Source organism: Podarcis cretensis (genome assembly GCF_951804945.1).
Source record: "Podarcis cretensis genome assembly, chromosome: 18".
In the NCBI taxonomy this organism is placed as follows: domain Eukaryota; kingdom Metazoa; phylum Chordata; class Lepidosauria; order Squamata; family Lacertidae; genus Podarcis; species Podarcis cretensis.
Window position 1 is genome coordinate 3,557,155 of NC_137188.1, and position 136,198 is coordinate 3,693,352.

The 136,198-nt window shown below is 48.5% G+C and overlaps 4 protein-coding genes across 8 annotated transcripts; 1 reads left to right on the plus strand and 3 right to left on the minus strand.

Annotated features, from left to right (window-relative positions):
- Positions 1 to 2,260: 2,260 nt before the first annotated feature.
- On the minus strand, positions 2,261 to 14,491 carry AMH (anti-Mullerian hormone). Its single transcript, XM_079960628.1, has 5 exons — positions 13,346 to 14,491; positions 9,675 to 9,856; positions 7,028 to 7,151; positions 5,188 to 5,377; positions 2,261 to 4,225 (listed from the first exon to the last, which is right to left on the minus strand). The coding sequence occupies exons 1-5, from the start codon at positions 13,890 to 13,892 to the stop codon at positions 3,283 to 3,285; spliced, it is 1,986 nt and encodes a 661-aa protein (XP_079816754.1). The 5' UTR covers positions 13,893 to 14,491; the 3' UTR covers positions 2,261 to 3,282.
- Positions 14,492 to 16,229: 1,738 nt separating this feature from the next.
- On the minus strand, positions 16,230 to 29,530 carry SF3A2 (splicing factor 3a subunit 2). The gene is made up of 9 exons (XM_079960891.1): positions 29,390 to 29,530; positions 27,674 to 27,841; positions 27,356 to 27,427; positions 25,032 to 25,078; positions 22,571 to 22,680; positions 21,264 to 21,313; positions 19,488 to 19,628; positions 17,941 to 18,009; positions 16,230 to 16,684 (listed from the first exon to the last, which is right to left on the minus strand). Exons 2-9 carry the CDS (start codon positions 27,797 to 27,799, stop codon positions 16,349 to 16,351), a joined length of 951 nt encoding a protein of 316 aa, XP_079817017.1. The 5' UTR covers positions 27,800 to 27,841; positions 29,390 to 29,530; the 3' UTR covers positions 16,230 to 16,348.
- Positions 29,531 to 29,658: 128 nt separating this feature from the next.
- PLEKHJ1 (pleckstrin homology domain containing J1) lies at positions 29,659 to 40,012 on the plus strand. Its single transcript, XM_079961033.1, has 6 exons — positions 29,659 to 29,813; positions 31,686 to 31,753; positions 32,856 to 32,922; positions 35,093 to 35,183; positions 37,226 to 37,289; positions 38,113 to 40,012. Exons 1-6 carry the CDS (start codon positions 29,720 to 29,722, stop codon positions 38,176 to 38,178), a joined length of 450 nt encoding a protein of 149 aa, XP_079817159.1. The 5' UTR covers positions 29,659 to 29,719; the 3' UTR covers positions 38,179 to 40,012.
- A 1,694-nt stretch (positions 40,013 to 41,706) lies between these two features.
- On the minus strand, positions 41,707 to 120,637 carry DOT1L (DOT1 like histone lysine methyltransferase). Of its 5 annotated transcripts, none has more exons than XM_079960414.1 (29): positions 120,270 to 120,636; positions 100,667 to 100,710; positions 98,258 to 98,332; positions 94,073 to 94,136; positions 92,158 to 92,386; positions 90,733 to 90,827; positions 89,586 to 89,648; positions 83,743 to 83,798; positions 80,992 to 81,071; positions 77,047 to 77,115; positions 75,546 to 75,652; positions 74,246 to 74,287; positions 73,550 to 73,633; positions 72,408 to 72,645; positions 71,566 to 71,679; positions 71,012 to 71,103; positions 70,150 to 70,251; positions 67,781 to 67,918; positions 67,556 to 67,681; positions 66,921 to 67,432; positions 64,424 to 64,547; positions 62,525 to 62,671; positions 59,484 to 59,613; positions 57,828 to 58,456; positions 55,812 to 55,933; positions 53,280 to 53,344; positions 51,564 to 52,532; positions 49,692 to 50,348; positions 41,707 to 47,841 (listed from the first exon to the last, which is right to left on the minus strand). In XM_079960414.1, the coding sequence occupies exons 1-28, from the start codon at positions 120,348 to 120,350 to the stop codon at positions 49,732 to 49,734; spliced, it is 5,214 nt and encodes a 1,737-aa protein (XP_079816540.1). In that variant the 5' UTR covers positions 120,351 to 120,636; the 3' UTR covers positions 41,707 to 47,841; positions 49,692 to 49,731. The 5 variants fall into 5 exon arrangements, with proteins under 5 accessions (XP_079816540.1, XP_079816539.1, XP_079816541.1 ...); XM_079960413.1 differs by having other exon boundaries at positions 55,812 to 56,017; XM_079960415.1 differs by lacking the exon at positions 62,525 to 62,671 and having other exon boundaries at positions 55,812 to 56,017; positions 120,270 to 120,637.
- Positions 120,638 to 136,198: the final 15,561 nt, after the last annotated feature.

The following is a 136,198-nucleotide window of genomic DNA, read 5'->3' on the forward strand; positions in this document are numbered from 1 at the left end:
GTACCCCGCCCATCTGGCTGGATTTCCCCAGCTACTCTGGGTGTCTTCCAACAAAGATTAATCACAGAATCATAGAATCATAGAGTTGGAAGAGACCACAAGGGCCATCGAGTCCAACCCCCTGCCAAGCAGGAAACACCATCAGAGCACTCCTGACATATGGTTGTCAAGCCTCTGCTTAAAGACCTCCAAAGAAGGAGACTCCACCACACTCCTTGGCAGCAAATTCCACTGTCAAACAGCTCTTACTGTCAGGAAGTTCTTCCTAATGTTTAGGTGGAATCTTCTTTCTTGTAGTTTGGAGCCATTGCTCCGTGTCCGCTTCTCTGGAGCAGCAGAAAACAACCTTTCTCCCTCCTCTATGTGACATCCTTTTATATATTTGAACATGGCTATCATATCACCCCTTAACCTCCTCTTCTCTAGGCTAAACATGCCCAGCTCCCTTAGCCGTTCCTCATAAGGCATCGTTTCCAGGCCTTTTACCATTTTGGTTGCCCTCCTCTGGACACGTTCCAGTTTGTCAGTGTCCTCCTTGAACTGTGGTGCCCAGAACTGGACACAGTACTCCAGGTGAGGTCTGACCAGAGCAGAATACAGTGGCACTATTACTTCCCTTGATCTAGATGCAATACTCCTATGGATGCAGCCCAGAATTGCATTGGCTTTTTTAGCTGCCGCGTCACACTGTTGGCTCATGTCAAGTTTGTGGTCAACCAAGACTCCTAGATCCTTTTCACATGTACTGCTCTCAAGCCAGGTGTCACCCATCTTGTATTTGTGCCTCTCATTTTTTTTGCCCAAGTACAATACTTTACATTTCTCCCTGTTAAAATTCATCTTCTTTGTTTGGCCCAGTTCTCTAATCTGTCAAGGTCATTTTGAAGTGTGATCCTGTCCTCTGGGGTGTTAGCCACCCCTCCCACTTTGGTGTCATCTGCAAATTTGATCAGGATGCCCTTGAGTCCATCATCCAAGTCGTTGATAAAGATGTTGAATAAGACCGGGCCCAAGACAGAACCCTGGGGCACCCCACTAGTCACTCTTCTCCAGGATGAAGAGGAACCATTGATGAGCACCCTTTGGGTTCGGTCAGTCAGCCAGTTACAAATCCACTGAGTGGTAGCATAGTCAAGACCGCATTTTACCAGCTTCTTTACAAGAATATCATGGGGCAACTTGTCAAATGCCTTGCTGAAATCAAGGTAGGCTACATCCACTGCGTTCCCTTCATCTACCAGGCTTGTAATTCTGTCAAAAAACGAGATCAGGTTAGTCTGACATGACTTATTTTTCAGAAATCCATGCTGACTATTGGTGATCACAGCATTCCTTTCTAGGTGCTCACAGACTGTTTGCTAAACAATCTGCTCCAGAATCTTCCCTGGTATTGATGTCAGACTGACTGGGCGGTAATTATTAGGGTCCTCTCTTTCCCCCTTTTTGAAAATAGGGACAACATTTGCCCTCCTCCAGTCTGCCGGGACTTCGCCTGTTCTCCAGGAATTCTCAAAGATGACTGCCAGTGGTTCTGAGATCACATCTGCCAGTTCTTTTAATACTCTTGGATGCAGTTCATCTGGCCCTGGAGACTTGAATACATCTAAGATTAAAAATACATTAAAATGTCACATTAAAAGTTTCCCTGAACGGGGCTGCCTTCAGATGTCTTCTAAATGTCAGGTAGTTGTTTCTCTCTTTGGGAGGGTGTTCTACAGGGCAGGAGCCACCACCGAGAAGGCCCTCTGCCTGGTTCCCTGTAGCTTTGCTTCTCGCAGTGAGGGAACCGCCAGAAGGCCCTGGGCGCTGGACCTCAGCGTGTGAGCAGAACGATGGAGGCGGAGACACTCCTTCAGGTATACTGGACCGAGGCCGTTTAGGGCTTTAAAGGCAATGCTGTTTCTTAGATGCTGGTGGTGGGGTTCTGGTGGCGGCAGAACAGGAAAGGGAAACCACTCTGCACATGCTTGGAGGCATGGCCTTGGTCACATTTTTTAGGGTCCAGAAGAGCCCTGCTGGACTAGACTTTGGTCTATCCTGTCCAGCATCCTTTTATCAGCAGCAACGCAACCAAATGCCTCTGGGAAACCTGCAAGCACTCTCCTGCTTTGCGGGGGGGTTGGGCTAGATGACCCTTGGGGGATCCCTTCCAACTCTGCAATTCTTTGATTACTCCGCAAAGAAACCACATCAATTTAAAGAACGGAGCAAAACCAAGCACAGCCCGCTTCTGGAAAAGAAATGCCACACACTGTCAACATTTTAAAAAACCCAATATCCAACAGATTTAATCATCCCAGCACCATCAGATATATATGCAAATACAGAATAAATTATGCAAAGCGTAAAGAGAAACTGGAGGTCGGCTGACTACGCATGAGGGGGTGTCATCGTTGTGGAACCAGAATTATTAGCTTGGTCTAAGGAACAAGAGGAGATACAGCAGTCCTGGTCAGTGGTGGGAGGAGGGTGCAGTCAATGGTGAGCGAAGGAGGGTGATGTCAACAGTGGGAGGAGGGTGAAGTCAATGGTGAGCGAAGGAGGGTGATGTCAGTGGTGGGAGGAGGGTGAAGTCAATGGTGAGCGAAGGAGGGTGATGTCAACAGTGGGAGGAGGGTGAAGTCAATGGTGAGCGAAGGAGGGTGATGTCAGTGGTGGGAGGAGGGTGAAATAAATGGTGAGCGAAGGAGGGTGATGTCAATGGTGGGAGGAGGGTGAAGTGAATGGTGAGCGAAGGAGGGTGAAGTGAATGGTGAGCGAAGGAGGGTGAAGTCAATGGTGAGCGAAGGAGGGTGATGTCAGCGGTGGGAGGAGGGTGAAGTAAATGATGAGTGAAGGAGGGTGAAGTCAATCATGAGTGAAGGAGGGTGAAGTCAATGGTGAGCGAAGGAGGGTGATGTCAATGGTGGGAGGAGGGTGAAGTGAATGGTGAGCGAAGGAGGGTGAAGTGAATGGTGAGCGAAGGAGGGTGAAGTCAATGGTGAGCGAAGGAGGGTGATGTCAGCGGTGGGAGGAGGGTGAAATAAATGATGAGTGAAGGAGGGTGAAGTCAATCATGAGTGAAGGAGGGTGAAGTCAATGGTGAGCGAAGGAGGGTGATGTCAGCGGTGGGAGGAGGGTGAAGTCAATGGTGATCGAAGGAGGGTGATGTCAGCGGTGGGTGGAGGGTGAAGTAATTGATGGGAAAGGAGAACAGGGCACAGCCGGGCAAGGAGAGACGAGCTCAACGGCGGGAGGAGGAGGGCAAAGCACCCCAGCCGCCGCCGCCGAGCCGGCCTCTCTCTACCGACAGCCGCACTCCTCGGCCACCATGTCGGGGTAGGCCTTCACCTTCATGCCTTGGTCGTTGGTGAAGGTGACGATGATGCTCCTGGAGTACCTGACGGGGATGCAGCAGGGGGCTCTCTCCAGGGGCAGCCCCTGCTCCTGCACCCGCAGCAGGAAGAGCGTGTGAGAGTAGTAGTCGGGGACGCGGGACGAGAGCGGGAAGCGGCAGGGCCCAGCGCAGTTGTTGGCGTCGTACCACTCGGGGAAGATGATGTACCCCGTAGACACCAGCTCGATCCGCAGCTTGCGCAGCCGGCAGTAGTCGTCGCGCTCCTGGGTGCTGCGGTTGGTGCGGGGGGCCGCCTTCCCGGACTCCCGCCAGCGGGCGCGCAGGGCCTGCAAGGCTTTGAGAAGCAGCAGGCTGTGGATCTTCCGCCGCCCGGGAGATCCTTCTGCAGATCCCTCGGGATCGCCACCACCGGGGACCCCGGGAGGGTAGTAGCAGAACGCCAGGAGGCCATGGAAGAGGGTCTCGTGGTCCCGGAAAGACGGGGAGGCCGCCAGCTCCCGAATCACCTCCCGCAATTTCTGAAGCAGTTGCCGCAGCAGTTTCCCCTCCAGGGCCCATTGCGCCAAGTGGCTCTCCATCAAGGCCTGGCTGTTTTCGGGGAACAAGACCACCAGGGGGTCTTCGGACTGCACCAGCCGCTCCAGCGCCACCTTCTCGGACAGGTTGAGCACCCGGTGAGGGAGGGCTTCCATGGTGTCAAAGTTCAGCCGCAGCTGCGGCCCGGGGGCTGGTGGGGGCTCTCCGGAAGGGCTGAGGACCTTGTTGACAAACTGGGAGAGAGCGGCGAGGAAACGGCCGGTGCTTGAGGGTGCCGGGTGGGCGGAGGTGGCGTTCGGCTGGGGGGCCGGGGAGGGCTGCACATCGGCTGTGGCAGACGTCGGGGGTACACTGCGGAGAGAAGGACATCAGAAGAGCAGCTGCATCAGGCCAGTGGCCTCACAGTGGCCAAATAATAATAATAATAATAATAATAATAATAATAATAATAATAATAATAATTTATTATACCCCACCCATCTGACTGAGTTTCCCCAGCCACTCTGGGCAGCTTCCAACAGAATATTAAAATACAATGACCTATTAAACATTAAAAACTTCCCTAAACAGGGCTGCCTTCAGATGTCTTCTAAAAGTCTGGTACAGTGGTACAGGGTTACATATGCCTCAGGTTACAGACTCCACTAACCCAGAAATAGTCCTTCAGGTTAAGAACTTTGCTTCAAGATGAGAACAGAAATTGTGCTCCGGCGGCGCAGCAGCGGCGGGAGGCCCCATTAGTTAAAGTGGTGCTTCAGGTTAAGAACAGTTTCAGGTTAAGAACGGACCTCCGGAAAGAATTAAATACTTACCCTGAAGTACCACTGTAGTTGTTTTTCTCTTTGACATCTACAGGGCAGGTGCCACCACCGAGAAGGCCCTCTGCCTGGTTCCTTGTAACTTGGCTTCTCGCAGGGAGGGAACTGCCAGAAGGCCCTCGGAGCTGGACCTCAGTATCCAGGTAGACCAATGGGGGTGGAGACGGTCCTTCAGGTATACCCCATAGAACATAGGGATCCAGATAGACTGCCCCTGGACCTCGAGGTTCCATAAGGACGATCCTTCTGGATCAGGGCAAAGGGGGTCCGTCTTGTTCCCCGTCCTGTTCTCGCAGTTTCCAAAGGGAAACCCGCCTACTCCTGCCGTTCCCATGCGCTTTGAATGTGCATCATGTGCGCGGCCAGAGAAAGGAGGGAGAGAAATGCTGGTTTTCAAGGGAAGGAGATCAGCCGAGGTCTCCTGAGCATGGACAGAGTGCCCTCCCTTTTGAGCAAAACAAGCACAGCCCTTGGCGGGGAGGGAAGGGGTCTCACCTGGGATTCAGGTAAGGGACCACGTCCAGTTTGCCGTCGGCAGCGAGGAAAGATGAGGAGGGAAGAAGGATTGGAGCAGATCGGGGTCTCAGCCTGGCCAGGAGCAGCACAGCCGGAGTCATGCGCGTGAAGCACTTCGGGTCGAAACCAAACAGGAGGTTTTGGGTTTCGTGTTGGGAGAGGCCGGTGCCTGCAAGGGAGACAAAGAGGAGTAGAACAAATGGAAGGTCTCTCTCTCGGTTGTAGCTAATAAAGACCCCTCCTCTAATTCCTGAACAGACGGCTGCTGCTGCTATTATTATTGTTTTCTGCTGCTATTATTTAATATTATCAAAGGAGAGGCAGTGTGGTGCAGTGGTTAGAGCATAAGACTTGGAAGACCAGGTTTCGAATCCCCCGCTCAGCCACATGCAGTTTAGTGGGGGGGACCTGGGGGGGCCAGCCACTGCCTCTCTGCCTATCCTACCTCACAGGGTTGTTGTGGTGGGGAGGATGAAATCGTAGAATTGTAGAATTGGAAGGGACACCCAGAGCTGGGCAGGGACAGAGGCAAAAGTGGACTTTTGTAGAATCAGAAACTGTAGGATTGGAAGGGACCTTTGTGGGTCATCTAGTCCAACTCCCTGCAGGAATCTCAGCTAAAGCATCCGTGACAGAGGGCCACATAATAATAATAATAATAATAATAATAATAATAATAATAATAATAATAATAATTATACCCCGCCCATCTGGCTGGGTTTCCCCAGCCACTCTGAGCGGCTTCCAACAGAATATTAAAATACAATAACCTATTAAACATTAAAAGCTTCCCTAAACAGAGATTTAGGGAGATTTTTAAATCTCTGCTTTAGAATCTCCAGGGAAGGAAAGAGTCCACCAGTTCTATGATTCTTTGACAATAAACAACTTATGTCAAATAAAGTAATATTAAATAATCCGTTAGAATATAATAGCGCACAGTAAAATTAAACATCGGCAGATAATAATTAAACAGAACTTCACTCTTAACAATCACAACAAACAATTTCCGAACTATAATCAATAAAATCCACGGCGCAATGCAAATTGGGAAGCAAAGGCACAAAACTTATAAAGTTATTTTTTAAAAATAAACATATCCCTGAACTCCTCTTCTAAGCCCCATGTAAGGTCGACAGAGGCTTTACTCCCGTGTAAGGATTGCAACGTGGTGAGGATTGGGCCTTTGTGATTTCAGGTGCAGACGATGTCAAAGCATGTTCTGCATTTTAAAGGATTTATTTTGATTAACTTTTTATGCAAGAATGGAGGCCTTTTCTGGGCTATTTGGAAAAGCACTACAAACAAGTGAAATTGCAGGCAGGATCCAAGAGAGGAGTATTGGAAGGAAAATAATAATAATAATAATAATAATAATAATAATAATAATAATAATAATAATATTTATACCCCGCCCTTCCCGGTTCAAAAACCGGGCTCAGGGCGGCTAACAACAAATTTAAAACACTTAATTGTAAAAGCAGCATAAACTACAGTATAAAAGCATGTATAAGAGTAAAATTCAAAATGATAAAGTAATTGGGATTTTTGGAATAGATAAGAGTTGGATATATAATGCAAAACAAAAACACTTTGGAGCTGGAAGTGAAAAGTCAATACAGTACATTAAATGTCTATTGAATTTGAAGTTAATTTGGAAAAATTTGGAAATTCAATAAAAATACATATTGGGAAGGGAATTTATTTTGCATATACTTGCATGCTATGGAAAGCGCAAAGGATGAAAGCCGACCCCCCAGTGCTTGGCTTGCGTGTCAAAGGTTTGTTTCTATTTCATTTTATGCAAGAGGGGTCGTACCATTGCTGTTCTGGCGCCTGATTGCCAGGGAAACCTCAAAGCTGAGCTGCCCCAGGGAATATCTGCCTGACATCGCCGACCCCTGAAGGACGAGGTACTGGGTTCTGCTGGAGAGACAGACGACCTGTGGGGTGGAAATGAGACAGCATCCAATATTTGCAAAAATGGCTAAAGGCAGCAGCACCCCACGCACTTAGCATCGCCTCCGCTAGGCAGAAGTTCAACAGGTGATGTCTCTCCTCTAGAATTCCAGGTTGCCCAAACTTGGATCTCCAGCTGTACTGGGACTACAACTCCCATCGTCCCTAGCTAGCAGGACCAGCAGTCAGGGATGATGGGACTTGTAGTCCCAAGGCAGCTGGAGACCCAAGTTTGGGCAAGGCTGCGGATGGCAGGGAAAGGCCTTACCAGTTGGATTTCTGCAGGGCTGTGCTTGCAGAGCAACTAAATTAACAACCATAATAACTGAGAGTCAAAGCATTGCCCTCATTTATGTTTCTTAAAGTATCAGTTTAGGAAAAACAGGGCCCAGGAATCTATTTACGTCAGCTTTTATGCTCTCTGGTAGCGTGGTTCTGGACATGGAGGCTCTATTTCATTCATTCACTCAGCTTTTATTGGCACAATTCAGACAATAAAATCATAAAAGAGAGAGAGGGGAAAAAACATGCATAAAACATTGGTGATCAAGGTCTATTAAACACGTGAAACGCATAAAAGAATCAGCAGCCACCATTAAGTAAAATTTAGTAGTTTCAAATTTGACTTTAAAAATCTTGGCTGAATATCCTGAATCCAATCTCAGTAGATCTGGGTGTATCATCCTACAAGAGATATTGGATTCCAGATTCTTTGTAAGCAGATACTTTAAGCTTCAAGAGAGTCGCCAGTAGTGAGGCATCTAATCATAAGCCTGCATTTTTATCAAACTTATATTTTGATCAGGGCCTGTATCTTAAAATGAGCTTAAAGATTTTCAAATGTTCATGCCAGGCAGAAGAGCAGCTGCCTAAGAACCTTGGCAATGTTTTTTCTCCTAGACAAGGGGGCCCCCCTGATTTATAGCAGAAAACAATTCTCAAAGTCAAAGGGAATTACAGGCTGACAGCCAAGGTTACACTGACCCTACATATTACAGAAGATAAAAAAGCAGAGAAAAACATAATTAAGAGTGGGTAAATAGTAAAATAAAACCATGTGCCTCCCATTCAACTTGAGCCATATTTTCCTAAGGTTAAAAGGCCAAGAGCAATGGAAAAGCATCTAGCTGGCAGAAAGGAAGAGAGTATTTTGGGAAGTCTTTTTCTAAAGTTGTTTCTTTCTTAAACTGAGATCCTTTTAAGATTTCTTTTCCTTTTAAAAGGTTATTTATGTTATGTATTAAATATATTGGCTTAAATATAATTATGCAAAGGAATTAGAAGCTAAGAAATGTTAAATCCTTATGCTAGATTCTTATTTCATATAGTTGGAAGAGACCACAGGGGCCATCAGCCCAGCCCCCCCTGCCAAGCAGGAAACATCATTAGAGCACACATATGGTTGTCAGGCCTTTGTTTAAAGACCTCCAAAAGAAGGAGATCTTTCAATGTTGATGTGAACTCAAGATCCTTGACATCTGTTTAAGATAAAAATTTAAAACTATTAAACCATCTGTTTTGGAGGGCAATAGGGCAAGGAGGGCAAGAGGTGAGCTGGTAATTAAGGTTCCTTGTTGAGACAAATGTAAGATATATGACTACTTATTTGTCATTTATAGATAGAAGAATATATAGCTTTTTGTTTCCCATAAAAGGCAAAAAGGAAATGGGTGTATCTTTTGTGATTGGTTCTAGCAAACAGCCAATAGGAATTTCAACCAGGCTGATTGGACAGAGGCAGCCACAGGAGGAGCAAGGGGGCTGGATTAAGGAAATATAAGTGCTGGCCAGAATGGCAGGAGGCCAGGCCAGAGCTTGGTAACCATATACCACTGTGCCTCTCATTTATTTGTCTGACAAATAAATTATTATTTTAATTTCTCTATTGCTGCGTTGAATATTTCATTCCAGCTAAGCGTTAACCACAAGCAGGGTGCTACAAAACCACATAACTTCATTCCAACATCCTTCTAAAAGGTAAAGGTAAAGGTAAAGGTACCCCTGCCCGTACGGGCCAGTCTTGACAGACTCTGGGGTTGTGCGCCCATCTCACTTAAGAGGCCAGGGGCCAGCGCTGTCCGGAGACACTTCCGGGTCACGTGGCCAGCGTGACATCGCTGCTCTGGCGAGCCAGAGCCGCACACGGAAACGCCGTTTACCTTCCCGCTGGTAAGCGGTCCCTATTTATCTACTTGCACCCGGAGGTGCTTTCGAACTGCTAGGTTGGCAGGCGCTGGGACCGAGCAGCGGGAGCGCACCCCGCCGCAGGGATTCGAACCGCCGACCTTTCGATCGGCAAGTCCTAGGTGCTGAGGCTTTAACCCACAGCGCCACCTGCGTCCCTTAACATCCTTCTAACATTCCTTAATTTTACAATATTTCTGTAGATAGTCTTTAAATTTCTTCCAATCTTCTTCTACCGACTCTTCTCCCTGGTCTCGGATTCTGCCAGTCAGATGATAACCATCTTTCCAACGATTGCCGCCCCCCCATCCCTGTTTGCATACCTGTTTAGGATGGAGACCTTCCCCTCCCACCAGGAATTTCTCCGGGGTCCCGAGCCCCCCCGATTCCTTTCTGCCTTGGTAAAATATCAGCAGGGCCAGTTGCAGGGACCTCAGGGAGCCCCCGGCATCCTCTTCGTGGAAGGCCAGCTGGAAGAGGAGTTTCGTTTCCGCCTCCCATTTCACTGCAAGAAGGAAACCGGAGAATCAGACAGGAACCTGCTTCTTCTTCATCCTGGGACAAGGGAGACCCCAGCGTCACTCCCGACATTGCTGGTGTGCCAAATGCCAGCTTAAATAGCAAACGCAGCTCGGGGGGGGGGGGGACACAGCCAAAAATCTTACACTTGGTATCGCTCGCTCTGCACTATGAGAAAACCAGGCATCATTTGAGATCTCAATGAGGACTAGCGCTTCCAGACACTTTTAATATGGTTTTGCATTCCTTTTGTATACATATGCAGTGAAAGTACCCTTTGAGATTTCACCTCCAGAAACTAATGGTTCTCTCCACTTCATATAGATTATAAAACAAAATAATAACAAAACCTTGCCTGCCTGCCTGCCTGCCTGCCTGCATTTTAAAAAAGCAAGAGGCAATCCCATTCACACTGTCAAGTCAAACCCTGATGCCATCCCGAGACTAAGCTCTGGCCGAGAAGTACCGCACACCCAAAGAACCAGGCAGCATGCATTGTAGCGGGCCGACTTATTCGGCTCTTTGCATTATGGCAAGTTGTGTGTTTTTCTGGCGAAATTGCCATCTTGGTCCTGATCAGAGGCAGAGAGGGAGGGAGGAAGACACTGCGAGTACTGCAATAAAAGGTTGCAGTGCACGGAGCACTTTCTGCCCGCTATCCCCTGTTTTTCAATATATTCTGTTCTTTTTGGAGAACTGAATAGATTCTATTCTTCTCCCATCAAATTCCCACTGCTGGCCCTGAACTGAGACATATAGAGAGAAGGAGATAGGATGAGACCTGTAACAAAGTGTGGGGCGTGTGGGGCTTCTCAGCCAGGCCACCCCAAACCCAGCAGCCAAGCCCTCTTTCACAATATGCCATCCCACCCCCCCTCTCCTCCTCATCCTCCTCCATTCCCTGCCCCCAACACACACTGGGGTTTCCATTCTGCATCCTCAGCCTACAGAAGACATTGTGGGGTGCAAGCTGCAATATTTGAGGGGTTTCTGCAATATTTGGGGTTCATCCCAAGCCCGCCAACACTTTCTCCCTTGTGCATTGGGCGGGGGTTCTGTTTTGGCTGCATAGATTACTATTTACTCTTTGCATAAACTAGAAATCAAAAAATCTCGTTAACTAGATCCAGCAGGAACCAGCGGGGGGGGGGGGGGTAGACTAGAATAATCCAGCGCAGCCTCTCATTGGCTCTGGCTCTGCCTACTTTTTGGGGTCCCTGCTACCCGCCTCGCCAGTCCCCAATGGGCACCAGCCAGCAGTGGCACTAACTGGAGAGACAGAGATCAGGCCTTGCCAGAGTGACTCATGCCCTAGTTGAACCCAAGCTAGACTACTGCAACACACTCGGGAATGGGACTGCCCTTGGAAACTTTGCATAGGGGCAGAGCACTGGCAGGGATCAGAGATGGGGCCACCAATCCCATAATAAGTGTGCTGTCTGACAAGGCGCTTGCAAAGTTGGCACTGCCCATTAAAGCTCTGAGCAAGGGAAGAAGACTCTCAAGCTGGGAGACTTAATAATAATAATAATAATAATAATAATAATAATAATAATAATAATAAATTTTATTTATACCCCACCCTCCCTAGCCAAGACTGGGCTCAGGGCGGCTAACACCAGGTATAAAAACAACTGATGGAAATACAACTTAAAAAACAAGATTAAAATACAAAATTAAAATGCAGCCTCATTTCAGTAGAAACTCAAATCAAAAACTTTTGGGGGGATGAAAACGTCAAGTCTTCACCAAGGCCACCTATCCAGACTGGTCCTACGTGGGCCAGAAAAAAGTCAGGGAAGTCCCCCAAAATCTGGAAGTTATCTTGACGCCTTAAGCTCCTGCTTATAACCCACACCTACGAGGCCAAATAAGAAGAGCACAGTGGCAGGATGAGGCCAATGGCCTACCAAGTCCAGCATCCTGTTCCGCGGCAGCCAAATACCCCTAAGAAGCTAGGGATCGCGATAGACTGCCTCTGGACTGGGAGGTTCCATAGAAACATAAGAGCCTGGCTGCTGGTTCAGCATCACAGTGGCCAATCTGATGCCTCTTCTGGGAAACTGGATTCAAGCATCAGAGCAATCTTAGAATCATAGAATCATAGAATCATAGACTCATAGAGTTGGAAGAGACCACAAGGGCCATCGAGTCCAACCCCCTGCCAAGCAGGAACCACCATCAGAGCACTCCTGACATATGGTTGTCAAGCCTCTGCTTAAAGACCTCCAAAGAAGGAGACTCCACCACACTCCTTGGCAGCAAATTCCACTGTCAAACAGCTCTTACTGTCAGGAAGTTCTTCCTAATGTTTAGGTGGAATCTTCTTTCTTGTAGTTTGGAGCCACTGCTCCGTGTCCGCTTCTCTGGAGCAGCAGAAAACAACCTTTCTCCCTCCTCTATGTGACATCCTTTTATATATTTGAACATGGCTATCATATCACCCCTTAACCTCCTCTTCTCCAGGCTAAACATGCCCAGCTCCCTTAGCCGTTCCTCATAAGGCATCGTTTCCAGGCCTTGGACCATTTTGGTTGCCCTCCTCTGGACACGTTCTAGTTTGTCAGTGTCCTTCTTGAACTGTGGTGCCCAGAACTGGACACAGTACTCCAGGTGAGGTCTGACCAGAGCAGAATACAGTGGCACTATTACTTCCCTTGATCTAGATGCTATACTCCTATGGATGCAGCCCAGAATTGCATTGGCTTTTTTAGCTGCCGCGTCACACTGTTGGCTCATGTCAAGTTTGTGGTCAACCAAGACTCCTAGATCCTTTTCACATGTACTGCTCTCAAGCCAGGTGTCACCCATCTTGTATTTGTGCCTCTCATTTTTTCTTTGCCCAAGTGCAATACTTTACAATGCTCTCCCCTCCTGTCGTTTGCAGCAACCGATATTCCTGCCTTGCAGGGGGTTGGACTAGATGACCCTTGGGTCCCTTCCAACGATTCTATGGTTCTATGATATTCAGAAACACTGCTGCCTCCCATCATAGAGGAAGAGCAAAGCAGCATGGCTACTAGCCATCTATAACACCCCAAACTTGTCCGAATCCCTTTCGAAGCCAGCTAGGAAACCTGCCCTGAATCTTGCAACCTTCAGTTTCACTGGGATTCCTGTGACTTCTAGTGTTCGGGAGGGAAACTTTTCAACATCCCACTTTTTCAACATCATGCATCATTTTATCTATCATGTTGTCTCTTCCTATAAACAAAAAAGCCCCAAACGTGGATCCCAGGAAACTTGCTACATCCCCTTGACCGTTTGGGCTGCCCTCTTCTGAACCTTTTCCAACTCCCTTTTGAGGCGAGGCACCCAGAACCATTCGCTGCCTTCCAAAGGCGTCCGCACCGTCAATTTGCAGAACGGCATCAAGACCCTGGCAGTTTTGTTTCCAATCCCTTTCCTGATGATCTGAAGTGTGGGAAAAAATTGGCGCTCGCCAATCAGAGCTCTCACACAAATGGCCACCTACCTTCTTCCAGGTGTAGCCACAGAAGCCGGTTTTCCCCTGGGTCGTCCAGGTGAGCGCCAACCCGCTGCAGAGAGGCCAGGACACCCCGGGACACATCTGTGGGGCAGACCCCAAACACCTCCATATCCTCCTCGCTCCAGATGGACCCACTAAGCGCCTTCAGAAACCTGCTGTCATAGCTGGTGAGGAGACCCACAACCTCCAGAGGACGGTGGCTCAATTCGCCACCCCGGTGCACCTTGACCCTACAAACAGGCCCCTGGGGGTCTCCGTGGGGCCTCGGCCGAAAGCTAGCCCTGTGGGGCCACAGACCTAAGGGCCCGCCCCAGTCTGCGTCCGTGGGATATAGGGCCTCCACCGTCATCTTGGGGTCCGCAAAGTCCGACGTGCCCAGGACTTCGTCCTCTTCTAGGGGATTGGGCCCCACAGATTCCCTGGAGCTTGGAAGCTCAGGCCCTTCCCCTGCTAGGATCTCCTTCCCAGGCGCAGGGATAGACTTGATCATCAGCAGGAGGCTCAGGACGGCTCCTCCGATAACGGGGTGCATGGTTTGTCTCGGGATGTTTCTAGGAAAGTCGCCGGAGACCAGCAGCAAATGGAGACATCCTTTGAAATAGGGGGTAGAGGAAGCGTCCACAGAGAGAAAGTGAAAACGGCAGGCGAAGAGGTGTCTCGAATTCTCTCCTTTCAACCCGGCTGTCCTTGAATCAACAATGCACAGTGTTGTTCCCTGGAGAGATTATTGGAGGAGGAGGAAAAGAAGTTTGACTCAAAGGAATCCTTCTCTGTTCTCTGTTCTATTTTCAGCAGCTGGTTATCTCCAAAGGCCGGGCGCTTTCACAGAACTCAAGCCACCCAAATGGTTGCAACCTTGAGTTAGCAATCTTCTTTATTCCTGCAGCCCCAAACCGGAGGAAAACAAGCGAGACGCGTCCCCCCTCCTGCCCCGAGAAACAGTCCCAAGATGGGCATGTCTGTCTAAGGATGTCCGGAGGGCCCAAAAGGCTGGACCAACCAGGGGAAATAATAACAAGTTATTTATTCCACCCATCTGACTGGGTTCCCCAGCCACTCTGGGCTGCTTCCAACACAGTAAAACATCAAATTTTAAGAACTTCCCGATACAGGGCTGCCTTCAGATGTCTTCCAATAGTTGTTTATTTCCTTGACTTCTGATGGGAGTGCGTTCTACAGGGCGGGTGCCACTACCGAGAAGGCCCTCTGCCTGGTTCCCAGTATCCTCACATCTCACAGGGAGGGAACCACCAGAAGGCCCTCGGAGCTGGACCTCAGTGTCCGGGCTGAACAATGTGAGCAAAGATGCTCCTTCGGGTATACAGGGTTTAGGGCTTTCAAACTCAGCACCAAGACTTTGAATTGTGCTTGGAAACGTACTGGGAGTCCTTTAGGACTGGTGTTCTATGGTCTCAGCGGTCACTCCCAGTCACCAGTCTAGCTGCCTCATTCTGGATTAATTGTAGTTTCTGAGTCATCTTCCAAGGTAGCCCCACGTAGAGCGCATTGCATTAGTCCCAAGTGGGAGATAACCAGAGGTTGGACCACTCTGGTGAGACATGGCGCAAGCAGGGAGGGTCTCAGATGGAGCTGGTAGACAGCTGCCCTGGATGCAGAACTGACCTGCACCTCCATGGACAGCGGTGAGTCCAAAATGACCCCCAGGCTGCGCACCTGGTCCTTCCGGGGAACACTTACCACTTTCAGGACCAGGGAGTCCCCCACACCCACCCACCCCTTCTCCCCCAGAAACAGCACTTCTTTCTCGTTGGGATTCAACCTTAATCCATCAGCTGCCATCCACCTAATGAACGATGCCACGATGACTCCTAAATTTAATTATCATGCCGTGCTGCGTAATGTACCAGATTTTACCAGGAACCCAAAGCAAAAGTCTGGATGGTTCTAATTCAAACCCTGAGGAAACCAGGTCCCCAAATTCCTAGGCTGGGATCCCCAAACCTTCTAAGGTATAGAAGTGCAAGGTTGGAAGGGACCATGAGGGTTTTCCAAATCCCTACAATGCAGGAAACCTTTGTCCGACGTGGGAGTCGAACCCACAACCGAGTCTTATGCTCCACCAAGTGAGCTGTCCCAGTTCACTCCCAATTCCCCAGGTTTCGCACTGTGTGCACGTGTTGTATCCAACTAAACTCTTTATTCAAAAAGTGCAGAAGAGAAGCTCCCCTATGGCAAACAGGCACAATACTTAAAAATGCAAATAAAGGGAAAGGGAATACATGGCAGAGGTATATAAAATTACGCAGCAGGTAGCCCCGCCGCCATGGATCAAGGACTCTGGGGCCGGCCCAATGACCTTTAATAATTTTACAGTGGTGCCTCGCAAGACGAATGCCTCGCAAGACGGAAAACTCGCTAGACGAAAGAGTTTTCCGTTTTGGAGGTGCTTCGCAAAACGAATTTCCTATGGGCTTGCTTCGCAAGACGAAAATGTCTTGCGAGTTCCTGTGGGTTCCCCCCCCCCTTTTTCTAAGCCGCTAAGCCGCTTATCCGCTAAGCCGATAAGCCGCTAAAAGCCGCTAAACCGCTAATAGCGCTAATCCGCTAAGCCATCAATGGGCTTGCTTCGCAAGACGAAATAACCGCTAGATGAAGAGAATCGCGGAACGGATTCTTTTCGTCTTGCGAGGCACCACTGTTACTGATTTGTCTCCTGCGTGGCTCGATCTAAGAACTGTTCTAAACACACCCACACCCTAAAAAAATACCCTGCTGGATTAATTTGAGACTCTCCTTACAAAACGACCGCCCTTTGCTAAAGAAGTTTAGAAGCCAGCATATGATTTCGTAAACGCAACAAAAGGCAATTCCAGAAATGGAGGAACTTGTTTTAAATGAAGATACAGGATTCCAAACCAGTGTGTGTTTTTATTCTAAAAAGGGGGTGGGGAGAGCGAGAAAAACAGACGTCGGAAGCAGGCACCGGGAGACGAAGGAAGTCCGCGACAAAACCCCCAAACGGCTTTTTCAGCTGGTGGGGGGCGGTGGGGGGATGCTGCCGGGCCCTTCCGTGGGAAGCGGGGGTCTCAGCATGGGGGGCAGGGGGGCGGGGGGAGGGACGCCGGGAGCTGGCGGGAGCTGCGGTGGGCCTGGGGGCATGGGGACGGGTCCCGTGGGGGGCGGCATGGGGGGCATGGCCATCCCTCCGGGAGGAGGCGGGGGGAGGGAGTCTGGGAGCGGGGGGCGGGGGGGCAGGCCGTTCATGAGCGGGGGCGGCGGGGGCCTCTTGACGGTGGCCGGCCCAGCAGGGATGCTCTGTGGGGCTGGAGGCTTCTCCATCTTGAAATGGAACTGCAGGAAGAACTGGGAGAGGAGAGAGGAAGAGAGAGAGTTACCATCAAGAGTAGGTGAGCCTGGCTTCATCTCCAGGGAAGCTGAACAAAATAGCAGAACACGATGGCCAATAACAAGGGCACTAAACACTATTTATACAGATGAAACTTGAAAAATTAGAATATTGTGGAAAAGAATAATGCAGAAGAGCTGAAGGCTGCTATTGAAGCATCCTGGTCTTCCATAACACCTCAGCAGAGCCACAGGCTGACAGCATCCACACCAGGCCACATTGCGGCAGTAATTGCTGCAAAAGGAGCCCAAACCAAGTACTGAGTACATGTGCATGCTTCTACTTCTCAGAGGTCCAATATTGCTCTATTTGCAATCCTTGTTTTGCTGATTTCATTTAATGTTCTAATTTTCTGAGATTGTTAATTTGGGGTTTTCATCAGCTGTACGCCATAATCATCACAATTATAACAAATAAAGGCTTGACATATCTCGCTTTGCATGTCATGAGTCTATCTCATATATTAGTTGCACCTTTTAAGTTGAGTTACTGAAATAAATGAACTTTCCCACGATATTCTGATTTTTTGAGTTTCACCTGTAGACTAATACAAACGATCAGAAATTGCAATCAAAGTCTCTAAATCTTCTTCACCAGTCGAGGTAGAATAATTCAAAAGCTCGATATATACAGAATCTATCACCAAATATCGCCGGAACAGAGTTTCCGGATTATGTATATATCAAACTTTTGAATTATTCTACCGCAACTGGTGAAGAAGATTTAGAGACTTTGGTTGCAATTTCTGATCATTTGTATTAGCCTATAAATAGTGTTTAGTGCCATTGATACTGGCCATCGTGTTGTGTTATTTTGTTCAGCTTGTCTATACAGTGGTACCTCGGGTTACATACGCTTCAGGTTACATACGCTTCAGGTTACAGACTCCGCTAACCCAGAAATAGTACCTCGGGTTAAGAACTTTGCTTCAGGACGAGAACAGAAATCGTGCTCCGGCGGCACAGTGGCAGCTGAAGGACCCATTAGCTAAAGTGGTGCTTCAGGTTAAGAACAGTTTCAGGTTAAGAACGGGCCTCCGGAACGAATTAAGTACTTAACCCGAGGGACCACTGTATTGCAACACAGGGGTCTGTTTACAGGGAAGGTTCTCTCTCCCGCAAATCCGAAATCCTGAAGAGTCGGAGCAGCACTGCTTGGCCAGTGGCTCCAGACCCTCCCAGCCCTGCTCCCTCCCCCCCCAGACCCCGCTTACCTGCTTCGTTTCTCGGTTCCAGTGGGTCCAGAACTTGCCTTCGGCTTTGTCAATCTCCCTGCTTGGCACCTGAGCAGAGGGAAAGCGTTAGTAAGAATGTCTATCGCTTAGCCAAAGCGCATACAACAGCAGAATATAACGCTATCTGCACGCTGGTAGGTTTTTAAAACTTGTTTTGGACATCTGATTTAATCAGCCATTTTAACTGTAGAAGTTAGAACCACGCCATTGTAGAGTTCGAAGGGACCCTGAGAATTTTCTAGTCCGCAGAATTAGATAAAATGACAGGAAGATTTCGAAACCTGCATGACCAGAGATTTACAGAAGATTGGAAGAAATATACGAACTATTTGAAAGCAACTGTAATCAACAAATTATGCTAGTAGGACTACAAGACGTTTTGTAAGGGGAAATATATGAAACATTGCAAACTGGAGAAAGAATAGAGATATTATTTATGAGATTTAAATGTAATAGTGAAAGTAAAAAATGTATATTAAGTGAATAGATTGGAAAATTTTCAGATGTGATTGATGGAAGTCAAAAAAACTATATAAGATGTAAAAGTATGTTTAATTACTGTGGAAAATGATGTGTTAAAAAGCTAATAATTTTTTTTTAAAGAGAATTCTCTAGTCCACCCCACCTGCAACGCAGGAATATGTTGCTGTCCCATACGGGGACCAAACCTGCAACCTTGGCATTATCAGCACCATGCTCTAACCAGCCGTACATAAATCAATTGCCAAGATAGAAAATGTACCCCAAGGTTTCCCATCTTGCCTCTTAGAACTTCGTTTTGGCTCTCACCCTCGGCCAAACAGCCCAACCTCGCACGTCTGCGGACGGGGGCGCTTTCAGGATGTCGGAAACTGTCATATACTAAATGCTTCTTCATGTCAGGTACAGCTTCTTCCACCCAGGGCGAAGCAGCCCCTCTCTGGTTCCGCACAAGTCTCGGAATAAAAAGCCCAGTTCCACTTTTGAAATCCCCAACCAAATTTTGTTTCTCGCACCCAGGTCTTCCCCACTTTTTATTTTTTAAAAAACCGTATTTTTCGCTCCATAACATGCACCTGACCATAAGACGTGCCTAGTTTTTAGAGAAGGGAAGCCCTTTTTTTGGGATCAGCTCACAGTTGTGCAGCTTCTTTTGCAAAGGGGGAAAATCCTGTTTTTTGAGGATCAGCTCAAAGTTGTCAAGCTTACTTTGCAAAGGGGGAAAATCCTGTTTTTATGGGGTTCAACTCACTGTTCTGCAGCTTCTTTAGGAAAGGGAGCAGTTTCTACAGTTTCCAGACAGATCATCTAATCAGCCAAGTCACATGTCGCTGGGGAAACAAACCTCCGTCTGCAGAACATTCAACAATGGAGGCCGGGGCAAGGGGCCGGGGCTGGAAAGGGAGCCAGCGAGCGACCACACATTCGCTCCATAAGACGCACAGACATTTCCCCTTACTTTTTAGGAGGAAAAAAGTGTGTCTTATGGAGCGAAAAATACAGTATATGGCCTACTAAACAAAGAGGATAGCGGAAGCACCGCTCACCTTGAAAGCGATGGTCTCGTAGGGCTCTGCTGCCATCAGCAGATATTGCCAGCGCCGGTCGGGAGGTTCAATCCTCTGCTCGTATGCGGACATAAAACGATGTCTGGGCATGATGCTCTCAGCGATCTCCGGGTAATCGATCTGCGCCATTAAATTTGTTTGCTGGATTTAGGAATTACTCCCCACATCAACCAAGAATATGCATTTATCGATAGATAGTGCTCGTATCCCACCTTTTTCTCCAAAAGGCTCAAGGCCTTTTCTGCGGTGGCTCCCCAAACATTTATCTTTGCACATAAATACACTCACACACCTATACATACGGGGGACTGTGTCTCCCCATATGAACCAGCCAGACCCTGCAATCATCGTCTGGGGCCCTTCTTCCTGTGCCTCCTCCTCATGAGGGCTGAAAGGTGGCAACACAAGAACAGGGCCTTTTCTGTGGTGGCTCCCCTTTTGTGGCATGCGTCTCCCCAGAGAGGCCCACCTGGCGCCATCACTACATGTCTTGACGCCAAGCAAAAATATTCCTCTTTACCCAGGCCTGTGGCCATTAAATAATTCATAGCCTGTAAATGGGGGGGGGGACTGTTTTATGATGACTATTTTGTTATTTTAGGATTTCTGTCACTATGCTTTTTATCTATGTTTTAATTATGTTTTTATTAGTTATATTTTGCAATGTGTTTCGAAGGTTGTATACCGCCCTGAGATCCTTTGATAGTGGCCTGCATATGAATGAAACAAATAATGAAATAAATGGAATAAACAATACTAAAGTGTTTTCCTCCTCATTTAATCCCTATAACAACCTCCCCCACAAGGTTACCCAGTAGGCTTCTTGGTTGTGTGGGGACTTGAACTCTGGTGTCTCCCCTGGTCTTGAGATTGACACTCTAACCCAGTGATTCACAAACTTTCTTTTTTTGGGGGGAGCACTGTCCCCTTGGATCCATCAACTCATCCCTACAGTATAAAGAACAATATTCAGAAGAAAGGTAAAGGTAAAGGGACCCCTGACCATTAGGTCCAGTCGTGGCCGACTCTGGGGTTGCGGCGCTCATCTCGCTTTACTGGCCGAGGGAGCCGGCGTACAGCTTCCGGGTCATGTGGCCAGCATGACTAAGCCGCTTCTGGCGAACCAGAGCAGCGCATGGAAACGCCGTTTACCTTCCTGCCGGAGCAGTACCTATTTATCTACTTGCACTTTGACGTGCTTTCGAACTGCTAGGTTGGCAGGAGCTGGGACCGAACAACGGGAGCTTACTCCATCTTGGGGATTCGAACCTCCAACCTTCTGATCAGCAAACCCTAGGTGTCCCTGTTATTCAGAATAGTGGTTTGCAAAACTTACTATGAAAGATAATAAGGCAAAAAAATTCGAAACAGTAACCATTAATTGTCCGTTTGTTCGAAATCCAATTAAAACTACTTAGGTTAATTCAACAAAATTGATCAGCTTGATCCAGCAATACCAGTTTTCCAAATTCTGATAGTAATTTACACCTCCAGCAGCACCCTCGCCCCTTAGCGAGCTCCCAGGTAATCCCACCACAACCACCTGGGGGCAGCCCCACCCACTTTGTGAACCCCTGCTTTAACCACTACACCACACTGGCTATTCCCAGGTCAGGGACAAGGAGGGAGGAGGGGAAGTGGGGTGGGCAAAAATATTTCAGAATTAATAAGCTGTCTTAAGTCACGCTGGCAACAGGGATGGTTTTGCCCTGGCGACATCAAAGTCGCTGCGAGGTAACAGGTAGATGAAGATACCTGGAAGAGGAGGCTCTGCTGTCCCATCTCTGGATCCCTCTGTTTGGTCACTGAAGGACAAAAAAGAAGGCAAGGTGGAGGTTAGTATGGCTTTGCAAAGAGGCACAGAGCGCATTGGCTTTGGCGGCTGTGTGTGCCTGAAAGGAGTGCACCCAGCCTCCGCCTTAAAAATGGACAGTGAAGTTTCTAGACCTCATGAGTGCGCTTCAGAAAGTGCATGGCACTGCTTGCTCGTACCTGAGACGTCAGACTTTCTTGAGGATCCTTGCCTGTCCCCATTACTCAGAATAAGTAATAATAATTATTATTTTATTTATACCCTGCCCATCTGACTGGGTGGCTTAGAGCATATCTAAAAACATAATTTAAAACATCAAACGATACAGGGCTGCTTACAGGTATCTCCTAAAAGTCACAGTTGTTTATCTCCTTGACATCGGATGGGACGGCATTCCACAGGGTAGGTGCCACTACTAAAAAGGCCCTCTGCCTGGTTCTCTGTAATCTCACTTCTCACAGGGAGGGAACCGCCAGACGGCCCTCGGAGCTGGACCACAGTGTGGGTGGAGACGCTTCTTCAGGGATAATGGGCCGAGGCCGTTTAGGACTTTTAAAGTCAGCACCAACTAGGGCTGGGAGGGATCTGACTTTTAACATTGTGATATATCACTAGCTAAACGTTGTGGTATACTGATATATCACAATGTCTGGAATAAGGATGGAGCTATAGAGGCATTGGCTGGCTTCACAGTTTCCCCCACACTGTGATTTTTGCATAACAAACACACTCGCGCACACATCACAATTTGTAATATATTGCCAGGCCCTAAATTATGAAACTGATATCGCAATATGGACTTCAAACTGCTTTTGGATGATAGCCCTAGCATCAACATGCAAAGAAAAACACACAGAGGAACAGTGTTCGCGTAACTGAACCTGGCTGCAGAATCAGGGCTGCCGGGTGGCAGAAACGCCATTAAAGTGTGTTCACACACAAACACAGCCCCCCTCATTTATCACAACAGCTACAAAGTGGTCTAGGCGGCCTGCCAGGACCTGAACATAAGAAGGGCCTGCAGGATCAGGCCAATGGGCCATCCAACCCAGAACCCTGTCCTCACAGCGGCCAACCCGATGCCTCTTTTGGGAAACTCGCGATCAGGATTCGAACACAGAAGCCCTCTCCCCCTCCTAGCAGCTGGTAGCCAGAAACATTGCTGCCTCGCCACTCTAGCTAGCAGACACTGTTAGCCTTATCTGGCAGGGGATGAAAACTCAGCCCCAAGGAGAGAGCGGGGCACTACCTTTGTAACCCGGCCGGCCGATTTTCACAAACTTCTTCACCTCGACTTTGACCTTCTCAGGGGCAGGCTGGGCGGGGGCCTCTTTGGCTTCCTTAGCCGCTCGACGAGCTCTTTAAAACGAGAAAGAGGTGTGGGGGAGAGGGAAAACAGCTTTTAAATAACTCCAGGGAGAGGAGGAGGGGGGTGCAGGATTTTTTCGTAGGAAGCTCTCTACTGTTGACACTTGCTTAATTATTTTTCTGCCAGACACACTAACCTCCCCCAGTCGACTTTTGTTCCAGAAGTCTTAACGCAACTTTGCAAACCTCAGCCGTGCTGCTATGTTCTTTTTGGAAAAAAGAGGCTTTCCTCCTGGCAACCTTTCCAAACAAACCACACTTGTTCTACCATGAACTTTTAACATTTAACATGCTATCTGAGGCCTGTGTAGCCTGAGATGAAACTCTTGGGTTTCTTGCAATTCCTCTGAGCATCGCACGGTCTGACCTTGGGGTGAATTTGCTGGTACGTCCACTCCTGGGAAGACTGGCAGCTGTCTTGAATGTTTCCCACTTTTGAGTAATCTTTCTCACTGTAGAACGATGGATTTTAAATTGGTCGCAGGTGGCCTTATAGCCCATCCCAGTTTCATAGGCAGCAGCAACTGCTTCTCTAAGAGCATTGCTGATATCTTTCTTCCTTGGCATTGTGTCATAATGCACCTGAATTTTCCAGACCATCAAACTGCCAGAACTTCGGCTTTTATTGAGGTGGGCGCACTGGCTGGTGATCAATTAAGCACGGGCATTTCATTAGCAGCCCCTGTCAGCAACTTAGCCTCTAAATTCCCATGGAAGCCGTAAGAGTGTACTTAGTTTTTCCACACATGGCTTCTCCATTTTGGGTTTATTTCTCTTAAATAAATGACACGGTGTAATATGTGATGTGCTGTTGTTCATCTGAGGTTGTATTTACCTAATTTTAAGACCTGCTAAGGAGGTATGCGGGTGGCGCTGTGGGTTAAACCACAGAGCCTAGGACTTGCGGATTAGAAGGTTGGTGGTTCGAATCCCCGCAATGACGGGGTGAGCTCCCGTTGCTCGGTCCCTGCTCCTGCCAACCTAGCAGTTTGAAAGCACCTCAAAGTGCAAGTAGATAAATAGGTACTGCTCCAGCGGGAAGGTAAACGGTGTTTCCGTGTGCTGCTTTGGTTCGCCAGAAGCAGCCTAGTCTTGCTGGCCACATGACCCGGAAGCTGTACGCTGGCTCCCTTGGCCAATAAAGCGAGATGAGCGCCGCAATCCCAGAGTCGGTCATGACTGGACCTAATGGTCAGGGGTCCCTTGACCTTTACCTTAAGGAGCAGATGATTGTTATTACGCCTTGATATGTAGAACCAGAGAATTCAAAGAGGCTGTACTTTCTTTTTCCCGTGACTGTGTATACCAAAGAAACAAAAGCACACTTGTCTTTTTAGAGAAGGCAGGCTCCTTCTCTGAACTGCCACGGGAAGAAAGCTTGTGATTGTGTGGAGGAGGGCTGTCTAAAGGATACCTTCCTCAGCTGCCCCAAAGGCTGCATGTCTGCCAGAAGAGGGACATGGCCTTCCTTGTCACATTTCAAGCAAGGAGCATTTCCAGCTTCTCAGGACGTCCCTTACCCCACAGTGACAGCAAGTGAAGAATGCCAGAAGAGTATTTAAGGAGAGCACTGGTGGATCAGGCCAGTGGGAAACCCGCAAACAGAATTCTAGCACAAAAGCACTCGCCAGTCCTGTGACTTCCAGTAACTGTGATTCAGAAGCACTCTTGCGCCTCACTGTGAAGGCAGAGCATGGCTCTTGTGGCTAGCAGGCATTGACAGCCCACTCCTCCATGAATTAGTCCCGTTCTCTTTTAAAGCCTTCCAAACTGGCTCCTGCAACAGGGAGTTCCATAGTTTATCTGTCTTGGCCAACTGGGGCCCATTCAACCCAGCACTCTGTTCTCACAGTAGCCAGTCCAATGCCTGGTTTTCAAACCATTGCAGCTGCTTCCAGCTATCTTTAAAAGCCGAATTGAGCAATGAACATTCCCCCTCCCTCAATGGACACTGAAGCCCTATAGAATAAATCTATGCCAGCGTTTGGGAAACATCTGCAGGCCCCGCGATAATGCTGGACTCCAAATCCCATTGGCCTGTGCTGGCTGCTGGGGGCTGGAATGCAACCTCTGGTTTCCCCATGACTGGTCTAAGAAGAGGAGAGGGAATGCCTCTTATAAACTGAGGCATTCTTCCAGCAGTATCTTCAAGGCCACAGGCTCCCTGTCCCTGGTCTAAGAATGGGTGAGAATGCTTAAGCAGAATGTTAAGCAGAAGGCATTCTTCCATCTTTGGCGGGGGGGGGGGTAAGGAAATTCTGCTTCTCATGTCAGGGAAGGGGAAGATTTAAATAAAAGTAAGTGTAAAGAAGACAAAGATGAGCACAGAGTTAGCAACTTACAAATTGGTCTGATGCTTCTTCCCCTGAGTGTGTGCCAGGTAACTTCCCTGTAGGAAGGAAAGGCAGAAGCAAATGGATTAGGAACAAGGGGCCAAAGTCTTCGGCTCAGGATTGACTACATCAGCCAACATGGAGCCTCCAAATGTTCCTGGCTATTGGGTCATAGAATAATAGCATTAGGGACGCAGGTGGCGCTGTGGTCTAAACCACTGAGCAGAGGACTTGCCAATCGGAAGGTTGGCGGTTCGAATCCCCACGACGGAGTGAGCTCCCGTTGCTCGGTCCCAGCTCCTGCCAACCTAGCAGTTTGAAAGCACACCAGTGCAAGTAGATAGAGGTACCACTCCGGCGGGAAGGTAAACGGCATTTCCGTGCGCTGCTCTGGTTCGCCAGAAGCGGCTTAGTCCTGCTGGCCACATGACCCGGAAGCTGTACGCCGGCTCCCTCAGCCAATAAAGCGAGATGAGCGCCACAACCCCAGAGTCGGCCACGACTGGACCTAATGGTCAGGGGTCCTTTTACCTTTACCTAGAGTTGGAAGAGAACACGGGGGTCATCCATTCCAATCCCCTGCAATGCAGGAATCTTTCGACCAACATGGGGCTCAAACCCACAACACTGAGATTAAGGGTCTCATGCTCTACCAACTGTCTTGTTGCTGGCTACACTGACTGTCAGCGGCTCTCTGTGGCTTCTGGCAGGGACTTTTCCCCAGCCCACCTTGAGGTGCTGGGGTCGAAACCTGGGACCCTTGGATGCTCTACCATGGAGCTACAGAGCCCTCCTTAAAAGCAAAATAAGGCACCAGACCCCATGGTTCCATACAAACATGGCTGACAGCAATAAGGATAGAAGCCATCCGAAGAATCAAAATGTAAAATAATAATAATAATAATAATAATAATAATAATAATAATAATAATAACAATAATAATAATAATTTATTATTTATATCCCGCCCATCTGGCTGGGCCTTCCCAGCCACTCTGGGCGGCTTCCATAAAAACCAAAAATACAGTAAAATATCACACGTTAAAAACTTCCCTGAACAGGGCTGCCTTAAGATGTCTTCTGAATGTCAGGTAGTTGTTTATCGCTTTGACATCTGATGGAAGGGCGTTCCACAGGGCGGGCGCCACTACCGAGAAGGCCCTCTGCCTGGTTCCCTGTAGCTTTGCTTCTCGCAATGAGGGAACCGCCAGAAGGCCCTCGGCGCTGGATCTCAGCGTCCGGGCAGAATGATGGGGGTGGAGACGCTCCTTCGGGTATACTGGACCGAGGCCGTTTAGGGCTTTAAAGGTCAGCACCAACACTTTGAATTGTGCTCGGAAACATACTGGGAGCCAATGTAGGTCTTTCAAGACCGGTGTTATATGGTCTCGGCGGCCGCTCCCAGTCACCAGTCTAGCTGCCGCATTCTGGATTAGTTGTAGTTTCCGAGTCACCTTCAAAGAAAAACAAGGTGTCTAACAGGCCTGATGCCCTTGCATTTTAGGACTGGAGGAAGCTGCCTTATAGGCTGCGCCAAGCTCATTACTCTCTACAGCAGAGCTTCCCAAACTTGGGTCTCCAGCAGGTTTTTGGATTCCAATTCCCATCATCCCTGACCGCTGGTCTTGGGAAACCCTAGTCTACAATGATGGGCAGCTGCTCTGACAGGAGTCTTTCCCCAGCTCTACTGATGCTGAAGATTGAACCAGGATCTTCTGTGTGCAAAACAGATCTCTGCTACTGAGCTTCAGTTTGTCTCTCTCTCCCTCTCTCGTAAGATTCCAGTCCTCATGACCTTGAATGTATGGCTGATTTAAACAGAAATGCAGGAAGCTACCTTACACAGCTGGGATGCTGGTGGCGCTGTGGGTTAAACCACAGAGCCTAGGACTTGCCGATCAGAAGGGTGGTGGTTCAAATCCCCACGATGGGGTGAGCTCCCGTTGCTCGGTCCCAGCTCCTGCCAGCTGGCAGTTCCAAAGCACGTCAAAGTGCAAGTAGATAAATAGGTACCACTCCGGCGTTTCTGTGCGCTGCTCTGATTCGCCAGAAGCGGCTTAGCCTGCTGGCCACATGACCCGGAAGCTGTACGCCGGCTCCCTCGGCCAATAAAGCGAGATGAGCGCTGCAACCCCAGTCGGCCACGACTGGACCTAATGGTCAGGGATCCCCACTACCTTTACCTTACACAGAGTCAGTCAGGCCTCTGGGTCTACCTAGCTCCTTTATGTTGGGTAGCGGCAAGATATGAAGCCTTCCAGTTGCTCTTGGGGCAACGATGGAAGTGCAGGCGTAAAACAGAACAGAAAAAGTGGGGGGCAGTGAACACTCACCTCGTTGTTGTGCAACGTAAGACAAAGCTTGCATTCATAAGAGCCCAAGTGGTTTTTCATAAAGTAGGGATCCTGGAGGAAAGGGAAAAAATGACGGTAAGCAGGGAGAACTCGAAGCCACACCTATACACGGCAAGTGCACATTCCCAAATGTTTATCTCTTCATTTAAATATACTCCATTAATATTAGCCACGTTAATATATCAAGTAGCAGGTCCTTGTTAGCCCACACAGGCACCCAGTCCTCGCCTTCCCACACGTAAAACACTCCTCTTGTCGGTAGGTGGACCTTCCTGTTTTACGGACGAGTAATCCCACCTTGTTGATGTCAATTGTTTCCAAGGCCAGCTGCCTCAGCCGCTCCCGGCGGTCCCTGTTGCTCTCTGAGGCGGAAGCGACGCCTCCGCTCCCTGTCTTCCCTCCGGGACGGTGCTGGAAATCCATCGTGGACGATCCAGAGCTTCAAAACAGATCCTGGAGAAAAAGCTGGTTTGTAGGGGGAGGGTGGCAAAGATAGAGAGAGAATGCAAGTTATTAGCTCCCAGGATGGTTGCTTTCAATTCATGGCAATCCAGGGTTCGTTTCGTAGGTCTGAGGGTGAGCACAGGGGGAAGTGAGACGACCACTTTGCTGATCACTACCAGCTTGGAGCCCAGTCCCCTGCCAGCGTCAAAACCAGCCACCTTGCATGAAAACTTTCTTCTCACTGCTGTGATCGTTTCCTAACTCTAGCCCATCTGGGTTAGGCCACAGAATTGTAGAACTGTGGAGTCAAAAGTGTCCCCTTAGGGGGTCATCATCTAGTCCAACCCCACCAACCCCACTTGCAAGGCAGGAGCTGCAGCTTAAGAATCCCTGGTATATGGGCCACCCGACCTCTGCTTTAAGACCGCCCCCCCCCCCCCCGGCCAAGGACAGCCATGGGAATGAATGGGCCTGTTACTCGTATCCATTCGCTTCAGTGGTTTCGACTCCAGGTAGAACTAACATCCGCATAAAAGTCTCTCCCTTCCTTGCTTTTAAAAACTTCTAGTACTCATGATTGTAAAATAAAGCACTGTACAGATTCTGGGTCGCAGACTCTGGGTCTGAGTAGACTCGATGAAACGGCTAGACGCAGACCCTCTAAGGGTCCCTATTTTGCATGGACAACTCTGGATTTACAGAAGCTGCTCTGGTTTCTGATTTGTTCCCGTAATGTCCCGCTTTCCCTTGGGATGTCCCTATTTCCATCGGAGAAATGTTGGAGGGTGCGGAGTTATGCGACCCTTGAGGCAAGGAGATAAGTAACTAGACAACCGTTAGAAGACATCTGAAGGCAGCTCTGCATAGCGAAGTATTAAAAATGTTTTGTTTTTATCTATGTTGGAAGTCAGGGACGCAGGTGGCGCTGTGGGTTAAAGCCTCAGCGCCTAGGGCTTGCCGATCGAAAGGTCGGCGGTTCGAATCCCTGCGGCGGGGTGCGCTCCCGCTGCTCGGTCCCAGCGCCTGCCAACCTAGCAGTTCGAAAGCACCTCCGGGTGCAAGTAGATAAATCGGGACCGCTTACCAGCGGGAAGATAAACGGCGTTTCCGTGTGCGGCTCTGGCTCGCCAGAGCAGCGATGTCACGCTGGCCACGTGACCCGGAAGTGTCTCCGGACAGCGCTGGCCCCTGGCCTCTTAAGTGAGATGGGCGCACAACCCCAGAGTCTGTCAAGACTGGCCCGTACGGGCAGGGGTACCTTTACTTTACCTTTACCTATGTTGGAAGTCTCTCAGAATGGCTGGAGCAACCCAGTCAGACAGGTGGGGTATTTTATTATTATTATTATTATTATTATTATTATTATTAAAATATAACCATAATACATTTATGATGAAGATGGGATAGGGCGTCCCTCTTTTCACCGGAGAAATGCTGGAGGCTCTTGAGCTCGGCCAACGCTGGGAACCCTAATTAGCCAATATTCCCTTATTCCCAATAGGATTCCTCGCAAGAAAAGGGAAAAGCTGACAGCTCTGCCAATATTGGGGGGGTGTCCCTCCCCCCTACCTGCTTCGGCCGCCCCCGCTTCTTCTTCTTCCTCCTCCTCCTCTTCCTCCTCCTCCTCCTCCTCCTCCTCGGCCTTCTTCCTCCTTCGGAAGCCAAACGGAGCCGGCCCGCCGCGCCACAAGGAATGCACTTCCGGGTCAGTCCTCCAACGTCACCCGGAAGCTATATCGGGAGCAGGCCGGAAGCGAAAGGGAAAGAAACCGCGCCTGCGCCTGCGCGGAAGGAGGATTTCCGGCTCTTCCCGAAGGCCAGGGCGGAAGTAGAGCGGAAGTGGGAGGCTCGCGAGCCATAGAGCCGAGCGGGCCAGAAGGGCTGGGGGAGGAGGCGGCGATGCGGTACAACGAGCGGGAGCTGCTGTCTCTCTCCCGGCAGCCAGCCGAGAAGGCGGCCGAGGTCCTCATGCGCGCCCCGAAGAAGGGAAGCGGTGAGGAGGAGGAGGAGGCATGGAGGGGGGGAGGGGTGACGTCACGAGAGAACACCGCGGCGTGACATCACCAGGCGGGTTGGGTGACGTCACGCCTGCCCGGGGGTGGGGGAGGAGGAGGAAAAGGCGGCGGCTCCCGTGGCGTCATCAGAGTTTATTGGGTTGGGGTGGTAGCAGAACTTCCAACCCCGGGGGGGGGGAGCTTGTCTCGTCCTCACTGAGGACTAGCACCTTTACTGTTGCAGGGGGGTGATCGGGATGACCCTCATGGTCCCTTCTAACTCTACCGTTCTGTGATCCTGTTACTCCGTTTTTTTCTTTTGCGCGCTTGCCCAGAGGTGTTTACATTCCCTCATGTGTTCTGCTCTGACTGTCATCAGCGTATTGCGATGTCCTGTCCTGGATGCATCCGCTCGGATTCCTGCCGTGCGGGTGGTTGGGCTAGATCACTGTTTCCCAACCTTGTGCCTCCAGCTGTTTTTGAACTACAACTCCCATCATCCCTGACTAGCAAGACCAGTGGCAAAGGATGATGGGAATTGTAGTCCAAAAACAGCTGGCGGCACAAGGTTGGGAAACACATGACCCTTGGCGGAGGGTTGAATTAGTAAAAATCACCAGTTGTGGGAACATCTGCCTTGAGGTCGCAGGAGCTCATCTTCGCTCTCCTAACCTTGGACATCGTAGAACTGTACAGTTGGAAAGGGCGCCAAGAGTCATATAGTCCAACCCTCCACAATGGAAGAATCACAGAGCTACAAAAAAACCCCGCATTTTTCTCTCTATAAGACGCACCCGACCATAAGACGCACCTGGTTTTTAGGGGAGGAAAACAAGAAATAAGGAGCCTCCTGAGCGAAGCCTCTTTGCACCAATCGGTGTGCACCAATGCTGCTTGTTCTCCTGGCTTCAGCGAAAGCAAGCCTCCTAGCTTCCCCCCACCTCCCGCACTTAGCTGTCAAGCGTCCCTTATTTGGCGGGACAGTCCCTTATCCCAGCGCCGTGTCCCGCTGATGTCCCTTATTGATGACGTCCCTTAAATTTCCCGGGTTTCAAAGGAAGCAGCTCCTCTCCCTCCCTCTCTGCCGGCCAGGGAGGAGGGAGGCTCCAACTGTGTTGCTTGGCTGCGTTGCTCACCCAATAAGGAGTCTAAGAACGACTGGGGGGTGGAGCTTGCATGCCTTGTGCCAATCAAATCGGCCGCGTTGCCTGGGGACTCGCCTTTGCTCAGCGCTTCCCAGCGGAGAGGTGACGGTGGTTTTCCTTGCTGCATCCCCTTTGCTGGGTGGGAACCCCCGCTTGAGGCTTCGTTTGGCTGCTGGCTGGGCTTTCTGCCTTTGGCTCGGAGGGGCTCAGAAGCTGAACATACCTGTGCTCAGAAAATCCCTTATTTTGGCTGCTGATCCCTTATTTTCAAGGCTGCTGGTCCCTTATTTTCAAATCTGTAAGTTGACAGCTATGCTCCCGCAAGAGCCGTGCGCTCTTTAAAGGGAGCGCGGCTCTTGGGGGCATTTCTGGGAGGTGGGGGAAGGGACAGGGCCGCGCACTCTGTCCCTTCCCCCACCTCCCGCAAAAGCCAGGGATAGCCACACAAAGCCTCTGCAGGAGAGCGGGATGAAGGATCCCCGCTGCCCTGCGGACGCTTCACGCAGCTAAGCCAGAAGCTACAACAGCGAGAGGGAGCGCTGCGCAGCAATCCCTCTTGCTGTTCTGACTTCTGGGATAGCCCGCGAAGCCTGCATTCGCTCCATAAGATGCACACACATCTCCACTTACTTTTTAGGAGGGGGAAAGTGCGTCTTATAGAACGAAAAATACAGTATGTGTCCAAGAGCTCTCAAACAACTCCCTCCATCTCGTCTTTCTCCGCAGCCTTGAAGAAGCGTTTGGTGAAACTGGTCGTCAACTTTCTCTTCTACTTCCGAACAGATGAGGCCGAGGTATTTTTGCTCACTACTTGCAGGGGAAATTACCCACTAGCAACCTTGCCAGATATAATAATGATGCGAAGCCTGCTCAGGTTACTAGTCCTCAGGTGATGAGGTCCTCTGGCAAGTTGTGGCAGGTGGTAGGAGCATGATGAGAAGACAGTGCCTAGAATAAACTCTTACGCAGGTGGCGCTGTGGGTTAAAGCCTCAGCGCCTAGGGCTTGCCGATCGAAAGGTCGGCGGTTCGAATCCCTGCGGCGGGGTGCGCTCCCGCTGCTCGGTCCCAGCGCCTGCCAACCTAGCAGTTCGAAAGCACCTCCGGGTGCAAGTAGATAAATAGGGACCGCTTACCAGCGGGAAGGTAAACGGCGTTTCCGTGTGCGGCTCTGGCTCGCCAGAGCAGCGATGTCACGCTGGCCACGTGACCCGGAAGTGTCTCCGGACAGCGCTGGCCCCCGGCCTCTTAAGTGAGATGGGCGCACAACCCCAGAGTCTGTCAAGACTGGCCCGTATGGGCAGGGGTACCTTTACCTTTACCTTTACTTATTAGTCTAATAAAGAGCTTGATCTTATTAGAAGAGTCTGGCTCCTGGATCTAGTCCTGTTCTTGGAGAGCAACCAGAATAGGATTTTTTTAGGAGGGGGTCCAGCAATCTCTAGATGTTCCCCAATCTCTCTCTAAACAACTTTGTTTTTATATGTCTATTTATTTGTTTTGCTTATTTAATAAAATTCATTTACCATTTGACTGTGTAGAACAATCTAGAAAAATATATAAAGGGGTTGTCTCCAACGCTGGCCGCCCTCTGAGTAAAACCACTGAAGTGCACAGATAGGACGACCGGATGGGGGGGTCCATTAATTTCATTGAGTTTCCTCTTGAGTAGAACTTACTTGAAGACAAGACAAAAGAAGGGCTTTTTACAAGGGTTTATCTGAGAATTTATTAAGCCCTCTTCATTTATTTTTCTTTCTTTTTTAAGAAAGAAAAATCCTTGTGCAGCTTTCAATTAAATGCAGGGTTGAGAATATGCACAATGTAGTTACTTTAAAAAGCTTGAGCGAATGTGGAAAGTAATTAATTAATCTGTGTGTCTCTTTCTCTCCCCCCAGCCTATCGGTGCTTTGCTGTTGGAACACTGCAGTATCAGCCAAGAAGAAGGCAAAATATTTTCCATTAGTGAGTCTTTCGGGTATTGAGGAGACAGATGGGGGAAAATGGGGTTTCCTTTTCTGGGAGCTTTTTCTTTCTTTTTTCTCTTTTTTATTGGTATTCCATTTTTTACAAAGTGGTCACTAATCAAAACAAATCTAACATTTTTCCAAATCGCTCTCTGAGGTGTCTGTACCCATTTGGAACACATTTCCAGTTCACAACTACCCCCTTTCCACCCACAGTATTCAGAGAGGGTCACTCAGCCAAATGTACTTTGCACTAGATTTCAGGACAGCCGAAAGAAACTCTTCGCAGGCCAATTTGGAATTTGCTGCTGTGGGTTGGGACGGTGACTGCTGGTTTTAAGATAGTCAAGTCAGTTTATTGTGTTTTAGCAGACATCTCATTAGATACATAAAAATGGTAATGGGAATAATAAGAGACTGACATTTCTGCCCTTTCACCTTTACCCCATACCCCTTTTAGGTTTATTAGCATGGATTTGTAGAGCCTTAGCGAGAAATTTAGATATTATCAAGGATGTATGCTTCTCTACATCAGGCAGCAAAAAACAAGACTTGTTTTTCTTTGAAGATAGCTTTTGAAAGGGATCGGATATGTATGTCACAGCAGCTGAAGTGATCAACTTAATCCAGTGACAACAGTTTTTCAAAGTCTGATAGTCATTGGCACCTCCAGGGTCCCCTTGCCACCCTCTTAGGACCCCCCACCCAGGGAAAGCACTGCCCATTTTGGGAACCACTGGTCTCAAGGGACTGGCTGGGGTAATCCATCGTTTCGGACTCTGAAGGCATCAAGAGTGGTGGATAATGAGCAGTTTGAAGGAGGCTGGGAGGCAAGGCAGGGAACCCAAAAGCTTGCGTCCCAAGCAGATACGGTGCAAGAAGATCTTCCAAGCTCTGAAAAATCGATTTCATATGTTTCATTCCAGTGAATCGCAAAGCAGCTTACAGACCATAAATAACAGTAACACAAGAGAACACCACAAGCAGAGCACAAATCAAATAGAATCATTAACAAATCACCAGTGAAACAATTACAAACCACCATTAGAGTAATGAACAAATCATCAGTAAAAACCATTGCAAATCATTGTTAAAACAATCCTTAAAATGCGGTTTCAGTTTCTTGCGGTCGTAGACCAGCATTTTAAAAAGAGCTAAAATGCAAAATTGTAAAAGCAAGATACGATCATTATAAAAACAAGCCAGAATAAGAGCAGGGAGACAAGAGTCATTGACCAGCAGGTTAAAACAACTAGAGTTAATAACTATTGCTAAAGTGATCCAGTTGTAGACTGGGGAAGAAGAGTCGTGTGTCTGAAAGAGGAGATTTCATAAATGGAATAGTAATAGTCCCTCTATAGGGCTTGTTAACATAAATGTATTCTTACTGTATTACATTTTAAAAAGGCCTAATAAAAGAGGCAGAATAAACCCTGCATTACCTTTTCTAGTAGGTAGCCGTGTTGGTCTGACGCAGTTGAAATAAATTAAAAAAATGTCCAGTAGCACCTTAGAGACCAACTCAGTTTGTTCTGGGTATAAGGACACGAAAGCACCCAAAACAAACTTAGTTGGTCTCTAAGGATGTGGGTGGCGCTGTGGGTTAAACCACAGAGCCTAGGACTTGCCGATCAGAAGTTCGGCAGTTCAAATCCCTGCGACGGGGTGAGCTCCCGTTGCTCGGTCCCAGCTCCTGCCAACCTAGCGGTTCGAAAGCACGTCAAAGTGCAAGTAGATAAATAGGTACCACTCTGGCGGGAAGGTAAACGGCGTTTCCATGCGCTGCTCTGGTTCGCCAGAAGCGGCTTAGTCCTGCTGGCCACATGACCCGGAAGATGTACGCCGGCTCCCTCGGCCAATAAAGCGAGATGAGCGCCGCAACCCCCGAGTCGGCCACGACTGGACCTAATGGTCAGGGGTCCCTTTGCCTTAAGGTGCTACTGGACAATTTTTTAATTTTTGCATTACCTGTGTTCAACAACAACAACCCACTGAGAGGTAAATTAAACTAAGAGATCCTGACTTGCCTCCCTCTGTCTTGGGAGGGTCATGTTTGAGCTGTTTTCCCACATGAGCTGTACTGCCCTCGTGCTTTGCCATAACCCTTGTCCAACAATCATAATTTTATTAAAGTTCAGTAGATAATGTCTCGGGGTCTCTGTTCACAGGTTTCCTCGAAGAACCTGAGAGAAAGTACTTCTTTGAATGTGATACAGAGGAGCAGTGTTTGGAGTGGATCGAAGTTCTCCAGAGGGCGAGGTGAGTCCTGCCGGTCAGCCGGGATTTGGGGATCCCTTCTTCCCCATTTTTTCAAGGGGGTGGGGACCGTGTCTGCCAGCCAGAAGGGACAGAGCGCAGGCTGCTTGGATCTCTGCGCAGCGCCCAGAGGAAACCACCCTTCCTTGGAGGTTTTTAAGCAGAGCTTGGATGGCCATCAGCCATGGCTTCTTTAGCTGAGATTCCTGCATTGCAGGATGACCCTCGGGGTCCCTTCCAGCCCTACAGTTCCATTATTCTACTTGAATCCTTGCTGCAGGTAAGAGCAGAGGCCCATGACCACCGCATGCCGGTGGTGGGCAGGGACAGAGTCAAGAGTGGCTGGAGCTACACATGTAAAGTTTGCCCTCTGCGCAGGTTAGCTTGAATATCTCCCCACCCCCTTTTCCATCCAGGCACGATCAGAGTTTGGTGATACACCCTGCCCATCTGGTTGGGTTTGCCTCAGCCACTCTGGGCAGCTTCCAACAAATGATAACACAGGAAGACATCAAACGTTTAAAACTTCCTAATATAGGGCTGTCTTCTAAAAGGCAGATAGCTGCTTATCTCATAATAATAATAATAATAATAATAATAATAATAATAATAATAATAAATTTTATTTATACCCCGCCCTCCCTGGCCAGAGCCGGGCTCAGGGTGGCTAACACCAATAAAATCACAGTAAAAACATAATAGGGGGAAAGGGCGGGGGGGAATTTAAAATACAGGTTAAAATGCCATTTAAAATGCAGCCTCATTTTAAAATAGACGATAAATCAAGACCATAAGGGGAGGGCAACATAAGGGTCAGACTGAGTCCAAACCAAAGGCCAGGCGGAACAGCTCTGTCTTGCAGGCCCTGTGGAAAGATGTCAAGTCCCGCAGGGCCCTAGTCTCTTGGGACAGAGCGTTCCACCAAGTCGGGGCCAGTACTGAAAAGGCCCTGGCCCTAGTTGCGACCAATCTAACCACCTTGGAACCTGAGACCTCCAAAATGTTATCATTTGTGGACCTTAAGGTCCTCCGTGGGGCATATCAGGAGAGGCGGTCCCATAAGTCCTTGTCATAGAGTTGCCATACATCCAGAACCCCCTGGACATATCCGGAATACTGCAGTTGGAAGCAGTGTTCGGGCAGAAATCCAGACATATCGCAGCCCATGTCGGCAGTGTCAATTTTGGCGATTTTCGTTAAAATTAGCACCAAAACTTTTCCTCTGTTTTTTTTTTTTGCAAATTGTCTCAACAACTTTGGGCAAAAAAACCTTTTCTGTCTGGATTTTCAGTGTTTTAAAATCCTCTGCCTGGTTCCCTGTAACTTTTCGCAGTGAGGGAACCGCCAGAAGGAGGAGGACCTCGTATGTCTGGGCTGGACGATGGGGGTGGAGACGCTCCTTCAGGTATACTGGGCTGAGGCCGCTTAGGGCCTTAAAGGTCAGCACCAACGTACTGGGAGCCAACATAGGTCTTGCAGGACTGGTGTTATATGGTCCCGACAGCCACTCCCAGTCACCAGTTTCGCTGCTGCATTCTGGATTAGTTGTCATTTCCAAGTGACCTTCCAAGGTAGCCTCACAGAGAGCGCATGTCAGTAGTCCAAGCGGGAGATAACCAGAGCATGTACCACTCTGGTGAGACAGTCTGCGGGCAGGGAGGGTCTCAGACAGAAATGGTAGACAGCCACCCTGGACGCAGAATTGAGCTGTGCCTCAATGGACAGCGGTGAGTCCAAAATGAAGGTCTCAAGGAGGGCCAGTGAGGGGCATGGCCAGGGGAGAACATCCAAGGGCCACATGGAGAAGTTTGGAGGGCCAAAGGCTCCCCATCCCTGAGGCAGAGCTTTAAAGAGCCCCCCCCCCCCGAATAATCAAAGCTGTTGGCTTATCATCCGCAAAAACGGAACCACAAATCCCAGAAGCGTTGGATCAGCTCCTCTGGGGTTGTTTTGGGGCGGAAGACCCTCGCCGTGAATGTTCTCTAGAAATCTGGTTCTGCTGCCTCTGCCCTTCACGGTCAGATCCGTTCTCCTTCTGCCAACAGCTACGAGTTCATGAGGAGCAGCTTGGTCTTCTATCGGAATGAGATCCTGAAGATGACAGGAAAGGTCAGTAGCTCCTGGGCCAGAAAGCAGGTGAGGGGGCTCACCCAGAGACTGGGAAGTAATGGCCGGGACGAGGAGGCGCAGTTTCTGCCCTGGGTCCTCCCATGATACTATGGTTTGCAGTCGTGTTTGTTACATTTTACTCCAAGAAGACCCATTCATCCTAATTGGACCCAGTAAGGCAGATGTGTGTATACAAATGGTTTTTTTTAAAAAGATGCGATCCCATTGGGATCCCAGGATGAAATGTTGGGAAGCGCCTAGAAATATGATGCCAACTTGCCTGTGGCTCCTCCAGGGCTTCAGGTGCAGGGACAGCGGGGGAATTCCCAGCCCTGCTAGGGGTTGAACCCGACACCTTCTGCATGCAGGGCATCTGGTCTGCCACAGAGCTGTGGACTCGTATCTCCTTTCAAATTTAGCATCTCCAGATATCCGGTGTCTGTGTTTGAAAAGGGAAAAGGTTCTGACCTCCTTTTTACTCCTTTGCCTAGTCCTCAGACCTTAGCTGGCACAAAAGAGTCTTTGAGAAAGAGTATTCTTGCAGAGTATTGCTGCTTTTATTCTTAAAAAGTCTTCTTCTCCAACCATGACCGACAGCTTTTACACACACCAAACGCAACCAGCTTTCTACTATCCAGCCAACCCACACCAAACACTAACATTGACCACTCTATATATACAGACACACTTTGGTGAAAGGTTACATGAGTCATTGTAGGCCACTGACTCACGCTGATTTAGTTCTTTTAGCATTAAAGAAACAGTGGCCAATTTTTAGCCGTGACATCTGGCCCTCAAAGCCCCACCTCTCCTTTCGCCACAGGATCCCCTGGAGCAGTATGGCATCTCGGGGGAAGCCCGCTTCCAGCTGGGCGCACGGAAGGTATAACCCCGAGCGTTTGGATCTGGGCCGGCATCTCACCATACCACCAGCACCCTTGCGCAGCTCCCCGAGCCTCCAGGGTCAGGACTGTACGCCGACCGAGTGAGTTGCTTTCACGAACTTGCAGGACCTCCCTTGTGCCGTCAAGAGGGTGACGCCACCCGCCCACCTGCTTCCTCCTAGCTTTGGGGGGTTGAAACGAAAGTAGAGATTTGACTCCAGCGGTTGCCGGTTTTCTCTCCTTCCAGGGCGCAGAGAACCTGCTATTCAGCTCAGAATCGTGCTTCCTCGTGTGTGTAAATGTGCACACAAACAACATTGGCAAGGGTGCTCCTGGAGCTGAAGGAAGGGGAGGGGGCTTCTTGGAATCGTGCTTGATTTTCATTAACATCCCCAATCGGGTTTGCTCCCAACTTTTGTGCTGAGATTTGAGATCTGCGGTGCACCCAGAACACCCCCGGCGGAGTTTCCCCACTGAGTAACCTGCTCTGGCTTTGCACACCTTCCCATCGGCTGCCTGGGTTGGGTGGGAGCCACTATGCTGTCCCTGCAAGGGATGCTGGGGTGCTGACTTACTCCCCCTGCACCGCCCGCCCCCTCGTGAAATGGGCTGTGTGTGTCTCTGAAGTCATTGCTCCCAATCCTGAGCCTCTCCCGCCCCCCGCCCTCAGCAATTCTCACCCAGGATGGGGCAACTCTTTACTTGCTCTGTAAGGAAACATTTTCAACAGGAGTGCTGGGAGCACATTCATTTTAATTCCCAAAGCAAGCATGTGCATTCACCTAGTACAAGGTTTCCCAAACTTGGGTCGCCAGCGGGGTTTTTGGACTACCAACTCCCATTAGGACCAGTGATCCGGGATGGGAGTTGTGTTCCAAAAACAGCTGGAGACCCAAGTTTGGGAAAACCTGAACTAGGAGGTGTTGGACAGAAGAATGCCAGACTACTGGAGCAGCAACACGACTATCTCCCTCAGGTGCTCGGCCATCTGTTACCGTTTTGTTGTGCCTTGCTGGCACCCCCTGCGTCAGAGCTGCTCTCTGCGCCTGGCAAAATAGGGAACTGAGAAGAGCCCCTTGCCACTTTCCCAAGCTCGGTGCCCAAACTGTGTTCCAAGCTCACTCCAGAGCAGGTTCCTTGCTTGCTGGGGTGGAAGAAATCTCCCTTCCTCATAGAAAAAATACCTTGTTCTCCATCCCTCCTTGCTCTCTTCTTTCCTCTGCCCAACTTTTGGGACTGGCAGCTGAATGTAATTTTTTATATATATATAAAAATCTGCTGTGAAATTTAGAGGCGTTTTAAAAACTCACTGAAAGCTGTGGTTCTCTGGCTGATATCAGACTTAAAACTCTGTCCGGGGGGCGCTGGGCTGCTGCTTTCTCCAACCCTGCCCTAAGAGGCTGAATTTCACTGCTGCATGTGTGAGGCAGAAGAATGTCTCTTCTGCAAAGAGGAAGGGGAAACAAGACCAGGGAGCCTGCGATCCTCGGCCATTTGCTCATGGACGATGGGAGCTTGTGAAATCCATCATTGTCTAAAGGGGCAGAGTTTGGGGGACGAATGTGGGGGGAGAGAAATCACCAGCTACAAAGGGCGGCTAGATATTTAGAGGTTTTTAAGAGGCTGTAGAAATGTAAAATGTACTTTTATCAGTTTACATTCATCTTCTGTACTCCCTCCTGCCCCAAGACACCATTGCCTGCTGGATAACTGGCCAGTTTTATTACTTCTGTGCATTAAACCAGAAACTTTACTGTTTTGTTGACATGCCCAGATCCCCTTTTGTTATGTCCACACTGATTTTCTTGCCCCTCTAATAAACGAAACTACTGTCTTGTTGGTGTTTGCCTTTTTGCCTTTCTTTGTGTGAGAGAGGTGGGAATACGCTGGGACGAGTTCTGCATTCAAAAGTGCATTCATGCAAGGATTTTTACCCCACTACATTGGGATAGCAGCAGAAGGAGGTCAGGCAACGTCTCTTCCTGAGTCACACCATCCTTGAATTGCTGGAAAGGTGTGCTTGAACTCTGCTGTTGCATCTCACTTGCCAGAATAGATGGAGGATTGTGGGGAGAAGTATCGCTGCAATGAGCCAGTGTGTTCAGATCATGGGAAGCCACAGTCCTGTTCTATCCGCCTTGATCAGACCACACCTAGAGTCCAGTGTCCACTTCTGGGCACCACAATTTAGGAAGGATGTTGACAAGCTGGAAGGTGTGCAGAGGAGGGAGACCAAGATACAGTGGTGCCCCGCAAGACGAATGCCTCGCAAGACGGAAAACTCACTAGACGAAAGAGTTTTCCGTTTTGGAGGTGCTTTGCAAAATGAATTTCCTATGGGCTTGCTTCGCAAGACGAAAATGTCTTGCGAGTTCCTGCGGGTTTTTTCCCCCTCCCCCCCCCCCTTTTTCTAAGCCGCTTATCCGATAAGCCGATAAAAGCCGCTAAAACGCTAATAGCGCTAATCTGCTAAGCCGTCAATGGGCTTGCTTCGCAAGACGAAAAAACCGCTAGACGAAGAGACTCGCGGAACGGATTCTTTTCGTCTTGCGAGGCACCACTGTAATCAAGGGTCAGGAAACCAGACCTGATGAGGAATGGTTGAAGGAGCTGGAAAAGAGGAGACTGAGAGGAGATAGGATAGCCATGACGATCTCCTTCTACAATAGAAAGTGTCCTTTCATACTGCATCACAGTGTGGTACGCTGGTTTGACATCAACTGATAGGAAGTGCCTACAGAGGGTGGTGAATACAGCACAAGATATTGTGGGCTGTTCCATGAATCCGCTGGATGAAATAGCGGAAGAACGTTGCCTCGGGAGAGTGAGGAAAATTCTCAGGGATGATTCACACCCTGGCTGGCACTTTCTTGATCTCCTGCCCTCAGGCAGAAGATATAGAAGCAGGATTAGTTGCACCAACAGGGTAATGAAGAGCTTCTATCCGGGGGCTGTTAAGCTGCTGAATGAAAAGATAACAACAGGGCAACGGAGTCAGTAAACGAGGGGAATTAAGACTAAGAGAGCTGAGTGGGAGTGCTTGTGTAATCTCATTGTATACAAGTTGTACAAGTGACAATAAAGTATTTCAATTTCAATTTTCCAATTATCTCAAGGGCTGTCACATGGAGCAGCCTTGTTTTCTCCTGCTCGGGAGGGTAGGACTTGGAACAAATGGCTTCAAGTTACATGAAAAGAGATTTTAAAAACTTTCTGACAGTAAGAGCTGTTTGACAGTGGAATGGTCTCCCTCGGGAGCTGGTAGACTCTCCTTCCTTGCAGGCCTTGAAGCAGATGTTGGATGGCCATCTGCCGCAGATGATTTAGTTGAGATTTCTGCATTGCAGGGGGGGGGGTCCCTTCCAACACTACAATTCTATGATTCTACAAAGATGAAACCTGCATTTATCGCTCAGCTGACCTCTAGCATGTGGCCCCAGGAGGGAACGCAGGCCTCTCTGGCTGTGAAACCTGAATGTCTCTTGCAAAAGAAACGAGACAACTTCAGAAAGGATAGAAGCACCACAAGGGTATACAGTGTATTAAAATACATACATTTTTTTTAATATAAAGACAAACTTCAAAGCCATTTTCTTTTTTTTTCAATTACAAATCGGGGTGAAGTGCGGGGGGAGATCTGAAGTGGAAGTTAGAACAGAAAGATAAAACTTTTTTTTTTTTTGCAGTGCAGAGAATCGGAAGGAATGGAAGGGGCTGAAATATATAGATAAAAGATTATTACATACATATATACACAACGCCAGAAGCAGTTCATATGGATCTATGGAAGAATGACAGATCGAGATTTCATGGAGCAAAGTCTCAAAAACAAAGCCAAAAAAACGAACAAACCAACCCCAAGATACATCGGATGAAAGACTGAAATTTAAATAGAATTCATTTTCATGGGCTAATGTATACAAATCAAGTTCCTAGTTGCTGGGAAAGAACATCCCACCTCTAAGAATGTGGGTACTCCCTTCAATCCATTTACAAACGGGTTCCTTTTATTTTACATTTTACAGATTTAATTCCTGAGAAACAGCAATTTCCATCACTGACTGAATACGCACCCCCCCCCCCCCGCCCACATCCAAACTCCCTGTTTCGGCAAGGCAAAGCCTCAGTTCATTGTGGAGGGGGGAGGAACCAGAAAATTCCTTAACCAGCCCCCCAAGGGCTGTTTCTGCAAAGCACGTTTCTCCAAAGGCTCAAAAAACGCAAAGCACTGAAAGAAGGAGCTGATCTACCCCACATTTCTCCTTCCTATTTTTTTTTTTTAAATAGATCTCCATCCCATCAAGGCTAGAAAAGGGGGGGGGTAAGGTGTTGGTTTTTAAGGTTCCAATGTGCATGTGGGTGAGGAAATCCAAAATTATGAAGGGCTGCAGACAATACCTGCAGGGAGGAAGACCTGTTTTGAACCAGATTTGCAAAAACAGCGAGACAAAAGGTATTTTGCAAATGGGATGCTTGCTATCGACTCCCCAGCACGCACCTTTCTTTCAGAGTACCACAAATTCCTATGCTAGTTAAACACAGACAAGCAAGCCAGTTTCTATGGAAGTTCTTGTTGGATATTAAGATATCCGGCAAGGCTGATTTCAAACTTCACAGGAGACTGTGGCAGCCTGCTTAATGGACTGCAATCTACTACAGTGTGTCTGTCAGACTGATCGAAAAGTAGTTTTCACCCTGCAAAAGGCTACTTTCCCCCCTGTGGGTCTGTTTCTGGGAGGGTGGGGGGAAACACCCAACCCCAGAAGTCCCCCGCCCTGCCCTGACTTTGAAGCAATTCTACAACTTTTAAAAACCAAGCGACTCCACTGGGTGCAAACAAATCCCACCATCACTGTTGCAATGACCTGCACGCTTTCACAAAGAGTACGCACACCATCTCAAACCAAACCCAATTTGTGAGGACACACCGTCATTTGCAACAAATCCCAGTTTCTTCACCACTTTATCCAAGTTGCAAAGAAGGGGTTTGCCGGGGGGAGGAGAGAGAGAGAAGCAGAAAAGCACAGGGTGTGCGTTTCAGTTTCTGCGAGGGTGTGCGCTCCCCGCAAAAAAAAAGGGTGTTGTCCAAGCTCATGCCGCAGGCATCGCTCTTAAGATTTCAAAGCCAAGCACTCTAGACCTCTACGAGTTCTCATGCCCAGCGGTTTAGGAGAAAGGTTGTGTTTGGAAATGGAATGGAAGAGGTTAGCTGCGAAAATGAGGACATCGTCCTGTGGTCTGCAGAGTCCGTTTGCCATTGTGATGCCCCTCCAAGATTGCTTTGGACTGCCGAGGGAGGGGCCCCAAAATGGCAGAGGCTGGTTTAGGTTAACCTCAGATAAGGTGGAGCCCTGATGGCTTAGGGAAACACAAAGACACCCAAATAGCACCATATTCTGCACCAGAAACAGGGTCAAGCCTTTAGAGAGGTTTGCTGCTGAACTAATACTCTGCCCTCCTGAAAAATAAAGTTAGAAGACGGGTTCCCTCTATGCCCCTTACACAACTTAACATAATCTCTGTGTGCTTGCGGGCAAAGTAAAAGCATCTTAAAGCAGGTTTTACTGGCAAAGAATAAAACAGAATACCCAGCCTTCCTCCTTTCCTTGTGGCCTGTCATTGCCAGGTCGGCTGGGTGAAAGGAATGCCCCCCCCGGGGGGGGGGCGATAAAAAAGAACCCGGCCAAGCACCTTAGGGTTTTGTTTAGTATCTAGCACCAATGAAGGGAAGCAGCAGCAGCAGCAGAAAATCCCACTCAGAAAAATAAATAAATTAAAACAAGGCAGGGAACGTCCCAACAGCTCACTACAAGCTTCTCCCAAGAACGGCATCACAAGACAAAGTGGTGTGGGTTTCGATTTCAATGCACGGCCCTGGGGGGTTGTTGACTGGGGAGCCCCTGAGATTCCATCTCTGTACCAGAAGCAGCAGGGGCAAATATGACAATTGTCCTTTGGGGGTGATCTTTCCAGAGGCGGGGAGTCCCGCCCCAGCGGCCGAATGGATCACCCAAGTGGATTTGTGTTTCGGCGTGGAGTTCTTGCAAACAAGACAGCACCAGCAAGAAACCTAGCTGAGTCCTCGAGGGGTTGGGTAATGCAGACTTCAGATGTGGACCCAGGACCTACTGCCCGAAGTCTGAACCGCCTGGTTAGTTAAAAACAGGCAGCTCGGTCTCTGTATCTTTGGCCAGCTCTCCTGTGCTTTTCTAAAATCAAAACCCTGGGCTGGTCAGAGGAGAAGGGCCCACTGCCCTATTACCTGCTTGGCTCAAGACTGCTATGGATATAGCAGTCCGGCATTTTAAAGACTATATTCCGAACGGAAGATCAACGTACTGAAGATGAGAAGACGGGTTATGGGGAGATGGAGGAATTTCTTTTAAGAGGGGGAGAGAACGCGGTTGCTGGAGAGAGCTCAACTCAAGCGCAGCAAGTCATGGTTCCTGTGTCAGCTATGAGAAATTCGCACCCTACGAATTTAACACAGGGCGGAAGGTGAACAAGCTGAAATCCGTTTTAGTTTCAGACCTAGGAAAAGATTTGCAGCTGACTGGAAAAGACTTGTAAGAACGAGGCCTTCAAGTGGGATTTTTATTTTATTTTTTAAAGAACAGCAAGCTAAGTCTAAAGTCAAGGGAGGGAAAGGGAAAGAAAGAGCAAACTGTATCCACACTTTCCCCCAAAGTGGAAATTTGCAGGCATCGTGGGCCTGCAGGGGAAAGATACCCGAGTGTGGAAGGAGGGCAAGAAAGAGAAGCAGGGAGTGCTGCTGGAAACCTGGCCAGGGACGCGACAGAAGGCAGCGGAGATTTAGCCAAGCAAGATAAAGGGCTTTGGCAGCCAGTCCACATTCATTAGGGGGTTATTTCCGTGCTGGTCCTGCGCAGTGGAAAGAAAAAAAGGGTTGCCAGAGTAATGAGCTGCATCCTCCCTGTTCCTTCTGGGGCGGGGGAACCGGAGCCAAAAGGAATTCATTCAGCTTGCAATGAGAGTTTTAAGAAACCTGGAAAGGGGGAAGTTCCGGCTCTCTGCCGATGCTGAGCAGACCAACAGGGGCAAGGGAAAATAAGCAGAATGGTGAAAAGTCTTCATGAGAAGTCAGCTGTTTGCTCCAAGACATTTGCAAAGGGGAGGGAGAGAGAGCAAGACAGATTCAGGGAAAAGCAACAGCAAGAGACTATCTTATAAAAGCTGTAAGATGGATCTTGGAAGTAAGGAAGGCAAACGTGAGACTTTAGGGACTGCTGTGGTATTGAGGGGAGCAAGAATGACAGACTTTCTTATCCTCATGCCCTTGCCATTTCCTCCCTGATTTTAGGCACACCGGAGGAAACAAAACTGTTATTTGTCTCCTGCTTCCAATTACACTATGGACCTGATAAAACCTGATAAAAAATTAGCAGAAAGCATATGAGCGTGTATGTGTTTTTAAACATATATATTCCCACCCCCCACATCTCACCATTCCCAGAAAGCTGTCTGCCTTTAAAAAAACGTAAGAATTATTCCTATGCACTGATCACCCAAGTCACAATTTATTGTTATAAAAAAATCAGCAAAGCACCAGTGTTGTCAGGCGAGATACAAAACAAGTTAAGTTTGATTTCAGTATGCACGTGTGTGTGTGTGAGTTTTATCTCTGATGGAGGGGTGTGAAATCACATTTTTAAAACACAACCCACTGAGAAGCAACAAGGACAGAAGCAATGAGCGGACGTGTCTCTGATGGAACGTACAAAGCTGCGTGTCTTGATCAAGTATCAAAAAATCTTGCCGCCGACAACACACGAAAAGGATGCTAGAACCCCGAGAAAGAGAGTTGGCAGCAGGCCCAGCGCAAGACTGGGCGGCCTGCTTTCTCAAGTTTTCCAGTGCAAGCAGCCTGGCCAGCGACACCAGTGGGATGTCTCTGCGTGGCCATTGTCTCCCACAACAAATAAACCCTGGGGAAATATTCCAAGAACGGGAGACGGACACAAACAGGAAGGGAAGAGCACCGGGCAAGGATGATGAGCATCCTTGCTTCTTCCAAGGAACAAAGCAACGAGCTAGACAGCCGGGGACCCAATCTGCTGCCTTCGAGGGGAGGACAAACCGGGAGAGCTCCTCACCGAGGGCAAGGCAGAGCCCCCAAAGATGGCATGATTAGGAAATTGTAAGCAATGGTTTTTTGTTTCAAAGAAAACCTAGAAGACTACAAAGCCTGGACCCGGGCAAGAAGGGTGCCCAAGCCTGAGGCGGAGTCCCAAAATACCGGTGAAGCTGCCTGTGGCGTGAGAAAATGCCTGCCAGGGCTTGGCTGCCTGGCGGGAGCCATTCCGCCGGGAAGGGGGGGGGGTTTGCTTTCATCGCCACCCACCCCAGAAGCCAGTGGGTCAGGGTCCCCACCCCACCCCACCTTGAACTCCGAACACGACCCTTTTGGGTTTCACAGTTAAGGCAGAGGAATCCCCTTCCCCTCGCTTCGGAAACGCACCTGGGGGTGTCTGTTTCTGGGGTGGGAGAGGCTATGTTTTATCCCCCATGAGCACCATATCAGAATTCTGCTGGGAAGCCAGGAGGGGAATGCGATGGCCGCACCCCCACCTTCAAATAAGCATTACATGACATTGGTGGTCAGATCTACAGCATGGGGGGAGGCAGATAGCCAGACGCCCGTGCAAAACGACTGGCTCCATTCACCTCTGGCCCCTGCCCAACGCCAGCTACTGCCCAACGGCCAACCAAGGTTGCTTCTAAGGGGCCAGCTCTGAGGAGGACAAGCCCTGGATTCCTCATTTCACTGGCTTCACTACAGAGCAGAAGAGACACGGACGATGACGTGGACCAGACTTCGGGTGGGAGCGGGTGGAATAAGTTAAGAAGAGTCAGACTCACTCTATGTAGGAACGTGGCTTAGTATTGGTCACCCCCCCAAACACACAAACAACCAGGCCTCTGCACCCCGCAAAAAAACACAAAAACGAAAGCACCACAGGGGAGCGCGGCCCGGAGAGGCACACGTCTGTCGGGCATGGATAGCACCAAGAGAACTTTTTGGATGTGTCTCCGCTTGTGTTGGACAGTCCTTTTGTTATTAGCAGTATTTTGTTTGTTAAAAGTCCTCTTCTTTTCCCCCCTCCCCCTTCCCCGGCGTGTTTTTTCCCCCCAGTCCCAAGACTTTACGTGGAACGAACACACACAAGAGCGGGGGGGGGGGGGGTTTGCCTTTTGTGAAAACACGTGTTCTCAAACTTTAAAAAATATATAAATATCTAAACTATATCAACAATACAAATCGGAGGCCGTTGTCGCCTTCTGCAGTTTGAATATATCTAGAAAGAAAGAGATATACATATACATATATATTATATAATATAATATACATATATATATATATATACACACACACACACACATACACTTAAGATTTCACAGTAGCATTTTCTTCCGGCTTTTAGGCTTAGGACTCAAGGGTTCCGTTCTGTTTGCCTGTCTCTTTCCTCGTCTGGTTTTCCTGCGTGTGTCCAGTAGTATAGAGAGTTGGGGAGGAGGGGGAGTGGAGGAGCAGAAGCCCCTCTCTACAGCGGTTGAGGGCAGCACCTTCAAGTGGAAGTGGAGAGGCGTTGGTCCAGGTTGGCCTTGCATAGGTCACGTGGGGGTTGAGGTAGAAGGTCCTTAGTTACCTGTGGGAACAGGAGAGGGAGGGAAAGAGGAGGAGAAGCACACTTTAAGACAGCGGATTATGGACAGTTCACGAAACCAGGAAATCAAGGATGGCGCGGGCAGGGTTGGGGAGGTTTGACCCAGTGCGGCCCTCCAGAGCCACTACCTGGCCCTCAGAATTCTCACCTTGCTTGACCTGCAAGACAGAGCCAGTGTGGCATAGTGCTGTTTCCCAAACTTGGGTCTCTGGCTGTTTTTGACTACAATTCCCATCATCCCTGACCACTGGCCTTGCAAGCTTGAGCTCTTGGGAGGAAAAGGTGGGATATGAATACAAGAATAATGATAAGGAGTTTTATTTCTTTGTGGGCAAACGAGGCCTCTCTTTTCCTCGACCCTCCAAATTCAGGTTCCAGTTATTGCAAGTCATCGCCAGTTATTACCGTATTTTTCGCCCTATAAGACGCACCAGACCACAAGACGCACCTAGTTTTTGGAGAAGGAAAACAAGGGAAAAAATATTCTGAATCTCAGAAGCCAGAACAGCAAGAGGGATCGCTGCGCAGTGAAAGCAGCAATCCCTCTTGCTGTTCTGGCTTCTGGGATAGCTGCGCAGTCTGCATTCGCTCCATAAGACGCACACACATTTCCCCTTTTTAGGAGGGAAAAAGTGAGCCTTATAGAGCAAAAAATACAGTAATTTTTCAGGTCCAGGCATGATGCCATCTGCCTGGTAATAAAAATTTAGTCAAGAAACTGCTTTATGATGAGTGAGGCCACTGGTCCAACCAGTTCAGTAATGTCTACACTGGCTGGCAGCTGCAGCCCTCCAGTATAGGAGCCTCTCCCAGCCCCGTCCGGAGACGCCATTCTGCATGCGAGGGCAGAAGCTGCACTGCTGACGACCACCACCCCAAGGAAGGTAGTGAAAAGGGCCATGAGGAACAACAACATTATTTATATACTGCCCATCTGATCAGGTCACCGCAGCCACTCTGGGCAGCTTCCATCAAATCAAAACACAGTAAATCAAACATTAAAAACCTCCTGATACAAAAAGAGAACGGATATAAAAAAGATGTATGAATTGTATAAATTTTGTATTGGAAAAAGTGAATAAAAATAATATATATTAAAAAAACCTCCTGATACAGGGCTGCCTGTCTTCCAAATGTTACCAAGAAGGCTCTCTGCCTGATTCCCTGCAACCTCACTTCTCGCAGGGAGGGAACTGCCAGAAGACCCTCAGAGCTGGACCTCAGTGTCTGGGCTGAGTGATGGGGGTGGAGACGCTCCTTCAGGTCTACTGGGCCTTTGAGGCCGTTTAGGGCTTTCCAGGTCAGCACCAACACTTTGGTTTGTTCTTGGAAACGTACTGGGAGCCAATGTAGGTCTTGCAGGACTGGTGTTATATGGTACCAGTTACCAGTCTAGCTGCCACATTCTTTATTTTCCGAGTCACCCTCAAAAGTAGCCCCACGGAGAGTGCATGGCAATAGTCCAAGCAGGGCATGCGCCACTCTGGCAAGGCAGGGCGCAGGAAGGGAGGGTCTCAGAGGGAGCTGGTAGACAGCCGCCCTGGACACAGAATTGACCTGTGCCTCCATGGACAGCTGTGAGTCCAAAATGACCCCCAGGCTGTGCACCTGGTCCTTCAGGGTCACAGTTACCCCATTCAGGACCAGGGATTCCCCCACAGCTGCCCGACCCCTTTCTCCCAGATTCAACCTCAATCCATTAGCCGCCACCCACCCCACAACCACCTTGCAAGAGGACAAAGCTTACACACAGCCGCAAGGACAGACATGTGGCTCCATGCCTCCGAAGAAGCTGCCTGCCCCACCCCACCCGCCCTACCGGCCAGCCTTACCTTACAGAGCACGAACACTTAAAGGGTCAAGCTGAGCCCATTACCGCGGCTTAACCCCAGGGAGGTGCGAAGCGTAAGGAGACTGCAGGCCGAGCGTGACCCACATAGCGGGCGCGGCGGAGGCAGCGGCGCTGGGCTGCGGGATCCCGGGCGCGGCCTGGGCTAGCGCCAAGCGGGGCAGAGGCGGGTGGTGGACAGTGAAGGAAGGGCGGGAGGATTTGTGCTGGAGAGAAGCTAGCTTAATAGACAAAGTGGAGTTAGCGGGGGAAGAGGAGGACGGGGGCGGCAAGAAAGCCTCGGAGCCCGGAAGGGAGGAGAAGGCCTGCAGGAGGACGGGGTCGCTGCTGGAGGCGAGGAGGGGAGGGGGCGGAGGCAAGGAGACGTTGGGAGGCGGGGTGCGCCGGGACGGGTGCGCCGGGGTTCGCGCGAGGTGCTGCGTCTCGCCGGACGGGGCCGGGGGCGAGTGGAACGATGGGGAGGCGGGAGCCACCTGCAGAGGGTTCAGGCTCAGCACAGCGGCGGCACAGCTGGAGACAGCGCTGCTGCCAAAGTGGAGGGAGGAGGAAGAGGAGGAGAAAGACGGAAGGGAAGGCGAGGGAGCAGAGGAGGAGGAGGAGGAGGAGGAGGAGGCAGAAGGCACCACATGGTTAAAAATACCTGCAAACAGGAGAAAGAAACAAACTCAGCAGGCGGAACTTTGGCACGGCTCACAGCGAGAGAAGCAAAAACAACAACGACAACGTGACGCAACACAACCGGGGGGGAAATAAATTATTTTTTTTAAAGCAAGCAAGCAAACTTAAAAAAGATCGCAGCAGCCGCAGCTTGACAGACAAATGTGCAGCATGGAGAAAATGAACGACAGCCGCAGCGGCAAGCGATGAGCAGCGATGGTGGAGAAGCTGAGCGGGGTAGAGGCTTACTCACTTACCTGTCTCCTTTCATGCGCCAGGGGAAGGGACTTTGGCTGAACTCAGAGACCCAACAGCGCACCCATTTCTAAGGCCCTCTTTTTGGCGACAGCAAGCTAGTCTCAAGGCTGCTGCAGCCACTCTGCCCCGGAAACACGACTTCTCCCAAAAAGAGAGGCTCTTAGGAGGAGGAGACCTTCAGGCACGCATGTTTGTGGGGAACTGGCATGTTTCCTTCTTGGTTCCCCTTGCCGGCTGGGGGAAGACACCAGGCAACATTTGGGGAAGGCACCAGGTAGGCCAAGGGTGGTCTGTGTATGCCCAGCCCGCCCCCCCTTCTTTGTGGAACACAGCTCAGCACAAGTGGAGTGGGGGATCTCCCAGAAAAGAGCGCTTGAAAACCTGGTTTCGACCTATAAAGCCTTAAACGGCTCAGGACCGCAATACCTCAAGGATCGCCTCTCTCCATATGAACGTACCCGGACCCTGAGATCCTCCAAGACCCTTCTTTGGGTGCCTGTCCCATGAAAGGTCTAGAAGTTAGCAACACGAGAACAGGGCCTTTTCTGCAGTGGCTCCCCGCTTGTGGAATGCTCTTCCCAGGGAGAGCCTGGTGCCTTCATTATATAATTTTAGGCACCAGGCAAAAACATTCCTCTTCAACCAGTCCTTGGGCTGATAAATACCCTGCAGCCTTTGAAATGTATCTGTGAGAAGGGGAGTAGTGTTTTGCTGTTTTGCTTTAATTATTTACTGGTGTTTTGTCTTGTATTTTACTCTATGAACTGCCCTGGGGTGTCCTGATGAAGGGGCAGTATATAACTTCAATAAAGATGCATAAAGAAATAAAACCCACCTAACTGTGGAGTGGGGCTGCAGAGAGGGTACGAAAAAGGCTGTCCCAGCCCCCCCTTCTCAGCTGTGCCCCCAGGGAAGGAAGAACCCCAAAGCTCCGCCTTACCTCCAACTGTTCCACCTGTCACCCCGGGGGAGAAGCTGCCCATCGTGTGAGAGTTGGTCAGTCGGGTGGCAGCCGACGAGACGTGAACCAGACTGGCGGCTGGCATGGAGCTGAACAGGGACTGCAGTACCGAAGAGTTCGTCACCATAGGGCCCAGGGGGAACTGCGAGCCAGTGGTTAGCGAGTTCAAGAACGGGTGAGCCACCATGGAGGAGGAGGAGGAGGAGGGCACAGAGGAAGGAGAGTTGCTCGTGGGGGCCACAGACAGGCCTTTGCCGTTGAGCAGGCCTCCCGGAGGGGTGGCGGTGGCGGCAGCAGCGATGAAGAGGTTGTGGCCGTTCTTCAGCTCGACGGCCTCCCTTTCCCTGCCCTTCCAGGCCTTGCTGCCGTGTAGCACCGAGGACTTGTCCAAAGCACCTCCCAGGCGGGTGCTCAGCTCGCCGGGGTCTTTGCCCTTGAGGCCGCCGGGCCAGTTGGAGTCTTCCCCTTTGGCGAGGGCTCCCAGGCTCTCCAGCTGCCTTTTGCTCAGGAAGGGGTTCGTCTCGGAGACTCCGCCGCCCTCCTTGCTGCGCTGCGCCAGGAAGCTCAGGGGCGAGCTGCCCGCCAGCGCTGCGGCCACGTCCGCCGTGGCCTTGTGCGGGAGAGGAGCACCGTCAATAAAGCTATGTAAACCGAGGTCGGCCGGCAGCCCGCTGTTGTAAGCAAATCCATTCATGGTCTGGCCGAGCCCGTCGAGGGCGGCCGAGGCCCCGTGCTTCCTTGGGTGGGCCGAGACCTTGTTGTCGCCCCCCGAGCCGTCCTCGGAGGGCGGTCGGAAGGTGAAAAGGGAGTTCTGGCTCAGCGACGGGGCCTGCAGAGGACTGTCCACTGCTTTGGTCAGGTTGATGTCAGAAATGGGAGAGAAGGTCGACTTCCACTTGCTGCTGTTCATGTTTTCGCTGGCCTGCTTCCTCCCGGCTAAGCTCATGCCTGGGATTTGGGGAGGAGGGGAAGGAATGTGTGTGAGAGAGAGAGACACACACGGAGATAGGCGAGAGAGGGAGAAGCGGATGGGGCGAGGAAGGGGCAAAGAGACGCAGACAGACAAGTGGAACCGGAGTGAGAGAGGCAATAGGAGAAGAGACAGAGACGGATGGGGAGCAAAAGAGAGCACCGTCAGCACCAAATAGCAACCAAGGAAGAAGAAGAAGAGTTTGGATTTGATATCCCGCTTTATCACTACCCTAAGGAGTCTCAAAGCGACTAACATTCTCCTTTCCCTTCCTCCCCGACAACAAACACTCTGTGAGGTGAGTGGGGCTGAGAGACTTCAGAGAAGTGTGACTGGCCCAAGGTCACCCAGCAGCTGCATGTGGAGGAGCAGGGAATCGAACCCGGTTCACCAGATTACGAGACTACCGCTCTTAACCACTACACCACACTGGCTCCCTGGAAGCAGAACGTCCCAACACTTTTGATATGCCTTGACATTCCTTCATTATATACAGAAGAAGCATCATTTTCAAGACCAGCCTGGCGAATCTAGAACGGCATTTGACAATCAAACATAGCTAATATTCTTTCTGTAGGTGAAGACAGCTTTTGTGCTCAGTTACCTAATCTGTATGGAACGGCACTTATTTTATATGTACCTGTTACAAACACCCACCACCCCCCTAAGCAGGCAGTCCCAAACAGCTTTTCCCCCTGACCCACACCAGCGGCCTCCACACTTACTGTTCTCCATCGACTTCTGCGGAGATTTGCTTTCCAGTGATATCGTCGCGATTTTTCTCTCAATTCTAGGAAGGGAGGGAGAAGAAAAGAAAAGCTGTTTACCTTAAGCCAGGGGTTCCCAAAAATCTCCCCACCCCATGGGTCACGAGAAAACTGCTTGCGCTTTTAGTAGACCGCTTACATTAGTGTTTCCCAAACTTCGGTCTCCAACTGTTTTTGGGCTACAACTCCCGTCATCCCTAGTGGTTAGGGAAACCCAGGCTTACATGATTCTTCTGCCTGTCCTGGCAATTAAAATACCCTCTGATAGATTTTTTAAATTGTATTTTCAGAGGCACGTCTGGCACTTTTGCTATACAGCTTTGGACAAATGCTGAGAATGCACCACTGCACCCCGGCCTTTAACACCTGAGCTCCATATTTCTAGAATAGGCATAGGCAAACTCAGTCCTCCAGATGTTTTGGGACTACAACTCCCATCATCCCTAGCTAACAGGACCAGTGGTCAGGGATGATGGGAATTGTAGTCCCAAAACATCTGGAGGGCTGAGTTTGCCTCTGCCTGTTGTAGAACCTGCATCATTTCTGGGATCATTAAGTTGTTCAAGATCGATTTTAACGTGTTTTGATTTTTGTAACCCTCCCTGGAACTTTAGTGTGAAGAGTTGGGTAACAATTTATCACCACCGCCATAATCATCATTATTTATTTATTATTTTAATTATTATTTATTCAATTTATACACCACCCTTTATCAAAAGATCCCAGGGTGCTGTACAACATTAAAAACACATTATAGAATGTGGTAAATGTGATAAATAACATTTATCAATGATAAAAACGTAACAGAAAGCATACTATACTGACAGACAGCCTAACAGTAAAATAGTCATTATAATAACAGTCCTCTCCCCCACACTTTCATAGGCCACAGATTATTTAATAGCCATAGGCCTGGGTAAAGAGGAATGTTTCTGCCTGGCACCTAAAGGCATGTAGTGATGGCAACAGGCAAATCTCTCTGGGGAGAGCGTCCCACAATTAGGGAGCCAGAAAAGGCCTGTTCTCTTGTTGCCACCTTCCAAACCTCTCTGGGAGGGGACACACAGGGCCTGGTTCATACGGGGAGAAGCTTAAGGTATTGAGTTCCTGAAGTGTGCAAGTCTTTATTGTTATAAATTGCGATACTGGGAAATTTTTAATGTTTGACGTTGTATTATGTTTTTATATGTATTGGAAACCACCCAGAGTGGCTGGGGAAACCCAGGCCAGATAGGTGGGTATAAATGTTGTTGTTGTTAAACAAAAGCAGCAATTAAAGTACAATTGAAAAATCAAGATGCATTTTTAACGGGGACATGCTGCGGACCACCTGAACAGAGCTGGCAGATCGCCAGAGGTCGACAGCCTTTCATTTAGGCTGTTAAAAATCCCCGCCTGCCATGTAAGCCTTGAGGACCAAACGGGGGAAGGAAAAAGCCACCAACAAGGCAGATCAGAGACACTTGGTAGCTTTGGAACACAGAACAGAGAGGACACAATGAGAGAACCCAATGCTTCTCAGTTGTAGGATCCGAACCCTGGTTGTTGGATCCGAACCTCCGGACTCCCTTCCCAAAATCCTGGAGAGCAGCTGCTGGCCAGTGTAGGCTTGGGAAAATCCAGCCAGATGGGTGGGGTATATGATGATGATGATGATGATGATGATGATGATGATGATGATTTATTTGTACCCCGCCCATCTGGCTGGGTTTCCCCAGCCACTCCGGGCAACTTCCAACAAAGATTAAAAATACATTAAAATGTCACACATTAAAAACTTCCCTGAACAGGGCTGCCTTCAGATGTCTTCTAAATGTCAGGTAGTTGTTTATCTCTTTGACATCTGGTGGGAGGGCGTTCCACAGGGCGGGTGCCACCACCGAGAAGGCCCCCTGCCTGGTTCCCTGTAGCTTTGCTTCTCACAGTGAGGGAACGGCCAGAAGGCCCTTGGCGCTGGACCTCAATGTCCGGGCAGAACGATGGGGGTGGAGACGCTCCTTCAGGTATACTGGACCAAGGCCGTTTAGGGCTTTCAAGGTCCGCACCAACACTTTGACTTGTGCTCAGAAAAGTACTGGGGGCCAATGTAGGTCTTTCAAGACCGGTGCTATATGGCCTTGGCGCCGCCCCCAGTCACCAGTCTAGCTGCCGCATTCTGGATTAGTTGTAGTTTCCGGGTCACCTTCAAAGGTAGCCCCACATAGAGTGCATTGCAGTAGTCCAAGCGGGAGATAACTAGAGCATGCACCACTCTGGCAAGACAGTCTGTGGGCAGGTAGGGTCTCAGCCTGTGTACCAGATGGAGCTGGTAGACAGCTGCCCTGGGCGCAGAATTGACGATGATAATAATAATTATTAAAGTACTGAGCCAGGGAGGCCAACAAGCCTCATTCGTTTGAAGGCAGTTTCCTAAGGCACTGAGGTTTTTCTGATGCGAGACCAGGGCCCCCGCAAGGGTGTTCTCCCCTACAAGGCGAGGTCCACACTCACCTGGTGCTGTTGTGGTCATCCTCTGAGCCCTGCTCCTCGTCAGAAGTCAGCGGCGAGTAATGGATGCCATTGCTCTGGGTCAGGGGCTTCTCCTTTTTCAGCACAGGGGGCTGGTCGCTGTCCTGGTAGGGAACAGGAGAGTTCTTCAGGGAGTTTTCAGGGGAAGAAATGGCTGTTATTTCTAAAGGCTGGTTAATGTTACTGACCTGAGGAAGAAAGACAGAAGAAGGAGAAGAAGAAGAAGAAGAGAAGCGTTTAAGGATTGGAGAAGCGCTGCTAACGTTACGGCGTGTTTCGTGGAGGTTTTGCGCTCTTATTTTCTTGCTATTTATAGTGTTTATCTACCCCAACCAAACTGCAGCCAAAAAGGACCCCCAGAGCACCTTTTTGCACCTGGTTAACAGGTGACCATCCCCTGGGCCTTAGAGATTTACATTTAAGGGACACGGCAAAAATTTGTATCAGATCCAGAAATACAAAACTCACTTTCACTCCACCAAATCACAAAATTTAGCATTCGTGATCTGTTTTGTTGCTTTCTTTTTTTTCTAGAGTTCCTGCTCCCTGTTTGTTTGGAAAACAAATACCATGTTCTTAAAAACTAATAGACATATATTAAAAGAAACTGCAGCTTCTGCATAATTCCTATGTTTTGTAACTTTGGTTTTGTGTTGTTGTTTTTTTGTCTGTCTATTCTATCTATCTATCTAAGCATAGCAAAAAGAGAAACGGGCAGGGAAGGGAGAGGGAAAGCTGAAGAAAAGCTTGTCCAGCTTCTCTGTTCTAGGGGAGGAGGACAAATGCTTTACTTCAAAGGTGACATATTCTGCTGACCAACATTTCACTGTCTGGGGCAAAGGAGAAGATTATAGGATCAAAGACTCATAGAGCCTCCTAACTGCACTAGCTATGAGGGGCTACAGGTTGATATTTATGGGGCTTTTGCAGATACGAACACAAACCGCAAAGGTCCGCACTGAAAGGGGATTGCACAATTTATTTATTACTGATTTTGAAAAATCTACACACTCCTCATTCGAAAAAAGAAAAAGAAACACCTCAAAGCGGTTTGCTAAAGACAGAACAGTAAAAATCAAGGGGGGAAATCGCAACCCGACTTTAAAACATGGGAAGTAGAGATGCTAAAAGAGATTAAAATGACCTGACCTTTCTAAGCATCTGGGTATATTTGCCTAAACAGGAATGTTTTTAGCAGGCACCAAAACGAGCAAACTGAAGGCAGTGCTGCCTGATATCAATAAGCAGGGAGTTACAAAGTGAAAGAGCTAACCAACTGAGTTCTTACAGATGTGGAACAGGCATTATGTGGCGCCCTCAGAAGGGCCAATTCCACCGACTGAAGCGATCAGGTGGGCACCTGTCAGGTGAGGTGATCTCACCAATCCGCAGAGGGCTCTCGCTCTCTCCCTGCCTGATCACCTGGAGGCGACAAACTGGAACGTGTCCAGAGGAGGGCAACCAAAATGGTCAAAGGCCTGGAAACGATGCCTTATGAGGAACGGCTAAGGGAGCTGGGCATGTTTAGCCTGGAGAAGAGGAGGTTAAGGGGTGATATGATAGCCATGTTCAAATATATAAAAGGATGTCACATAGAGGAGGGAGAAAGGTTGTTTTCTGCTGCTCCAGAGAAGCGGACACGGAGCAATGGTTCCAAACTACAAGAAAAAAGATTCCACCTAAACATTAGGAAGAACTTCCTGACAGCAGTAAGAGCTGTTTGACAGTGGAATTTGCTGCCAAGGAGTGTGGTGGAGTCTCCTTCTTTGGAGGTCTTTAAGCAGAGGCTTGACAACCATATGTCAGGAGTGCTCTGATGGTGTTTCCTGCTTGGCAGGGGGTTGGACTCGATGGCCCTTGTGGCCTCTTCCAATTCTATGATTCAATGACTCTGGCTTGCATAGGCTAGTGGCTGCATAAACCAACCCATCTGAAATCACCTGAAACAAGCAAGCAAGCAGGCAGGCGAACAAGCAAACAAACCACCTTGGTTCTCACCATGGAGTTGATATTGAGGGGAGACCCCGAAGGCTGAGCGAAGAGCCCAGCCACCGCAGGCAGCGGCTTGCGCTTGGGCGACACACCGGAGTTGGTGCCCGGTGCCCCCGTGGAGGAGCGCTTCCTCCGTCCGCGCTTCTTCCCGTCCTGGCCGCACTCTGCCCGGATGCTCGCCGTGAGGGCGCTGTGCTTGCTGGGGGGGCAGTGCTTGACGGTCCCGGTGGCAGGTGAAATGGTGAAGATGAACCTCCTCTTCCCCTCGCTCTCGGGGTCGGAGAAGGCTGGCTCCATCCCTTGCGGGTCGCCCCTGGGGCCGCTGCTGCCCTCGGCCAGTCCCTTCTGGGAGTCCACGTACTGCAGGACGCCAGCCAGGCCCTGGGGGGCACCGTTGAGCCTGGGGCTGGCCGAGTGCTGGTGGGCGGGCGAGCTCTGGGCTGAGGCCCGGGAGGGCATGGCCAGGAATGAGGGCTGCTGTGGGGTGGAGCTCCGTGACCCCGCCACCGAGTTGAACAGGCTCCCCGAGCTGGAGGCATCCTCCAGGGCCGCGTGGTCGATGGTGGGGTTCAGAGGGGCGGGGCTGCTTGGGAACGCCCCGTTGATCGCCATGGAGCCAGACATGTAAGAAAAACCTGCGAGGTTGAAACAGATATATACCAAAAAAGCTGGTTTAATCTCTTGGCAGCTGCAATTGAGTTGGACTATGCCGAATTGGCAAGTTTAGCAGGTAAAATTAAATATCAGGGTGAGACACACTTTAAGGAGGACTGGGAAACATTCGTAGATCATTTTAAAAAACTGCTGTAAACATGTTGAAACACAAGTAGGCCCTGAATAAGAACAGCAGTTAAGATCGTATTTGAGAAAATTCTGGTGAAGAGAAGGAGCAGAATAACTGTAATATGCAGCAATATTTGAAAATTTGGGGAAACCATGGAGGGACAATGGGGAAGTCCAGTGTTAATTGACTGCTAACTGGAAAATGTTATATTCATTTGTTTTTGTGGGGTATGTTTTTTAAATTTACAAATAAAAAATTTGAAGCGCAGACAAAAGTTGGTTAATTTATTTACGCATGCAACGACAGGAAGAAGAATGTTTTATGTTCAAAAATGGAAAGAGGATGAGGTCTCAAAGAAGGAAGAATGGCTTATTAAAATGATGGCAAAGCTAGTAACAAAAATTTAAAGATCAAAATGAATCGTTCCTTGAGGACTGGAAAACTTTTTGTAGAATATCTGAAGAAGTATTGCGATTGCATGAAAACGCAATCAGGATTTGAAATATGAGCAACGGCAGAAAGATGTTAAGGCTAATAATTTAGGATGCAGATATATATGGAGGTAAAATATGCAGCATCAAAGGATTAACACAGAACATTGAGGAGGGGTGATCGGGAGCCAATGGATAAACGAAACTTATTGTTGATGGTAAAGTATGCAAATATTTGAAACTAAATCAAAAAAATTTTTTAGAGAAAAATACTAAGAGAGATTAAAATTACCCCATATTTCTAAGAATCTGGCTAGGCTTGTCTAAACAGGAATATTTTCAGCAGACACCAAAAAAGCTGCTTTAACATCCCTAGGCATCTGGAAGGGCTAAAGTCCACCCCATTGGGGAAGGTGGGGTTGAGAAGGGAGATGGGGAACAACTCACCTGAGGTAGCCAAAGGTGGCATCTTTCCACCGGCGGCACTGCTAATGCCGTTATGAGAACTAGCACCATATTGTTTTTCAAGTGTCGAAAAGGAGTCTCGGATCTGGTGGACGGGGCTGGGGGTGCTTCTCTGGAGGGATGAGGGGGGAAACGGGAAAGAGAGAGAGAGAAAAGAGAGAGAGAGAAGGGTTGGTTGAGCTTCTGCAGAGGAAACAGACTTTAGACTGCTGCTCCTGTTAAAAGTGGCTGGACCGCTGGGCAGGCAAGCAAGCGACTGCAAAGAGCGTTAGTCACAGAATCATAGAGTTGGAAGGGACCCCCAAGGGTCATCTAATCCAGCCCCCCTGCCACGCGTGGATTCTCGTCCAAAGGGGTTAGGAGAGACGCTGCTGATCAACACCAATTGAAGCAGCTGCTTTCACCCCAAGGGATGGGCCAGTTCAGCTCAGTGGCTCCTGCTCTGACTGGCAGCAGCACCCCACATATCCCAAACATAGGAAGGGTCTGCATTTCAATTTTTTTTAAAAGAAACAATGGCAGTGGGAGATTGCAGTGATCCCACTGCTCACCTCCTGCCAACTGAAGCCTTGGAGACTGCGGCCATTGAACCCATCACCTTCCACCGACTGAGCTGTTATCAACCATAATTTAACGTGGTACTTTTCACTGTACAAACTACGGCGGTGAACCTGCAGCCCTCCAGAGGTTGTTGGACGCACAACTCCATTCAGCTCCAGGCAGTGTGGCCAAAGTTAGTAAGGATAGGAGTTGTGGTCCACTTTCTAGAGGGTACCATGTTTGTGTGCCACCAACACACCAGCCGCTCTGGGCGGCCTCCAACTCTTCTTGGCGGCGGCGGGGGGGGGCACATTGCTCCATGTATTATGCATCCCTGCCCCCCTGTTAGACATGCCTTCACTCAGCTCAGATTTCAAACGATGCCTACTGAATATCTGGCTGGGAGACGGACAGCCTCTGTACATGTGGATCAGGGCCTGTTGAGGATCTTGCACGTTACATTCTATATTGTCCATTGTTATGATTCACCCAGAGCTAAATTTATCTTCCCTTTTCAGATTGCCTTAGAAGGTCAACTGGACGACTTGAAAATTAAATGGCTGTTGGCGCATTTTGATAAGCGCATCCGTTATAGGGTGGCATCATTCGCACCAGAGTCAAGAAAATTAAGGGCAACCTTTCTGGACAGCGCAAATGCCAACCCCAGGGATGCTGACCAGAAGGAAAGCTGTTAAAATTCTGGACATTGTCAATTTGTTCTGGTCTGGTGCATGTAATGTTTTTTGTTCTGTAGTTGTGTTATCTGTGCTTATATTGTATTGTGATGGCCATTGGCTATAAACAATAAAATCTACTGCCATTGGAGGGAATACCTCCATTTAGAAGAGGCATCCCCTCCTGGGAGCAAAAAACTCAGCTTCTTAGATTAGGGTGGGGAAGACTGGCTGCCAAGGGACCACAACTCCCATCAGCCAGCATGGCCAATGGTCAGCGACAAGATGAGGAGAGTTACGAGTCCAACAATGTTGGGGAAGGCACACAGATCTTCCTTTCACTTCCAAGCCCTGTGTTCTGCTCTCTAGACCAGGGTTTCCCAAACTTGTTGGACTACAGCTCCCATCATCCCTAGCTAAGAAAGACCAGTGGTCAGGGATGATGGGAACTGTAGTCTCCCAAACTTGGGTCTCCAGCTGTTTTTGAACTACTACAACTCCCATCAAACCTAGCTAGTAGGACCCATGGGCAGGGATGATGGGAATTGCAGTCCAAGAAACAGCTGGAGAACCCCTGTTCTAGATGAAGCCAGGGAGCAGAACGCAGAGGCAGCTCTCTGGGACCCATGAGGACTAACAGAGTGGCATTTTTTGTTTTTTAAGAAGGGGGTTGGGGTAAGAAAAGGGAAGGGAATTTCTCAGGAATCTGTGCCACGCATCTGATGAATTGTTCTCCCTTCTGTAATACTGGGAGGGAGTTCTCAAGGAGTCAAAACTTTGGGTCATGACTTCTTTGAGTGCAACCTGCACAGAAAGGACCATCCTAGGCTACTTTGCTCCTTTAGGAGGAAAGGTCAAAGGAAAAGTACAGTGGTGCCCCGCAAGACGAATGCCTCGCAAGACGGAAAACCCGCTAGACGAAAGGGTTTTCCATTTTGGAGGCGCTTCGCAAAACGAATTTCCCTATGGGCTTGCTTCGCAAGACGAAAATGTCTTGCGAGTTCCTGCGGGGGTTTTTTTCCTCCCCCCCCTTTTTCTAAGCCGCTAAGCCGCTTATCAGCTGATCCGCTAAGCCGCTAATAGCGCTAATCCGCTAAGCCGTCAATGGGCTTGCTTCGCAAGACGAAAAAACCGCTAGACGAAGAGACTCGCGGAACGGATTAATTTCGTCTTGCGAGGCACCACTGTACCTGGAAAATATATATAGATATAAATATTGACAAGCAAGTCAATAAGCGAGTTAGCAGCCAAGATCCTCTCCTGTGTTCAAAGACTTTGTAGCATCTGGATAGCTCAGTTGGTTAGACCATGGTGCTGATAACGCCAAGGTTGCAGGTTCAATCCCCGTATCGGGCACCTTCATATTCCTGCATTGCGGGGGGTTGGACTGGACTGGATGATCCTCAGGGTCCCTTCCAACTCTGCAGTTCTACGATTCTAAGAGGATAATCCCAAATCCAAGTTGTATCTCACGCTTTCATCTATTGTACCATAAGCACGCCTGCATTTCATCATGCTGTTATTTCTAAGAAGTGCACATTACGATCCTCAGCGTTCCTATTCCGTTTTCGACGGGTCTGCGACCGCATAGCAATCAATCAGCTGCATCGGATTCCTGGTTTTCAGATGCCAGAGGGGTAGGGCGGGAAGAGAGGACGAAAGCAGCTAAGAGCTGGAGCTATCCGTAGGGTTTGCAACTTAAAAGATGCTGTTGGGAGCTCATCAGATTTGCTTTTTTATAGCAAGGGGTGAGGAGGAGGAGGAGGAGGAGGAGGAAGAGGAGGAGATGGGGAAAGCACCCTTACTCACCACCTTCTCAATACGGCTAGGTAGGACTACGCTGGCCAGGGGGATACTAACGGGGAGTTTATTGGGTTGCACTGTGCTCAAAGGAATGCTGATGGGAAGGCTGGTGATGGTCTCCCCGTTACTCGCGGACGTCCTCTCTCGCAAAGCCTGCAGACACACAAAAAAGCAGAGAAGGCCAAAATAATGCAGCGCGCCCCCCCCCTTTCGCCTTCCGAGCCGAGAAGCTCTCAAAAGGACGCTTAGCGGAAGGAGAGCACGAAGCGCTTGCAAGCAATTCCCCACCCCAACAAATATTCTTAAAAAGACACGGACAAGAGGTCAACTGCATCAGCCAGCCAACATACACACAAACACACACACTTTGCCGTTTCGGTCACAAACAGGGGTCCATTTAACCACGGCGGCCTTGGAAATGGGGAATATTACACCTGTGTCTGTTTTTGCTAAGATAAACAGACAAGCGCCAGCAATGTCGTTTTGGTTCCCCCATTCACAAATGTTTGAGGCCGGACTTTGGAAACCAGGGCTGATTGCCGCTTGGCGCTTCTGACACATTTAAGAAAGGGACAGTTCCGGGGGGGGGGGGGGAGAGAAATGCATTCCACACCCCACTGAGACCAGACAACAGAACAGGCACGTACTACTTGTGACACTGCAAGAGAGAAAACGCTGCATCAAACAGACCCAAGTCTAACCTCCAGAGTCGTGTAAAATGTATTTTAACATACAGCACTCTCAATCTGGGCACTTTATTATGCGGTGTGGGTTTTTCAGGTCCTCTTTGGCTCGGGACACAACCTGCATTTCCCCATCAGTATGCTCTGAGCATAACCGACCAATGTCTCCCGTTGGCACAGAGATTTCCTCTTGTGCAATGGGACCCCCCCCCCCAATTCCATCCTGTGGAGTTACTTCAAATCTGCTCTAAAGGGTTGGGGGAAACCCCAGAACTGAATTAGAGGGCACAAAGGGGGTGGGGGAAGAGTCCCTTCGCACAAGCAGAAATCCTTGCACTGAAGGGAGATTTACTTAGCATTGGATACAGCCCACAACTTACTCGGCGTTGGATATGTGGGATAACCAGCCACAAGTAACCAACATGCTTAAGTCTAATGGATGCATGAAGGGGTTAATACTAAAAAGCAATCTATCCTGCCAGGCTTAGCTATGTCACTTCCTTTACCTTGGGAGGAAACAGGTAATTCAAGCCTATTGTTTTCCCCACCTCCAGTCTACCTGAGAAGCTCAGTATGTGATGAAGCATGAGCTGGTTGCTCCAGCTCAACCGCATGGCTCTCACCAGCCACTCTTGAGTTCCTATACCAATAATCTTGGAGCTTTGACTGCTTTATAACTAAGCTAAGTTTTACTACGCCTGTGCAATGTTTCTGACCAATGTATGGAAAAGCACATGAACTGGAGCTTTGAAGCATTTGTGAGTAAACCAATCTTTAACTTACCAAACCTGTGGCTTTTTCATCTACGCTGGGGGAAGAGGGAAATTTTGGAAGGGCATATTTTAAAGGTCTAACAGCTTATATTTCCACCCTTCACTCTTCTGTATATTTTGTGACTTTTAATCTCTACTGGGGTTCTTGCCCTGAGACCTCCGGGTATAGGATGGTATATAAATTCAATAAATAATCAAAATAATCTCTCACCAAAGAGTACTTGCTCCAAATTTGGATCTTCACATTAGTAATTATATATATTCCGATGGAAACAACCCATAGTTCACTTAGCATTGACTAAGGTTCACTTAACATTTGGTACAGCTCAGTTCCCCCCCCCAAAAAAAAAAAACCACCACACACCACACAGTTGAATACTCCCGGGAAGTCAACCTTATAGAAGCTGCGCCTGGAGGCTCAGGGACCGCCCCCCTTGCGGCTTCCTTACCTTCTCATTGGCTACTGACAAAGCTGCTGGAGAAGGGGGCTGGGGTTCCTGAGGGCTCATCTTCAGGCCGTTTGGCATCGCAGGGCTTGAAAAGGTGAGGACGTTCTCTTTCACGTGCTCAGTCCTGCCAAAAGGAAATAATAATAATAATTATTTATTATTTATACCCTGCCCATTTGGCTGGGTTTCCCCAGCCACTCTGGACGGCTTCCAACAGAATATTAAAATACAATAAATATTAAAAATACATTAAAATGTCACATTAAAAGCTTCCCTAAACAGGGCTGCCTTCAGATGTCTTCTAAAAGTCTGGTAGTTGTTTTTCTCTTTGACATCTGGTGGGAGGGCGTTCCACAGGGCGGGCGCCACTACCAAGAAGGCCCTCTGCCTGGTTCCCTGTAACTTGGCTTCTTGCAGTGAGGGAACTGCCAGAAGGCCCTCGGCGCTGGACCTCAGTGTCCTGGCAGAACGATGGGGGTGGAGATGCTCCTTCAGGTATACTGGACCGAGGCCATTTAGGGCTTTAAAGGTCAGCACCAAAACTTTGAATTGTGCTTGGAAAATAAAATAAACAGGATGCAAGAGTTCTGAAGGTTTCCCCATTGCCAATGGAAAGCATTCATCGTTTGTTAAGAGAGACATCCTGCCTTTCATCACGACATATCCCAAGCAGTGTTCAAAATTCAACAGGTGCCAGGCGCTTTTTGCACCTGGCTGTCGGTCACTTGTGACCAAGAGAAGATGCCTGGGTGCCAGGATGGTGCCTGACCTCTCCCCCATCTGGGGATCCTTGGATTTGGACCTGTTTTCACACACTAAGGTCCCATCCTGTAGAATTCCATCAGTTATATTTTATCTGCACAACTGGAATGAATTTCTGGAACCAAAATGCTTTCTCTGTGCAGCCTGAGCAGGAGCAGTGAAGAGCGTTATAGCGAACTGTTGTCGCTTGTCTTTGCTTCCCCCACTGCCCTGCTCAGACTTGGGAAGAATATTCCTATGTTATGAATGGTCCGTGTCACCATTAAGAAAAAAGTGGTCAGAAAAAGCCAGTAGATATGCAAACTGTCCCTGGATCAAGGGACTTTTATTCTTTAAGTTCTCAAAGTTCTTAACCTGGCTCAAGGTTGTCCTCTGAACTAGACAGATGTTTAACTGAGAATCAGTCACAGTCAGTCCACCCTTTGAAAAATAAGACTTTCTAGGCGTCTTGCCCCCAAATGGCAAATAGGCATTCCATTTTGGTGACTGTAACCTTGGTTTAAGTAGCCATTTGGTGCCTGGCTTATATATATTATGTTTTTATATGTGTTGGAAGCCCCTCCGAGTGGCTGGGGCAACCCAGTCAGATGGGTGGGGTACAAATATTATTATTAATTATTATCATTATCATTATTATTTACTACTACTACTAGATTAGATATGGGGAAACCTGGAGCCCTCCAGATGTTCCTGGATGTCAGGGAACTGCCATCGGAGCCAGAGGAGGAGGGAGGGCTCCAGAGGGATGCCGGAGAGCATCCCAGGAGGGAGAGAGGCAGCCCATCTGCAGGGGAAGGAAATCAGCGTAGCACCAGTGGAGAAGGGGGAATCGGTGAGGAGGCTCTTGGACTCCTCGCCGGAGACCAGCGGGGAGAGCACGGGTCCTCCGCTGCCCACACCCTCTCTGCGCAGAAGACTTCCGCGCAGGGAGAGTAGGCGGAGACTTGGCGTCAAAGAACTTCTTTGCTGGAAGAAGTTCAAGAAATGCCCACTGACAGATTCTGCCAGCGATTGAGACAGCCACGGGTGAGTGGCTGTCCGGACAGAAAGGGTTCACCCAGGTAACTCAGCCAGGTGTGGCGACGACTTACGCATGAGCAACCCCTAGAACCATTACACTGGACTCCTAGCAGTCAGCATGGCCAATGGCCAGGGATGAAGGGATGTTGGCACCTAGTGCCATCCGGGTTTCGAGCACGCAGGCTCCACACCAACCGTGGCATATCAGTGTTTAGCAGTATCTGATGGGGAAACACAAACCCTTCCTCCAAAGCCCTGGTTGCGTCAAAGAAGGCAGCCAGAACCTGGAACACGGAAGAAGGGGCCAGCTTGTTTCCTCCCTCTCTGGAGGGCAGGACTCGAACCCATGGCTTCAGGTTACAAGGAAGGCGATTGCGACTCAACATCAGGAAGAGACATTCTCAGCAGGGGAACGGTCTCCCTCGGGAGGTTGCCGACTCTGCTTCCTTGGGGGCTTTCAAGCAGAGGTCGGATGGCCATCTGCCAGGGAAGCTTTAGCATTGCAGGGGGTGGGCCTAGATGACCCTTGGGGTCCCCTTCCAGCTCTACAGTTCTATGATTCTATGAACTGGCAAGTGAGAGAGAGAGAGCACCTCCTTCTGTCCGTGGTACTTGGCAAAGTGCAGTCTGCATGGAGCAAGCGGGAGGAGGGAGCTGTCCCCAAAGGACCCCTCGCTCCCCCCCCCCGCCCCTCTGCTGCCGACCCCTCTCTCACCTCGGGTGGTTCTCAGCGGGCGCTGCTTTGCCGCTGCCCACATGGTCCTGGTTCAGATGCCTGCGGAGGGCGATCTTGGCCGGGGAGAAGCGGGTGTAATCCGGCAAGGACAAGCTAGAGGCCTTGTCCGGCTTCTGCCTGCCACTGTGGCTGGGTGTGCAGGGGACTATGTCTTGGTCCAGGTGGGAAGCCGGGTACTGGGGGGTGCCCTGCTTGGAGGAGGAGGATGAGGAGGACGACGAGGAGGCCGGGCGGCCAAGAGCGGCGTGGATCTCGTAGGGCGTGGCGTGGCCGTTCATGGACAGCTCGGGGCTCATGCCGTTCAGGTGGGGGCCAGTGGGGAACTTGGAGCACTCCAGCTCGGGGTGGAAGGTGCTGTGATCGGGCTCCGCCTCTCGGCTCGGGTGGCGCTTGTGGCGTGGGTGGGCGAGCGAGTCGTCGGGAGGCATGTAGGACTTCAGCTGCAGCAGCTCCTGCTGCCGCTGACTCTTCTCGAGCTCCACGATGCTGATCTGTAAAAAGAAAAAATGGGGAGGGTGGAAATCGGGAAGTTTATGTGCAATGCACAAATTGGTTACGCCTGGGTTGGGGCGTCTTCCAACACTCTGGGGTCCTATCATTCCACGAAACCCTACCTGCAGCTCCAAGCAATGCTTCTGTTTCTCAGAGATCTGGTTTTTCAGTGCTTGCTTTTCCTTGAGCAGATTCTCCAGCGACAGCATCGACCAGTCCAGCTTCAGCTCTTCGCACCTGGCCTTCAGCTAGGATATGGGGGAGACAGACAAGGAGGGTGAGTTTGGACGTGAGCCACCCCAGCCCCCAGCCCCCAGCCCCTGGGACTCCCGTTGGGGAGGACGCACCAGCTGCAAACTCTGGTTCCTGAGCTCGCCATTGTCTTTCTCCAGCTGCTTGGTCTGCTCCTTCAGCTGCTGGTTGTGAGCAGAGATCTCCTTCTGGGCCTGGATAAGGTCGTTGTACGTCAGTGCCTTAACACCCAGCTAGGTTGGTGGGGGGACAGAACATGGTTAGACCTCCACCCAGCATCATCCCGGTGACATAAAACAGGGAGCATCAGTTTGAAAGCAGGGAGGAAGTTCAGGAAAACAAAAAAGAACGGCTTGTCTTCTCCTCGTGCCCCTTTCCATGCCAACTCAGGAAGCCATGACCCTGTTGCTGCAGCTGCTACAGAGACCACCCAGCCCACTGTGTTACAGTCTCCCCTTTTCTGGGCTGATGGTCTTGAGCATAACCTTGGGGGGCTTGCCTGGAGGGACTCAGGATTACATCTTTATTGCTTCGTGGTGGTAACTATCCCTCTGTTTGGTAAACGTATGCTTCACTGTTGCAAGCCGCCCTGGGGCTGTACAGTGAAAGAAGCTAAATCTGACCCAGGCAGATTTACTGTATTTTTCGCTCCATAAGACATACTTTTTTCCTCCTAAAAAGTAAGGGGAAATGTGAGTGGGTCTTATGGAGCGAATGGTGCTGCGCAGAGAGGGAGAGCTGCGCAGTGCCCCTTCAGCGAAGCGCCTCTCCTGTGAAGCGGGAGGAGGAACGGAGCCCATTCTGTTCCTCCTCCTGCTTCGCTGAAGGGGCGCTGCGCAGCTCTCCCTCTCTGTTCCTCCTATGTTCCTCCCTTCTGTTCCTCCTCCCGCTTTGCAGGAGAGGCGCTGCGCAGAGACAGTGGCCAGCACTGTGGCCACACAGTGGCCAGCTTGATGCCTGTGGGAAGCCCATAAGGACATGAGCATCATAGCACCTCTCAAAACTAGGTGCATCTTATGGTCAGGTGCGTCTTATAGAGCAAAAAATACGGTGGTGTGTCTAAAATTGTCCCGTCCCGATTGATATCAGGACCAATGCATGGGGCAGGGCGCTCTTCAGATCTGAACTTTTTGCACAGAGATAGGGAGGGGATAACGATCTGGGATGTGGGGGCCCCTGTAGAGCTTGCGCAAAGACCACTGCACTGTGACTCCAGGCTAGACATGGTGTGTGCAATCTAGATGTGGCCTGAAGGGAAAGAGAAAAAAAAAAAAACCAGCTGCAAGGAAGATCAGCTATGCTATGGGCATGGATAAGAGGGAAATCAACCCATTAAGCAGAGGACTTGGAAAAAGTGGGGAAAGTAGAGATGGAATGTAGAATGGTCCAGACCTGACAGCCAGAGGCCTTGGGAGAAGTGAGACAGAGGGTTTTACGCATGTGATATGCCAGATTAATAAACAGTCAGGTGCAGAAAGCACATCCATGGCGACGAGAGATATATCAGTTAATGTCTGAATGTAAGGCGTTGGAGGATAGTAATGACTGGATAATCATGTGTAGTTACAATCTAGCTATAACATGGAGGGCCTCCTTCGAGAGCCTTCTGGCAGTTCCCTCACGGCAAGGATACAGGGAACAAGGCAGAGGGCCTTCTCGGTGGTGGCACCCTCCCTGTGGAATGCCCTTCCTTCAGATATCAAGGGGAAAAAACACCTACACAACTTTCTGGATATATCTGAAGGCAGCTGTGTATAGGGAAGCTTTTTAATGTTTGATGTTTTGTTATCTTTTTATATAGGCTGGAAGCCGCCCAGAGTGGCTGGGGTATAATAAATATTAATACAGTGGGGCCTCGCAAGATGAAAAGAATCCGTTCCGCGATTCTCTTCGTCTAGCGGTTTTTTCGTCTTGCGAAGCAAGCCCATTAGCGGCTTAGCGGATTAGCACTATTAGCGGATTAGCGGCTTTTAGAGGCTTATCAGCTTAGCGGATAAGCGGATAAGTGGCTTAGAAAAAGGGGGGGGAGGGGAAAAAAGTCGGAAAAACTCGCAAGACATTTTCGTCTTGCGAAGCAAGCCCATAGGTAATTCGTTTTGCAAAGCGCCTCCAAAACGGAAAACCCTTTCGTCTAGCGGGTTTTTCGTCTTGCGAGGCATTCGTCTTGCGGGGCACCATTGTACAGTGGTACCACGGGTTACAAACACTTCGGGTTACAGACTCCGCTAACTCGGAAGTGGTACCTTGGGTGCCTCAGGATGAGAACAGAAATCGTGTGGCGGCAGCGGGAGGCCCCATTAGCTAAAGTGGTACCTCAGGTTAAAAACGGACCTCCGGAACGAATTAAGTTCGTAACCAGAGGTACCACTGTAAATAAGAACAACAACACTACATGCTCTGCAGAGGGCATTCTCTGTCTCTCTCCCCCCTCTGCCCCGCCCGCCAGACCACTCCCCACTCCTACCTCATCCAGTTTCTGCTGGAACAACCGCTTGATTTCTTCCTTCTGAGCCTGGCAGTGAGTAAACAACTGTTGGGCCTTCCCCAGAAGTTGAGTATTCTTCTCCTAGAACAGTAGCAGGAACAGGAGAGGGTGGGAACACAGCAAGGTTAACAGGTGCACACAGCACATTATCCAGTGTAAATAAATGGTACAAAAAGGGATTTGTAAATAGATAAAGCAATACTGCATGTGAAATGAACCTTTTTACAAACATGAGTTGTAAGGCACAGTTGTAGGACAATTACAGTTTCTCCAAACATCTCAAATTACCCGTATTTTTCGCTCTATAAGACGCACCAGACCACAAGACGCACCTAGTTTTTGGAGGAGGAAAACAAGAAAAAAAATATTCTGAATCTCAAAAGCCAGAACAGCAAGAGGGATCGCTGCGCAGTGGAAGCAGCAATCCCTCTTGCTGTTCTGGCTTCTGGGATAGCGGCACAGTCTGCATTCGCTCCATAAGACACACACACATTTCCCCTTACTTTTTAGGAGGGAAAAAGTGAGTCTTATAGAGCAAAAAATACGGTATTTACGTTCCTTCTTTTGCATTCTGTTTCAAGCTTCAATGGTAAGAAAACTGAGAACTGCTGCAAGGCGGCAGCTGTAGATTCCATTACAGCCTCTCGCTTTACTTTTCAAAACTGTGCTAATTATATCTTCCGCAAGAGTTTAAATCAACAGAGCTTTGTTGCTTCTCAGGGCCAAGGGTTGAGTTCCAAATTCCAAAAGGGGCGATTGCATTTCTACTCAGAAAAACTCCCTGATCAGGCTTACAAGGAAGATCCTACACAGCTGCCGAAAGGAAGTTTGTTTCCTTTACCTTTTCCTGTTCCAGTAGCTGCTGAAGGTTCGCTTTATACTGAGGAGTCTTCATGTACGTCATGAACTGCATGTACTGGATCTTGAACGAATCTGCGTTCAGACCAGAGGAGATGGAGAACAGAAGAACATCGTCAACGACAGCCTTGCATTCAGGACCAGCCTCCCCCATCCCTGTCTCAGTAGAACAGCGGTCCAGACTCCTTTAAATGAGCTGGCGACTCAGAGACAGCTGCAGCTCCTATTTAAGCGCTCAGTCCGAGGACCTCTGGTGCTGAAACAATATCTGAGCTCCCTTTATATGGAATCTCTAGCCTGAGCCCTATATGAGCTGTCCATGGTGCTACTGAAGATAGAGTCACAGGTCCTATTCAAGTCCCCCAAGGGCTGGTGCTGAAACAATATTTGAGCTCCGCCTGAAGCCTCCATGGAGCTGTCCAGGGTGCTGATGAAGTCTCACACTTCCTTGTTTGCACAAACCTGAACACACCCACACCCTCCCACACCAACCATGTGGGTTGGCCTGCTCATCAAGGAGGGGGGAAGCCCTCTTACCTAGCAGCTTCTGGAGTGCAGGCGGGGTGGGGGTCACCAACAGTTGGTTTGACGAATGCCGCTGCACTTTAGGAGGTAGTTGGTAATACGGACTACGAGGTGACCTGTAAGCATCTGAAAGGGAGATGACGCAAGGCATTAAGTTTCTCACTTTGCTTTAGAAGCCCCACCTAAGGAAAACAGGAGGTTGTGGATTTGTGGCGACGAAACAGGCTGGGAGATGGCTTGAACCACAAGTGGAGGAAAGATGTGGTTGAATACAGTCAAACACTGGTGAGGGCTCATCACCAAGCCTACCTATGAAGCCGTAAATGGCTCAGGACTGCTAGCCACTCAGGGAACAGGACACACACAATATGTGGGGGGGAAATGTGAAGCAGCCAATGCTACTCTAGATTCCTGCAGCCCCCCGTTAACTCTGCCAGCTCAGCTCTCCCCTGACTCCTGCAGGGGGCAGCGAATCACAAGATCAGGGTGTGGGGAATCCGTGAAACCAGCCAATGCCTCTACCTAGCTCCACCCTTATTTCAGACACTGAGATGCATCAGTATATCACAATGTTGAAAACCAGCTCCATCCTTATTCCAGACATCATGATATATCGGAATATTGTGATGTTTAGCTGGTGATATATCGCGGTGCTGAAGGCCAGCCCTAGTAGGAGCAAAATCCAATTGCACATTTAAGGAAAGTAACACCTTTTAAACTAGTATTATTCTGTGAACTGCCCTGAGACCTTGGGGTATAGGGTAGTATATAAATTCAATTAATTAATAATGGCCCACACCACAACGTGAAGGGTGGCGGGTCGCCAGCTAACACCAAACCACTTGGCAGCTCACCCTGAGGAGAAGACGAGCAGGCCTGCGAAACAGTCTGAGCGTGGAGGAGCTCCAGGGCCGTCTGGTTCCTCTTGGGCTTCCGCTCTGAGCTCACAATGTTCATCTTCTTGGGGCGCCCACGCTTCCTGCCGGCCATTTTCCTCCCCTTCTTGCTCAGCTTCTTCTTGCGGGCTTTGGACGGAGATGGCTTTTTGATGGCGTTGGCCCCAGGGGCCGCCTCTTCTTCAGCACCATAGTCCTTTGTTCAACAAACAGATAAATAAGAGGACACGAAACCCAAGAAAAGCAGAGGCCCTCCCTCGAGAAGTTGCCCAAGGGCTCTCTGTTGCTCCCAGAGGCATGAGGACTAGTGTCTTGTGGTATACTTATGGGAAGGGCTGGTTACTGGGGGGAGGTGCTTGTTTGCCTGTACTTCCGATTTCAAATTATTATTTTTTAAAAAACAACAACACCTTGTTTGAAAAGACTATTTAAAGAAATATTACAGTATGATGAACTCACGGCTGGATTTGAGCTATGAGCAACAGAAGTAAGTAGATTATAATATTGTAGTTGTGATTTGATAGATAGAAGGAGCAATAGAAGGGGAGAAACAACAACATGGAAAACAGGGTGGGAACAAAAATAAGAGAAAAGCTTTGATTGTATATGTTAAGAATGTTGAAACTTAATACAGTGGTGCCCCGCAAGACGAATGCCTCGCAAGACGAAAAACTCACTAGACGAAAGAGTTTTCCGTTTTTTGAGGTGCTTCGCAAGACGAATTTCCCTATGGGCTTGCTTCGCAAGACGAAAAGTCTTGCGAGTTTGTTTCCTTTTTCTTAAAGGCGCTGAGCCGCTAAGCGCCACTAAGCCGCTAAGCCATTAATAGCCGCTAAGCCGCTAATAGCCGTGCTTCGCAAGACGAAAAAACCGCAAGACGAAGAGACTCGCAGAACGGATTAATTTCGTCTTGCGAGGCACCACTGTAAAATATAATTGAGGTGGGGGTTGGAAGGTTTGTTTAAAGAAATGTCATGTTGTAGATGTTGGGATCCCCCCAGCACCACCCAGAAACATGCTGCCCCTCTGGTGTGTGCCTGAGCCTGGCTTTTAGGAAACTGCAACTGTCCACACACAGCAGATCATTTGTGGGATCAGACCTTGGTCTCTTGGGCCTTTGTTGGCGTGGTGGTGTTGCTCTTGCTTTCTCGTTGCTGGCGACGTCTAGCTGCCTCTTGTTCCTCCTGTGTAGTGTAAACATTGAGAGTGTGAGCACGGAGAAGGCTGGGGGGCGGGGAGAGAAAAGACAGGAAAATGCCCCCCTCCTTCCAAACAATAAGAGGTGGAGGACACACAGGAAAAATGTGTCATTTCTCCTCTTGAAAATGGGCAACTCCACCGTGCGTGAAAATGTGAGCCTATCTCCCCACAGCTTTTCCAACATAGTGCACTGGAGGATTTGAAACAGACATTGGATAGTCAACCCATCAGGAACTATTTAACTGTGATTCCTGCATCAGAGGAGTTGGACTAGATCAGGGCTTTGCACACTTTGTTCTCCAGCTGTTTTGGAACTACAATTCCCATCACCCCTGACCACTGGTCCTGCTAGCCAGGGATGATGGGAGTCGTGGTCCAACAACAGCTGGAGACCCGAGTGTGGGAAACACTGGCCCAGATGATTCCTTAGGGTCTCCTCCAGCTCCATGATTCCATGCATACCAGCCACAGGAGAAGAGTGCTCAAAGAGGGCTTTCGCACCCGCGTTACGTGTCTCGGAGAGGCTGTGCTACTCTGAAGCTTCCACGACTGCAGTTAGGCTTAAAAAGTAAAACGGCTATTGTTAAGCCACTTACCCTGAGTTTTGGATTTTTGAGACTAGAGAAGTAGTTTTCAAGCTAAATAGCAACGACAAGAAAAATAGATCAGTATAATAAATAATTGAATAAACCTCCTCAGATGTTCCAGGTGTTTCAAAGGAGCATTCAGGCATCGTCTCCCTAAAAACTGCACCAAGAACCTGTCCTTAAAATATCATCACACCAGCATTGGCTCTTTTAGCGACTTGGGACCAACAAAATGAGAAGTCTTGTTTATTTTTTCCTACGAAATTTATGTAGGGCTTGATTGTAAAAAAGCAAAAGCAAAAAAAAAACACCCCACCACTCTCAAAATAGTTTACAGAAAGCAGCGTCTAAGAAGCGGACAGAACTTGTGTTGATGGACCACAATCACAGTGCAATGACTGAACAACGGGAAACTGCAGACACTGTGTTCTTGGGAACCGCAAGCGACAAACAGTCAGGGTGGTGGGGGGGACGGGGGACTTGCCACCTAAAACCACCAAAGATAAAAGGTTGCAATCCAACTAAATAAATAAATGCAAAAGAGAGGCGTCAGGGTCCTAACGCAGAGCACCCAGGAACTTTGGGTCCCTTCCAGCTTGACAATTCCATAATTCTAATTCTCTGCGGAAGGTGGTTTGTGGATTTCTCTTGCTGCTGCCCACCCCACCACCCCTTTTATTTTTATTGTATATATTTATTAAATCTATATGCTTCCCTTCATCAAAGATCTCTGGGCAGTTCACAGAATGAAATACAAAACACAAGTAAATAATTAAACCAAAACAACAAAACAGTAACACCCCCTTTCCTGATCCCACCATGAACACAAATGCACAACATGAAAACCGGTTTTGGGCTGAACGTTGATTCTTGGTATAACAGAGTAGGGTCAATAGCATTGGCTGAGAAACTAACATGCCAGGTGAGAGGGGCAAAGGGCAAACGCAATCCATATTCCTTTTATAATATATGGCAAAGGTTTACTGAATACATAAATTGTTCAGACTTTGGCAGGAATCCACCCAGCACTCATGGGGAAATGTGGTGTGATCTCTTAAAGAGTAATCAAATGAAACTTTTAACACGTGGGCATGCTGAAAGCCTGTTTTTTACTGTTGTAACTGTTACTTTCCCAAAAAATTATCTTCTGTACCATGAAAATAAATATTTTGTTTTTAAAATGCACAATAAAATTAGGCTGATGATGCTCACCGCCATTTGCAAACAAATTAATACACAAACTTAACACACACACCCTCACGGACAGCCCCCCTCCCACCCACCCACTGCCCTGTGTGCAGCTACTCACTATGGTCCGATCGATAGTATGCAGGTAGTAAGAAACAGGTTTCCCAGTCCATGAGACAGACCCTTTGAGTGGTGACAGTTCTACGACTCTCATAATAGTGCCGATATCTTTTGGGGGAGGAGAAAGATGGGAGAGGGTTAAAGAGGAAACAGGAGCGCCAGCCATGGAGCACATTTCAGAGTCACACCCCACCATTCGTGCGGTTTCACTAGGGAACTCATTCCCACAGGAGCCAGGAGTGGACAGCAACTTAGACGGCTTTCAAGGAGGACTGGGGGGCAAATTGACGGGGGGAGAAGGCTGCCAAGACACAATGGCCGGAAGCAGTGCGTGCTTCTGAATATCAGCTGCAGTAGAAGGCGAGAGAGCTCTTGGGCTGGGCTCCTGCTTGCTGGGTTCCCACAGGCGTCTCGCTGCAAGAACAGGATGCTGGACAAGAATTGGCCTGATCCCGCAAGCTCTTCTTATGTTCTTTAAAAAAAACAAAAGCCTGTTTCCATACACCCAAGATTGGGCATCTCTAGGTGTGGCTGAGCAGAAGGTCAACGGTCAGGGATGCTGCGATTTGAGACACAGGGCTTCCCAAATGAGGGCCTCCAGTTGTTTTGGGACTACAATTCCCATCATCCCTGACCACTGGTCTTGCTAGCTAGGGATGATGGGAGTTGTAGTACCAAAACAACTGGAGGCCCAAGTTGGGGGAACCCTGTCCTGACAACATCTGGCAGAGGGATCAGAGTCACACAGAATTTTCCTGTCCCGACCTAAGAATTAGCATTGGTTGCAGTATCATTCCCTCTTGAGAAGACGGAATGCCTTTTCTTAGAGCAGAGATGGGGAACCTGCGTCCCTCCAAGTATTGTCATTCTAGGAATGCCTCTATTTAGAACAGGCGTCCCTTCCTGGGAATAGAGATGCCTCTTCTTAGATGATGGGAGTTCTGTTAGGATTTCACCCCTCCCTAGGCTGCAGTTATAGGATTGTTGGACCACGTGTCTGTATGTAATGCATTTCAGCTGCTGATTGTTAGAGCTATATAAGAGGAAAGGGAGATACTCTGTTTGCTCCCTTCCTCCCACTGTTCTCTCACAGTGATGTTTTGTTTCAGCGTTCTCTCCAAGGAAGAGAGAGAAAGAGGAGCCCTGTTTACTTTGTACTGTTGTGTTTGATTTCGTTGCAATAAATAAGGATTAGATGTTACACCCCAAAGCTAACGCTTCTATTTTGGACTCTGCTAGCCGTGTGCTCATGTCCCTGGAGGATATGGGTCACATCAATGTGACGGGAGACTGGAGTGATGAATCCCGGGTGACGCTGCACTGGGGGAAGGCACAAGGCCTCGGCATTATCTTCCAACAAGTTCAAGCCCAGGAACATCCGAGGGAGGAGGCACAAAGGCTGCACACCCAGCTCCTCACGCTCAGTTCAAAACCTAACACACTTTTAAAATAGGGAGAGAGAGAGAGAGAGAGAGAGAGAGAGAGAGAGAGATTAATCTTACCACTCAAGTTTCGACTGTTTATTCTAAAGTTCAATGGTGCAAAAGGTTTCGAGGATACAATCTGGCCACCTGTCAGGGGAAAAAGCAGGAGCAGAGCCCCCTCGTTAGTTACCCTAAAGCAGTGGAAAGGGCACGGGTCAAATTTGTGCCTTCTTATGTCAAAAAGGCAAGACCTTAGGAATCTCTCCTTTCCCCCAATCACTGTTCCTTGCTAACGTAAAATCAAAAAGCACAGGCAAACAAAAGGCAGGGAACATAAATCAAAAGTAAACAAACCACAGAGAGAATGCATTTGGCCAAGAAACTGAAGAGTTGGCCCTCTCTCCCTGCGGTGTAGGAACAGGTGGACTCTGGCTACTGCAGAGGCAAAAACTTGCAATGACACATTTCCCTGCCATCGGGTGGGATTCCACTCCTTACGGGTCAATTTCAGATATGTGCCACACTCTCTTCCCCCCCTAAATTGCAAAACAAAAAAACAAAAAAAGGCTTTTCGTGCTGTACTGATTCTTCTACATTATCTGCTCTCTGTTAATTTCGGAAACACGGTATTGCTACTGCCGCTCTGCCACCTCTAATCATGTTTTCCCTCTTTCTTTTCTGCCTGCACTTTTGATTTCGTGTTAATAACCATTTTGACAATCTTACCATCAGGGAGGTTCATGAGCGCTGCACGTAAACCGTCTTAACTCCCCCCCCCCCGACTCACCAAGTTGCATGGGTGGTTGTATATGAATTGTGGACATTAGGAGTTCGGCCTTGACATCTTAAGATAAGGGATCCCCTACCCACCCCAAATAACCTCTGAAGTGATTTACAGGGCTCAAGAAAGCTTCCCTAATGCCTCATATTAATTGTTTCCTTTTAGGTCACAGGCTAATTGCTCTCTTTACCGAGGGCAGAGAAGGGCGAGCAGAGCCCGGTGGCGTTCTGCAGCAGCGCCGCCCCCCCAGCCTAGTGAACCATATTCACCAATTAAGTGTACTTGCGGTCTTTTTTAAAAACAACAACAGCACAGGTAAATACAGCAACACAGAGGACATGAACACTTGCCACATCTAAAGCTAGACCTTTTGTCTGAAGAGCTGAATGAGGGAGAGGAAGAGCAAAAAAGGGGAACAAAAAAACATTGTGAAAGCTTTTAAGCAATAAATCTTGGAGCAGACGAACCACAGGCACACACAGGCACACACATGAACATTCAGATCAGCCCTAGTAAACTGGGCCCAGCCCTAGCTGCAGCTGCTTCTGGTAAAATCTCACTGGCGTGAGAGCAGTGTTTGAAATTAGCCAGGCGCCTTTTGCTCCTGGCTTTCGACCACCTGCAACCAAGTGAACATGCCTGGGTGCCACAATGGTGCCTGGTATCTCCACCATCTGAGGTGCATGCCTGGGGATCACTGGAACAGGATTGTAATTCCCCATCCTGTAGAATTCCATTCTTAAGGAAATCAGTGCTCACTGGAAGGAGTGCTCACTGGAAAGACAGATCGTGAAGCTGAGGCTCCAATACTTTGGCCACCTCATGAGAAGAGAAGACTCTCTGGAAAAGACCCTGATGTTGGGAAAGATGGAGGGCGCAAGGAGAAGGGGACGACAGAGGACGAGATGGTGGGACAGTGTTCTAACTGCTGGAAGCAAACTGCTGGAAGTAAACAAGCAAATTGGTCGTCGTCCCCCCCCCCCCCATATGTAGGTGCTGGACTTGTAAGAAAGCCGAGGGTATTTTGGGATAGGATATATGATGAGATAAAAAAAGATGAGACGAGATGGTTGGATAGTGTTCTCGAAGCTACCAACATGAGTTTGACCAAACTGTGGGAGGCAGTGGAAGACAGGAGTGCCTGGCGTGCTCTGGTCCATGGGGTCATGAAGAGTCGGACACGACTAAACGATTAAACAACAACAACAACAACATCCTATAGAATTCTATGCATTGTATTTCATCTGCACAATCAGACAGAATTTCTGGAACCAAAATGCTTTCTCTCTGCAGCCTGAGCTGGAGCAGCCACCACTAAGAGAAAGAGGCCAATAGATATGTGGACTGTCCCTGGATCAAGTGACTTTTCTTCTTCAAATTCTCAAAGCTCTTAACCTGGCTCAAGGTTGTCCTCTGAACTAGCCAGGTGCTTAACTGATAATCAATCGCAGTCAGTCCTTCATTCGGAAAATAAGACTTTAGAGCCGTCTTGCCCCAAAAGGGGTAACTAGGCATTGCATTTTGGCAACTGTAATCTTGGTTTCAGGAGCCACTTGGCACCTAGCTTTTTTTATCAGAGTTTCCAACACTGCGTCAGAGGGAGATTTATTCTGGATGCCGATTTGTATATTTAAAAAAAATGCCAGCCAAATGCAGCCTTCTGCTTTTTGTTACATCAATCTTCCTATATTATTCTTCCAGATGGGTTAATAGTCATCTTGGTTTTTTTAGTTGTATAGCTATGGTATTTTTCTATTACTCGGTCATATCACTAGAGAGAAAAACATTGTCACAGATCTGCCAGAATGTGTAATATTGTGATATACAGTGGTACCTCGGGTTACATACGCTTCAGGTTACATACGCTTCAGGTTACATACGCTTCAGGTTACATACGCTTCAGGTTACAGACTCCGCTAACCCAGAAATAGTGCTTCAGGTTAAGAACTTTGCTTCAGGATGAGAACAGAAATTGCACAGCGGCAGCGGGAGGCCCCATTAGCTAAAGTGGTGCTTCAGGTTAAGAACAGTTTCAGGTTAAGAACAGACCTCCGGAACAAATTAAGTACTTAACCCGAGGTACCACTGTATGTACTTAAAAATTGGCATTTTTGGTTTTAATACAGGGTGAGTCTTTTAAAAGAGGCCCCGTGGGACATGTATAATCAGTACCCACGGGGTGTCTTTTAAAGGACTCACCCTATATAAGATTCAGTTAAAAATTGCACATGCACACACAAAGAATTGGGCCCAAATCAGCCAACAGGGGTGGAAGGAAAACCCCAAGACAAAGGGTGAGAAGAGAACAAAGCTTTTGCCTGACACCTGTGGAAGAGAGCTGCTCCCTGTGACTACACCCATGAGATCGAAGAAGCCTGGCAGGCTGAAACAAAAGCACCTGGGAGGGAGTTTGACAGCCGCAGGACTCATCAAGGCCACCAGATCGCATTTCAAGAGCAGGTGTCAAGTCCTCATTTGTGGGTTGTTATAATTTTTACAAGGTGAGATCAACCTGAGCCAGTTTTCTGTTGAAGGACAAAGACAAGGACTGGTAGCGGCTGTTTTAAGAGAGGGTGAGAGGAAGTGGCTGGCCACTGTGGGAACAGGATGGGGGGCTGAGAAGGATGCTGACAAGCTAGAAGGTGGGCAGAGGAGGGAGACCAAGATGATCAAGGGCCTGGAAACCGAGCCTTATGAAGAACAGTTGAAGGAGTTAGGTACATTAAGCCTGGAAAAAGAAGAGACTGAGAGGGGATAGGATGGCCACTTTCAAAGATCTGAAGGTGGAGCAAGCTTGCTTTCTGCTGCCAAACCAATAGATTCAGATTGCAAGAAACGAGATTCCAGCTAAACAAATTCCTGGTGTTAACAACTGCTTGACAGTAGAACGGACTCCCTTGGAAGGTAGCAAACTCTCCTACAATGGAGGATTTTAAACAGAGGTTGAGTGGAATTCTTTAGCTGTGATTCCCAGATTGCAAGGGTCCCTGTTCATATATCTATGAGCTACAGCTCCCTGAGCTTTGGCTGTGGTGGCTGAAGGGAGCCAGTGTTCAGGAACATCTAGAAACACAACATCAGTTGCTCCTGCCTATATCCATTCTAGGAAGCCGGTTTATTGCGGGCAGAACAGCCACCTCCAACATACAAAGAACATACTCGCTGCTGCCACCACACAACTGAAAAAGCACAACTGTCTTCCCAGCAGTGGAGAGGCCAGAGGAGAGGACGCAACTCATTACCTTCCTTCATGTTTGCAAATCGCTCCTTCAGCTGATGATCCACCTCAGGTCCAAAGGCAAAGTTATTCACAAAAATAACACTGGAAGGTAAGAGGAGTTTTAGTAAAACATGGACACACACTCTATGGCTTTTGCTGCAAGGGGTGGGGGGAAGGGTGCATGTGTGTGTGTGTGCGTACGCACACATGTGTGTGCACACACATGTACCGTATTTTTCGCCCTATAGGACTCACTTTTTCCCCTCCAAAAATGAAGGGGAAATGTGTGTGCGTCTATGGGGCAAATGCACACTCTTTGGCTTCAGCGATAGCAACGCTCTGGAGGCTTCGCGTTGCTTTCGCTGAAGCCAAGGAGAGTCTGCTCTTTGAGGCTGGTGGTGGGGGAAAGCAGCGCTCCCATCCCATCGCCAGCCCCAGAGGATCAGGGGGCAGCGGGAAGGCGCGCGACGCCTTCCCCCTACTCTCCGACCCGGCTTTGAGGCTGGCGGTGGGGGAAAGCAGCACTTCCCCCCATCGCCAGGCCCACAAGCTGGGTCGAAAAGCCCGCAGGAGCCACGCACTCTTTAAAGGGTGCGTGGCTACTGCGGGCATTTCTATGAGGTGGGGGAATTCCACGCACCCTTTAAAGAGCACGCCGCTCTTGGGGGCTTTTCCCCAAGGAGGGAGGAGGGACAGACTGGCCGAGTCCGTCCCTTCTCCCTCCTGTGGGCTTTTGCGGGAGATGGGGGAATTCACCCACCTCCCGCAAAAGCATGCAGAAGCCATGCGCTCTTTAAAGGCTGCGCGGCTTCTGCTGGCTTTTCTACGAGGTGGGGGAATTCCCCCACCTCGTAGAAAAGCCTGCAGGATGCCGCGCACCCTTTAAAGAGCACACCGCTCTTGGGGGCTTTTCCCAGAGGAGGGACAAGGGACTGACTGGCCGTTTCAGTCCCTTCTCCCTCCTGGTCGAAAAGCCCGCAGGAGTCGCACGCGGCTCCTGGGGGCTTTTGCGGGAGGTGGGGGAATTCCGCCACCTCCCGCAAAAGCAGGGAGGTCTTGCTCCCAGAGCTGCGGAGGGGGGATCATATTTTTTCCTTGATTTCTCCCCCCCCCCCGAAAATTAGGTGCGCCCTATGGGCCGGTGCGCCCTATAGGGTGAAAAATACGGTACCTTGTTGGCAAGGCATAACATAGCTTTCAACTCTCACATGTGTTTCACTAAAGCCACCCCAGAAAATACAGGGGAATGTGTTCCGCATTTGTAAAATACCTTAGAAGAAAAGACCAACCACATGGAAATGCTGATGTAATTCAGCGGTGCTCCAAGCAACATGGTCTGGGTTTTTTAAAAGCATTAAATATGTCCCGGTCACACAAATCCAAGCCTGACACTTCCCATTCCCACCAGTTTTAGTACCTGAAAGCTCACTTCCTTCTCTACAGACCCTCTCAGGTGCCGAGATCAGCAGAAGAGGCCCTCTTGGCAGTTCCACCTCCCTCAGAAGTTCAGGGGTAGTGGCTGCCCCAGTGGAGAGGGCCTTCTCAGCGGTGGCCCCAAAGCTATGTAACTCCTTCCCCATAGAGATGCACCAGCCTGGACACTGAGGTCCAGCTCCAAGGGCCTTCTGGCAGTTCCCTAACCCTAGACGAGAAGTGAAGCTGCAAGCAACCAGGCAGAGGGCCTTCCCGGTGGTGGCACCCACTCTGTGGATTGCGCTCCCTTCAGATGTCAATGAGACAAATGACTACACAACTTTTAGAAGACACCTGAAGGCAGCCTTGTATTGGGAAATGTTCAATGTTTAATGTTTTATGATGTTTTCATATGTGTTGGAAGCCACTCAGAGTGCCTGGGGAAACCCAGCCAGGTGCACGGGGTATAAAAAGGTAAAGGTAAAGGTACCCCTGCCCGTGCGGGCCAGTCGTGTCCGACTCTAGGGTTGCGTGCTCATCTCGCTCTAGAGGCCGTGAGCCGGTGCCGTCCGAAGACACTTCTGGGTCACGTGGCCAGCGTGACGAAGCTGCAGCTGGCGAACCAGCACCAGCGCAGCACACGGAAACGCCGTTTACCTTCCCGCTATAAAGCGGTCCCTATTTATCTACTTGCACTTAAGGGTGCTTTCAAACTGCTAGGTGGGCAGGAGCTGGGACCGAGAGACGGGAGCGCACCCCGCCGCGGGGATTCGAATCGCTGACCATACGGTTGGCAAGTCCTAGCGCCACCCGCGTCCCTGGGTCACGGGGTATAAAATTATTCTTATTCTTATTCTTATTGGAACCTTCAGCACACAGCTTCTGGAGGAAACACAGGTTTTTGCCCCAGACCTTTGACACCCGAAGTCCATATTTTTAGGACCCACATCTGTTTGTGGCTGTGAGTTGTTCCAAACCGTTTTAACTGCTTTAACCTGCCCTGGGATCTTAGGGTGAAGGACAGTTAAATAGGAACCACCACTAGCCAGCTGAGCCCCTGAGCAGGATGCCCTAAGCCAGTGTTTCCCAACCTTGGGCCTCCAGATGTTTTTGACCTACAACTCCCATCATCCCTAGCTAGCAAGACCAGTGGTCAGGGATGATGGGAACTGTAGTTCAAAAACAGCTGGAGGCCCAAGGTTGGGAAACACTGCCCTAAGCAACCCAGCACTCTCTCCTCGCAAAGAAATGAGACAGGGGCAATATCTAGCACCCAATGAATAAGAAGTGGGCGCAGAAGCAGGTGTACCCCATTCTGCGCCGGGGGGCGGGGTCCGTGTTAAAAGACAGAGTGCCGTACCTTGTGTTTGCGATCCTCTCCCGCCATTCTTCCGAGAGGAAGTCGCCTCTTTCCAGCTAAGAAGAGGAGAGGGAGAGAGAGAGAGAGAGAGAGAAAACGGAGTTTGACTTTCTTGTTTTAACTCAGCCAGCTTTTACATCCCTGGAAAAATGAAGCTGCGCTTGCTACCGTGCCTGAAGAGGGAACATCTTCCTAAGACCAGCCCGCGATACAGATTTCTGACTATATTTGGGCCACTGACAAGGCGCTGAAATAAGGAGACCGACAGGAAAAGTCACACCCCTCTTATCTTCAGCCAGACTTTTCCTCCTTTTTGGTGTGGGGGGAATAGAGAGATTGGAACAGAAGGCATCACATACACAGGGATCCTATTAAACTGCTGTGTGTCTCCTCCCCTCCACCCAACCTTCCCCGTCTTGTTTCTCTGGTCGCAATGGTAGAAACATAATCTGCTTAGCGAGCAGCAAAGGAGAGGCTCCATCTGCACCAGATATTTCCATCTTCCCAAGGCAAGGAGGGAGCCAAAAGACAGCAACTGGCTTGGAGGATATCCACCTCAAAGCTCTCTGTTTATGCAAATCCATGAGAATAAATCTGTGCCTCCGCAGAGGAATGTTCAAGGCGGCTGACTCTTCCGTTAAAAAAACCACAAATCCATGTGCAATAATCAAAGAAAATGTTCTCTCCCGTGTCGGCTAATTGTTGGAGGGGTCGCGATAAACTTGGCACATGTTATCATTCAATGTGGAAATGTATTTTGGTGCAAGATTGCTGGAACTTAATTTTGGAAGAAATAATATTACTAAAGAAACTGCAGCTTGCTGCCCAAAATTACAGTTACTGACTATTTTTGGTGATACAAATTGTAGATATATGGTCAAAAGAATTGGTATTGAACGGCTCAAGACCACAGGACCACAAGGACTGCCTCTTTCCATATGAACCTGCCTGGATCCTGAGATCATCTTCTGATGCCCTTCTTTGTGTTCCTCCTCCATGAGAGATCCAGAGGGTGGCAACACGAGAACAGGGCCTTTTCTGTGGTGGCTCCTCTTTTGTGTCACGCTCTCCCCAGGGAGGCTCACCTGGCACCTTCATTTTACAACTTTAGGCACTAGGCAAAAATGTTCCTCTTTAATGAGGCCTTTGGCTGATTGACATCCAATGCCCTTTTAAAATGTGGGGGTTTGGGGGGGGCGTTATTAGGTTGCTCTTGTTCTGTGTTTTTTATATATATATATATATATATATATATATATATATATATATATATATAGTGATTTTATCTTGTGAACCGCACTGAGACCTGCAGGCACATAGGGTGATATACAAATTTAATAAATAAAAAATAATATAATTTAATAATAAACATGTTATTGGCAGCATGAACAGTAATTCCAACTCAAGTCAGAAACTGACTATAAACCTCACACTGGGCACTTGGGTGCCGTTCGCTCTGGAGCAGAGCTATAACAGGAGAAAACTGCACATAATTTGAAAACCAGACTTTCCAGACGCTTTACATATGAACTCCTAAGCCCTTGGTCCCTGACCACCAGCCAAGTCTAGCAGCCCCTGCAGGGAAGTTGCCCATCCCTGGGGTCTAGAAAAAAAATCATAGAATTGTAAAGTTGGAAGGGACCCAAGGGTCATCTAGTCTGACCCCCTGCAGTGCAGGAATCTCAGCTAAATATGCAGCATCCCTTGCTCTCAGGAGAGAATGCCTCTTCTAGACAGAGGGATCCCTCCATCTTTCGCAAGCGGGAGAAAAAGAATTAAGAAGCAGCACTTGGAACTGGGGCTTGGAATCAAACCAAAATCCTGCAGAAGCTAATGAACCGTTCCAGGTGACACCATTCTCCCCAAACTCCTGTTTCAGTGGAGATTTTCAATTCAGCTGGAATTTTCCAAACTTAGCCAGGAAACAAGTTCCTTTGCACACACCCTACCTCCCCGCAACACAGGCAACAGGGTCTACCCAGCAGAGACCGCAGAAGGAAATCACGTTTCATAGCAGGCAGGGGGTGTGATTCTGCCAAGAGAAATTGGGGTCTGTGCAAAATACATTAAGAAGGAACAAGGGCAGATTTCCAGCGGTCTGTGGAGGTCCTATGGAGGTGGGGGCTGCAGGGGAGGGAGTTTTGGAGTCCAAAATAAATCTGGACTCCAAAATAAATCTGAAAAGAAAACCCTCCATTTGCAGCAGGGGAGAAGTGTGGCCAGGCTAGCTGGCGGTAACGTAACGCAGACATGGAAGGGAGGAAAAACCCTGCATTCCGAGAGCCCTCTCTGAGCACGACACTTGGCTCACAAAGACCTGTTTGTTCTGCCTGGAAAAGCACACACAGCTATTTTTGAAATAATAATAATGATAATAATATTTCTTAGACACACGCTCAAGAGCGGTAGGAACCCAAAGCTACGGAACGTGGCTCTGTTTCAAAGCTATGGAAGCCGTTGGAGGAGGGCTTGGGTATATTGTTCCTCCTCTCTTTTTTTTCAAATATCTGAGCGGTAAAAAGTTCCCGCTCAGGAGGAAAAAAGAAGCGTTAAATCCGGAACGGCTTAATACCTTGCAGACCTTTTCTTTTTCCTTTTGCTGCAAAAGGAGCAGACTGTTAAAACTGCCTCTCTTTTTCGCAGGGAGGGCAGAGACGAATGGTACTGCGTGCACTTGAGTGCCCCCTGGTAAAAAGGCACTGGACTCACATCCCAAAACCCACCAAGTTTTTTTTTGGGGGGGGTGTGCAAGTGACTCCCAATTCCCGTGCAGAAACTAACAACAAATTATCTGCACACTCTGCAAAAGAATGCCAGCTTCAGCTTGGGTTTCCCCCTCCAAGAAAACGATGTACCAATTTGGGAGGTATTAAAAGACCCTAAGTCAGGGGTCAGCAACCTAAGGCCCATGGGCCGGAAGTGGCACGCGGAGGTCATTTGACCGGCCCACGAGCCACCCCAGAACCAAGGTTCCTGCTCGCGTGCTGCATTAAACTGGTGCAGCGAGGTGCGGGAACTTGCTTCCGCGGCGCTGAAAATCGCGTCTGCACAGATGCCGAAAATTGTGTTTGCGCACGTGCCAAAAATCACGGGCGCACATGCGATCCGGCCCAGGCAAGATAAACCTTGCTAACCCCTGCCCTAAGTGGTGGTGAGCGACCTGCCCCATCCTAACGTGTCAAAGGCAGGAAGAGAAACTGGGGAGAAGTACGCAACCACCTTGAGCAATTGGGAGGATAGGTAAAGGGACCCCTGACCATTATATCCAGTCGTGGCCGACTCTGGGGTTGTGGCGCTCATCTCGCTTTATTGGCCAAGGGAGCCGGCGTACAGCTTCTGGGTCATGTGGCCAGCATGACTAAGCCGCTTCTGGCGAACCAGAGCAGCGCACGGAAACGCCATTTACCTTCCCGGCAGAGTGGTACCTATTTATCTACTTGCACTGGCATGCTTTCAAACTGCTAGGTTGGCAGGAGCAGGGACCGAGCAACGGGAGCTCACCCCGTCACGGGGATTCGAACCGCCAACCTTCTGATTGGCAAGCCCTAGGCTCTGTGGTTTAGACCACAGTGCCCCCCGTGTCCCAGGGAATTGGGAGGATAGATGTGATATATTTGCTGTTGTTCTTGCTGCTGCTGCTGATAGACTGAGATGATGTCTCTCTCCTCCTCCTCAATTACCCCACAAGGTCTCCCTCCCACACCCTCAAAGTCATTAAGCTAAGCAGCCGATTTTAATTTCCTTTTGAAGATGTGCCATCTAATGCGTATAAACACACACACACACACACACACACACACACACACACACAACTTATTTGGTCATTAGAGAAACCGGGAGGGAAAGTGACAGGTGGGGAGCATTTCAAAGGAGAAAGGGCAGGGGAGGGAAGGAGAGGGAGAATGACCTCACTGGAGGAGGAATCCAGGAAACAACCACTCAAGCACTCCGACATCCCACAGGCTCTGTGTCATTAAGCTCCCCCCAGATACCTGGCCAGCATTCAGGAGGGGATACTTCCGTGTAGGAACCGCCAAGAAGCGGGGGGGAAGCACCATCTGTCAGCATTAATTGCCAACGAGAAGCTTTCAAGCCTTAACTCAATAATGGAAATGGGAGCAGAAATTCCCTAGGAATTTCTAGGGCGGAGTTGTTCAGGGGCTAGGCAGAGGCTGCTTGCTTTTAAGAAAGGAGCTCCTGAAGCTCTGAATTTGGGAAGCCCTGTTTAGGGAACTTTATAATGTTTGGTGTTTTGTTGTGCTTTAATACTCTGTTTGGAGCCGCCCAGAGTGGCTGGGAGTAACCTAGTCAGATGGGCAGCATACAATATAATAATAATTATAATAACAATAATAATCTGAGGATCTGGAACTTAAAGGAAAAGCCTCTTTTGGACAAGCAGGAATCCAGAGGCTGAGCCAATCTTGCAGGGAGGGCTTCCTTCCCCAGCATGAGAATCAGAACCCCATTTGTTTTCGTTTTCTAAATGGATTTTATTGCTGCCATCACCTACTATACATTTTGCAAAGCCATTTTCTTTTCTCTTCCCTCTGCGGAGTATAAATAATAAAAATACTACTGCTGCTGCTGCTGCTGCTGCTACAACCAAATTTTGCATGGTGGCTCCTGAGATGCTGGTGGTAGAGTTTCCACCTTTGCTAGGATATGACTGGACACCACTTTGAATCACAACGGCTGTCTGGACCTTGAATAATTGCACTGGTTTGTTTCTTAGAATTCCCCATCAACGATGGGTGCAAGGCTTCTAGTGACCTAGGGTGTGTGTGAGGTGGGAAACCTCGAGTCTGTAGGCTGAATGGGGCCCTCCAAGCCCTCAGGACTCATGTCCTCTCTCTGACCCTCTGCCACACCCCCACACCCCCGAGTGCTTTTGCCTTCCTCTTGTTTGCCTGCAGGGAGAGATGAATGTGTAGAACCTATGGCAGCTGCATGGACTATGGCTCCGTTTACACTGTACATTTTTCAAGCACTGTAATACCACTTTAAACAGCCATTGCATTCCCCACCCCCCAAGAACCAAACCCTCCAACATTTCTCTGATGAAAATAGGCAAGTCCTATTCTATTATTATTATTATTATTATTATTATTATTATTATTATTATTATTGTCATTTTACTATTTATACCCCTCCCATCTGACCTGGTTGCCCCAGACGCTCTGGGTGGCTTCCAACATATATAAATAAAATAAAAACATCAAATTAAAACATCAAACATTTTTTTAAAAAAGCTTCCCTATGCAGGGCTGCCTTCAGATAGCTCAGGGGTCACATTAACTCCATACCCTCCAACTTTTCTCCGATAAAAATAGGGACGGCCAAAGGAAAAGTGAGACATTCCGGGATCAAATCAGAAACCGGGACGGCTTCTGTAAATCCAGGACTGTCCCTGGAAAATAGGGACACTGGGAGGGTCTGCCAAAGCGCTTTAGCAATCAGTGCCTCTTCCCACGAAACTCTGGGAGGGGAAAAGGGATCTCCAAGCCGCTCCAAGCCCCCTTAGCAAACTACAGTTCCCAAAATTCTTTGAGGGAAGAAGCCATGACTGTTTACGGAGATATCATAGAACTTTAATGTATAGTGGGCATGTAGCCTAGGCGTAACCTTCCGCAGAAAAAGTCTCATAGGTGTCGCATCTGTTTGTCCGCCCATTCTGGCTCACCCACAATTGGCATATGCCCCCCCACAAGACCAGAAAAGGTTCTCTGCCCCTACACAAAGGTGTAGCCTCTGAAAACCCCACACCAAAACAGAGGGGGAAGGAGGGTGATTTGCAACAGGGTTTGGTGGGAGGTAACGTCTGCGGTTCCGTTTCAACTCACTGTGTAATCTGCATGTTTTTTCCCATACCATTTCATCCACTTTCTGAATTCTTTGTCCATCGTCTGGAAAGGCAGGCAGCCGGGAGGAGAGAAGAGGGGAAGAGAAAGCAGGTGTGCTGTTAGTAGTAAATTGGATAGTGACCCGTTTCCAGCAACCTGGGGGAACACAACAACTGCGGCAGAGATCATTAACCACCAAGGACTTGCACCAGCAGAGAACATATTTTTTTATATAATTATCCTGTGTTGTATTGACTGCATTTAGTGCTCTGTTTTCACCTGTACTGCTTGTGGCACACAGCCCAGATATTTTACACAATGGAAAGAAATCTGAATATATATTTTTATCAGTTCAAAGAAGCTGCTGCTGGACGCCCTATTGTATCAAGGCAGAATTTAAAGCACAAGACTACAGTCTTGGGGTATCTACATGTGCACCAAATTGCTGAAGAAGCACCATTTCTGCAGGCTGTGAATACTGTATTTTTCACTCTATAGGACACACCTTTTCCCCTCCAAAAATGAAGGGGAAATGTGTGTGCGCCCTATGGAGTGAATGCAGGCTTTCGCTGAAGCCTGGAGGTGCGCACCGACCCCTCTCGTTCTCCAAGCTTCAGGAAGCTATCCGCAAGCCTTCTGAGCGCTCCGAAGGCTTGCGGACAGCAGCCTGCAGCCCAGCGAGCGCTGCGCCAACTCCCGCTGCACTCGCCAGGCTTCAGGCAGCCATCCACAAGCCTTCTGAGCGCAGCAGGAGTTCCCGCTGTGCTCGGAAGGCTTGTGGATAGCTGCCTGTTCTGGGGGCTGGGGTCAGGGGAAGCTTGAGTTTCCCTGTCCCCAGCCCCCCCCCTTATTCCCCCCCCCTAAAAACTAAGTGCACCCTATGGTCCAGTACGCCCTATGGAGCGAAAAATACAGTATTTCTTTCAGATTCTTTAAAACAAGCATGCACACCCCTCAAGTCTAGATTTCTCTACGTTGCACTTGGCTTCTAATCATAGCTGTCAACTTTTCCCTTTTCTTGTGAGGGATCCTATTCGGAATAAGGGAATCTCCCTTAAAAAAGGGGGAAAGTTGACAGCTATGCTTCTAATGTAGGTCACAGGATGCTCCCACTTTCTAACCACACAAACACACATGAACTACGTACCTCCGCATATTTGGCCGGAATATCCGCTTTCTCCACGCCATAGTGATGCTTGCAGTTTGTGGCCGCTGCTACCTGAAGAACGACTTGGCCCACACCTGAGACAAGAAGAGGAGAGGAGACAGGTAGAAACGGAGCAGAATCGACTATACCCTTCCAGTAAAGGTAAAGGGACCCCTGACCATTAGGTCCAGTTGTGGCCGACTCTTTGATTGCGGCACTCATCTCGCTTTACTGGCCGAGGGATCCGGTGTACAGCTTCCGGGTCATGTGGCCAGCATGACTAAGCCGCTTCTGGCGAACCAGAACAGCGCACGGAAATGCCTTTTATCTTCCCACCAGCGTGTTACCTATTTATCTACTTGCACCTTAATGTGCTTTCGAACTGCTAGTTTGGCAGGAGCAGGGACTGAGGAACGGGAGCTCACCCTGTCGTGGGGATTCGAACCGCCGACCTTCTGATCGGCAAGTCCTAGGCTCTGTGGTTTAACCCACAGCGCCACCCGCATCCCTCCAGACTGAATGCTAAATACACCCACCTCTCCCTCCCAATTCCGCTGGTCATTAGTGGAAAATGACAAGCTCGGTTCGGGGGCGGCTTGGGGGCCATTTAAACGACCCCCATGGGCCGCTTGTGGCCCATGGGCTGCAAGTTGCCACCCCTGCTCCAGGACATGAGGAAAGCAAAAGGGGACCAAAAGCACAGCCCTGCTAAAGAAACCGTGGTTTGGCCATCACATCCAAAGTGGGCCATTATTTACACAGCTCAGCTGCTTCCTAAGCAAACTGGTACACGCTGCTGAATCATAGCTGTCAACTTACAGATTTGAAAATAAGGGACCAGCAGCCTCGAAAATAAGGGATAAGCAGCCAAAATAAGGGATTTTCTGGGCACAGGTATGTTCGACTTCTGAGCCGCTCCGAGCCAAAGGCAGAAAGCCCAGCCAGCAGCCAAACGAAGCCTCAAGCGATGGTTCCCACAGTGCAGCAACCCGGCAAAGGGGATGCAGCAAGGGAAACCACCGTCACCTCTCCGCTGGGAAGCGCTGAGCAAAGGCGAGTCCCCAGGCAAGGCGGCTGATTTGATTGGCACAAGGAATGCAAGCTCCACCCCCCAGTCGTTCTTAGACTCCTTATTGGGTGAGCAACGCAGCCAAGCAACACACTTGGAGCCTCCCTCCTCCCTGGCCGGCAGGGAGGGAGGGAGAGAGGGAGAGGAGCTGCTTCCTTTGAAACCCGGAAAATTTAAGGGACATCATCAATAAGGGACAGCAGCGGGACACTGCGCTGGGATAAGGGACTTTCCCGCCAAATAAGGGACGGTTGACAGCTATGTGCTGAATGTTCTACAGAAGAAATGAAACAGTTTCGTGTAAAGATAGGTTTCACGGCAGAGACAGGAGAGGGAAGTGTACGGCAACCACTCACCGCTGCCCAAGTCTACAAACAGGTCGTCCTCAGTCATTTTTATCTCATCGATCATCTGAGCAACCAGGTCAAAGGAAGTTTCGCCATACACCTCTGGGGAGAAGGGTTCATAGTTGTTGAGTTTTTCCGGGTCGGTCACCGAGTGGTTATAGACTTGCTGCAGGATGTGGCGCAGGAGCCCATTGGTGGGGCGGGTGTTCAGTTTCATGGGCTGCGTGGTTCCTTTCCACTGGAGAACAAAATGGGAGAGGCAGGAGGGTGAGGGGAGAGAGACACGCATACACACACTTTACCACGTGCGACAGGCCAACGAAGGCGCTTCTGTACCTCTCATAAAACACTAGAACCTGGGGTGCCCAGTGAAGCCGGCAGACAAAAGGAACGACTGTGGAACTCTGTGGAACTGTGGAATTCATTTGCACAAGAGGAAGTGGGGGCGTTAAGAGAGGGGGAGACAAATTCAGGGAGGAAGGTAAGGCTGTTGTGATGGCTACTGCTCTGCCTCCGCTGTCAAGAGGCAGGAGCAGGGAGAAAGGAGGAAACAAGTGAGAGGCAGTTTCTCCTGCCAAGCCAGGGATGCCATCCCTGTAGGAGCAGAGGAGAGGCTCCTTAACTTGGCGGGGGGGGGGGAATAGGGGAAATATAGGACTAACTGCATCTTGTATTGAATCAGTAGAGCATAGCATTTTGCATTGAAACACAGGACAATCCTGTATTATGCAGCACAGGTGGCAACCCTACTGGCGATACCGTGCCGTGTGGAATATTCCAACTCTGTGTGGTTGAAATGTAGCCTCATGCAGAAAAGTGTCCCATCTATTGCTCCACCCATTTCCCCTTCTGCCTCCTCCCGCCACTGCAATGTGCTCAGGAAGGCTGCCCATAACAGAATGCGACCCTTAGGCTGGGGTTGGGCAGGTCCCAAACCCCCACCCCGGGCTAAAGAATTGGGGTTAGAACTGCTATAAATAAGTAATCCCTGCATTGCTGGGGGTTGAACTAGTGACCCTTGGGGGTCCCTTCCTACTCTACAATTCTAAATAAAGGTAAAGGTAAAGGTATCCCTGACCATTAGGTAGAGTCGCGGATGACTCTGGGGTTGTGGTGTTCATCTCGCTTTATTGGCCGAGGGAGCCAGCGTGCAGCTTCCGGGTCATGTGGCCAGCAGGACTAAGCCTGGTGAACCAGAGCAGCGCACGGAAACGCCGTTTACCTTCCCGCCGGAGTGGTACCTATTTATCTACTTGCACTATGACATGCTTTCGAACTGCTAGGTTGGCAGGAGCAGGGACCGAACAACGGGAGCTCACTCCGTTGTGGGGATTCGAACCATGACCTTCTGATCAGCAAGCCCTAGGCTCTGTGGTTTAGACCAGCGCGCCACCCGAGTCCCTTCAATTCTAAGTAATCCAGGCTAAACTGAGAAAACGGGGGGGGGGGGCACTATACCCAGCATGTCAGAGCACTAGACCTGCCAGTGGGAGCAAGCAGAGAATGAGCAGGACTAACTGGCCTCAAAAATCTTGGAAAGACTGGCAACTTAAATTGACAGAATATGCACAACTTGCAGATTTAAAATACAGAATAAGAGAGCAACAAGAACATATGTTTAAAGAAGATTGGAAAACGTATATTGAGTATACGGAAAATAACTGTGATGGATGTAATGGTGGAAAACCGATTGGAATAGTTTTTGTAAAGTATGCAGGGATTTAAGATATGCAAAATGAAGCATGGAAAGAGAAGAAGGGAAGTCATTTTAAAGTATGTAAAATGTTTATTTGAAATTGTAAAACAGAAAATTTAATAAAAATTATATATAACAAAAATCAGGCTACCGGCGCCCATCCAAAACAACAACCACAACCACAACCACAACAACAACGCAGTGTGGATGGGCGGGGCACATACATACCAGCTGGTGAATGCTATCGATGGCGCGGTTGTATTTGTCGCAAAGCCTCTGCATGCTTTCAAAGCTGTTGATCAGAAGGGAGGAGGGCGGAAGGAAAAAAGAAAAAAAAGTTATAGCAGTCAGGCAAATTAAGATGGGCCTAAGCTTTCTAGGCATGTCTCCCCAAAACATAATACATGCTACACAGATGCCTACATCTTCCTTGTAGTTGTAATCCTGCGCCACTCCCAAAAGGAATGTTTTGTATGCAAAGTTTTCTTTAAAAAAACCCCCAGCACCTTCTGTAGCCTGGGGCCATCCAGATGTTGCAAGACATAAATCCCATTATCGTCACCCCTGACCACTGGTTGTACTAGCCGCTGGGAGACCAACGATGTCTGGAAGGCACCAGGCTTAGGGTGGTTGCCCCAAATCAACAAGGATTCTGGGACGAGCGTGTTGGGTTTGCATTTGGTTTTCCAGAGTCTTCCTTCCCAGCGAAGGCTCTGCCTTTCAGTCTCCGGCGGCAGGTGGCCAACTCCACCCTGCCCATCAAAATGGCCTTGGAAGGCTAGCATCTTTGGGATCTGGCCCACCAGCCAGATCCAGCTCTCTACCCCACCCTCCCCATTGCATTCATCCACTCAGGTTACCGTATTTTTCGCTCCATAAAACACATTTTTGTCCTCTTAAAAACTAAGGGGAAATGTCTGTGCATCTTATGGAGCGAATGTGTGGTCCATGGAGCTAAATTGCCGGAGTGCGACACGCTCCTGAGCTGCTTTTTGGGGCTGGCGGGGGGGACCCGGGCTTCCCCCGCCAGCCCTGGGAGCAGTGGGCCAGCTGCGCACAGATGCCCCGCACTCCTGAGCAGCTCTGGGGCAGCCCGTGAGGCCTCCGTAGGGCAGCAGAATGAAGGCTCCCCGCTGCCCTGTGGAGGCTTTGAGGGCTACCCCAGAAGCCAGAACAGCTAGGTAAAGTTACATTAAAAAGATAAAGGTACCCCTGCCCGTACGGGCCAGTCTTGACAGACTCTGGGGTTGTGCGCCCATCTCACTTAAGAGGCCAGGGGCCAGCGCTGTCCGGAGACACTTCCGGGTCACGTGGCCAGCGTGACATCGCTGCTCTGGCCAGAGCCAGAGCCGCACACGGAAACGCCGTTTACCTTCCCGCTGGTAAGCGGTCCCTATTTATCTACTTGCACCCGGAGGTGCTTTCGAACTGCTAGGTTGGCAGGCGCTGGGACCGAGCAGCGGGAGCGCACCCCGCCGCAGGGATTCGAACCGCCGACCTTTCGATCGGCAGGCCCTAGGCGCTGAGGCTTTAACCCACAGCGCCACCTGCGTCCCAAAGTTACATTATATTAAGACAATTTACAGGACAAAAATTTTAAAAGAGGGAAAGGATTTGCTGAAATGGATAATTGACCTAGAATACAAAAAAGGGAGGTGGGAGGAGGTCAAGGAAATAAGCTAATGAAAGATTAGTAATGAGGAGATTTGATGCATTTTTCTTTGTGTTTTTGTTTTTGTTTAACGGGTCCTATTTCTCTGTTTTTTGTTTTGTTTTGTTTTTATATTGTGATGTGTTGTTTTGCTTTTGTTTAATGTGGCATTTTTACTTTTTCTTTCTGTAATTTTTGAAACTTTAATAAATATTATTTAAAAAAAAAGAAGAAGCCAGAACAGCTAGAGGGAGGGCTGCGCAGAACAGCTAGAGGGAAGGCTGCCTTCATCCCGCTGCCGTACGGAGGCTTCGCGTGGCTATTCCTGGCTTTTGCGGAAGGTGGGGGAAGGGACAGAGCGTGTGGATCCGTCCCTTCCCCCACCTCCCAGAAAAGCCCCCAAGAGCCGTGCTCCCTTTAAAGAGTGCGCGGCTCCTGAGGGAGGTGGGGGGGAAAGCCAGGAAGCTTGCTTTCGCTGAAGCCAGGAGGGCAAGAGGGCCAGGGTGCGCACTGATCCCGCTTGCTCTCCTGGCTTCAGGGATGGCCACGCAAAGCCTCTTGAGCGAAGCTGAAAGAACGCTCCCTCTTAGCTCAGGATGCTTTGTGTTGCTTTCTTCTTTCTTGCTTTCCTCCCCTAAAATCTAGGTGCGTCTTATGGTCCTGTGCGTTGAATAGAGCGAAAAATACGGTATGTCCCACAGAGTTCCCTTTAAGTATATGGAACAGGACTGTAGCCTCCCAAACGCTTTAAGAGTTCCAGCCAGACAAGTTTGCAAGCCTAGTTTAGAAATATTTTTTAGTGAAATGCTTTGCGCTATACAGCTCCAGTTGCCCATCATTTCTGGGATTGGGGTTGGGGTTTGGAGGGCTAGGAAAGTCTTCCCCCCCCACACACACACCTCTAAAACCTGGAGAGCCTATGTCAGTCTCTGCAGACAGCACATGTGGCCCGGCTTGGTGCAAGACAGCTTTTTATTTTTATTGCTTATTTGTTTTCTTTATTGAATTAGTATACCGCCCTATATCTTTGGGTCTCAGGGGCGGCTCACAAGATGAAATGGCAATACAAAAACACAAAAGTACGTAATAAAAACAAAAACAAGAACAACTCATTAATCCTCCCCGTTCCCCAACACATTTTAAAAGGGCACTGGATGTCAATCAGCCAAAGGCCTGGTTAAAAAGGAATGTTTTTGCCTGGAGCCTAAAGGTGTATAATGAAGGCGCCAGGCGGACCTCCCTGGGGAGAGTGTTCCATAAACGGAGAGCCACTGCAGAGAAGGCCCTGTTCTCATGTTGCCACCCTCCAGACCTTTCATGGTACAGGCACAAAGAAGGGTCTTGGAGGGTGATCTCAGGGTCCAGGTACGTTCACAGAGAGGCGATCCTTGGGGTGTTGCGGTCCTGAGCTGTTTTATAGGTCAAAACCAGCACTCTGAATTATTATGCCCCTTTTTAAATCAGCCCTTCCTTCTGAACATTGAGGACTGGAATCTTGCTTCCTGTTTAACGGGGGTGGGGGAGCTATAACTCAATGGGAGAGCACCTGCTCTCTTTACATACTTTAACCCGCCTGCAACCCTAGAGAGCCGCTGCCAGTCAGTGTGGACAATACTGGGCTAAATGGAGTAAGGGTGTGAGGCTATTTGGAGTCCAGAGGACGGGAAATTTAAGGGGAAGGTCTGCAGCTGAGCAACAGAGCATTTCCTTCTGCAGACAGAAGATCTCAGGTTCAGCCCCCACCCCCTCCACGTAGGGACGGGACCCCGAAACCCTGGAGAACTCTGCCAGCCAGTGCAAGCGATACTGAGCCTTGCTGCCTTGGGCTCTAAAGAGACTTGCTGAACAGGGCTGCCTGCCTGGTCTGAAAATCCCTTCTTTTTCTTTCTTTTTTTTTAAACCAGGATTAAAGAATCAACTCAGGTCAGGAGATAGGGAAAGGAGGGGCAGCACGGGAAGTCACGTGCCCCATTGCATAATCAGATTTCAAACATCAAGGGAGGGAGGGGGAGAGAGAGCAAAAATCAGGGCTGCTCAGCCATTTCAGCCTCTTCATCAACTCCTGCAGTCAACAAGCCAAGAGGGTCGTCCACCCCAGGTGGGTTCCTCCACCCAAGGCAGTTTTTCATCTCTATTTTCACACGCACTTTGTGGGGAGGGGGGAATAACCCAGGACACTCCCTGGCCTGTTTGGAAAGACCCCAGGGGGTGGGGAAGACCCCTCCCTTCTCATCCTTGCAAGGAGGACATGGAAGCAGCAGGAAAATCTCCTTTTGTTTACATTTGTGAACAGGACAAATTAACCGTTCAAAGGAGTAAAGGGCAGGGGAGAGGCAAGGGAAGGGGGGGGTGAAGGGCAGGGCCCGAAAGGAGCCCTTATCAGAAAGGCTGTCTTTATCAAGCTCTCTCAAACATGGAACAGCTGAAGAATCCCCTTGCAAGAAGCTTCCAACTTCCAGAGTGAATCTACAACAAAAGGGACACGGCAGCAGCGCCGCCACCCTCCACTGCCCCCCATATCACCACCTGAGAATTTGGAGCTGATCTAAAATAGAAGAGAGAGCCACTGAATCACAGAATTGTGGAGTTGGAAGGGACCCCCAGAGGTCATCTAGCCCAGCCCCACGCTGTCCAAGACAGTTCCCATCACCCCTATTTGCCGTGTTGGTTGGGGCTGACTGGCGCTGTGAGTCCAGCGATGACTTCTAGGGGGAGCTATGGGGGAGGAAAGTAGTGAGAACTAAGGAGACTCTTATCCTTACCTTTTAGTATCATAGTCAATTAAAACATAGTTTTCCATAGCAAGCTTCAGGTCTGGAATTTCTTCGCAGACCCACCTGAAAGGAAAAGAGGGTGTAGGTGAAATAAATATGAAAATAACGCCGTCGCCCCCCCCCCCCCCGCAATCACTAGATCATTTCTTCCTCCTTTTGGCAAGCCCACCTCTGCCCCAAACACACCGATAATTTTGTCATGTTTGCTTGTTTCTATATCCTGCCTTTCTCCCAAGTTTGGATCCCAACACACAAAGCAGTAACAACAAACCCGGCTGAGAAGAATCATTAAAATACATCACAGCATACACAGAGCCAGCAGTTCAAATCCAGTTTGCCCTGACAGCAACCCTGTGATCAGGATGCCCTGCACCTCCGTTTCCAAAGGAAAATCTTGATATTATCCTTCCAAAGGACAGTGTGGAGGTGCACACCCCAGGGAAGGTCTGCATCGTGACATTTTTAATATCTTTAAGACAGCCTGGTCTCAAGCCATAAATGGTAATAATAATAATAATAATAATAATAATAATAATAATAATAATAATAAATTTTATTTATATCCCGCCCTCCCCAGCCGAAGCCGGGCTAAGGGCGGCTAACAACAATCAAAATAATCCAACGATTCAAAAACATTTCATTATAAAAATTAATTAAAATCAAATTGATGGCAACCAATAAGCAAAATTCTGTGCAGATTGCCAGAGGAGGGGGGTCAGGCTGCGCCCTGACCAAAGGCCTGGTAGAACAGCTCTGTCTTGCAGGCCCTGCGGAAAGATGTCAAGTCCTGCAGGGCCCTAGTCTCTTGTGACAGAGCGTTCCACCAGATTGGAGGCGCGGCCGAAAAGGCCCTGGCTCTAGTTGAGGCCAGCCTAACCTCTCTGTGGCCTGGGATCTTCAAGATGTTTTTATTAGGGGCTCACTGGCAGCCCTAAAGGCCAAAGGTGGCTACTACTGTTAGGTCTGTCCCGTCTGATTGTGTATTTTGTGGTTTTATATTCTGATTTTACCCTGTGAACCACCCTGAGACCTGCAGGTTTGGGGCGGTATATAAATTTGATAAATAATAATAAAGTATACTGCCATCTATGCAGATAAAAGGTAAAGGAACCCTGGACGGCGAAGTCCAGTTGAATTCAACTATGGGGTGCGGTGCTCATCTCTGTTTTTAGGCCGAGGGAGCCAGAGTTTGTCCACAGACAGCTTTTTCGGGTCTTGTGGCCAGCATGACTAAACTGCTTCTGGCACAGGGAACACCGTGACGAGTGCCGGAGTGCACAGAAACACCGTTTACCTTCCCGCTGCAGCGGGACCTATTTATCTACTTGTACTGGTATGCTTTTGAAATGCTAGGTTGGCAGGAGCTGGGACAAAGCAACGGGATCTCACCCCACGGCGTGGATTCGAACTGTTGACCTTACAATTGGCAAGTCCAAGAGGGTCAGTGGTTTAGAACATAACACCACCCGCATCCCCATCTATGCATGCTGTGGTTTATAAAGAACAGGTAAGACTGGTCCCTCTCCCAAGGTGTGAGATGGAGCAGTGGTCTGGCTCAGTGGAAGACAGCATGCTAGATTCTTCTTTAAACCAAACCTTTTACTGAGATTTATGAGTAGGATTTCACTTGGTTTTTAAAGGAAGGCTCAAAGCCAGGGTTTCCCAAACTTTGTCTCCAGCTGTTTTCGGAAAACAACTCCCATCATCCCTAGCCAGCAGGACCAGTGGTCAGGGATGATGGAAACTGTAGTCCAAAATCACCTGGAGGACTCAAGTTGGGAAACCCTGGTCAAAGCTCAAGGGCAGAAAATGCTTTGACCGCCCAACACCTTCAATCCTTTTCTAGGGGAGGCAAATGTGACTTTAAAAGAAATGAACCAATTCCTTCATACTAAGGCTGCGCAGAAACATGACAGCTCCCTGTCACTTTGGAATAGCAGGCATGTGACCTCCCTTCTCCAGACCAGCTAATCAATGCAACATACTGTACTCCTACTTAGACAAAGCTGTCAATGGTGGCTTTGATTCAGACTATTTACGAAAGCACGTGCCCTTTTCAAGACAGATATAGCCTCATAGTCTTATTCCCAGTTGGGGAATGAAAGACACTTGCCGATACTGGTCTGGGGACCCCGGTATGGTCCTGACCTGGTTATAAGGCAACCCTCCAGCGTTTTAGGCAAAACCGGGTTTTCATTTTAATGCAGGGAAAAACATGCACCGTGTTGCAGGAAGCTGTGATTACAGAGCAAGGATATAAAAAGGAAAATCCTAGCAAGAACAGTGTCACTATCACTACTGGCAAATGGGTTTCCCAGTTTCCACAGGCTGCAGAGGAAGGGTGGGGGGGTGAAAATATCTGGTTGCAATGCAGATCGGCTGCTGCTTAGCACCTACCGAATTGTCTCAATGATTTCGTGAGCAGCATCGTGGTGTTTGTCCTGAAACAACAACAAAGAAAGAAGGTGGTTTCAGGAACTGTCTGGAAGGAGAGATCACCCACGTTGGCTGGCGGATCACCAAGGCTCGCTGGCTTCTACAAACCCCTCATTATTTGCAAATACGGATAAATGAAAACTGGGCCAGGGAAGTGATCAAAAGTAATGTTTCCTAGTAGATGCATGTGTTGCGGCTGTTATTTTAAAAAGCTAGCTCTGTGCTATCTAATTTCCCTGTGCCCAAAGAGGACCCATTTCCAAAAACTTTCTTCTTGCAGAGATGAGGAACCTGTGGGTCCTTTGGATGTCACCGCAGTGTTTGGAATTAGCCAGGCACATTTTGCACCTGGATTTCAAACACTGGGAAGACTGGTGTTTGAAAGATGCCAAGTGAAGATGCCTGGGTGCTGGGATGGCACCTGACGTCTCCACCATCTGAAGGTGCATTCCTGGAGACCCTCGGATCTGGACTGTTTTCACACACTAATACTCCATCCTGTAGAATTCAATCCATCAATCTGCACTATCAGAATGAATTTCAGGAACCAAAATGCTTTCTCTGTGCAGCCTGAGCAGGAGCAGTCAGCATAAAGAAAAAGAGGTCGGAACGGGCCAATATATATGTGGACCATCCCTGGATCAAGTGACTGTTTTTCTTTAAGATCTCAAAGCTCTTAACCTGGCTCAAGGTTGTCATCTGAACTAGCCAAATAATCAATCACGGTCAGTCCATTATTTGAAAAGTAAGCCTTTAGAGCCGCCTTGCCCAAAAATGGCAACTAGGCATTCCGTTTTGGCAACTGCAGCCTTGGTTTAAGGATCCCTTTGGTCCCTATCTTACATAGCTGAGTTTCTAACATTTTTTTTAGAAACAGCTGCTGGAGGGCACTTTGTTGGCTATCCCAGTACAGTGGACGCTCAGGTTGCGAACGTGATCTGTGCGGGAAGCACGTTCGCAACCCTCAGTATTCACAACCCGCAACAGTGGGGATTGCAATTGGCACTTCTGCACATGCGCAAAGCACGATTTAGTGCTTCTGAGCATGTGCAACTGCTGAAACCCAGAAGTAACCGGTTCCAGTACTTCTGGGTTTCGGCACGTCCTGAAGAATGCGACCCTTAGGCTGAAGCGTCTGTAACCCAAGGTATGACCGTAGTACGCAAGTAGGGAAGGAGAGAATTGCACAAAAGGCTGTGAAAAGCAAGGAGGCCTAGGCCGCAACAATTGCACGCCAAGTAAAATCCACACAAAGTAAGAGTGGCGACCATTCACACAAAACATTTCTGCTTGCAAAGCAGACTCTGCAGTTTGGCCAAGTGCAGCCGCAGCCTCCTGGCTTAGAGCCAAAGAGGAGGTTGTAAACCAGGCTTACAGATTAACCAGTACGCTAGGGGGAAACCTCGTTTATTTATCCAAATATTTATCTCCTGACTTCCAGGGATTCCAAGGTGGCTTACCACATAATACACAGCCCAGTATTTATTTATCGAAAGCCACACAAATAATAGTAATGACAAAACTCAAGCAACAGTGAAACAGTTCAAGTTTAAAGCTAGATAGCACCGATCATACATTTCACATCTTAAATAACCAGGAGTCAAAAGTGAAAGGCAGACGACGCCATGCACCCCCCTCACCCTCCCCCCCCTTTTCTTCCCAACCTAATAGTGCATGCAACACTAATTTCTCACAACAAATGTACCTGATCTGTAGAAAACACAACTTGAAAAAAGAGACAATGCACGGACTTTGGAAAATAAGAAATCTTTAATATTTTTTTTTTAAAGTTTAAGGCAGGGTGGAGTCCCTTTTTCGCTTTGTCAAGGGCCTCGGGGCTAATCAGCTGGGAAATTGCACTTCATTCATGGGCAGGGCTGCCCCTCTTTTCTCTCACAAACACATGCATAACAACAACAACCATTTATTATTTATATGCCTCCCATCTGACTGGGTTGGCCAAACCACACTGGACAGCTTCCAACAAATTAAAAACATTCGTCACAGTAAAACATCAAACATTGCAAACTTCTCTATGCAGGACTGCCTTCATATGTCTTCTAAAACTCAGATGTTTATTTCCTTGACATCTGACGGGAGGGTGTTCTACAGGGCAGGCGCCACCACCGAGAAGGCCCTCTGCCTGGTTCCCTGTACCCTCACTTCTCGCAGTGAGGGAACCGCCAGAAGGCCCTCAGTGCTGGACCTCAGTTTCTGGGTTGAACAATGCAAGCAGAGATGCTCCTTCAGGTGTACACACACATTCACACACACCTTCTCTACCCTCTCCCCTCTCCCAGCAGGCGGGAGGAACAGTTGTCTCCCACTGATCACTTGCATGAGCACCTTTCAATATTCACTGGGGGACGTGTTCCAAGGCCTGGGTGTCCCACAAACAAAAAGCCACAGTCTTGAGTTGCCAGCCACTCACCTCCCATCTGAAGGTAGAATCACCCAGGGCAGGGTGGCTGCAGGTGAACTTAATTTATATTCAGGCAGGATCCCCGGAACTGAGTAGGCAAATGCCTTTTCTTCTTACGAACAGTCAAAAACCAATAGTGCCTGGCTGTGTCTGAAATTCGCACCTGGCTATCGGTCACTCGTGACCAAGCCAAGATGCCTGGGAACCAGGATGGATGCGGCCTCTCCCCCATCTGGGGATCCTAGGATCTGAAGTGTTTTCACACACTAAGGCTCCCTCCTGTAAAATTCTGTCAGTTATATATTATCTGCAAAATCGTAATGGATTTCTGGAGCCAAAATGCTTTTTCTGTGCAGCCTGAGCAGGAGTGGTAAACAACGAGATAGTGAATTATTGTTTCTTCACTTACCCCAACCCACTGCCCTGCTCGCAGCTGTGAAGAATACCCCAATGTTATGAATGGTCTGTGTCACCATTAAGAAAAAAAGATTGGAATAGGCCAATATATATGTGGACTATCTCTGGATCAAGTTGACTTTTCTTTTAAGTTCTCAAAACTATTAAGCCAGCTCAAGGTTGTCTTCTGAATTAGCCAGATGTTTAACTGAGAATCAATCAGTCTCAGCCCATCATATAGAAATTAAGACTTTACAGCCGTCTTGCCCAAAAGAGGCAACAAGACATTCTGTTTTGGTGACTGTAACCCTGGTTCAAGGAGCCATTTGGCGCTTAGCTTATTAGATATCTGAGTTTATAACACTGCCTGGGTGCCCCACAACCAAAGAGGTACCCCATCCCTGGTCTCGAGTAGCTGCCACCCCCGCTTCTGAACATACAATCTCCCAGAGCAGGATGTCTGCAGGTGAACTTAATGTAGAGTTAGGCAGGATCCCCTGGGACTGAGTAGGCCAGGGGTCAGCAACCTAAGGCCCATGGGCCAAAGCAGCCCACGGGGGTCGTTTAACCGGCCTACAAGCCGCCCCCGAAATGAGCCGCCCACTCAGCAAGTCCCCGCACGCTGAGCTAAACCAGTGCAGCGCGGCAACTCACTTCTGCAGTGCCAAAAATCACGTCTGCGCAGGCACCAGAAATTGCGCCTGTGCAGGCGCAGATGCCGGAAATTGCAGGTGCGCGCGCGATCCAGCCCATGGAGCGATCTCCAATGGAGTGAACCCTAAACCTTGCTGACCCCTGGAGTAGGCCTTTTCTTCTTTCCAAATGTAAAAAACCAGTAGTGTCTGGAAACACCGCCAGAGGCCAGGGCAGATACAGATTAACATCAAACCGGCAAGATCTGGGTGATAACCACGGTTAGGCAGGCAGGAGTTTTAATAAACATCTAAAGGCGGAATTAAAAAGTGAGTTAGTCGGCTCTCCCCCTCACGGCCCCCTGATTCCAGGCCGACCATGAGCCACTGAGTGACTAACTCAGGGCAACTGGGACGCCTGCCCACGCTCTCTCTCTTGTGGGGTTTTACATGGAAGGGTGTCATTAACACTGGGCCTTACTCATCTCTGTGGTTAACCTTTAATGAAAATGTTAAGAAGCAAGGCTGCTCATTCACTTGCCTGGAGGGGAGGAACACCCACCCAAAAAGCAACACACCAAACTTGGAACACTCATTTCAAAAAAGGAATTTGACTCGGCTCCTCCCCTGCCCCTGAAAAGGAACTAATTCGGTTCCAGTTCAATTCACAGGTCATTCAAGACTTTTACAAACTGCTCTGCTAAAGTATAAAACACACACACACACACACACACACACACACACACACATGGTATGTTAGCAATTGTTTTGTTTATTTTGCAACAATTTTGATCCTTAGGCTTCAAAAGCAGCATGGGTAGAGTGACAACTAGACATATCGTCACAGCGACCGCAACCCAAGGTTTAAGGTGCCATTTGGCAATTGGACTATAGCAGGGACATCCAACCAGTAGATCGTGATCTACCGGTAGATCCCCAGCTGATCCTGTGCAATCCTCTCCTAAAAAAGCTCAACAACTCTGGGCAATCCACCCACCCACCCCACGCACATTCCTCCCCCCTCCAATGACAATGGGTAGATCACTGCCAGATTTTCTTATACTGGGAGTAGATCACAGTCTCTTGGGAGTTGGATATGCCTGGAATATACTGTGGGTCTGAGTTTCTAACACTGGTTGTAGTTCAAAGCACCTGGAGAATGCCGGTTTGGGGAAGGCTGACGCCCAACATCTGCTGAGCCAGAGAAGTTGTTGCCCTCATGCAGCATCTGGTCCTGACCGGATGGATACTAGAATCAGCAAGGGATACCCACATGACCTGAAGGTGCTGCTGTGCAATGCCAGGTCAATGATTCATAAGACCACTGCCATCCATGACTTGATCATGGATGGAGGACTTGACCTGGCATGTGTAACAGAGACTTGGTTGGATGAAGCAGATGGGCCTGTCCTTGCCTCTGCTTGTCCACCAGGTTTCTCTTACGCACAGCAACCCAGGTCATGTGGGCGGGGAGGGGGGGTTGCAGTGATTTTTAGAAAGTCATTAGTTTGCACCAGGCGTCCTATTGGGAAGACCCAGTTTTCTGAGTGCATGTTCTGGAAGTTGGGCAATAGGGGCAGTACAGGATTCCTTTTGGTGTACCGACCTCCCCGCTGCACCAGGGATTCCCTGCCCGAGCTGCTTCAGGTCGTGGCGGATGTTCTCCTGGAGACACCTAGCTTGGTTGTCCTAGGGGATTTTAACATCCATGCCGACACGACCTTACAAGGGGCAGCTTGGGACTTCGTGGAAAGCATGGCCTCCATGGGGCTGTCCCTGAATAAGTCTGGCCCAACCCATAGCCGCGGACATGCCTTGGACCTGGTGTTTACCTCTATGGATGTTGGTGATCTGACACTAAGTAAAAGTGAAACAAAAGAAGTGCCATGGTCAGATCACTTCCTGGTGCAACTGGACTTCTCTGCGACCCATCCCCTCTGCAGGGAGGTGGGACCAATTCGGATGGTCCGCCCCCGCCACTTAATGGATCCAAATGGTTTCCAGAGAGTGGTAGGGGATGCTTTATCCCATGTTGATGGCCTTTCAGCTGATTCCCTGGTGGCCCGCTGGAATGCGGAGTTAACCAGGGCTATTGACCGTTTGGCTCCGAAGCGCCCTCTCCGATTGCATGGAGCCCGGAGAGCCCCGTGGTTTTCCACGGATCTGAGGGCAATGAAACAATCTTTGAGACGGCTAGAGCGCCGGTGGCGGATAACTCATTCCGAATCTGATCGGACACAGGTTAGAGCTCAACGTCGAGCCTACCAAGTGGCGATAGCGACGGCGAAGAAGAATTTCTTCACCGCCTCTATTGCATCTGCAGAAAACAGCAGCAGGAGACTTTTTCAGGTGGTTCACAATTTAGCGGAACCACCTGTAACATCGGGGCCCAGTACGGGCCACATGTTCTCCTGCAATGATTTTGCAAAGTTTTTTGCAGATAAAATCGCTCAGATTCAGGAAGAAGTAGACTGCACCGTGGGAGCAGGGCCAGGGCGGGAGAGTGCTAGAGTTCTGTCTAGTCAAGTTGAGTGGGATCAATTCCAATCTGTTACCTCCGAGGATGTGGACAGGCTGCTTGGACGAGTGAAACCAACCACCTGTCTCCTGGATCCTTGCCCATCCTGGCTTATAAAAGCTAGCCGGGAAGGACTGGGCGATGGGCTTCGTGGGGTGGTGAATGCTTCCCTCCGTGAGGGAGCCTTCCCAGACCCGCTGAAAGAGGCGGTTATTAAACCGCTTCTTAAAAAACCATCTTTAGATGCGGCCACAATGGCCAACTATCGCCCAGTCTCAAATCTTCCATTCTTGGGCAAGGTGATAGAGCGAGTGGTTGTCGAACAACTCCAGGCACGCCTGGAAGAAGCGGACCATTTGGATCCCTTCCAGTCGGGATTCAGGCCTCATCATGGGACTGAAACTGCCTTGGTCGCACTGGTTGATGATCTCCGGCGGGCTAGGGACAAAGGTGAGAGCTGTTTCCTAGTTCTGCTGGATCTCTCAGCGGCGTTTGATACCATCGACCATAACATCCTTCTGGACCGTCTTGAGGGGCTGGGAGCTGGGGGAACTGTCCTACAGTGGTTCCGCTCCTTCCTCCTGGGCCGTGTTCAGAAAGTGGTGGTGGGGGATGAGTGTTCAGACCCCTGGGCTCTCATTTGTGGGGTGCCTCAGGGTTCTGTCCTCTCCCCCATGCTTTTTAACATCTACATGCAGCCGCTGGGAGAGATCATCAGGAGGTTTGGGCTGGGTGTTCATCAGTATGCAGATGATACCCAGCTCTACCTCTCTTTTAAATCAGAACCAGTGAGGGCAGTGAAGGTCCTGTGTGAGTGTCTGGAGGCGGTTGGAGGATGGATGGCGGCTAACAGATTGAGGTTGAATCCTGACAAGACAGAAGTACTGTTTCTGGGGGACAGGAGGCGGGCAGGTGTGGAGGATTCCCTGGTCCTGAATGGGGTAACTGTGCCCCTGAAGGACCAGGTGCGCAGCCTGGGAGTCATTTTGGACTCACAGCTGTCCATGGAGGCACAGGTCAAATCTGTGTCCAGGGCAGCTGTTTACCAGCTCCATCTGGTACGTAGGCTGAGACCCTATCTGCCTGCAGACTGTCTCGCCAGAGTGGTGCATGCTCTGGTTATCTCCCGCTTGGACTACTGCAATGCACTCTACGTGGGGCTACCTTTGAAGGTGACTCGGAAACTACAACTAATCCAGAATGCGGCAGCTAGACTGGTGACTGGGAGCGGCCGCCGAGACCATATAACACCGGTCTTGAAAGACCTACATTGGCTCCCAGTATGTTTCCGAGCACAATTCAAAGTGTTGGTGCTGACCTTTAAAGCCCTAAACGGCCTCGGTCCAGTATACCTGAAGGAGCGTCTCCACCCCCATCGTTCTGCCCGGACGCTGAGGTCCAGCGCCGAGGGCCTTCTGGCGGTTCCCTCATTGCGAGAAGCAAAGCTACAGGGAACCAGGCAGAGGGCCTTCTCGGTAGTGGCGCCCACCCTGTGGAATGCCCTTCCAGCAGATGTCAAAGCGATAAACAACTACCTGACATTCAGAAGACATCTTAAGGCAGCCCTGTTCAGGGAAGTTTTTAACGTGTGATTTTACTGTATTTTTGGTTTTTATGGAAGCCGCCCAGAGTGGCTGGGAAGGCCCAGCCAGATGGGCGGGATATAAATAATAAATTATTATTATTATTATTATTATTATTATTATTATTATTATTATCAGTCCAGGGCAAGTGGATTTCACGGAGCTGGGAGGGAGAGAAGCACATGGGCACATTTCTGGCAATTCTAAGATGGGAAAAGCCACAGCTCAGTGGGAGAGCAGTTGCTTGGAATGCAGAAGATCTGAGGCTTTTCATCTGCAGCATCTCCAGGTAGCGCTGAGATAAGAACTTCAGTGCTAAAGAAAGGTCAATAACTTTGGTCGGCCCTCATGCATGTTCACTTTATCAAATCTGACCCTCATGGAAAAAAGTTTGGGCACCCCTGCTCTAGAGCCATTGCTGGTCAGTGTAAACAGCAGTGAGCAAGGAGGAGGAACGGTCTGTGACTCAGTGCGAGACAACTTCCTGCGGTCCTAAGCCACATCCATCCTCCAGAACCAATTCTCCTCTTGAGGACCACAGATGATCTTGGATGCCGCTTAAAACTGACCTTCCGCTCAAATGATTATGAAGACCTCCCTGTTCCAAAAAAAGCTCTTTTGATCTCTAGGAGTTTACGTTCCTGTTTCCTAGCTCACCTTTGCTGCGTGTGTGTGTGTGTGTGTGTGTGTATGTAAGGAGGGAGCAATGAGAGTGTTTGCAAAGTGAAGTCCTCAACGACTCCTAGCAAGTCGAAAATAAAGAAAAACCACTGCTGTTATAAGGGCTGTAGCCACAAATGCAAAGGGTGGGGAGGGGGGTCATCTTCAGAAAAACCACTTTCTGAGTCATTGAGGGGGTGGGGAAATTAGGGAGGATTATTCAAACTCTGCACGATTCATCTTACCCAGATAAGAAGAACTACGCACTGTTGATTCATTAGAGAGAGGAAAAAACCCTTCATGTTCCCTTTCAGGAAATAGGGAGGCGGGGAGAAGAGGGAGTCACACCGTTCAGTGTTACATGAAAGCCAGTGGGAGGGGGCATCTAGAACACCAAAGGCTCTGTCCTTCCAATGCCTTAATTAGCAATATGAAGCGGGGAGGGGGGGATACATGCTTTCACGTCACCCTCCGAGCTCTGAACATCGTGACACCAGCAGCAGCTGAGCAATTATGCAAATCCAGCTGTGAAGGCAGCAGTTCTAGATTTATCATCCCAAAGTACACAGGGTATAGACGTACAAACACGCAGACATGTTTCAATTTTAAACAGGCCCCAGCCATGACAAGTAACTCTGGCCAATGAGCTATTCAGGCCAGAGAGCCCATCTCTATACCATTCAACCTGGAGGAAAATCTCAGGCTGGGGGTGAGGAGTTGGAAGCCAAACTGTGTTAGAAACTCAGATATATAAGCTAGGCGCCAAGACATAATGCCTAGTTGCCCTTTGGGGGCAAGATGGCTCTAAAGTCTTATTTTCCAAATGATGGACTGACTGTGATGGATTCTCAGTTAAACATCTGGCTAGTTCAGAGGACAACCTTGAGCCAGGTTAATAACTTTGAGAACTTAAAGAAGAAAAGTCACTTGATCCAAAGACAGTCCGCCTATCTATTGGCCTATTCCAACCTCTTTTCCATAATGGTGACTCAGACCATTCATAACATAGGAATATTCTTCCCAACTCTGAGCAGGGCAGTGGGGGAACTAAAAACAAATGAAAACTCCAGACAAATTTTGATATATATTTTTGTACCTTCTTGGGCATATAACATTGCCTATTATCAGGACTGATTGAAATAAATACAACATCTTTGGCAAGACATTCATCTATATTGCTGCTATCCTACCTAAAAGGGAAAGGTTCATTCTATTCCAAACTTTCAAGTTCTTTTTTATCTCAGTACAAACTTTCTCATAATTACCTTTATATAAATTCAGCTTTTTATTTGTAAGCCAAATTCCTAGACATTTGACTTTCTTATAAATCTCCATGTTTGTCATTACTCCTAACTCTCTTTTTTCCAACTCAGTCATATTTTTAACTATCATCTTAGTTTTTCCTTTATTTACCGTATTTTTCGCTCTATAGGACGCACCAGACCACAAGACGCACGTAGTTTTTGGAGGAGGAAAACAAGAAAAAAAAATTCTGAATCTCAGAAGCCAGAACAGCAAGAGGGATCGCTGCGCAGTGAAAGCAGCAATCCCTCTTGCTGTTCTGGCTTCTGGGATAGCTGCGCAGCCTGCATTCACTCCATAAGACGCACACACATTTCCCCTTAATTTTTAGGAGAGAAAAAGTGAGTCTTATAGAGCAAAAAATACGGTATCTTAAATCCAGCCACCCGCCCACATTCCTGAATTTTCTCTAAAAGTATTGGGAGTATCGGGAGAGATGTCCATTGGCTCTTCTACTGTGATTACTAAATCATCTGCAAATGCTTTTAATTTAAATTCCAAAACAGTTCAGGTCCAATGATCCCCAGATGGGGGAAATCTCAGGCGCCATCCTGGCATATTCACTTGGTCGCAAGTGGCTGATAGGTAAAGGTAAAGGGACCCCTGACCATTAGGTTCAGTCGTCGCCGACTCTGGGGTTGCGGCGCTCATCTCGCTTTACTGGCCAAGGGAGCCAGCGTACAGCTTCCGGGTCATGTGGCCAGCAGGACTAAGCCGCTTCTGGCGAACCAGAGCAGCGCACGGAAACGCCGTTTACCTTCCCGCCGGAGCGGTACCTATTTATCTACTTGCACTTGGCCATGCTTTCGAACTGCTAGGTTGGCAGGAGCAGGGACCAAGCAACGGGAGCTCACCCCATTGTGGGGATTCGAACTGCCGACCTTCTGATTGGCAAGTCCTAGGCTCTGTGGTTTAGCCCACAGCGCCACCCGCGTCCCTGGCTGATAACCAGGAGCAAAATGCGCCTGGCAAATTTCGAACGCTGGCTTGTGGGAAGGGGAAGCTATCAGCTGCAACAGGCACCCCTTTTCAGGCCTGATTTCAGCAACAAGGTGGGGGCCGCCGACACAAGGCATTCATGGATGAATGGACTAAGAGCCTTGAAAGGTGCAATAAAGTATACCCCAAACTCTGCTTGTAGGAGTGGCTGAGCTTCTTTAACGAAGGTGGGCAGATGCACACTTTATAAGCCAAATTACACTGTTGTGGTGCGCTGCTGTTTCCGTATTTGAAACTTCACTGCATTTACATAGCTAAGTAAGGCCAATGTTGAACCAAGCTGAACGCAAGGTGTGTTATGTTGAAAACCACAACTTCTGTATTGGGGGGGGAAGCTGAAATGCTGCAACCCCAGTAAATTACGCAAATAGGCTGAGTATGCATAACCTTATTTTGCATAGCCAGTATTCGCTTTTTTTTCTTCTTCAGTGTATTCTGGTTGGGTAGCCTTGGAAAGGGGAACTGAGTGTGCCTTGCAGAACATATGACCCCTCCTCCCCATGTCTGCATTTGATAAATTCTAGCATGCACACGCACCCCCCCCCAATGATAACTTTCTGGCAGAACGAACGCAAACATATCAGGGACAAAGTTCAAGGACTGATTCTCTCTGTTTAAGAGCTGCTGAGTTAAGCAGGGCTGAAAGAGCCACCCCTGTGATGTGGTGGTCGGAGTGCCAGACTAGGACCTGGCAGAGATCAGGGTTCAAATCTCTCAATCAGCCACAAGGGTCACTGGGTGACCTTGGGGGCCAGTCACCGCGTCTCTCAGCCTAAGGTACCTTATAGGGTCGCTGTGGGGATTGTAAGGAGGTGAAGAAAACCGTGTACAGTGATGTTACTCAACCTTAGTTCCTTGGGTTTTGTAGGACTACAAATCCCATCATCCTTGACTACTGGCTAAGCTAGAAGTGGATGATGGGAAATGCAGTCCTACAACATCATGGGGCCCACAGTTGAAGAACACCAATGTACACCTCCCTCCCTTGAGCAACTTGGGAGAAAAAGGTGACCCCCAAATAAATGCAATGAATAAAAATAATGTCTGGTTTATTTAAAGACCCCCCCACTGAGAACACCCAAAAACAGTGGTACCTCGGGTTAAGTACTTAATTCGTTCTGGAGGTCCGTTCTTAACCTGAAACTGTTCTTAACCTGAAGCACCACTTTAGCTAATGGGGCCTCCTGCTGTCGCCACACCACCGGAGCACGATTTCTGTTCTCATCCTGAAGCAAAGTTCTTAAGCTGAAGCATTATTTCTGGGTTAGCGGAGCCTGTAACCTGAAGCATATGTAACCCCAGGTACCACTGTACCTAGAATCATAAATGTAGAGCTGAAAGGGACCACAGGGATCCCTGCAATGCAGGAATCTTGTTCTCTGCAATGGGGCTCGAACCCACAACCTTGCGATTAAGAGTCTCATACTCTACCAACACACACACACACACACACACCTCAATTGCTGAGTAGGTCTCCTCTGACCGAAAATCCAGTACTCATTTGGAATCTGCATACCACAATCCCAAATGCTCTGCTTCACTCAAACAGAACCAATTCCCACCTTGCTACTTGAACCTCCAGCAAAGGAAACAGAGCAGTGAAACTAAGAGACAGTCTGCTGACGTCAGAGACCTCAGCTCTGAAACCACAAGGGCACCCTTCTTTCCTTTGGTGCCAGAAAGCTTCTAAGCCTGGGGAGGAGAGAATTTTATTTTTATCTATTTTTTACAGCTGACTATACAAAGCCCAATGTCGGCAGGCTAGCTAACAGTGCTGTCCAAAGTGGATTGATTTCTAAAAAGCCTTGCGGAATCCCTGCAACGTCCCTCATCTCGGTAATGGCTTCGGATGCACAGCGGGGGAAATGCTGCGGGTCAGGGCGACAGAAGGCACTTCTTATGCACACATGCGCCCAGCGCATGACTTATACGTGGAAGACACCATCACGGGATATGGTAATGGGCTTTAAGAGGGGACTGGACGGAACAAGCCGTGGAAAGCAGGTCTAACGGAGCAGCGTTCACCACCAAGGTCAAGCGGAAAATGCCTTCCTAGTGCCAGATTCCGGAGGCCGGGGAACAAGGGTTGGTCTGATTGACACCTCGACAAGGGGGCCATTACTGAAACCTGAGTGAGTGAGCCAGGCGGAGTGAGTCTGACTCAGCTCTGTCTGCCTGGGTACTTGGCGCAGGAGCAGCAGAGGTTGGGACGCAGGGGAGGGGCTCACTATGGTCCTGTTGCCCCCACCAGGTAATACTTCTACTTTGGGACTTGTATCTGGCGCTGGAGGCCACAGAGCAGCACAGGGAGACGGCTTGTTTACTACCCACCCATCTCTCTACTCGAACCAGAGGAGGAGGTTGCACAGGTGGGATGGAGAACACAAGGACAGTGCTTTGAGGTCCATACCGGGATGACCTTAACAGGACCCGACGGGCACCATGGAAACCTGGGGCTGTCTCAAAATGTCACCTATGCATACTGTAGGGCTTTAGATTTGGCACGGATGCAGAAAGCGGGGTGGTCTGAGCTGTGGGGTGGTGGTGCTGACGGAGACTACCGAAATTGTCGCGGTCAGGCCATTTCCTGGTGAGGTTTGGACTGGCAGCCAACCCAATTGCATGCAGGGTTGCATGACCGACTACGAAGGTTCCCCCCCCCCCCCGACTTGCAGGATCTGATTCCTGCATGCCCTGGGAGACTCTTCCAGGCGACGGGAAATATACACACTAGATGCTGTGGTTTGTTTGATGTGGATTTTCAGGGCGTACAATAATTTCATTTTGTTCTGGATGTTTCAATTGGGGCGTCTCCAATTAAGTTATACTCGGAGCAGACGCAATGGAATTTATGGGCCTAAGTTAGGCATGCCCATTTATTTCAGGGTATCTACTTGGAGTCATTGGGTACTACAACCCAGTATCATCCTGAGTAATAATATTTATTCTAGACATTAATTAAAAATATTATTAATAGAAGGTTGTTTCCAATATTAGTCATATTCAGAGAAGGCCCATTAAAATTAATGGGTATGATTAACTTAGACCTATTAATTCCAATGTGCCTAGTCTGATTAACTGCACACAACCCAAAATTTATTCTATATAAATTTTTCTAGGGCAGGCACCCCCAAACTTGGCCCTCCAGCTGTTTTGGGACTACAATTCCCATCATCCCTGACCACTGGTCCTGTTAGCTAGGGATGATGGGAGTTGTAGTCTCAAAACAGCTGGAGGGCCGAGTTTGGGGGTGCCTGTTCTAGGGGACTTACACACACTTTTAAAAAAAATGTTAAACAAAAAGAGCTTTACAGATTCTTAATTCCACCCCCCAGCCAGATTTTGCTCTAAAATAAAAGTTTCAATTTTAAAAAATGCATCGGGTTGGAATGTCAACAAACTGAGATGGTCTTCTGAAATGAGATTTATTACTCTGTGCAAACCAAGCTTGAAAATAACCCAGTGATGGAAAGAAACTAAGCAGAGAGGCAACTGCACTTTCGATTTCTGTGAAAGCGTTAGGAACACATGTGAACACACAGAGCTGCCCAAACAGGAAAGGGGACATTAACCACCATGCACTGCTCCCTGGGAACAGCCTAACAAGACGATCAAAAATAGCGCACCCTCCTAAACGGGCAGGATGTTTTGGAAACCGGAGTATCCACAGCACCGAGATGACAGAAAGCCAAGGCTAACATCAGCGTGCAGCGGGGCTTGCCCTTCTCTCCTTAAAAACAAACAAACTGTCATTCCTCAACCACTCGCACACTTAGCAGCTGACCTGTGCAGTGCGGATCTCTTACAGCCACTGGGGTCTCCACAAGGCTTTTGGGACCCTGCCTCATTTTAACCGCTGAAAGGCATGGAAACACAACTGATGGAAATGCCATAGGCCACAGAAATACGGTACTCAAATAAGCTCCGTGCCAGATAGGAGGAGGAGGAGGAAGAGGAAGAAGAAGAAGAGGCCCATTCTCTGGCAAGAGAATGCAAGTCCTCTGACCCAGCTGAGATGCTGAGCACAGCAGCCTTTTGAGAAGAGGTTCTCTCTTTCACGCCCACCATATTATACTTCCAAAAATGTTATTTCTCTGGGGTTAGATCCGCCCCAAACACTATTATTCATAAGAGGGAGGGAGGGGGCAGCCACATTCGTGAGATGTTTAGAATGCTACACAGACGCACCACTGCAAAAATGAAATGAGGCGTCATCGCCAGCGAGCTCCAAAATAACCAAACATGGATCACAGCGGGGAGAAATTTGCAGGCATGTCTCTTCCATGAAGGAACAGGAACTGAAGAACATTCTTTACTTAAGTTTGCGTCCCTCGTTTCGCCCTTTGTTTCCACTGCACATCTTCTTCCAACCAGTGGAAAACCCACAGGTAGAAAATGACCTTAGGGTTGCTTTTTATTCAACAACAACAACATCATGAGAAAGTTACAAGCATTTCCATGTATCCTGTGGGATAGCCCAGTCAGTAGAGCAGGAGACTCTTAATCTCAGGGTTGTGTGTTTGAGCCCCTCATTGGGCAAAAAGGTTCCTGCACTGCAGGGGGTTGAACTAGATGACCCTTGCGATCCCTTTCCAACTCTACAATTCTATTATTCATCTCTCAATCCAAAGCCACTCCATAGCTAATTAATTCTATTAATTTGTTTTTCTGTACTTTATCGCCTCCCTAAAACAGCAGGGCCCTGTTACCTAGCGCTGAAGACACAAAAAAGGAACCTAATCCTTTATATCAGTTTTGCACAATCCATGCAGCCACAGAGTATTAATTGTTCCTCGCAGCAGCTTATCCAAAATGAGTGACTGAGTCCAAATAAGTTAGTTCTTGGTATGAGCTTTCGTGTGCATGCACACTTCTTCAGATACCGTGCATGCACACGAAAGCTCATACCAAGAACTAACTTAGTTGGTCTTTAAGGTGCTACTGGAAGGAATTTTTTTTGTTTTGACTATGGCAGACCAACACGGCTACCTATCTGTAACTGAGTCCAAATGTTGGGGGAAAGGAGGTATGCAACACTGGATTTGGGTTTGGAAGAAGAAGAAGAAGTCTGGAAGAGGAAACCCTTAATTATCCCGTAATAATTTAATGCTCTTGGGAAACAGATGAAATGTGCCTCTCCAAGAGCACACATTACAGCAGGCAAAGGATTGCGAGGTGTGGAAGTGTCAAAGGGAGGAACAGGAGGCAAGAACTAGATGTTTGGGGTGTGGACCTAGAGGAGTATCTGCAAGTGGGTGAGTCATCCACAAACAGGAAAAGTAGGATTACTTTGAAATGGCTGGCCTGGGATGCAAAGAATGTCTTGGGACTCAAAAGAGTGTGTATGCGGGGGAGCATGATAGGGTGGGGAGAGCTGAACAGAAAAGGTTGGCAAAGGACCAAGCAGGCAACAGCTCTGTGTCCTGAGCAATGGGGTCAGGACAGAGAGAGCAAGGCCAGTGACAGTTGCATTCAGTGGGTCAACTGAGGATTTGGGAGGTTAAAGCAAGAAGATTACTGGGTGCAAAATAATAATAATAATAATAAATGCTTTGGTTACACTGAGTAATGAACACACCACACCAGGATAGCATTTGACCGCAAACGGGAGGGATTAATGAGAAGCAAGGGGGAAGTTTCCAAACAATTTACACATACAAAAATATCTTATCAAAGATGATAAAGGGCAGGGTGGAGTTTCTATTTACACTAGATGTGGCGGCAGCTGAAGGATCTCTTTATCTTTTGGGCAACTGCTCAAGCCATCCCTCCTCCTCCTGCCAGTCGTGGGCACAGATAAAAGCAGTTGGGACAATGAATGTAATTTTTACCAGGGGGTGGGGTGGGGGACATCTCAAGGTTCCCCAGCCCTGGTGTATTACGTGTTTATCAGCAACTTTACTCAAATGACTCAAACTTACAAACATAACAGAAACATTGAAGCCAATTGCAACACACACAAACACCACATCTATACAAATGAAAGGCAGGTCTAGCAGGCAATGCTGCCTCAACCAAAGGAGGCCACAAATACTTTAAAGCTTGAGGGCCAAAAGCCTGGGAGAAAGGAGAAGCTTTCATGCCAGAACCAGGCAAGGAAGGCGCCACACAAGCCCTATCTCATCACTGCTCCCCTACAACTGGAGTGCAGAGATATGAAACCCTCACATGTTTACAGAGTCAGTCCATAGTAAGCATAATGACTAGCAGCCAAGATGCGTTTCCCTCCAGAAACGTGCCTAATTTTCCACTTAAAAGCCATCTAAGCTAGATGTCCCTGGCAAACTGCAAGCAAGCCAGGAAGCAAGGAGCACGCACAGGAAGATGTACCAAGCTGTGTGTGGAAGGCAAGCCCGGAAGAGCCTTGCAAGAAGCGAAAGGGGAAGGGATGGCAGCCAGTGGGTGCAAGGAAGTAGAGATCAGTTTGTCAGGAGTTGAGATGTAGAAAAGGGGAGGGGGGTGAGCTGTTCTGCACAGGAGATTCAAATGGAAGAGGTTTCCTTGTGGATGATTTCTGAAGGGGGAAAAGTCAAGATCAAAACCCTGGGGGGAGACATAAAAGCACACGGAACAGAGGAAAGCACTCAAGGATAAAGGACAAATGTGGCAAAGACTGGCTTAATTTCACACCAGGATCATCTCCAGGAAAAAGTTTTGAGGACAGGAAAGTTTAAATATTAGAGAAGGTGCTTGTGTGGAAGTGAGTGTGCCTCGTGTCCTGCACAAAAGGCAAAATTTGAATCCATTGCTCCTCTTACTTTCACCTCTGCCCCCACCCACCCCTGGTATGTGGCCCTCGGCAGGTTACCGGGAAGGTAACATGGCCCTCGGGGTGCAAACAGTTCACCACTCCACCTGGCATTAAGAGGGGGGGTCAAATTTTAACATGGGAACATGCTGAGAGAGACAAGAGTTCTGCAGGAGTAAGGAGCTGATGCAGTCCAAGTGAGACATCATGTGGATGAGTAGCACTGGGGAGCTGAACCAATTTCTAATGCACATGTCTGTATAAAGAGTGTGAAGCGTTTGGTGTGAAGGGCGACCTTCAGAGAAAAACACTGCACGTATGACCTCCTTGCCCTTTGCATAACATTCTCTGTTTCCTCACTAAGAAACATCCAGTTGCATCACACATCCGTCCCCCCCCCCAACATAATGCCTGCCCTGGCAGGAAGGCCCCCCCCAACTTAACACACACAGTTTCTGGATAGCCCCATTGTGTAATAAACTCAACCCAAATTCACCCATAGAAGTTCCCCCCATGGAAGTTCCATTTCCAAGCAGCCAAACTTCCCCCACATAACAGCCCCCTTCCAATGCAACTCACTCAAGTGGCAAAGTGCTCCCCATTCACATAGCCCCCCACCCCCCATGTTTTTGCACAGTGGAGTTACTGACATATAATTTTGTCACATTCCTTCTTTCCGCCCCACCCCCGCCGCTTAACACTTCCAATTGCTCCCTACCCCCCTAGCCACATAGGCAACAAATTATTCCATGCATGCACACAACATATGATTCCCCGCCCCTAATGGGGTACCCCTAGACACCCATTTATTACCACAAAACAGCCCCAATTGTAGCCCCCAGAGAGGATACAGAAACCACCCCTCTAGAATAAGCCTCTATGAAGCCTGTTTCCTCCTTATAACCAACTAAGCTGCACTCTCCAAGTCCCCCCAAATAATAACCCCAATACCACAGCAGCCCCCAAAATCTCCCGAACTCCCAATATAGCAACCACCCTTCATCTCCCTCCCCAACCTGTCCCCACATAATCCTGCAAACTGACACTGCACCCCCCAACCCCCCATACGGTAACCCCTGAACCTTATACATCCCCCTTCCCAATATAACAACCCCTCAAAATCCCTCTCCCCAACTCCCCCATATGTCACCCCCCAAAAAAACTTACACATCCCCCCAAATACCCCATATGCTCCTCCCCACATATAACAACCCCTCAAAATCCCTCTCCCCAACTCCCCCCCTATGGCAACCCCCCTGCACTTACATATCCCCCAGATGACAACTCCCCCAAAATCTCTCCCTACATAGAGCAATCCCACCCCATCAGCACAACTGCCCCCAAAAGCACTCAAATCCCCAAATACCTCATATGGCAACCCCCCCGTACCCCTCCCCGCATACAGCAACCTCTCAAAAGAAAAGCAGAAAAACTCAGGTGACACAGCAGCCCAAAAATCCCCCACCCCAACAGACTCCCCCCAAATCCCCCCATGTGGCAACCCCCCCAAATACCCCTCCCCACAACTAGCAACCTTCCCCCCAAAAAACCCCCCCCACACACACACAACTAAAAGCCTCCTATAACCCCCCAGGTGACACAACAGCCCATCAAATCCCCCACCCCAACAGACTCCCCCCATATGGCAACCCCCCCAAATACCCCTCCCCACAACTAGCAACCTTTCCCCCCCAACCCCCCCCACACAACTAAAAGCCTCCTATAACCCCCCCAGGTGACACAACAGCCCATCAAATCCCCCACCCCAACAGACTCCCCCCATATGGCAACCCCCCCAAATACCCCTCCCCACAACTAGCAACCTTCCCCCCCAAAAAACCCCCACACACAACCAAAAGCCTCCTATAACCCCCCCAGGTGACACAACAGCCCATCAAATCCCCCACCCCAACAGACTCCCCCCAAATGGCAACCCCCCCAAATACCCCTCCCCACAACTAGCAACCTTTCCCCCCAACCCCCCCCCACACACACAACTAAAAGCCTCCTATAACCCCCCAGGTGACACAACAGCCCATCAAATCCCCCACCCCAACAGACTCCCCCCATATGGCAACCCCCCCAAATACCCCTCCCCACAACTAGCAACCTTCCCCCCCAAACCGCCCCCCCCACACACACACAACCAAAAGCCTCCTATAACCCCCCCCCAGGTGACACAACAGCCGCTCGAATCCCCCCATAAAAATGCAGGAGAGAAGACAGAGCCCCCCCACCCCTGCCCCCCTCTCCTTGGCGGGGGGGGCTCCCCTCCCTGGGCCTCCGGCCTCCCCCACCACTCACGTAGACGGGCAGGGGCCACGGGTAGACGGCCGGCTCGGCTCCCACGGGCGACTTGAGCCGCAGCTCCAGCCTCTCGCCCATGTTGGCGGCCGAAGGGACCGCGGCGCGGCGGCGAGGGAGCAGGCGAGGTCAGGTCGGGGCGGCGGAGGGGGCCCAGCGGCGGCGGACCCGCACCATGCTAGACCGGCGGCGGCGGCGGCGGCTGAGGAGGAGCACCAGCGAGAGGCGAGGAAGGAGGGGGCGGGAGGGAGGGAGAGCGAGGAGGCCGCTCCTTCCCCTGCACTCTATTGTCGTCGCTCGCGCCGGGCCGGGCGCCTCGTCAGCCGCACCAAGAGCGACGCGGCCGCCATTTTGGGCCGCTCGCGCCGCCCCCCCCGCTCCCTTCGCACGCCCGGCGGCGTCAGGGAAGGGAGGGGCCGCGGAGGAGGGCAAGGGCGGCCAAGCTAGCAGGGGCGCCAAGGGAAAGCAGGCGGGCGGGAGATGCCAACCAATGTTATTTCCATAGGTTGTTTCGCTACTATCGTGGTGGTGGGATAAGGTCGCGGGCGGGCGGGAGCGCGCGCAGGGAAGGCGAGGACGCACGCGCGGGCGGATGAGGGAGAGAAAGCGCGAACGCACGACAATGCGCGGAGGGGGCGCGCACGGGCGGGGGGCGGGACCAACTACGAGAGTGGGCGGGGCTTCTCGCCTTACCCCCCAAATTTAAAAAAAGTAGGCAGGCGGGTGTCCAGGAGGTGGGCGGGGCCAACCACGAGAGTGGGCGGGGCTTGTCTTCTCTCTCTCCCTCGACATACCCAATAAAATAGTAATGAAAAGCGCGGCGCGCGGGAAAATGTGAGGGGTCGCGCGTGCGCGCTGAGGAGAGGCACGCTTAAGGGGCGCGGGCGGCCGAAGAGAGAGAGAGAGTGACAGCGCGCGTGCGCGAGCGAAACCTCTCCCCCCGCGCGCGCGCGCACGCGCTCTAGCCTCTGCGCGTGCGTGCCTTGTCCTCAGTTGCCCTCAGCGACGGCGCTGCCTGTCAGGAGGCGGCGGTTGAGGCGTCGGGCGCGCGCCTCGCTCAAGGTGTCTCCCTCACACTCCGGCGGGGGCGCGCTTCTAGTCCAGAGGGACTCGCAGTGGCGGAGACACGCGTTTCTTCCTGAGAGGCGGGTTCACACGAGACGGAGAGAGATGCGGGTCGGGTTCAAAGGAACCAAAACCCTCCACGCAACCTCTGAGGAAAACAGGCTGATAAAAAAATTAAATGCCTGAAGTGGTTAGGATGCATATATATATATATATATATAATTTTATTAATGTATTAATTTCAGTGGGTGTCCTCCAGGGTATAATTTAACTGCATACAACCCAGAATGTGCCATCTGAGTGCAAACCTTCTAGGATCTCATTTCATTTTCGGTTTTTTTTTAATTCAAGTTACTAGTCCTCAATACTATTTATTTTATTTTAAACATTTATATACCAGCTCGCTTATATTTCCATTTATATAGTAAATTAGTATATGAATAAGATAGTACAGGATGAGTCCTTTAAAAGAGGCCCCATGGATACAGATTGCACATGTTCCACGGGGCCTCTTTTATTTTATTTTTTATAATAATATTTATTACATTTTTGTATAACCAATAAAAAACATACATAATAACAAAATATTTTCCATTATCCACATTTCATTCTCAACTTTGGACTTCCTCACATCTCTTGTTCCTGCTTTCTAAACATAGATTTTACCAGCAAATTATTAACTTAATTTAATTCATATCATATAATTTTCCAATATTTAATGTCTCAAATTTTGGGATTTAACATACTCTTATTGAAGCTTAATCATAAAATATTACTTATCCAAAATTTATCTTTTCATCTACCAATTAAATTTAAATTTATATTCTTTATAACTAGTTTGTTGGAGCCGTGTTTTTGCTAATCTTACATCTTTCTTAACATTCGTACAATTTACAATATTTTTGTAGATAGTCCTTAAATCTCTTCCAGTCCTCCTCCACCTCATGGGGCCTCTTTTAAAAGACTCACCTTAAATATAAATATAAATATAAATATAAATATAAATATAAATATAAATATAAATATGGTGGTATATAAATTATAAGCTAGTAGAAACTTATATGCTAATTTAGGTCAGTTAATTTAAGCAGGTCTGATCATGAATATAGCCCAGTTATATAGCATCAGGAGGTGGGGAAGTGTGGTCCCCAAGGCCTCTCTATCTGGCCCTTGGAACTCTCTCTAAGCCTCGCTGATCTGGCATCATACCCCCCTTGAATGTTCCCTGCTTGGCTGGGATGTCCTTGGATTCTAATAATGCCTCTAGGTGACATCCCACCATAACAAAGGTCAAATCCACATTGCATGTGGCCCCCAGAAGCTTCCCCAGAAAGGAATTCGGCCCTCAGGCTGGAAAAGTTTCCCCATCCGTCATTATCAATATATTTTCAAATCAATCTGTTTATCTGCCAAACAAGCAGATTTTTCTGGTCCTTCTGTATTCCTTTGCAGGCAGATTTGTTAAATTTTGTGGGGCTGGGGGAGTGTGGGCACACGGCTTGCAGAGGAGGGTTTGAGAGCAACGTTTTGGACGTGCGGCAGATGCTCCGTCTGCAGCTGCTGGAACAGAACATTGCAAGGGGGGGGCGTCTTTGGAAGGGAAGGAGAAATAGCAGCTCAGATTGTCTCGGCAGCTCTAGTCCAGCAGGGGGAGGAAATCTGGTCCTTGGTGCTTCCAAGGTCTGCAAAGGAAAACTGCGAGGTGGGGGGGGGTGGATAAGAGAAATGTGAGTTTCCAGATCCAGGAATCGGCTGCAGGTGTGGAACCTTTCACTTTGAAAACGCAAAAGCGACGGCTTTGTTTCTTTTCTTTTGCAAAAGTCCATTCTGCAGCATTGCAAACAGCGCTCCCTGTACCAAAATAGGGTTTTTATATTGTAATTTTAAGTTGTGAGCCACACTGAGATTTGCAGGGCAGGAGCAGCTGTTGGCATCCCTTCCCTGGAGACAAGCCAGAAAAGCTTTTCTGGGCGGAGGTAGACCTGTGCAAGAAATACTGAACAAGATGGACCAGTGGTCTAAGCCTATATGAGGCCACTTCCTATGTTCCTCTTTAGCCAGGCCTTTGGTTGATTAACATTTGATGCCCTTTTAAAATGTGTTGTGGGGGACGTTAATTGGGTTGTTTTTGTTTTGTCTTGATTATGTATTTTGGGTTTTTATATTGTGATTTCATCCTGTGAACCGCCCTAAGACCTTCAGGTATAGGATGATATAATAATAATAATAATAATAATAATAATAATAATAATAATAATAATAATGTAAAGGTAAAGGGACCGCTGACCATTAGGTCCAGTTGTGGCCGACTCTGGGGTTGCGGCGCTTTATTGGCCGAGGGAGCCGGCGTACAGTTTCCAGGTCATGTGGCCAGCAGAACCAGAGCAGTGCACAGAAATGTCGTTTACCTTCCCGCCGGAGCGGTACCTATTTATCTACTTGCACTTTGATGTGCTTTCAAACTGCTAGGTTGGCAGGAGCAGGAACCGAGCAACGGGAGCTCACCCCGTCATTGCGGGGATTCGAACCGCCGACCTTCTGATCGGCAAGTCCTAGGCTCTGTGGTTTAACCCACAGCGCCACCTGCGTCTAATAATAATAATAATAATAATAATAATAAATTCATTAATTTAGAGCAAAGGATCCTAAATTCAGTCCTTGCCATTTCCAGACAGTGTACGGAGGGTGAATTTCTGGAAATATACACATGCATACATATTTTATGTGCACATATTTTCACATGCAGCATCAGTCAGCAACTGGTTGCCAAGAAAGCTCTCTGAAGGGGGTTAGTCCTCAGCCAAGGAAAGCCCTCTCTGGAGCATAGCTGTCAAACCTTCCCTTTTTTTGCGGGAAATTCCCTTATTCCAGCGCGGCTTCCCGCTGCTTCCTGCTGCTATCCCAGATTTGGGACAGGTGAGCCTGCTGATCCCTTATTTTCAAATCTGAAAGTTGACAGCTATGCTCTGGAGTAATCTAGGTCACCGATCAGGGCAACCCAGAATCCAAATCAAAAGTTATTTCTCCCCCACCTCTTTCTCGCCTCTTGCAGATTCCTTCCCTGCCTGCGGCTGCACAATTGGACTGGCAGCTGTGAGGCATGTCCCCACACATGTCTGTCTACGCCCACAAAAGTTTTTCTGGCTTGTCTCCAGGAAAGGGATGCCAACAGCTGCTCCTGGCCCGCCTTGCCTGGTTGGCAGGCATGTTATCAAAACACCCCCTGCCGCCTTGCCGCCGCCTTTCAAGCTGCTGCGGAGAGCCACAAAGGCTGAAATTTGGTTCCCTCCCAGTTGAACATCCTATCGCACCCCCTTGTCTGTTTTAACAGGGCAGCAACACGTGGCTTTCCCGTGGCAGGAAAATTAACTAGACCACCCTGACACGATTGACTGGACCTTTTACTATCTGTGGTCTGTTAAGTGCTTTGCTTTCCTGGAAAGAGGTGTGTGTATGTGTATAGATTACACAGGAGAGCTGCCTTCTATTTGTCAAACCCGTTGCTCAATCTAGCTCAGCACGTCCTACACTGACTTGCAGCAGCTCCCCAGAGTTTCAGGACAGAAGCCATTCCCAGCCCTATCTGGAGACGTTGGAAATTGACAACCTACCCTAAAATTAGGAAGCAGCCTACAGTACAAAGGGCGACATTTGCACTTAGCGCTCTGCCCACCTCTGTCTCCAACCAGTTGGCTCCCATATAGCTCATCTGGCAGAGCATGGAACTCTTAATCTCAAGGTTGTGGGTTTGAGCCCAACGTTGGGCAAAAGACTCCTGCATTGCAAGGGATTGGACTAGATGACCCTTGCAGTCCCAACCCCACAATTCTATGTTATCCATTTGAAAGCTGTGTCTCCAACCACACGTGTGACCCTCAGAAGGTTCCCCGGAAAACAGTGGCGCTCAGACGCATTACTGCCTCTGACTGTGCAGCTGGAACATAGTTATTCTGGCTAGAAGCCATTAACAAGCCTTACTTTCTGTGAATTTGTCCAGTCCTCTTTTAATGGCAAGTTGGTGGCTGTCCTTGCCTCCTGCAGGAGTGAGTTCCACAATTTACCGTATTTTTCACTCCATAAGACGCACCTAGTTTTTAGATGAGGAAAACAATAAAAAAACTATTCTGAATGAAACAGTGGATGTATTATTTTTGTGGTTCATGCTGTGGCCATAGACATGTGATCTGATGGTGAATTTGGGGTGACCCAATGTAAAAATCCTGAGGATCCATGTTGATCCGTGCTTTGTAACCACATTTTTGCACCATTGTAGCCCCAGGAAACAGCAGATGCGTGATTTTTTTGGTTCCGGCCTTTAGCCATGGACATGCTATGTGATCTGATGGTGAATTTGGGGTGACCCAATGTAAAAATCCTGAGGATCCATGGACTTTTACCTCCCCTCTCCCAGGCAGCCTCTGCTAGCCTCCCTTATCTCTCTTCTGATCCCACCGATCAGCTGTTTATTTTCAACACTCCTTTCCCTCTTGTTTGCCTTAGTGTCTTTTCCTTAGTTGGAGCAGTTTTTTGCTCCTCCTCTTCTAATTTCTCTCTTTATTGCTTTAGTCTTCCTGTTTCCCCGCTTTGCAAGTTTGCTGTCTTTACCTCCCCCCTCCCAGGCAGCCTCCTTTATCTCTAGCATCCCTTATCTCTCTCCCGATCGGCAAACGATCAGCGGCTTTGTTTCAACACCCACTTCCCTCTTTCAAAAAACCCCCCACATGATCTGCTTTTTGCCCCTGGGCAATTCGGCTCCAGGGAACACGCATTCACTCCATAAGATGCACAGACATTTCCCCTTACTTTTTAGGAAGAAAAAAGTGCATCTTATGGAGCGAAAAATACGGTAACTCTGTACTGTAGGAATCATAGAATCATAGAATCCTAGAGTTGGAAGAGACCACAAGGGCCATCGAGTCCAACCCCCTGCCAAGCAGGAAACACCATCAGAGCACTCCTGACATATGGTTGTCAAGCCTCTGCTTAAAGACCTCCAAAGAAGGAGACTCCACCACACTCCTTGGCAGCAAATTCCACTGTCAAACAGCTCTTACTGTCAGGAAGTTCTTCCTAATGTTTAGGTGGAATCTTCTTTCTTGTAGTTTGGATCCATTGCTCCGTGTCCGCTTCTCTGGAGCAGCAGAAAACAACCTTTCTCCCTCCTCTATGTGACATCCTTTTATATATTTGAACATGGCTATCATATCACCCCTTAACCTCCTCTTCTCCAGGCTAAACATGCCCAGCTCCCTTAGCCGTTCCTCATAAGGCATCGTTTCCAGGCCTTTGACCATTTTGGTTGCCCTCCTCTGGACACGTTCTAGTTTGTCAGTGTCCTTCTTGAACTGTGGTGCCCAGAACTGAAGAAGTCCTTTCTTTTAGCTCTCCTTAACCTCCCAGTTCTACTGGACACCCATGAGTTCTCATGTTGTGAGAAAGGGACCCAAGAGGCTGGGTGTCATGGACTGGTTGGAGGCAGGGGAATGGCGGGAGGAACCCCCAAGGGAAGAAGGCTCAGAGCCCGGAGGTTGGTGGCGAGACGACAATGAGTGGTCAGAGCGAGGAGAAGAATAAGACGTGGAGGTGGAGGTGTCGGAAGCTGAAGGGGTAACAGGGTTTAGTGAGCAGGGAGAGTGTGCCAGAGAGAAGTACAGAATCAGAGGCAGGAGCTGAAGCAGGAGAGGAAGGAGGCTAAGAGGCAGAGATGGCGAAGAGTCACAGGTGTCTCCACCTCCTGCTGCAACCAGTTCCCCTCCCTGCTTGTCTCCCAGGACCAGGAGAGATATGAAAAGGGTGGAACAAACACAAGCAAGGTCTCAGTCTCAGATTGCTTGGGAAGGACCTGGGGGAGGAGAGAACGTAGGGAAGGCGGAGACCTTCAGTCCTCACATCTGTCTCCTTGGGGCAAGACCTCCGGGGTAAGTTGCTGCGATCGCTAAGTAAAGGGTCCACTTCACAGTTGCAATCGCGGAGTAAAAGGTCAACTTCACAGACACCGTGTGAGTTATTCTGACTTGACACCAGCTTGGGCACTGCAGCCCCAAATTCTGCAGATGGTGGAACCGCCATCTTCAAATTCATCCTCAAGAACCAGTCTTCATTCCGCGATTTCACTTGATGCCCAGAAGTTCAGTGTTAGGAGAGAGCGAGAAAAGCGTTCCTCTTTCCATGCCATGCAAAGTTTTCTAAACTATCATGTGGCCTCTTGCTCTCCTTTTCTCCCAATGAAAAAGACACAAAGGCTGCAACCTTTCTTATGAAGAGACCTGCGGGTATAGGGTGGTTTATAACTTTTAATGATGATGATGATGATGAATGTGCCCCACCCCCTTGGCCATTTTGCCTGTCCTTTTCTGAACCTACTCAGAAAGCATTCCTGCCTCCAGCCGAAGGGTCCCCTCTGGCCTGATCCTGCTACATGGCTCTTCTTAGGTTACATTTTAAAAAAAAAAAAGTTTTTTGGGGGGGAAAGATTCCCAACAAGCAACACAACATTGCCAGTCCAGCCCCCGCTCCCCTACGCGAGGAGGAAAGCCCACCAAGCAGAACCCCACAATCTGTTACCATAATAGCAGCCTCAAATCTAAAGACCCAGGTGGCCCCAGAGACATTAAAAAGCCTTTCATTTTTTAAAAATAATATTTATTCAAATTTTAAAAATTACAAAGAGAAAATAGAAAAAAGAAAAAAAGAAAAATGAAAAAAGACAGAAAAAATACAAACAATTTAAAAAAAAACCAGCTCAAACCTTTACATAACTTTCTTTCCTTTGCTTATTTCCTTGACCTCCTCACACCTCCCTTTTTTGTATTCTAGTTCAGTTAGATATTTCAGCAAATCCTTTCCAGCTTTGTTTTTATCCTAATAATTTATCTTAATATACTGTAATTTTACATTCTCGTCTTTCACCAATTAAAAAATCAATTTTTACCTAATCCTTTATATCATTTCTGCTAAAACCACATTACTTCATTCCAACATCCTTCTAACATTCCTTAATTTTGCAATATTTCTGTAAATAAACTTTAAATTTTTTTCCATTCTTCTTCCACCAACTCTTCACCTTGGTCTCGGATTCTGCCAGTCATTTCCTCCAGTTCCATATAGTCCATCACTTTCATCTGCCATTCTTCCCAGGTGGGTAGATCTTGTGTCTTCCAATACTTCGCGATGAGTATTCTTGCTGCTGTTGTTGCATACATAAAAAAAATTCTGTCCTTCTTTGGCACCAATTGGCCGACCATGCCCAGGAGAAAGGCCTCTGGTTTCTTCTGAAAGGTATACTTAAATACCTTTTTCATTTCATTATAGATCATCTCCCAGAAGGTCTTAATCTTTGGGCATGTCCACCAAAGGTGAAAGAATGTACCTTCAGACTCTTTACATTTCCAGCATTTATTATCGGGCAAATGATAAAATTTTGCAAGCTTAACTGGTGTCATGTACCACCTGTAAATCATTTTCATTATATTCTCTCTTAAGGCATTACATGCCATGAACCTCATACCTGTTGTCCATAACTGTTCCCAGTCAGCCAGCATAATGTTATGTCCAACATCTTGTGCCCATTTAATCATAGCAGATTTCACCGTTTCATCCTGAGTGTTCCATTTCAACAGCAAGTTATACATTCTTGACAAATTCTTAGTTTTAGGATCTAACAGTTCTGTTTCCAATTTTGATTTTTCCACCTGGAAGCCAATTTTCTTGTCCAATAACAAGACCAGAAAATTAAAAAGCCTTTCAGAAGCCTTTTGCAATTCTGACACAGACACCTCAGAAATGGACTGAGAAGATGAGGAGTAGTCAAGGAGACCTGGACACCTGAGCCCCCCCCCCTTTTGCTGTGAAAGCTGTGGGGGGACTTGGAACGCACCCCAAAGCAGGTAGGCACCCAACTGTACATCTACGCAGTAAATTCGCCCCTCGGCTGTGTTTGAAAGGTTCTCTGCTTCTGGTGGGCAATTCCTATACTAACAGATGCTTGAAACCAAACTCTTTTCTTTTGATCATGTTTCCAAGACTGCCTTTCCCCCCCTTTTGCCACAGGCATTTCATTCCATCTCTCCAGAACGTTATATTTTTTTACTGCTTCATCATCCCACCCTAGCTTAGAACACAGGATGACACTTTTGTTTTGTTTTTGTTTTTTTAAATAGTTTTTATTAAGAATTTCAACATCATAAATTATCAAAAACATATCATCTTCATTCCCCCCCATTTCCCCCCTCTCCAAGAATAACCCTCCCTCCCTCCCTCCCACCCACCCCCCAGACTTCCCTCAGCTCTTCTCTGTTTTTCAACACATATTATTCTCTGCATATTTTAAAATTGTAAAAATCTTTGAATTGTCTATCTATTATGTTAACAATAATAAATTTGTGTATGTTTATTCAAAACCTGCCAAGGAGTCCACAAAATTTTGTGGTTTTTTTAAAAAAGTAATTTGTAAAAAGTTCCCATTCTTCTTCTTCCTTGTATTGCAGTTTATATGTCAGTTTCGCCAGTTCTGCATAGTCCATCAATTTCTCTTGCCATTATTCCTTCGTTGGGATTTCCTCGTTCTTCCATCCTTGTGCTATCAAGACTCTTGCTGCTGTTGTTGCATACATAAATAAGTTCTTTGATTTCCTTGGCAGGTCTTTTCCTACAATCCCTAACAAGAATGATTCTGTGTTTTTTTTTTTACAAATGTTAGTTTAAACATTTTCTTCAACTCATTATATATCATTTCCCATTTTTTTTAAATTTTTCTACATTCCCACCACATATGACAAAAGTCCCTTCTTTTTCTTTGCATTTCCAGCATACTTTTGGATCAGGACAATGGTCCATCTATTCATTTATTTATTTATTTAAATAATATTTATTGAGGTTTTAAAGGTTACACATGAAACAGAAAAACACCAAGTTAAACAAAAAACAAAACAATGTATCACAATAAAAAAAGAATACAATAAAAATAAAAATAAATTAAGAAAAAAGAAAAAAACAAAAGCAAAAAACACGTCAAACCTTCACATAATTTATCTTTCATTTGCTTGTTTCCTTGACCTCCTCCCACCTCCCTTTTTGTATTCTAATTCAGTTAGATATTTAAGCAAATCATTTCCCTCTTTATTTTGTCCTTATAATCTGTCTTAATGTACTGTAATTTTATATTCTCTTCTTTCACCAATTAACAATCCGTTTTTACTTTTTTTAATCCTATTTCTCATTAAAACTAATATATCTATTTGAACTTAATCTCTTAGAACATTTCCACTAGGGTCATAAAAATTTCATTCCACAATTTTTCTCTCCCTCATTAAATTTTTACAAAATTTCCAAATATAAACTTTAAATTCCCAATCTTCTTCCACCGTCTCCTCTCCCTGGTCTCGGCCTCTGCCGTCCCTTCTGTCAACTCCAGACAGTCCATCAACCTGGAGATCTTATATCCAAGGCTCTTAACTCTTCTTCATGTCCCTTCTGCTGATCTTCTTCATAGTCTTTAGTGCTAAAAAGCAGATCTCGGGGGAGCTCCATCCCAACAATGCCTTTATTCCTTCTTAACAGGACAGCCAGATTTCCATAGTTAAAGCTAGGGTCCATAAAGCATTCCAAATCTTGTTTCAAAGTTCCTCCAAATCCAAAGGCCCCAAAAGCTCCAATCTCCTCCTGACCCAAATCCATATCCCAGAAGTCAATTGATCCCTGTATTGGGGAATTTCTCCAACTTTCCTTTTCCAGACCAGGCCAGGCTCCAATCTTCAAGATCTGGCTAGGACAACGGCCCATCTAGCCCAGCTTCCTGTCCATACAGATGCCCCAATGACAAACCTGCAAGCAGCCGCCACACCCGAGCGCAGCAGCCACACTCCCCTCCTCTGGTTTCCAGAAACTGGTATTGAGAAGCACTGCTGACTCCAGCTGTGAAAGCTGAGCATAGCCACCATGGCTAGTAGCCCTCGAGAGCCCTCTTATCCTCCATGAATCTGTCCAGTCCCCTTTTATATCCATCCAAGTTGGTGGCCATTGCTGCTTCCTGCGACAGGGAGTTCCACAGTTTATGCACTGTCCTTTATCTGTCCTGAATCTTCTCCTAACATTCCCACTTGGACTACTGCCATGCGCTCTACGTGGGGCTCCCTTTGAAAGTGACCCGGAAACTACAACTAATCCAGAATGTGGCAGCCAGACTGGTGACTGGGAGCGGCCGCTGAGACCACATAACACCGTAGCACCCTGCTTGTGGTTAACGCTTAGCTGGAATGAAATATTCAACGCAGCAATAGAGACATTAAAATAATAATTTATTTGTCAGACAAATAAATGATAGGCACAGTGGTATATGGTTACCAAAGCTCTGCCTGCCCTCCTGCCATTCTGGCCAGCACTTATATTTCCTCAGCCCAGCCCCCTTGCTCCTCCTTTGGCTGCCTCTGTCCAATCAGCCTGGTTGAAATTCCTATTGGCTGTTTGCTAGAACCAATCATAAAAGACACACCCATTTCCTATTACCTTTTATGGGAGACAAAGAGCTATATTTCCTTCTATCCATAAATGGCGGACAAGTAGCCATATATCTTACATTTGCCTCGACAAGGCACCTTAATTACCAGATCACCTTTTGCCCCTGTTGCCCCTGCATTCCAAAACAAATGGCTAAAACAAATGGCTCGTGGTATTAAGTTCTATCTAAACAGAGATCTTACTATTTACCAACTCTTAATTAGTGTTTTTGCAGCTTGATTGTATTCTGTAATATGTAGGGTCAGTGTAACCTTTGCTCCCAGCCTGTATTTCCCTTTTTACAACCTTGAGAAATTTGTCTCCTGCTTCTGCTATAAATCAGGGGGGCCCTTGTCCAGGAGGATAAACAACTGCCAAAGTACTTAGCCAGCTGCTTTTCTGCCTGGCATGAAACATTTGCAAATCTTTAAGCTCATTTTAAAATACAGGCCTTGATCAGATGCCTCAACATCAGCCTGGAAAGACCTACATTGGCTCCCAGTACTGTATGTTTCTGAGCACAATTCAGAGGGTTGGTGCTGACCTTTAAAGCCCTAAACGGCCTCTGTCCAGTATACCTGAAGGAGCGTCTCCACCTCCATCGTTCTGCCTGGACACTGAGGTCCAGCACCGAGGGCCTTCTGGTGGTTCCCTCCCTGTGATAAGCCAAGTTACAGAGAACCAGGCAGAGGGCCTTCTTGGTAGTGGCGCCCGCCCTGTGGAACGCCCTCCCATCAGATGTCAAAGAGAAAAACAACTACCAGACTTTTAGAAAACATCTGAAGGCTGTTCAGGGAAGCTTTTAATGTGTGACATTTTAGTGTATTTTTGGTCTTTTTTGGAAGCCACCCAGAGTGGCTGGGGAAACCCAGCCAGATGGGTGGGGTACAAATAATAAATTATTATTATTATTATTATTATTATTATTATTATTATTATTATTCAGCTTCATCAGATGCCCATGAGTTCTAGAGTTATGACAGGTGGGTAAAAACTTTCCTCTATCCACTTTCTCAATGCCCTTTGTCATTTTATAAACTTCTGCCATGTCGTCTCTTATTCTCTATTTCTCTAAACTAAAAGGTAAAGGGTAAAGGGACCCCTGACCATTAGGTCCAGTCGTGACCAATTCTGGGGTTGTGGCGCTCATCTCGCTTTACTGGCCGAGGGAGCCGGCGTACAGTTTCCGGGTCATGTGGCCAGCATGACTAAGCCGCTTCTGGCGAACCAGAGCAGCGCACGGAAATGCCGTTTACCTTCCCGCCGGAGCGGTACCTATTTATCTACTTGCACGTCGTGCTTTCGAACTTCTAGGTTGGCAGGAGCAGGGACTGAGCAACGGGAGCTCACCCCGTCATTGCGGGGATTCGAACCGCCAACCTTCTGATCGGCAAGTCCTAGGCTCTGTGGTTTAACCCACAGCGCCACCCGCGCCCCTTTCTCTAAACTAAAAGGACCTAAATTATGCCATATTTCCTCATGGGGAGACAGACACTCCATCTCCTGCTGCCTCCAACAGTACAGGCAAGACATAGCCAAGACAGAGCCATTGTAGCTACTACATACTGATTTCCCTCGTGCCCATGAATATATCGGATCCACTTTTTAAGCTGCCAACCAGCGCTGTCTCCCGGGGGAAGGGGGGAAATTCCATCATTCAAACATATACAAGTCCTTTCTTGTATCTGTATGAATCTTCCGACTTTGGGCTTCATCGAATGCATGCCCATGAGTCCTGGAGACAGGCATAAGGTTGCAACCAGCTCAGTTCTACTCAAGAGTAGACCAAATCCAAAAGAATGGCTGTGAAGTTTGCAATGTCCATTCATTTCAAGGGCTGTACCGCCTGGGATGAAAAGTTGTGTTGGCCTGCCCTCTGCTGGAGGAGATGCCAAATAGCAAAGGAAGTTTAATTCTCTGAATAAAGTTTTTCCATCTCAAATTCTTCCCCTCCTCCCCAGACCTCCATTGGGTTAATTTTCCAGACCTGTTATTCTGAATTACTGTACTGTTGCAAGGCATTCTGGACGTTCTCATTTGTAATTGGAAAGGCAAGACAACAAACGTTTTGAATCAATCAGTCTTGCCAATGTGGCATGTGGGCATATTAAATTGGTATTTATTTGTTTTGATTCAACTCTGGTGATGAGTGGTGGCCCATGAAAGGCCTCAAAGCGATCTCATGAAGAAACAATTAAAGATGTAAAAGTGATTATGTGTATTCAAGACAATGAAGAACAATTCCATACACTAAAAACCAAAAAACCCCACCCAGCTTTCAATGCAGAACAGACACAGAGTCCCAATCCACACTATGAACTTGTAGCAGTTATCATACCACTATAAACACTCATGGTTTTCCCTGAAAAGGATCGCAGGTCTAAATATGTGTGTGTGTTTAGAGAGAGAGAGTTCAGTTCTTTATTTTTGGTTTTTATGGAAGCCGCCCAGAGTGGCTGGGGAAACCCAGCCAGATGGGCGGGATACAAATAATAAATTATTATTATTATTATTATTATTATTATTATTATTTATTGTTCCAGCCAAAGGCAATAGCAAACTTGTAGCAACAGTATTAATAAAGTAATACAGAACATGCATCCACAATATAAGGTGACATTCATGATGTAAATGAGAATAATAATTTTATTATTGATACCTTGCCCATTTGTGTTTCCCCCAGAGAAAACAATCTTAAATCTATCTTAATTTCTGATTAAATATCCACATTACTAAAACAGTTAATTGTGATTTTATCTAACTACTTTTTCCAGGGGTTTTTTTCCCTGCTGGTGCACAGAGAATCACTCTCCATGCCATGTAGCTGTTGTTGTCACTCAAAAGAAGCCAAACCATTTCTGATTCACCACAATCTTTTTTCATCCCGTTTTCCCACCAAAGATACCCAGGCTGAACAGTTATGAAATAAAAACACAAAAGAAAGTAGAAAGGTAGAGCTAAGTAAAGGTAAAGGTAAAGGTCCGACTCTAGGGTTGTACGCTCATCTCACTCTAGAGGCCGGGAGCCAGCGCTGTCCGGAGACACTTCCGGGTCACGTGGCCAGCGTGACAAAGCTGCAGCTGGCGAGCCAGAGCCGCACACGGAAACGCCGTTTACCTTCCCGCTATAAAGCGGTCCCTATTTATCTACTTGCACTTTGACATGCTTTCAAACTGCTAGTAGAACATCATAAAAAAGTAGATACAATGTTTTAAAACAATGAATGATAATTGATACAATATTAATAGTGCTATAACAGCTTGGCATTAGCAGGAAATGATTTGCTTATATGGTTAATATTAAAAATTAATATTTTCAGCATTACAGTTTGCTGCTCCCTAGATAAATGCCATTATGTATTAAAAATAAAAAATATAAAATCAACAATGGTACGTTATAGTAAAGTGTTGATCGTGTGCTCAGTCTTCAAAGGTTGTTTTTATTCATTGTTATACAGTGGTACCTCGGGTTAAGTACTTAATTTGTTCTGGAGGTCTGTTCTTAACCTGAAACTGTTCTTAACCTGAAGCACCACTTTAGCTAATGGGGCCTCCTGCTTCTGCCGCACTGCCGGAGCAGGATTTCTGTTCTCATCCTGAAGCAAAGTTCTTAACCCGAGGTATTATTTCTGGGTTAGCGGAGTCTGTAACCTGAAGTGTATGTAACCCAAGATACCACTGTATTGCTGTCTAAAAAAATTCTATTAATATTTTTACAAGCTTATGTTTTTATTTTTTTTATTTAGAATTGAATTTCTATACCTTCATCTGTAGATCACAGGGTATTTTGCAATATGAAAACACACAAATGCATACCATAATAACAAAAACAACACCCTGTCCAGAGTTTAAAAGGCTATAGATTGTTTAATTAGTGGGATGGGAGGTGAATTTATTCTTTTTCTGTGTGTTGATCGTTGTGAACCACTCTGATATTTTTATAAAATAAAAATACTCCATCCATGTAATTACTGATCAATCAGCCGTACCGCAAATATTAAAACATGCTTCTCTTAAAACATGCTTATTATTATCATCATTATTTATAAAATAAAAATTAAAAAAATATAAAATATAAAATAAAATTATTATTATTATTGTTGTTGTTAATAATAATAGTACATAATATTTATCTTTTATAGGGCAATAAAGCCAGGCATAGGAAGGTTGGGGGCGTGGCTATATCTCCCGCTGGGCGGAGCCAAGACGGCGAGAGGGCGTGGCTCAAGCGCCGCCTCGGAATCCCCTTCGGGAGCGCCAGGGCGGAAGCCGAGCGGGCGAACCATAGAGGTGGCTCGTCTCGGGGGAAGGATTGCCCCTGGCGTGGGGTGGGCTTAGAAACACCCAACCGGACGTGACGTCCGCTCCCTC

Coding starts and splice junctions, on each gene's coding strand:
- AMH (XM_079960628.1), bottom strand. CDS start 13,892: ATGCACCCCGTTATCGGAGGAGCCGTCCTGAGCCTCCTGCTGATGATC. Junction 9,857..13,345: donor GTGGCTACACCTGGAAGAAG/GTAGGTGGCCAT, acceptor TCCTTCTTGCAG/TGAAATGGGAGGCGGAAACG. Junction 4,226..5,187: donor GTCCCTTACCTGAATCCCAG/GTGAGACCCCTT, acceptor TTCTCTCCGCAG/TGTACCCCCGACGTCTGCCA.
- SF3A2 (XM_079960891.1), bottom strand. CDS start 27,799: ATGGATTTCCAGCACCGTCCCGGAGGGAAGACAGGGAGCGGAGGCGTC. Junction 25,079..27,355: donor TTACGTTGCACAACAACGAG/GTGAGTGTTCAC, acceptor TCCTTCCTACAG/GGAAGTTACCTGGCACACAC. Junction 22,681..25,031: donor AAGAAGCATCAGACCAATTT/GTAAGTTGCTAA, acceptor CTCGTTTTAAAG/AGCTCGTCGAGCGGCTAAGG.
- PLEKHJ1 (XM_079961033.1), top strand. CDS start 29,720: ATGCGGTACAACGAGCGGGAGCTGCTGTCTCTCTCCCGGCAGCCAGCC. Junction 29,814..31,685: donor CGCCCCGAAGAAGGGAAGCG/GTGAGGAGGAGG, acceptor CTTTCTCCGCAG/CCTTGAAGAAGCGTTTGGTG. Junction 32,923..35,092: donor AGGCAAAATATTTTCCATTA/GTGAGTCTTTCG, acceptor CTCTGTTCACAG/GTTTCCTCGAAGAACCTGAG.
- DOT1L (XM_079960413.1), bottom strand. CDS start 120,350: ATGGGCGAGAGGCTGGAGCTGCGGCTCAAGTCGCCCGTGGGAGCCGAG. Junction 92,387..94,072: donor TCGATAGCATTCACCAGCTG/GTATGTATGTGC, acceptor TTTGTTCTCCAG/TGGAAAGGAACCACGCAGCC. Junction 62,672..64,423: donor TGTCAGTAGCCAATGAGAAG/GTAAGGAAGCCG, acceptor GTGTGTCTGCAG/GCTTTGCGAGAGAGGACGTC.